This window comes from Vidua chalybeata, chromosome Z, assembly GCF_026979565.1.
Source record: "Vidua chalybeata isolate OUT-0048 chromosome Z, bVidCha1 merged haplotype, whole genome shotgun sequence".
Classification (NCBI taxonomy): Eukaryota; Metazoa; Chordata; class Aves; order Passeriformes; family Viduidae; genus Vidua; species Vidua chalybeata.
The window spans coordinates 71,761,547-71,905,725 of record NC_071570.1 but is presented as its reverse complement, the minus strand read 5'-3'; the positions used below and the strand labels follow the sequence as shown (position 1 = coordinate 71,905,725).

General features: G+C 39.1%; 1 protein-coding gene across 1 annotated transcript; it reads left to right on the top strand.

Moving 5' to 3' along the window:
• Positions 1–25,241: 25,241 nt before the first annotated feature.
• On the top strand, positions 25,242–139,632 carry EPB41L4A (erythrocyte membrane protein band 4.1 like 4A). Its single transcript, XM_053932754.1, has 23 exons — positions 25,242–25,340; positions 71,180–71,284; positions 78,057–78,108; positions 78,578–78,656; positions 82,270–82,367; positions 84,838–84,958; positions 89,153–89,240; positions 91,249–91,337; positions 91,732–91,795; positions 101,080–101,171; positions 102,057–102,134; positions 104,602–104,714; positions 110,933–111,014; positions 115,237–115,320; positions 117,460–117,573; positions 119,855–119,902; positions 124,384–124,461; positions 128,841–128,960; positions 133,548–133,595; positions 134,202–134,270; positions 135,165–135,275; positions 136,292–136,373; positions 137,463–139,632. The coding sequence occupies exons 1-23, from the start codon at positions 25,242–25,244 to the stop codon at positions 137,589–137,591; spliced, it is 2,043 nt and encodes a 680-aa protein (XP_053788729.1). The 3' UTR covers positions 137,592–139,632.
• Positions 139,633–144,179: the final 4,547 nt, after the last annotated feature.

Sequence of the window (144,179 nt, the reverse complement as noted above, 5' to 3'; positions counted from 1 at the left end):
GGGAACCCATAGAAGTGTTCCCTCTTATTCCTTTGCCTCGGATTCTTGACGCAGATTAAAAACAGCAGCCACAGAGAGCAGCCTTGCTGCTTCAGGGTACCAAGCAGCACTGCTCACACTGCTACCCAGACCGATCCTAGGGGCGGATAGGGAGCGACCAGTCTTGGCATGCGGCAGGAGATAGGGCTAGCTGGAGGTATCTCCTAGCAGCCACCATGTCATAGATTCTCTTTGAAACTAATTGTGGGTAGGTGTATTTTTATTTGTGTGAGCCAGAAGAGGAGAAGGAAGTTCTGAGAAGAGAGAGAAAGCAGAAACTTGAGGATGTTTTTCTGCATTGTACTGTAATTAGGACCTTATTCTTCCTGTTTTTAAAGTATGGACCCTGTACTTTTAAATAAAAATTATTTTCTGTAGGAATCAATAATAGTTTCAGATAGATAAAAAAAATCTGAGCTCACGATGTCTGTCCAGGCTTGGTTTTGTCTGGAATCCAGGCTTTCTTTTCTTGGCCCTGTCAAGATGTATAGGTGTAGGAATGAAATATATATCCTTGCTATGCATATCTGTGTAGAATGTACCTTTGAAGCTTGCCTCTCCACAGACTTCTACTTCCCCCCCACCCCCACGTTTTCATGATTTTTTTTTTCCATTGGTACATATCTTTATATTTAATTTCATCCAAAATTGCTGCTTTTCATAGCACCATAGAGAGAGAAATGCCCTTTAGCCAGATAACTTCAAGATTCCCTTGAGGCATAAGTATCATTATTTAAGGATTCACAGAGTAAAACATCATGGTCTTCTGGGCACATAATGCCTTCCCTTAACATATTAATGATGAGGTCAAGGAAATCCTGGCAAGTCTTCAGTGAAATGTATGGCTCATGCTTTGAATGCCATCTAGTGGTGTGTAACGTGTGCAGAAGGGGATGAGAGTAACTGATCTTAAAGAGCATCTCTTGAGCATGTCACTCGTTTTAGGCTAGCATATGGACTGAGAACTAAAAATACAACTAAGGCCAACCCAGTTTTCAGTCAAATGTGGAGGAGCTATGTATTTTGTTTGATTCAAGCACCAACGCAAACAATTTGTTTCGCTTCTGTCCAGAATGAGGCCCTGTTCCCTCCACAGCTTTGCCAACATCTTGAGCTGTCTCTGTAATATGTCTTGGCAGTGCTTACATGCCTTGATCCAAGGTGTACTTTTTAAATTCTCAAGGACAAATGGGGCAAAAAAAAAAAAAAAAAAAAATCCCAGTGCTGTGATCTGACTCATTTATATCCTCTTTAGTGTCTTGAAAAAAAAAAAAAAACTTTAGATGGGAGAAGGGAATGAAAAGGATTCCAGTTAATTAGGGGCATCTCCAGTCAAAAGCTGGCTCATTGAGCTCAAGTCACTTCTGCTTGAGAATTCCACAAAAGGGAGTGATGTCCAGTTTTAGAAGTCCTCCAAAGGTCAGTGTGTGTGTGTGTGTGTTGTCAGTGTGGAGTGCAGCCTCCAGCAGCCTTTACAGCAATTCAGAAGAGACCCTGAATTCTGGCAGGACTTTGAATGAGGGGATGTCAGGGAGAGTCAGAAAAAGCTTGCAAGTGGCTGGAAAGGCCAAAGGAAGACATGAACTCCAGAGGCAGGAGCATGTGGAGAAAGAGATGCCTCATGATATAGTCGTGACAACCTACATTGGCTGAGGACTTCTTGCTTCCCGAATAAAACTTATTAAGCTGCTGCTCATAGATAAAGACTGTTTCTTGGATAAACACAGGATTAAATAACAGCATTTCCTTCCTCTTCTCCCTTTCTCATAGTTCTGGACTGTATAAATGTATAGATATATTTTTATTTAGCACTCCTAGAAGTTAGTTCATCTCAGCATATAGATCACTTAAGGATCATTTGTAAATATGGTAATGGTATGTCAAGTTTGCCTACACTTTGTACAAATGTGTCTTCTTTTGTAGGGCTGTAGTAGCCTATCTATATCCATATCTATCTATATCTATATCTATATCTATATCTATCTATAATCTATAATCTATATATCTAGTCTATATCTATCTAATCTATTTATCTATCTGTAGCTATATTTATATTCATGTAACCCACATACATATTTATATACACACTCATATTATATACACACACATATATATAGGATCTCTAGCAGTTAGTTAATCTCAGCTCATGGATTATTTAAGGATCATTTGTGAATATGGTAGTGGATTGTCAAATTTGTCTACACTGTGTACAAATGTGTCTTCTTTTGTAGGGCTGTAATGGCCTGCATTTATATATATATATATATATATATATATATATATATATATATATATATATATATATATATATATATATATGTGAGTGTGTGTGTGTGTGTGTGTGTGTTATAAATATATGCAATATGAACTGACTATGACCTATTTGGTCCGGTTGTAGTAGCATCTCTATCTATCTCTATCTCTATCTCTATCTCTATCTCTATCTCTGTCTCTGTCTCTTCTCATCTCTGTCATCTCTATCATCTATATCTATATCTGTATCTATCTATTATATAAACTGTTTAAGACATATATACACACCTATATATACTTTTGTATATATAAATATATACCCTCATACATATCTATACACACACCTATATACATATACATGTACATGTACATGTATATAGGTGTGTGTATATGTACATGTACATATACATATACACACACACACACACACATATATAGCACCCCTTCCAGTTGGTCTCAGCATATAGATTATTTAAGGATCATTTGTGAATATGGTACTGCTATGTCAGGTTTGTCTACACTGTCTACAAATTTCTCTTGTGCAAAACCAGTATTCTGATGTAGGGAAAACTCACTTCCTCATCCCCACTCAGCTTCAGGATGTGGGATGTCCACATCGCAGTAACAGAGCAATAAAGGCATATTTTTCTGAATATTCTGAAGTCTGCAGGAACTTTCTTCATTCCAGTATACAAGAACCTGGGTATTTTGCTTAGATGACAGAGACGAGAGTGTTTGCAGTGTCACTGTAAATTTCCTTGAGGAGGAAGCCTCAGTAGTGTTCCATTTCCTTTTCTGAATTGAGCCTCCTCAGGGTTCTGTGGTCATGGAGTGCGAGAACCGCGCTGTTCACCGAGCGTCAGTCATGCCCTTGTCCACGCTCGCAGTGCCTGCACACCACCACCTGCCGACCAAACATTGATAGGCCATTGCCAGAGCCATGCTAGTAACACCCTCTGTGTCTCTCCAGCTCTTTCCTCCTTTTGCTTCCTTTGCTTCTGCCTTTTCTGTCGTCTCTCTTAGGGCTTTTTTTTTTTTTTTTTTTTTTTTTTTTTTCTTATCAAGTAATGGTTCACAGGTGTAATATCAGTCTTCCTTGCATCTAATTTCATTTCAGGAATCTGACAAGTTTCCCTCCCCCCAGCCTCACACTGGGTTGGGACATCTTTGGTGTCAGAAGTGGGAGTGGACCAAGACAGCCAGCCAAAGAGGGGAGGGAGCATAATAGAAAATTAAATCCCCCAAACAAGAACAACAAAGATAAACGTGCCAGCCTGTATGATGAGTGTTATTCACTGCTAATATATCTGGTGACTGTCAAATCAAGAGGAAAGGCAGGGGCACATCCTTGACTGATTCATTAAGGAACAAATCCTTAAACATTTTCCCAAATATTTTTCTGGTGCAGACAAAAGCCTGTCACACCAAAGACAGGGCTTGGGATCAAGCACAAGTTAGGAGTTGCCTGTTGCTCTGCACTTACGGATGCCATTTGCTGCACTGGAGGAAGTGCAGGGTGAATTCTGGTGAATTCTGTGTGATGGATGCTGTTTCAGGCTCAGCATTCTGTATATCTGCACACAAGATCTACACAGGAAATCCAGAGATACCAGACAATACCATAAAAACTGTATCATCGTAATTACTATGATCTGGCCAGTGCAAGGTTATTCTGCTGTACACAGCCTGGCATTCAGAGGTATCCAATGCATAACACAAAGGAGGAGATGAAGGAAAGTTCTAATGAAGTATGGCAGACACAGTGTTGAAAATGCAGCTTAGACAGTCCCATAAAAGTGGAATAAGAATATTAATATTTTAAAAATTAAGTTGACACTTTTTCCTCTAAAAAGCTTTCTAAATGTCAGTCTGTAGCAGGATGTTCTGCCTAAGCTCAGATACAGCAACTTGAACTTAGTAATATTTACATTCTGTCAGTGATGAACTGAGCAAGAAGGGCCTGCTGTTCAGTGATGCATTGAGCAAGTAGGGTCTGCTTATCAGTGATGAGATTGAGCAAAGGGGATATGCTGGTTTTAGTGCTGAAGAACATTGAGGTCTCCTTGACCAACTATCAGACCCAGTGACAGGCTGTGCAAGGCCCTGATATGTAGAGTCAGAAGTGTTGAACAGAAGAAACCAAAGAGCTAATTAAAAAAAAAAAAAAGGCTAAATAAGCCTAAAATATCCATGACTGGCAGTCTGTGGGTACACCTCAAGGCTGCTCCTGGAGACTGAGTGAGAGAGATTTGCCTATGGTAGTTGGTATGAGTGAGTAACACCAATCTCAACCAAAGAATGGTTTTTGCTAGCCTTAGTGCTGTAGCAGTGCTTCAACAGCGCTTCAACAATAGTGCATTACAATAGTAGTTATAGCCATCTATACTGTGTGGAATTTCTGATGGAAGTATTTATTGTCTACTAATTAGCATTACTGTAATAGTTTTAAATAAATTATGGTTTGCCATCCTTAGTTGTGTTGGACAAATCAGTGCAAAGGTTGCATTACAGCTGTATAATCATTTAGGCATAAAGCATTGACTAAGTGTAGGGCTAAGATTAAATTGAGATGCACCTTGATCCCTCTCTGAGGAGGAATTTAGGTAGCAAGGGCATCCTTACTGCACTTTGTGTCTCAGTGAAAAGGCTTCTCTTGCAAACTTTGACTGATGCTTCCATTCTGCGTGCAGCACAGAGCTGTCGAGGTGTGACACTGTTTCTGTCTACTGTGGTACTAAATTTATTTGCCTCACACTACTGCAGGATCCTAATTCCAAAACAGTCAAGTCAGTCAGCTGGAGAGTCTTCCATTGCCTCATTAGCCCAGAGAAAAGTTCTCACATTTAATTGCAGGTCAGTAACACAGGAGTGACCCTAGACAAGCATCAACAGTTTGACTTTCTCCCTGATTATAAGAAAGGCTTTTCTGATTATTTGGCAAAATCCTAAAGGAGTAAAAGCCAGCACCTGGTACAGGAAGGTCAAATACTTAGGCAAAAAAATTCCTTCTCCCCAGTATGGATAACATTCATATTACACACCTCTTTGCACTGTTGTCATGCTGCCTAGACTGCCCACAGAAAATAAAGCCATACAAGGACCTAAGCTTTCTGTAACACAGATCATACAGTGCATTTAAATGACCTGTTCATATAGTAAAAAAAAAAGTGAGATCTGAAATCTCACTAACTCTTTGTAAGGAGGATTATAAATATATCAGTAAGGCACAAAAATTATGGTTAAAAATATATAGTGGGTAAAAATAGTGCTCCATATAATAGTTATGCTTACAAATATTTGTACATTACCAAGCTTTGGGGATAAAAAGCTTGGGGGAACAGATAACTACAGTTAGTCTTACTTTCCTAAAGCGAAAAAGAGGTTAGCTCTGTCCTTTAACTAGAGAAGAATTTTAGATTGTGTCAAAGGGTTCTTTATATCGCTGACCATTGAAGCTTGTTATATGTATACTGATGTCATATATTGCATACAGAAATTTTGGGGAAGTGCTGAGGAGACCACAAAATCAGAGGAGTGCATGTCCTATCTCTAGTAATTACACGACTTAAAACCTACATTCAGGATGTATGTCACTGTTTGAATAATTGCAAGAAAAGAAATTACTAGAGTCTTAAATCTTAACCACAGAAATATTACTCTCTTTAAAACAGATAAATGTGGCACACCGTTCTCAGTGATGGGCAGCCACTCTTACTAGTCAAAATCCAAGATTTTAAAAAGCTGCCTTTTTTCCTTGCTACCTGTTAGTCACAATTTTCCCTTGACTTGAGAGTAACAATTTTACAACTACTTCTGTCTGCCAGTGTTAGAAATAAATTTGTAAGTATACAAGTGTAACAGCTTATGTTTCCTTTGAAAATGATCCATCTGCGTGATTTCTAACAGTGTCTTGTCTAACAGTGACCTGTCTTGTCACCACATGCAGAGATATCCTTGCTTTGCCCAAAGACAGGCCAGTTATGCTGAAACAGAAAGGGGAATATGGGATGACAACTTCTTTCATCCATAGCATTAAGTAGATAGTTTGGCAGACCAGAATGTATTCCTGCATCTCAAGCATCTGCAAGAGTATTGAGCTAGTTCTCAAAGCCAACACTTGATTTGCATCACAGATTACTTTTCATGTGTAGTGGGTACCAGGCCAAAACATTCCCTCATTTGCTGTCCTCTTCTATGTTTCCTATTAAAAAAGGATTCTAGTGCCCCAGGAAACATGTGCCACTCTTGCTGCTAGCTGATGGACTTAGCTCTTGTCCCTCTAGATACTTCCCCTGTGCCAGTTGCATATGCACTTTCCACTTGCTTGGGGGCAGGTTTCCAAATCAAAAATGTGCATTGTGTTAGGGCATGGTGTTCACATCAAGGCATTGCCTCTGATACTATGAACAGCCCTTTCTCTTCTTGTGCACTGTAAGAAGCAGTGGGGGAGCAGTCAGATTGAGGGGGCTTCTGCTCCCATGCCAGCTCATGCCAGCTCCCTCCAGCCTCTCTGGGGACAGGTGTAGTGTGTGAGAGGCACTGATACCAAGCAGCGTCTTCTCTGTGCAGCTAAGGGGGCAATTTGCAAATTGCTCCCTTCCTCATCCAGCCTGTCACTTGCCACCTCTCACCTCCAGAATTCCTGCTTTAGGCACATCCAGATTTGCCTCCAAGCAAGGAGAGCAAGAGCTCCACAGAGGTCCTGGCTGAGGCTGAAGCCCCAGCGAGCCTTCCCAAGTCGAGCAGGTGAAAGATGCTTGCATTGGCCACAACAAGAAGGGACTTAGCTCGTGCCTCCGGGCTTTGCCCATCTTATCCAACTGAGCACGTCAAGGCTTGCAAGCTACCCCAGGCGGAGGAACCCAGCAGGAAACCATGGTGAGAGGAGGCCTGGGTCAGAGATGGAGAATAGCAGCCTGAGAGGAGGAAGAGGAATGGCAGGAGATGCCAACAACACAGGAGGCTCTGCAGGGCAGTAAACCCAGGCAGGGATGGCCCAGGCTCTGCTGCCCGCCCTTCTCTCCACACTGCCCTAAGTCAGCCCAAGGTGCTGGCAAGAACCACCAAGGGCTGCTGCTGGCCAGGGCTTGGCAAGGGCTCCTCCGCAGCCCTTGGCTTCCGGCGCAGCCATGGGCTGTACCTCTGCAGGAGGAGTGCTCTGCACGGGAGAAAGTGGCCGAGGCTGTGAAGATGGGGCAGCTGCCATAGCTCTCCCTCCACTTCTCCAGCTGTCTTTTGAGCTGCACTTTTGAGATAAGGTTTCAATCCATTTGAATTTCAAAAGTTCTAGCTCCATGGCTTAGAAGGTAGGTCTTTTGCTATTGGGAGAGGGAGATGCTACTTTTCCCTCTCTTCCCCCACTCTGCTGCCCCTGTGCCCTCTTGCCCTGCGCACCCTGCCAGCCCGTCCCCTGTGGCCGTGCTGGGGGGCGGGCTGGCAGCCGGGCCGGGCCGAGCAGCGCTTTCAGCCCCAGGTCCCGGCTGCCCGCACCTGACGGGAGCGGCGGGAAGTGCCGCTGGCACCAGGCACCGTCCCCCCTCAGGGGCCGCGGGGCTCAAGGCATCGGGCAGCCGCTGAAGGGCCGGTAAGGCTAAGGGCACCGAGGCTGCCACAGTTGACAGCCCCTCTGAAGGCACCGTGCTGCTGCTGAGGAGCTGCTGCTGGTGCCCACGGCACTGAGGGGACGGCGAAGCGGTGGGGGCTGAGGGCAAGCAGCGGAACTGAGGGCTCTGGGGGCTGAGGGCGATGGCGGCGGAGGCTGGGTGGGCAGGGAAGAAGCACGGGCTGAGAGGGCTGGCGGGGCTCAGGGCACTGGTACGTTCAGGGGGATGGCAGCACTGTAGAGGCTGATGGGCTAGGAGGCTTTGAAGGGACTGGGGAGCTTGCGGATGTGCTGAGGGCATGCCGCAAGTCACTCACTGCTCTCCCTTTGCTTCCTAGAGATCTCCATCTGCTTGACTTTTCCAGAAGGGCCGCTCTGCGCGGAACCAGGGACTGAGGGCGAGCGGGGGGAGATGGGCCGGCTGCGTTCCCTCTGTTTCTTGTCCTAGCCCTATTTGTACCAGGTTAGCATTGTGCCTGTATATAATTATGTCTCTGTCTGTCTCCAGTTCTACCTCAGTATGCACGGAACAGTAGAGCTATACACAGTTCTGTGTCTTTAGTTACAAGGACACGGAGGTGTAGCTGGGTACTTTGGTCATTGTGCAGCTCTGCACAGGTCCATGTTGTGTAGACGCATTTTTATACAGAAGTTAATACATTTTCACAATGTAGATCATTATGTTTCTCTCTGTATCAATTCCTAATAAACCTGCATCGCATTGGGCAGTTTCCTTCCAGCTCTGTGGGTATTTAGAGAGGGCCACGGATGTTTGTCACTCTCCCTCCATACATGGATCTGTACAGGCACCACTTTGTAACCTGTCAGTGATGAGATGGTGTGAACTGGTAGTGATCTCTGTCACTTGCCATGGAGTCAGCAGAGATGTAACTATGTGCAGTAAGCTTGTAACAGAACTTGTAAGTGTATGTAAGAAGCATGGGTACAACAAGCAGTAACACATTTCCTCTTTCAACTCAAGTTGGCTTTGGTGTACTTCTCTCTGGGCAGCGCCACTGGAGCAAGGTGCAATCAGTGAAACTTTGGAACTGAAACGAGTCTTGGTTGGTGTCATTGGGAGCAATTAGCAGATGCCTGCCTTAGGATCCAGGAGGGTTTGGCAAAGAGCGCTGCTGGGGGCTGGGGGAAAAAAGGCAGGCCTGCCCAGCCAATCCCCCAGTTGCGTAAAGACGGGCCAAGAACTGTAAAAGGGTCTGGGCAAGTGGCTCGGCCACATGTTTGGGGAGAAGGCACTGCAAGGGCCTGCTAAGGAAAGCTCCAATTGCCATTGGGAAAGTGGACAAAGGAAAGAAAGCCCCAAGGCAAGAGGGCATCTCCCTTCTTTTGGGATAGCTCATCCCAAACTCGTCTGTGCTACTATGGAAGGGGGATGCACCAAGGCTCTGTGCCTGGGGATGCCAGGGAGGCCACCTGCCCCTCACTGTCTGCCTCTGCTCTCTGCGCCCACGGCTCGGCCTGGCCCTGGACCAGCTGTAGGTGCTGAGCGCTGGGAAGGAGGTGGCACTGCAGACACAACAAGAGCAGCAGCAGGAAGGCTGTGATGAAGATGCCACCTCCATCATCCTCATCGGGCCCAGTGGCTCCTGCATTGCCCCTTTTGGGTGAGTCGTGGTGCCATGTGCCATGGCAGGGCAGGAGAGCTTGCCAGCCATGGAAGCAGGAGGCCTTGGGCAGCTGTGCCTCTGGCGTCCATGCAGAGCAGGAGCAGAGAATGGCCTGTGTGGCCCGGTCAGCTTTGGCTTGCCAGAAGGCAAGGGCAAAAGCCGATGCTCTGGCAGCTGACAGGGAGTCAGTCTTGGGCAGTGTCTCTGTCCTGCCCCCACCAGGGGGCTTCAGATCCCTGGGCAGGACCTTGCCTCTCTGCCCCCCAGGGGCTGGGGGCAGTGGAGCCTGGTGCTGGTTCTCCTCTCCCTCTCCCTCTCCCTCTCCCTCTCCCTCCCCCCGTCCCTCTCCCTCTCCCTCTCCCTCTCCCTCTCCCTCTTCCTCTCCCTCTTCCTCTCCGTCAGGCACAGCTGCCTTATGAGGCACCACAAGTGCCTTGGGGCTCACCCAGCTCTCTGCTCATTGCTTTTGCCACTGCACAGGACCCAGGGAACCCAGTCAGCCCCCTGCCAAGCATCAAAGCCCTGGCCGTGCTGTTGAATGGCCACCGTGCAGTGAATGTCTCTGTGCTGTGGGCTCTGTGCCTGAGCACGGCTCTGCACACTGGTCTGGGAAGGAGGCTGCCAGGAAGCCTTGCCTAGTGCACTGACCTTGTGTGCAGGGAAGTAATGGGCCTTGCTGCCACTGGGCAAGCAGACCCTTTGGGGAGCCAGTGGCAGCACTGGCTCATCCTTGCTGCTGCTGCTGGCAGGACCTCTGTTACATGGGGGAGAGAGACCAGTGGGTCAGAGGCTGTGTGCCACGCTCAGGCTGCTGGGCTGGCTGGCAGTAGGCTGTTGGCCCTCTATGCTGCGGAGCTGCTCTGCGAGCGCAACTGGCTTCTTGCAGGCTGACCCCAAGCAAAGTCCTGCCATGGCCCCATCCGATGAGGGAGGACGACTTGGCTGCTCACTTCCCAGGTGAGTTTGGGAAGCAAAGGCAACGTCCTGCTCTGGCCCAGCTGCCCTCACTTGTGCCCCGAGTGTGGCCATGCACCCTGAGGGAGGACATGTGCTGCTGCCCATAGCTTGAAAAAAGGCAGAGCCAGGGCTGGGGTGGCTTGTCGCAGCACCACACCAGCTCTTAGGATTCCCCATGCCACAGCCACACTTGTGGCTGCCTGCCTGGGGTGCCACATGGTTCCGCACAGCACTGAAGGCAGGGCAGAGCAGGCTGCGACAGCATCGGCCTGGCAGTCTCCACTGACAGATTTTGATTCTCTTTTCCTTTGCAATGGGAAGGCCCAGCGGCAGCAGCAGGATGAGGAGGAGGTGGCTGCCCTGGCCCTTTGCTCTGTGGCAGGGCCCAGCTGGGGCTGCCCAGGCCCCAGGCCAGGAGGGCTCTGGCTGCAGCAGGATGCTCTTTGGGCAGCCCTTGGCAGCAGGAGGCAGGGACCCCAGGCTGGGGAAGAACAGAGCTCTGCGCCAGAGCTCTGCTCTTCCCCAAACACTCCTCTTGCACCGGGCAGCCTCTCACACATATCCTTGCCCTCCTGCCTCTCCTGCAGGAACTGCTGGATGTCCTGCACCTGCAACGACCCACGAGGGAAGACATGTTCTGCAAAGCCGAGAGCGCCACTTGTACAGATAAGATATTACTTGTGCAGTTTAAACTTCACACTATAAGTTGTAGAAGGCAGAAAGCAGAACCCCTCTCAGCATACCTGTGGTTACATTTGAGAGAGGAGGGGAGGGAAGAGGTTATAAAAAGTCTCAAGACAGATAAATTGACAGTATTTGAAAAAAAAAAAATGAAGCATAGAGGCATAAGTGCATAGCTTGCACAAGCTTTTGGAACATGTTGATGTTTCTTATCCTCTTGAATTTCTTCTTTGTCTCTTCAATTTTTGACCTCACAGGGCACACACAAGCTGATATGCTGTAAATCATGAGAGTCAAGCAGCAAAGAAGGCCCCCACTGCTTTTTGCACTGATTTGTTTGACACCACTGAGAAAAGGAGAACTATGTGAAATGTTGATATAAACAATTTGAGACAATGCAGTTCAAGCAACAATTTTCAGTCTCTTTGGATAAATACAGCCCATGGATAATATGTTATGACAATATGGATTTAACACCAATGTCAATGAACAAACTCATGTTTTGTCCCATATTCTGGCAGGAGACGCAACAGCACAGCTGAAGAAAAGGGTTTGGAGTAGATATAAATATAAATATTTTAAAAAATCTCTGTGAAACACAACAAGAGAAACAGAAATTAGTACATATAGTTATATATATACTTACATCACAGAGAGAGTGGAACAGATATATAAATTTAAAAAGACTGTGGTTTATACAGGTATGAAAAATAGGTATTAAAGCAATTAAAGGAACTCAAGCTGACTTGAATGATGAATTGTTTTTCTATTCTGCATAATTTAAAAACTATGTATTTGTACATGCTTTTGTAATAAGAAGTGTTAACTTACTTTACTTTAAATACCATCATGTATTCTTATTTTTTTTTCTCAATACATTTATGCATGTATACATTATTTTGGGTCCAAATAAATCCTATTAAAATACAATCTTTTAAATATATTTTTCAGCAAATGTCAAATAATGAAATTAATATGACATCTCAGTAACTATGGAAAACAAGGTGGTATAAGGATAGAACAGAGGATGTGTCGCAGCGCGCCGTCACAGGGCGTGCTGGGCGGCGAGTGCAGGGGTGCCACCGTCCCCCTGCGAGTTCTGCAATCCCAGCTATCGGCAGGTTCGGCGCAGGGACAGATAACGAAGACACAGGTCTTGGGGGAAACCAGAGTGTATTTATGGGATGGACAAGATGGAGCCCCAAGACAAGACTCGGGGGGTGAACAGAAATTTTTTACAGTAACTCAGGAGGAGGGGTGCAGAAACATTATCCAATGAGGGTAAAGCTGGGAAGTGGTCTAAGGTGGGACTAAACTATTATAAACCTATCAGGAGAAGTAGGGGAGTGGAATAACACAAAGTAAGAAATAGGGTGTCGAGTATAACAAAATAGACAGGGAACACTCTGGAAGGAAGGGTAGGGATAGGGAGGATTGACAAGGAACATTCTGGAGAAAAGGGGTGGGGAAAGGGAGGACTGACAACTTGGAATGGAGGGGGTTAGGGAGGACCTGGAGAAGATTGGCAGCTTGGGAGAGGAGGGGATAAAGGAGGAGAACAGGGGGCAGAAATGAATTTCAAACAAAACACACTACAACAAGGATGTATAGCCATTTATTGATATAGCAAGTGTAGAAAAAAGATTTGGAAGTCTCTTGTACTTTTTTTTTGCCTTGTGATGAAATCTTCAAATTTACATGAAAAATGAAGAGACATTTAACTTTATGTGTTGTAGTTCTATCTCTAAGTATTATGTCACGGTAATTTTCTTACCTAAAAACAACATTAAAAAGTATAAGACTTCACCTATTTTATTTTAAAATTCACAAAAGTATGAAGTAGCAACATTCTGTAGTGCATACTATATGAAAAAATTACTTTTAATTCCAGACAAAAAAACAACTGGGCATCCAATTTATCCATGTGAAGAGCACTTCACACTTTTCAGCCAAACAGCTGATAAAATTGTTAGTAAATTATGCAACAGCACAAATGAAGGAAACAGACGTTTAAAAGACAGAATTATGTTTAGGACACAATATGCTGTTAGCACACTATATTAGCAGCAGATTAAGAAACATTACATACTGACAAGTAAATGGCAATGATGGTCATAAAGAATGTGGATTGATTGCACTAAGAAAATACATGGAAAAAGCTTTCTCTTAACATGTCATGAGGTAGAGAAGGAATAGCCTCTGCAGGAGACCAAAAGTGGTGGGTTTAAAAGCCGTAAAATTTATATTAGTGGAATAAGAATAGCCTAAGCAAACAAAGAAAAAGATATTGTAAGGGAATCTGAAAAAATAGAAGAATATTGTACAACTCAGAAAAAGCAAGAAGATAAATAATTTCAGATTTTATCTAGCATACCAAAAAGAAATACATTGACATCATCCAGTGTAAATAGTAGTAAATCACCTGTAATATGTGGGAAGTAAACCCAAGAAACTGTAAAAAAGAAACAGAGCATCATGTCTCAACTCTTCAATCAATGCAACATTAACTTTCTGATTACTGAAAGCCACATACTTTTGGTTAAATTAAACTTTCTAATGGGCAGTGCCAAATCAGTAGAAATAGTGAAGTAATTCCAGGAGTCTTCAGAATGCCTTCAGCTACTGAAATAGGCAATATTTAAGAATTTGATTTACAAAATCTTGACACCATAAGGTCTGGTCACTTTAGATAAATTTTAAAGTGCAGATGTTACTTAGAAAATAGAGGAATCAAATTCTACATTGTTGAATACAATATTTTATTCAAATTGGGAACAGCTGGTGAATAAACATAAGCATTTCTAAAATGAAGAGAATGATCACCATTTTCAGTTTACATATAGTCACTTTTACCAGTTTCATACACCAATAGTCCTAATAGATGGTGAATTGAAATAAAAGTTATCATTATGAGAAGATACAACTACTTCATACCATACTTCTAATAATAGGATTTTGTTTCCTCATTATAACTATAGATCACACACATTGTTATATTTTATCAACCAGCTCTTTCAGAATCAGTGAGGAGCTCTGGCCTTGTTCACTGTGCAGCTGAATATATTTCTTAAATTGTTAGTGACTTTCAGCAATCTCTCTTCCCATTCAATGCTACCAGACTTCCTAGGGATGACCCATGAGTCATTGTAGCTCTTGTATTCACTCTGATTATCATCAAGAAATGTGATTATTCCCCAGATAAAGAATCACCATTTTCTCTGGCCACCAATTTAAGCTTGAAGCTCAGTATGCACTTGAGTGGGTGTTGGTTTATTTACAGTCAGCTTTCACTGGGTGGATTCTGGCTGCCTTCAGGGATTGTGTCTTCTGGCTATGTCTCCTCTTGAGAGCAGTGCCAATGCAGTCTTTTTTGATGAAGAGCAAAATCAAAATGATTCTTCATTAAAGCAAGCTGTTCTGAGCAAATGAAACTAAGAGGGACATCTTGGAAATAGCTTACATGGGGGAACTTTTCTAAGTGTTCTCCCCAGTAAGCTGGACATCCCAACTAACCAGCAATCAAATTCTTGACAAGGTTAGTAATTTCATTATAACTGAATAGCTTTTCAGTATTCTTTAACCAAGTATGTCTCTGCCTGTGAAGAAATATACAGGATGATCCTGCAAATGAAGATGTTGGCTTGTTCTGTAGGTATTTGAATAATCTCAGAACCCAGTAACTGTCCAGTTGCTCAGATTTTCTCTGTGAACTTAAAGGTCATGCTCTTGTATAACTCCAAATAAACATCATAATGTTAATGAGTTTTCTCTGTGGTTAAGGTCAAATTATTAATCTTGTATAAGTCCACTGTAAAGGGCATCAGGAATACCCTGTGTTAAAGAAGGTCATGAAATTATGTGTTAAAGAATGCTCTGTGGTTGGAGAACCCTTGTATGTTCAAAACCTCATTCAGACTAATGGGGTGTCTGATTTGTTGCCTGTCTTGTGCATATTCATATAGATGCAAACAATATTCTGCCCTGATGGCTTTCATTTACCTGTGTGAGACTATAAAGCTGTGTACAACATCTGAAGTTTTAAAAGCAGGCCTGAATAATGTCCTGAGGAAACTTTGTCTAGCCTCACAGCTGATTAAGCTGGAGTTTGACCTAGAAACATCTTGAGATCCTTTCCAAGCTTATCTTTTGCTACCATCATCCTAAGATATTTGTTGATATTAGGTGAATTATCATCAGTTCTCTGATGAGTAAACCTCAATTGAGTGCCAGATGTCCACTCATTCTTTTTCACTCACTCTCCTCAGCTGGATAGAGGCAGAAAATCTGATGGAAATCTAATAGGACAAGGTAAGAACAGGGACGTCTTTTACTAATTAGTGTCATAGGCAAAACAGACTTGACTTGGAACATATTGATTTAATTATTTGCCAATTAAAAATAGAGTAGCATGATGAGAAACAAAGACAAAACCTGAAAGCCCTCCCCAACTTTTTCCCAGGCTCAACAGCTCTCCTTCAGTGCCAACACTTCTACTTCCTTCTGTGTCCATCAAGGGATATGAGGAATAGAGGTTGGGGTCAGTCCATAGCAGTTCTTTCATGCTTCTCCTTACTCCTCACTTTGCTGCTGCTGCAGACTGTCCCCCCTCTGGGATACAGACATTCATGAACTGCTCCAGTGTGGGTCCTTGCCACAGGATGCAGATCTTCACTACTGCTCCAGCTGTTCCCTTTCCACAGGGTCAGTCCATTGGGAACAGCTTACTCCAGTGTGGGTTCCCCATGGGTCACAATCCTGCCACCAAAACCTGCTCCAGTGTGGGCTACCCTCCACTGGCAACAGCCCCTCTGGAGTAGACTCTCCATGGGCTGCAGTTTCCTTCCTGGGACCTTCTGCATCATCTGTGTGGGTTCCTCCATGGGTACAGCACTGATCTCTGCTCCCCTCATACCCTCCATGGGCTGCAGGGGCATAGCTGCCCCACCATGGTCTCCTCCAAGGTGAGCAGGGGAATCTCAGCTCTGGCGCTGGAGCATTTCCTGACCTGCCTTCTACACTGATCTTGGGGTCTGTAGGGCTGTTCCTCATATTTTTTCTCAGTCCTCCCTCACAGTTATTGTACAGCATTTTTCCATGTTGTTAAATGTGTTATTACAGAGTCACCACCATCTTGGCTGAGGAATTGGCTGTGCCCCACAGTGGGTACACTGAGGGCCCATGTGTAGGGCTGACCTATCCTCCCTCTCCAGTGGCCATTCCTGCAGCATATCCTGCCAAGACCTGGACACTTGCACCTGATACAAGTTCTGCTCAACAGCATTCTGAACATGGTTCCTCCAAGTGCAGAAGGATCACACAGGACGGAACAAGAAGTGGGTGAATTTTTTACATTATTTCCCAAAATGGGATCCTTGTCCTGAAATGTTACACTTATTCTGAGCTGAGTATGCTTTCTTTGAAAGCTTCAAAGCAGTAGATGAAACAATCAATTTAGAAGACTGAAGTGTTTTTCTGAAAAGGTCAATATTGTTTCAGTCAGCTGTCTGCCTCTTCTGCTAGTCCTTACATCTTTTACAAAAGAGCTTGGATCACTAGTAATGATTACTATACAGTCAATATTGCCTTCTTGGTTTTCTTTATACGTCTATTGAGAGAGCAGTATAAATAAAAGACTTAACTTATTTTTTTGATGGTACAGACTACAGTAAACAGAAATGCAGCATTTATTTTTAACTGGTAAAAAAATTGGTAGCATTATAGTCTGTACAAACACACATTTATAAATATGCAAGGAATGGTGCAGAACTTGGTTACAAGCATCAGTTGGGTTAATAGATTTCAAGATATAAATACACTGCCATTCAAAATGGTATTTCAGGTATGCTGTTCTGGCAATGAATTAAGATCCTAGGAATGCAGACCCTATCAAAACAACATGAACATGATATAAATACATGTACAAACAAATTAAAAATTCATCGTGATCATTCAGTGCTAGCAGCAATGAAAATTGTCGGTGAACTTGGTATTATGAATATGGAACACTATCAGTTTGTAAAGAAAAAGTATTTCTGTAGATATATTAATAAAGAAGGAATGACTTAATCTCATTAATCTTCTCTTCACAGACGCTGTGTACAGAGCCCTTATATCCTTGGAGCACTGCTGTATCAGTCCCTGGCAATCTGTGCTTTTCTGTAATGTGGTGGGTTTAAGAATATGCATCTATTAGAATAGTACTGCATTTTACATGCTGTGTAAGCTGTAGCATTCCTACTTTCATGTCCTAGAAAATAAATTAATGTCCACAGTGTAATCAATTTGTACATAATATTTAGCATGCTAAAAAGGGGTGTACACTTTGATTTATTCACGATCATCAGTGAACATCTAATGTAGGACACGTAGCTCTCCAAGGCTGACAAAATCCCATTTTCATTTTCAAGGTATTGAGATGTACTTGGCTTCATGAACAATTGCTTCATGTTTTATGTTCAGGTGCAGGGGAAAAGAACCTCCAAACATTGAAAAACCCAAAACTATATTATATGAGCAAACTAGAGCATGCCTTGCTGTTTAATAACCCATGTGCTTAGGGGGAATTACAGCAAGACAGGTTACCAGTTCCCTGCTGGAAGCACCAGAAGCACACATTTAAAAATTGTGTTTTACCATGTAGCAAGGTAGGAAGCCAGGCCAGGAATGCAGCTTGGGTTTTTGAGGAGCACAGGAGGTCTGTGGAAGCAGATGAAGGGGAGGAACACCCATGGTGCTGAGACCACATTCCTGTTGCCTTCAAGGCAAAATGTTACATTGGAGGATAAGACCTGTGCAAGCAACATTTGCACTTCAATTCCATCAAAGCTGTTTACATTTTTATGACCTTGTCTGATACTCTCTTTCTGTCCCTGCTTGGCAGGCCCAGCTCCTACAGAAGCAATTGCTGCTTAGAGCATTTTTATAATACTTTCATCCTCTTTCTCTTTTTCAGTTTATATGCTATTTTCCTCCACTTTTCCTTTTCTTTCTGTCTTTTCTGATATACCTCTCAGTTGCTTTTATTTTCCTAGCTTTCACCTCTGTGTGGTTAACTTGCTTTTCAGTTGTTTTCATCCCAGCAACAAACAGATGTTCTTTATCCTCCTCCTCCTCTTTCTCCTGCACTTTTCTTGTATACTCCCTTCTCCTCCCCTATGCTGGAAATTGAGTTTTTCCTTTTTTTCTTTCAGTCAGCTGAATGTTAGCATGGCCAAGTAATTTGAACTTAGAAGTGGGGTGGCAGTAAATTAGACTGTTATACAGACTGATGAGGAGCAGCAGGTATAGTTGTACTGTTAAAGCCTATGTAAGAGACACACTATGAGAATATTAAAGGCAGCAGTACCAGGACTTTAAAAATGCTCTGAACCTCTTATTTACATCATCCGTTTCTTTGAAAAACACTGGGTGCTGATAATTTTTATTCTGAATGCAAGATGAGTTCTGTAATTTGCATGCTTTATTAAAGGGACTTGCTGTCCCATGGAGGTCCCATTTACATTTTTTCCCATATTTCTTAAGGAGAGAATCAAATGCTAAAAAAAGATACACAGAGAAATATGTCAGTCAGGTATAAACATGCATAGAAACTCCCAGAAAAAGGGAAAACTTTCCAGATTTTACTGTTGTTCAGAACTTAATAATTCCAGGAAATACGCTTTATCAGAGTGAGTTTCTGTCTTCTGCAGCAAGAAACATCCCCCATGTTGAAGAGAATGTGATAAACATGAAATCAATTGGACAGTTTAGTGGCCCTGACTGACTTTGAATTGGAGCAATCCCTCTGCAGGCTCAGCATCACTCCGAAGCAGATGCTGGTGTAGGAGCTTGAGGGAATTCTTCTCATCCATCTGCTACCAAAAGGAAATTTGAGAAGAAGACACAGCAGGCTACATGTGGCATGCTTATTCTGTATCTTCTCATATTAATTATGTGAGTCTACAAGATATATGACAATCTGGTTACTTTCTTAATCAGTTGTGGGAGCTATTTAAATCTCTTTGCTTTTGAAATCAACATAGATAAGTGTAGTCACTGAAGAAAAGATTTATTTCTTCCAATTTCCTCCAGCATCCTATCACCACCCCATCTCATCATAGCTCACAATAGCTGATGTTGTCCAGACAATAACTGCATTTTCTGCTTTCAAGTTTCAGCTAAAGAGCACTGCTTATCCAGAAAGGGCAATTCTTCACACAAATTGTATTAGAAAATCTCTAGATTTTCAGATTTTCCAAAACTTGAAGTGTTGCTGCATACTACAGCTGATAATATTTTAGTATACATCTCATAATAGTAGAAATTGAGATAAGCTACATGAGAATGACAGGTTTAAATTAGAAACTGTGTTTAGGATTAGCATTGAAGTTCTTAATTGAGAATGTGGCTGTAATATCAAAACATCAGAAGGAATAAATGAAGATCTAATATCTGTACATTAAAAAAAATTGGACCTGAATTCTGAATTTTTAAAGATTAAGGTTCACAGTAGTGAGTTTATTAAATATAAAAGTAGTCAGCTGTTTTCTCCATCAGAACTTCCTACTGATGGCTTGTATATATAAATATTTTCTTTTATGGGTAGAAAATGCTTGTTTTAATGGACATCTATGTCACTCTTGACTAATTGCCTCCCTGACCTGGCTGGAGTTCTGGCTGGGGAGAGTCCTCTTAGCCTGTGTTTGCCTTGCCTAGATCATTGCTTAGGTTTATTGTGTCCCATGGCATTTGTAGACCTCTGTCTAATTAATCTCAGTGGAACAGAATTGAGGATCTCCAAAACTTGCATCCAGGAAGTGGCAGAGAGGAAAAGAAGAGGTGATGGTTACAAACAAACAAACATGTTTTCTGTTGTGTTTGAACAATGTGGGGCAAAAAAGGCAGCAGACTAGTTACTTGAGCCCCCTGTCATTTGCCAGCCAACATAGCCAGCCTGTCCCTGGGATAAAAAATGCTTTACTAAGTGTATTCAAAGCAACTGCTTTCTACAAGAATGTCAGAATATATTTGGTGCCTTGGAACAGGCATAGCACCAGCTCCCTGAGATGTAGATTCTGGCTTTACATTGTTCACTGTCTTACCCCAAAGATACTCGTCTGGAGCTATTCCAATGGGTTAAGAAAAAGCGCAGTACTTTGGTGACAATATTCTCCTTTTTTGTGCTTAAGCATGGATCTAGTCTGTTGTGCTTTATTAAGAAGAGCAACAGTTTATCCACTAGGTAGTATTCTTTGAAAAACTCTTCTCTGCAAGAAGATCACCTCCCAAATATCCACAGTCATTCACAGCCTCTGTTTTTCTCTGCAGATTGGGGCTACAAGGTACTGGTTTAAATTGTGAGAGCATAACTTGAAGTCATGTAGAGAATGCTTGGTTTTGTTTCCTCTTGCTAAGCTAGATTGTTAAATCTTGCCACCCAATTACCTTTACTATTTAAGTTCTGCTGAGGAAGCTAAGCATAAGCAAAATAAAACAGGATCATCTGGTTCTTCTTTGCATAGGGGTAACTTGTTAAAACCACATCACACAAAAAATTAGGTTCAATAAATAGTAGCTAAAACCAGACTTTTTTTCTTTGCTTTGATAAAAGTGTACAGATTTTTCAGTTTCTAATTTTAGCTCTATGGTGTACAATAAATATCCTGAATGCTTTATTTAATTTTTTTTTGGGTGGAGGAGACATAGTTAATGTCATGTGTTCTTATTAAAAAATCAGCAATTGAGAGATGCTTATGATTTCCTTGAGTGTTAAGTGTGTGTTTGCAGTGTTGCAGTCTTCTGGGGTCTTATAAATGTGTGAAGAAAATAAAGAATTGATTGTGACTCAGTCCCATGTCAGTTCAGAGGATCTCAAGGCATTTATTGCATAGAATTACTAATAAATGTAATGAGCTGTTCAAGTTTACTTTGTGGCCTTCTAAGATTTTTTTATGCTTTGTTTTGTTTGCCTGTGTGGGTTTGTTTTACATTATCCTTGCACTGTATAGCTGAACTTTGGCCTTTCTGTAACATATTTTGTAAGTAAGTAGTCTTAACTGGCATGTCTTCCTTTAAGGACTCTAAATGTATTGTAATTATTGTATAATATGTAGATTATAATGTCAACATTTTTGCAGGAAATATAAAACTGATGAATATCTGAATAAATTTATTTTCACAGTGTTTTTGACCATAGATTCTAATGGTGCAGTGGGTGCATACATGTCTAATGTGTAGTAGTAACACAGAATCCAGATAAATCAGTAGCTGACAGGATGCTTGAATATGTTCTAAGTAAAGCTTTTCATTAGTTAAATGAACGGCTTGAGAAATTGAGAAATGTCAATTCATGCACTATTGTAACAAACTTTTGCCTCTGAATACTGTAAAATACTATGTGGAAATTATTCTTTTTCCACTGCCTGCTTTGCTTTTCTTTTTGGATCCAAGAACCACAAATAAGCAGAGTTCTTAACAGCATGTTGAAGCTCTGGAGAGCGCCTGTGGCAGGGCTGAGGACAGGTGTGTCTGGGCAGATGGGCAGTGCCAAACCAGAGCAGTGCAGTGCTGCTGAAGGACCTGTACCTTATTTTCCCTGTAAATACCAGAGACCCTACTGGACCAAAACTGTTGAACAGTTGTCTCAGTAAGATTTTTTTCTTTAATGAAAGATACATTCAGGATTGTACATGTAGCCCAGAGAGTATGTGTTGTTTCTCTCGGTTTTAATTTCAAACTTCTTGCATTAGATCTCAGTTCTTTGTCTCTGCTCATTGTTTGAGCAGGGAGCTGAGTCCAGGAGACTTGTTTTTACATGTAAAGAAGAATGAAGAGCTTGCTTTGCACCTCTCTTAAACTTTTCACTCAGTCGCTGGAAGCCCACATGGACAAGATGCAGGAATTGCATCCCTATGTATTAATGGATAATAGTGATAAGTAAATGGTACTGATAACAGCTAAAACAAATCATCATAACTCCTACTACATTATCAAATTCCTGCCAGCAAATGTGAGCAAAACTGTGTAAAAATGAGGGAGAAAGCAGATATACCACCCTGCGTCCTTTGGGCAGTCAAATTGCTGGCATGTTAGAATATGGATATAGGTCACTTCATGTATAGGAGTCCTTGTGGCGCCATTGTGGTGCCTTGTTTATACAATCTCATTGAAAATACTGCATTACAGCTAAAACTGAACATTTTAATGAGGGTGTACTGGATCACAGAGGCTGCAGTGTGTTCTGCTGGCTACTTCATCAAACAGGCAATAGACAAAAATGCCTTTATGCTCTGGTCCTGTACTTACATGCCTGAGTTAAACATGTCCATAAGTGTTTGTGTGATGAGAGCTTACATCAACAAGTTTCCCTCTGCAGTGCTTGACCTGTGTTTTTTATTGTAGAGAGAAGTAAAAAGGAGCTCAGTTTCCTAATGGATTTGGAAAACAGATGACTATCTCAGGATCTTCACGAGTTGTGAGCTGGTCCTGATACTTGAAATAGTGAGGCAGGGCGGGTCTTCTGTAACATGGTGCTCCAAGGAAAGACTGGGCCCAATGTTTTTACCCCCTGGTTGTTTTGATTTCCTGAGCTTCTCAGGGTTCATAGTCTAGATCCCATCTATTCTGTCCCCTCTTCCTTTGCTCCCCTGGCTGATTTTCTCACTTCTGAAGTTCTGAAACTCCTCCCAGGTTTTCACCTCAAGTGGCAGGTTCTGGAACTGCCTCTTCATCAAGTGCTTAGCTGTTGGCAATAGCTGGCTAGGAGACTAATTCATGAGTTAACTTCTCTGTGCTCCAAACACTGGCATCAGCTCAACATAACTGTGTATTTTATATTTTACCCATGGACAAATTAGCTAATGTGCAGCAGCACAAAATGGATCTTCAAAAAGAGAAGACATGAAATAGTTCACTTGGACAGCTTATAAGCAGCATATAACCCAGAATAGTATTGATAAAACTGCTCAGATTTGGGATTGTGATTGTAGCTATATGAACACTTAAAATTATCAATAAAGATTTTGAAGCAGTTTTGAGTTCATGGACCCCTCCCTTTCACTTGATTAACCAGTGATTTACACATATATAATGACTTTAACTGACTTACAGGGTAATTTATGTCACAATGTGCATGATATATGGATCTAAATAGACTAAAGAGAAGGGAAAAGGAACCATCTGTTCTCTAGAAAATTGCTTTCAGAGGCACTCAAGAACTGTTTGAAAAATTTGTTTAGAAAGCCAAGAGTAAATTTTCTAAATTTTCTGTTCTTTCTGGATGGCATTCTCATTGGGTACATATTGCCCAGGAAAAAAGGTTAGGAACTTCAATTTTTAAACTTTGGTTAGTCTTCGTAAGTCTTTCTAGGTCTTTCAAAAGGCTTTATTTTTATGAACCTATATAGTGGGTTATGTCCTGATCTTCCCAGTGCTCATGCAATATTGTTTTTTGCAGCTACAGGATGGATATGGAGATCCCAACACCCCGAGGTCCAAGTTCAAACATGAAAATGAGAGTGTCATTTCTTGGGAGCAGCAGGGTTACATTTAAGACAGGTGTTTAAAAGCAGACTTACCTACATATCCAGTAGGTTTTGTAAACATAATTTCCTTGTGCCCCTCTCTTATGCTACATGAAAAAGTTAATGACCATAAGGAAAACACTTCTGCATATTCTTAAATTTATACACGTGAACTTCTTCAATAGGACGACTCATGCGTACAGATTTACATAAATGCATAGGCATTTGTGGGATCAGGGCTTGACTTGTAGGATCCCTCTTCTACCTGATAGGGAAAAATCCTGGAGGTTAGGTATGTGCAGCAGTGCTAGTGGATTGTTGTGTGCTCCAGAAACTCTAGACAGCAACTGCAAAAGCAGTTGGAAAGTCTCTCGTGTTCCTCATTTGTTGGATTTTGGTTTCAAGTTTTAAAACTGGTTTTTAAAAAATTATCTATTTATTTGTTTTTAATACCGTTGCTTTGTAAATTAAATATACCTGTAGCAAGCTCAGTATTTAACAGCACAATGGAGAATAGACTCCCAATCTAGGGCACTTTCAAAAATTCAACCTCTGCCGGACCCTTCACTCGTGGTGTCTCCTGAAGCACTTCTTTGTCAAGTGTAGGCACAAAACCCGCTCCTCAACCTGACGCCCGCGGGAGCGGAGCCGGCGCAGCCCGCAGGGGTCAGTGCTGCTGCGGTGACCGGGGCCGCGGCCGCCGGGACGGGCAGCGGTGCCCAGCGGCGACGGGGACAATCGAGGGGCGCGGGCTGGGGCAGGGACCATCGCTCCCGCCCCACGGCAGAGGGCAGCGAGGGCCCGACCCCGGACCTGGAACGCCGGTGCCGTGCCATGATGCGGCGCGGTGCCGGTGCCGGTGCCAGGCAGGTACCATCCGCCGCTCTCCGCCCCAAAGGCGCCCCGGGGGAGTCCTGCCCGGCGGCCGGCAGGAGGCGGCCGGCACTGCCCGGCCGCCGGGTCTCTCTTCCCTCCATCCCTCCGCCCCCGACGGGGAGGAGGCGAGCGCTGCCGGCGCCCCCCCCGCAGGGCCGCGGGCAGCCGGGGGGAGCAGCCCAGCGCCGGCCGGGCACTGTCACCGCCTCGCTCTGCCCGCAGGGTCCACGGCCGGAGGTAACGCGCTGGCCGGGCGGGGACCACCCCCACGCCCCGGCTGCGGCGGCGGAGAGCGCTCCCCCGGCCCCTCTCCTGCACACAAAGGGGAGGCGCGGAATCGTGCGCGGACGGGGCGGAGGACGAGGCGGGTGGGCGGCTCGGTACCTCCCCGGGGCGGCAGCGGCGGGGGAGCCGCCGTGACAACCGGGCGCGGGCAAGGATCCTGGGATCCTTCCTAAGGAAGCCGCTGGTCTTTTTCTCTCCTTTCCCGGCAGAGAGAGCCCGGCAGCCCCGTCCAGGCTGTTCCGCGGGATGGCGGCGGGCCGCCCCTCGGGGCTGGGCGCTGCGCCTTAGCAGCTGCTGGGCTCCATCCGCGCAGCCGGGCGCGGAGCCGGGCGCGGCCCAGACCCGGCTGCGCCTCAGTCCCTCTCCGCCGCCGCCCGAGGCTCTTTTCGCCTCCCCGCCCCGTCTCCGGCCATCGCAGCAGGCATGGGCTGTTTCTGCGCGGTCCCGGAGGAATTTTACTGCGAAGTTTTGCTCCTGGACGAGTCCAAGCTGACCCTGACCACACAGCAGCAGGGCATCAAGGTAAGGACGCCGGCCGGGCTGCCGAAGAGCGTTGCGGGAGAGCCCGCGGGGCTGCCCGGCGGCGGCTCCCTCCCGACTGCGCTGCGGTAGCCGGGAAGGTAGCAGCTGCAGAAAAAAGGGGTTTCGGGAAGCGAAGGAAAAACGTCGTAACTTTGCTTAAGGTCGGGCAAAGGACAGATGGATCAGGGTGACGCGCGCTGGTGGGGCAGACGTGGCTCTGGAAGGCTTCACATCGAGTGGCTTAAAGCGCGCAGGTGCCGACCACCCCGTGGCACTCGGGACGCTCGGCGCAGAGGTATTGTTCTGTACCTGCCAGAGCAAAAAAAGAAGGCGGCGGTGTGCATGGAGTGTTGCGCACCCCTGTTGAGTCATTCCTCGCTCCCTCTGTCTTTGGCCGTGCCCGCCCTGGGACGCGCTCACCCCAGGAAAAGGCCGGGGTTAGCGGTGCGGGGCGGGCGCGCAGCAGCTCCCGAACGCAGGGGTGAAGGTCCAGCCGCCTCCCCAGCCCGGTGTCCCGTCGCCCGGCCGGTGGGAGCAGCTTCTGCGGCGCTGCAGCACGCTCGGCATGGATGAACTCTTCAAAGTATTCATATGCCAAGCGGTAATGAGCCCTGACAGAGCTTGTGAAAACTGAGATTTTTCTAAAGGCCCTTAACTTAGTCCTGTTTGGTTAAGCCTGATGACAGCTGATAGCATGTTGCAGACACTTGAAGTCCTTGTTCAAAGAGCAAAGAGCCGGGAACATGAATTTATTAGCAATGTAAGAACGTGGTTTCAGCGTTAGATTGTTGGATCAGGGAAAAAAAAAAAAACAAAACAAAACAAAAAAAAAAAAACCCCAAAACACAATCAAAGAAAGAAATTAATCCTTCTAAAATTTATTGTTAGAAAGGGCTGACCAACTTTACCTACGACATCCAAAGAATAAAATTCTGTATGCTTTTATGTTTTAGCTTGAATGATTGAAGCTTGGTGAAGCAACTAGGGAAAGGAGAATCTGAAGATTGGTGGTAAAGAGAGGGAGTTTACATTTAACAATATATTTTCAACCATAAACAGTGGTATTACCAGGGCTACATGTATTCAGAATTGTCAAGCTTTGCTGAATCAACTGCCTTCAGATAGGCCCATAAATCCATGCTTAGCACAGAGGAGTAAGCAAATCACGGTGATGCTGGAATTCAGTACCTGTGTAGGGTCTTTGAAGTCTAAGTTTAGACACTTCTGAAAGACCTCACCTTTCTATGTGCAGATGTGGGTGTGTATGTCATGCATGCTTTTGTGCAGTCAATGTACAGTCGCAGAAGTATGTTAAAAGTGTAATCTGCAAAGATAGTCCTATGAAGTGAAAGTGAAGGGTTTGTGCAGTGTCTAATAAAAATTAATATCCCATGGGAAAGAAAGAGTCTGAAGATGTAACTTTTTTCCAAGAATGCATGACTTGCTGTGTTGGGAACTGTCTAGTTGTTTTCTTCTTAGTTTAACATGAGGGTGTGTTTTCCTGCCATTCTTAGTGTGATCTAAATGTGCTATAATGCTGAATATTTCATCCCTTCTACCTGCTCCTTCTCTTCTTGAACCCAACCAGTCATGGAATCAGTTGGAACAGTGTGTGGATCTGACAAGAAAAGTAGTGGTTCGTTAACATTTTGGCATAGGCACTCACACCGCACAGGAGGAAACCTTAGGGAAGGGAGAATCTCCCTTTTTGTAGCAGCCTGTTTTCTGTGTTTTCTTTTTCTATCCTTTATTTTAAGATAAAGTTTGTGCATGGTGAAGCCCAGTGCTGTAGCTCCACAAGCCTTTGAAAACCCAAAGTGAAGAACTGCAGAGCTCTCTCCCAAACAGTGTTTTCCACCGTGGTGTCTTCCCCTGCCTTTGTACCCGCACAAGTGTTTGTGCAGCTGTGCATAAAAGAGCAGCTCCTGTTCAGCTGAAGGGAGGCCACTGGTTTGCCTTTTGCTGGGTGAGTCTTCAGCTGGACCTTTGTGCCCTAGTCCACTTCGCAGCTGGAGGATGGCAGAAATGGCTTTCAACTCAGTCCTGGCCTCTGTTATTTTCAGCTACTCAGGGGACATTCATGTTGGTATTATTCTACAGCTTTCCAGAGATGTTATATTATTAATTCTTAGTGAAACAGAACATAATATTTGTCATATTCTGTCATGCTTTGTCATTTGGCACTTTAACCTTGAAATACAAATGTTTTATTTAAAATATTTTTAAATGTACTCATGTAAATGCAGAGACTTTTATTTTTATTTTTTTTTAATTGGTGTTTCAGCTTTGGCACCTGGGTATAATTTGTAAAAGTTCATATGTGTTTCATTTGGAAACAACATTTTTTTAAAAACCATTACCTTAAAACCACAGATTCTGGCTGGGATCTTCCTTTTGTCATCTTCCCTTTTAATTTGGTTCAGAGATACATGGGAAACAAGCTTTTGGTACTCTTTCACAGATCTTGAATTGTTACAGGAGCAGGATTTTTAAATGGTTGTACAAGCAACTTTGTTCTCTTATTTTCCCCCAAGCAGATGCACATCTGTTAGAATAAAAACCACAGCTCAACAGCTTTTGGCTATCTAGGTACTTGCTTGACATTAGTAGATATAATCCTGCTTGCTTTGAAGGGTGAAAGGCAGTGCCCTGTAGGAATCCGAGGCAAGTTTGTTTCTTCAGGGTCTTGGATATGAAGTAGATACTTGTGTCCAGAGAGTTTTGAGGATGCATTGCTTAGTTTGTGTAGTGGTTATTTCTGACTTGTTATGCTTGGCAGCAGCTCTACTCATCAAAACATGACATTTTAAAATTACAATTTCATTGATGCATTCTTCATACTACAGTGGGCTTCAAATTGTACTTCACATTGAAACAACAAGCAGAGGTGACAAGACTGAGACTTTGAGTGCAATTTAGGAGTACTTGTCTCTGTGGACTTCAAAGAGCTTGCTAGGGAAAGGAAAGGATTAGTTTTTTTCTGGCTTCCAAGTGGGGAAGCTGAGATGGAAAGAGGTCAAGTGGCTTTTTCAAGGTCATACAACAAGGAAACAACTTCCCTTTGCTATTAGGGTGACAGCAACTGACCATTCTGCCGTGGGGTGTGCTTTCTGGAGGGGTTTGTGAGGAACTCTTCCTCAAACTGATTTTTGCTTTTCAGTTTTTTTCTTGTGTGTGATTTTTGTTTTTTTTACTGTTATCAGCGCTGCGTTGCTGTTCTCCCTTTCTCTCTTTGTGGTTTAAGGTTAGAGAACTGCTCTATGAAAATGTATAAGCTGGCTTTCCAGCACTGAGGCTTAGAGGAGGCTGATAAGAGTTAGGTAATAAGGAAAGGCCATCAGGTGTCTCATAATATTAATTTTTATGTTTCCTTATAGTATATTAACAGAGATATTCTGGAGTACATGCATTGAGATAAAAAGTGATGGCAATTGTTAGTCCCAGCAATTTTGGGATGGAAGAGGCTATTCACCACATTCTTGTACAGTTTGTCTAGTCAAGGTATATGGCCTCAAATGGGGACAGCTTTTCCTCTTAAAAGGGTGTTCAAGTTTCCAGTTAGGAAATGGATTTTTGCTAAAGATATGATAAGAATCAGCTGCCAGCTGAAAAATAATCACTTGTCCGGGACTGCTACTTTGTCTTCTCTTCACACAGACTAAACAATAACTTATGTATTTTTATGATACAGTAACAGTTGTAGTTCATATGTTGATGTCACAAGACATGTCAGTGGTCTTTTGACAGGATACCTAACTGAGGGGTTGTGGGCATTACATATTTTGGCTGTGTTAAGAACTGGGCTAATTGTCCTTGTAAACAGTGGTGTGCCTTATTGTACAAGCTTGTTTTTGGAGGTTAAGGGAAACTTCTGTGGGTGCTTAAAAATAATGCCTTGAAACCTATTGGTGATCAGCTGTTTCATAAAGAGTGCTCATCTTGTTATGTGTATGTTACAGGAATCTAAGAACCCTTTTTTTTCCCCCCTCAAAAATAGTATTTAAGAAAGATTTTTTTTTTCCCCTGAAGAAGCTAAAAATGATATGAAGCATCTCTATCTCATGTTTGCATCACTTTGGTTGGAACAAAGATTTCAAAGAAAATATTAGCTACTTCCGCAGTGAAGAAGTTCTCTAATTAATCTTAAGCCATCTGGTCATTGCACTTTTGAAGTCCTCCTTGAAATTCCTCTCTGAGCACAATTTTTATGTTCTGTTTAGATTGACATGTATGATGGGCCAACAGCAGTATTGCATTAGAAGAGAAGTGATGATACATAAGGTCTTCCTGGGAGAAGATGTTCTGTAATATTATTTTATTAGGTGGTACCATTTATCGCTGGTGGCCAGTGATATTATGGCCATCATACCACTTACTTGATGATTTACCGAGAATTTAGCAAAAGGATAGTTTAAAAAAAGCCCCAAACCCTTGCCTCAAAAAAAAACCCCAACAAAACAAACAAAAAAACCAAACCAAAACAAACAAAACAAAACAAAAGAAAAACCAAAAAAAAAAAACAAAACCAAAAAAACCAAAGCGAAGAAACAAACCTGAAATAGAGAGTGACTGATACTATTAGTAACTGTGTTAAATAACTGGATATGTAAAAAGCATGAGTGGGGTTCATCAGAATATTATACATATTGTGCAGATACTTACGGAATAATTGACAAAAGGATTCAGTATGATCTATAGAAGCAGGTAAACACACCATTTCTTAGAAAGTTTTCTGTGGATTATTCTGGTATTTTTCCTTTTTTTTTTTTTTTTTTTTTTTTAATTTTTTTTTTTTTTTTTTTTTTTTTTTTGTCCCCAGTGAAGCTAAGCAGTTCCAGACTTCATGTCTTTACAATACAGTGTATACAGAAAATATGGGGTGCACTTTCACATCAAGCTATTTTAGCTATAGGTACACCAAGGAGTCAGTCTGGGAATGATAGGGATCTATTTTTTTTTCCCATTGAAAATGCTTAATGAATGCATTTGATAGCAGGAAATAAAATCCTATGAATAGAAAGAACTTACATTGTGTTAATTGTTTTTAATTGAGAGTTAGCATTAAAATCAAATTGGTAGTCATTTACTGTGAATATGGAATGTATTCTTTATGAAAGTGATTTCTGCTGGTTTATTCTTTTACATTTTACTAGGAAAGGAAAGCATCTTTTTTTGTGAGAAATTTTTAAAATTTTCTAGTTACACTACTTCAGAAATCTGAGAAAGCTTTTTAGGTAGATTGCAGTTGCTTTCTACCGATGGTAGTTCACCACCTACAGGAATTACTAAACTGAAATATCAAAATTCAAACATATTTAATCATATTTTCCTCTGCCCTCTTTGGTATTGATTAATAAAGAAATAATTAATTGATTAATATTTCAAGGCAGGTTCTTCTTGATATTCTCCATATTGATTTGAAAAGAATAGTTAATAAAAAGTGAATTGATTAAAAGGACACAATCTCAGTCTCGTTTCAACCTTGTAATATATCTTCTTTATAAAGCAACAGTTCTTGTTATGTGTACATATTTTCATAGCAGCAGGAAAATCACACAGACAATATCATCAAGTTCCAAGTGTAATAAATACTCATTTTCTTCTTTAATGCTGTTGACACCATACATCTAAGGATTGTCTGTAGCAAGAGCATTAGAAAAAATGTTAACAAAAAAATAAGTTATTGATAATCCCTTCCATATCAGAAAGGTGCTGGTGCTTCTTAAATTTCCGTTATGGGTGTAAAATGGTTGTCTGATTGCACACTGGGGACCAGATGGTTTATATGAAATTTTGAGCTATTTCAGTCCTTTAAAAATGGACTGAAATAGTGCACAATTCTAGTTGACAGAGAATGAAAGGAACAAAATGGCTAATGAGCATTGCTACTAACTGCTCCACAAAAATTTGTGTCACAAATTTGAAATAGATTACTAATTTCACCAGTATCTTTACAGATGAGGCCAACAATCTTGAATACCCCACGAAATAACCGTAAAATAAATGAATGATGAAACACTTTATTTTCCTTAGGTTCACTTATCTAAATTAACGAAACCAGCATGACAACAAGAAGGAAATCCATTAACTTCTAGAGTTATGTCTTAGTCAACCTGAGGCTTGAGCAATAATATTATCAGAGGTGTCTGTTCTTCTGTTTTCATTGAGCAGTAATTTCATAATAGGACTGGGGCAAATGTGAGCTGTGTGAAGCTGCTTTTTTATTGTACAGTTTTTGGTTTATGTAATTTGGATTGAGCATTTAGTATATTAAAATATTTAGTATAGTTAAGTATCATCTCTTGATATTTAAGTTCCTGAGAATTCGGAACTAAAATTCAGCTGCAGAATTGCAGTCCTTTCCCTCAAAGAAGAAGATTGCTAAAAATCATCACATGATATGAGGAGAAATCTTGAAGAGACTGAATTGAAAAGGTATGTCAGAAAGAGAATGTTTCTAGAAGCTAAAATTTTGTGTCACTTCATGCTGTAAAAATATCTGTTTTCAACATGATATTGAACATGTAGGAGAAAAAGAGAAATTATGTATTGGTCATGTTGCATCATTATTAATATCTGTATTTTTGCTAGAAAGATGAGACATGACTTGCCAGTCTTTTAATTTTTTTTTAATTTATTTTCCTGAAGGAGATTTAATTTTGTAATGATAGATCAGCTATATTACCTTCACATTTTTCACAACTGATATATTTGCAAGTGAATAATCACATTTCAGTATCTGGGTATAATTTTGCAAACTGCATTTTTAAGTGCTCATTTTAGATGCTGCTTTTTGATCAGATCTTGTGCTTGCTGCATACCTATTTAATTGCAGAGTTTAAAATGAAGGTTGTCATTTCAGTATTGATTGAACTTTTGTTCCCACTTCTTCGTTGCATCCTGAGTTGTGGATGGCTGAACACTGCGGGCACTAAGGTCAAAAGGCCATGCTCGAGGTCAACCCATGCTATTATTCAGAAGTGGAAAACCAATAGAAACATTGCAAAATGAGAGCTCTGCTCCTTTGGTTTTGCTGCAGCATGAAGTGGGGAACCTGCCTGTTTTGCCAAGTGGGAAACATGCTTTATCTGCTCTTCTTGGCTTGTGACCACAAACACTGATTTCTTTAAAGGGAAGAGACCTTTTGTGAATGGTAATTCTAGCAGTACCTTTCCAGAGTCAGGAAAAAGACACCTCAGAACTTCCTTTGAATTGATATACAAATTGTCTTTATTGAAAGTAACAACCAAAATTTAATATACCTTAATATTTTTTATCATTCTAGATGGAAATCCCTATTGGGCTGAATGTACCATTAACCTATGGTACTAGGGTAGTTATGTTAAAGCTTGGTTGTTAGAGGCCTCAGAGGTCTGTAAAGATTCCTTTTTAAGAAGCCTTTCTTTCCTCTTGCCCCTCATGATTTCTTTTTAATTCTGACTTGGTGCGAAGGAAGTGCATGCAAATGGCAAACTCTCCTTCCTGTCAGGAGTTTGCATTAGTTATGCTTGGTAAGAGCAAGCGTAAGACTTTATATTCAGTGAAATTCAGCTGCTCCTGCTTACATTTAAAATAAATAATAAAGTCATTACAGTAATGGGTAGTTACTAATGTGAAGGAAAAGTGGATCTAATTTGTATGGGTGATGTACTTATTTATTCATCAATATTTACATTTTAAACTCTGCAGGATTACAACTGGCTGACCATAAAGCAGAGAAGAAGGCAATCTATCTTCCGGTAGTTCTTGAAGTTTTGGGTATGTAGGTAAAATCTCTTTGTTGCTGAGTGAGCCAATTTGATAATAAATGGCTCAGCACTTCAGTACTTTTCCTGTGTTCTCAGGAAAGTAAGAACTGAGTGCACTGAAGAATAAATTGTCTTGTTTGTGTGAGAGACAGAATGCCTTTTAGGAATGGAAAGGAAGGACCTTCAGTATCTCAATTCCATGAAAAGAATTTGGACGGCAGAAAATGGCAGTTTCCCTATATAATTAGTGGTAAAATTTGGCATGACTATTAATGTAGGCAAGCGCATGATTTAACACTTTGTAGAACTAAAGGCACTTGATCATCTTGTAGAATTGATCCAGAAGAAAGTTCATCCAGACAAAACCCACTGGGTCTGGTTTTTGTTTTCCTCATACTATATATTTCACTGAAAGTTCTCATTTATGTCTGAGAAGAGGTTATTTGTAGTGTAGTAGGAAAATGTTTTCTATCTATGCTCATTTGTGTGTTATATAGAATATCTAGTTTATTTTATTATTAAACTTTTAAATATGTTAGATATGGGAAAAAAAATTACAGTTCTTGTTTTGGTTCCACAGTTTTATTCAGATTCTCAGTGTCACAGTGTAAAAGAGCTGTGACAAACTTCTTTCCTATTTGGTAGATGAATGGTAGCTGGAAGGAATGTAATTGGGTTTTGTTCTTTTCCCCCCTTACAATACCAGAGCAAGAATTGTCTTTTTAAGAGACTGCATTGAGAACCATAACAGAAAATAAATTTTCTTTTTATGCTGTTTGTGAGTACCACAGGAGACTGGTGGAACTAACAGTTTGGAATTATAAAAATGAGGAGGAATGAATAGGAGACTAATGAGGAGTGAGTTCAGCACTGATTTGGGACTTGAAGCAAATTATTCGATACCCCTTGTGAGAAGAGGTAATCCTACAATGCTGGTGTGACAGGTAACATGGGAGCAGATTCTCCACATCTCTCTGGGGGTGCCTCAAACTGTCTGCAAAACTCACTGTTTTGAAATGAGTTTTGTTTTGTTTGGCCATCACCAGATACAGAAGAATGCTGCACTAGGCTCTGCCTCTGCCCTGATTCTGTGCTGATGGAGTTTGCTGTGATGTAGAAGGTGGCTGTAATTTATAAGGTGGTGTAATCTCATCACGGCCATCCAAAGGACTGGAAGTCACATGTCAGAACCAAGTGGGACTGGAAGGCCATGACTGCCAGCATTTCTTCAGTATTTGTTCCCACAGAGGAGTCCTCAGATCCTCATTCCCTGTGGTTCCTGTGGCTGTGGGAAGTGAGAAGGATTGCGAGGGGCTTGTTGCAGCCTGACACTTCCAATGCTGCGTCACACAGAGCCCAGACCTCCCCCACAGGGGTCCTTTCAAGTGTGCTTCAGGCTGACAGGCAATCTTTTGTCTATGACGTTGATTTGTTTATTTAATATGCCAGAACAAAGGAAAGCTGAATGTCAGACTCTCATAATTCTAATTGTCATACCATGACTGTAAGGGGTGGGTGATATGTATTGGGGTGCCTTGGAGGGACGAGACTGCAAATAATCCTGAAAGCTGTACCTGGATTTCCCTTCAGAGCAAATTAGGACACCTCAGGAGGGACCAGGGGAGAGAGGTAGCTTAAGTTCAGTAGTGGTGACTGGGAGAAAAAGTTCTTGGGCAAATGAAGGAGAGTTGCAAATGGGCAGAATGGTCTTGCAACAAACAAACTTTTTTTGTATCACCATTTGCTTTGTGAAAGAAGGGGAGAAAGCCGCAAGACTTTGTAGAAGAAACTTTTGATGAGGTGTGTGAATGTCCTGACCTGCCCTCAGCTTTTTAGGTTTAATTTCCATTGGCTACTTTGAGTAGGGGAGGAGGAACTGGGGAGGGGAGGAAAAGGAGAGGGGAGGAGGAAAAACATTAAAAATGTTTTTTTAGTAATATTTTCAGGATGGAATAAAGCCGTCATGTTCAAAAGATCAAATATTTCCCCCCTGTTTTGAAGTGATATCCCCCTTCAGCAGTATTCTTCCTTCTATTATTTTTTACTTTTTAAAAGTCCCATATTTTCTTTTTGTGTACAACACCTAAGTTGGCTGAACACTTCAGTTCTTTTTTCAGTGTGTGTGTCCTTCTTCTGGAACATAGCAAACTCTAAAGTTGTGGGAAACAAAAGCTTCTGGTATCCTTTAAAGGGTATCTACCACATTTATTCTGGGTTTTTTGAGAAGCCATTTTTTCTTAACAAGTGCATTTCTGTTGACAAATTATAATGCCTTTAAAATCACCTCTGACTGAACCATCTTTTTCCAAAAATGGAGAGTATTCTGGAACTCTCCCAATGCTCCAGGTTGGGATGGATGAGATTTACTAAGAAAATATTCTTGGCCTTGAGGTTCCTTTATCTGTGTCTTCAGTGTCTCAAAGCAGTTCCTGCAAGAGACAATTCTCTTTCTTGGACCACCATTTAGTAATAATTTTTTTTTTTCCCCTGTAAAAGCAATAGTGAGTTACCACGGGCTTTCCTGGATTGGAGAATACTTGAAATTTTGTACCTGGTTTTAATTCCAGTGTCAAGGACATGTGTTTTGGAGTGCTTTGGCACCAACTTCAACAGGAGCCAAATTGAACCCAGTTTTTCTGTGAGCAGGTTCAATTAATAAATAGAAATTTACTGGAAAGAAAAACTGTTATTTCTCGGGTGAAGATGATAGATGTTATTAATGTAAAATAAACATACAAAATTTTTACCTTTTTAACAGAAGTCAAATCTTTTTCTTAATCATCCTTGGCCTTTCATCAGATCTTGTATCTGTTTAGAGCATGAAAGCTGTGTTTGTTGTTTCCATGTCTGAATCTTTATTATTTTGTTTCTTTTTTCCTACTTTCCTGGAAAAAATCTACAGAACCAGGTTTCATGAACTGTCTCCTGAAATCTTTGTTTAAAGGAAAACTGCAATGCTGACCATGTTTGTTTATGAAAACAAACTGCTGCTTTGGGAACAGGTGAACAGAAGTAATGACAAATGATCAAAAAAAAAAAAAAAAGGTTTAATTTTGGTATTACATGTGTTTGTCTCCAACAGAAATTGTAGGGGTCTTGGCGAAATGAAGTTGTTTGGGGAGAGGAATCTATAAAATGTCAAAACCAAGATAGTTCTAAGTACTGTTGTTGTTTTAAATCTTTCTTTGCAGTGTTTGTACTTTTGTGAAAGCTGAAAATTTTTCCTAAGGCATGGAAAAGTTCTGGAGGTAGGCAGAAGTCCTGAAGGAAAGCTTGACTTCAGCTTGACATACTGTGTTGAGAGGAAGGTTTCATTGGGAGGGAGTTAAACCACTTCCACTGAGTTGGGTGAAAATGAATCAAACCCAGTTATTTGTTATAGATATATTTTCTTTTTTCTATTTCTTAGTCTGTGTCTCAGATCATGACACTTTCAATTATCTTGATATTTATTTATTAATTAAATTAAATTACTTGATTTGTTTGTTTATGATAATTTTTTGTTTTGTTCATGAGTTTTAGAAAAATCAGAGTTGAAGATTTGCTGTAGGGCAGCACACAGAAATATTTCTGCTGTGTGTGACATACACACATAGTGTGCTTATAAAACCCTCCCTCCAAGAATATTTATTTGGAACTTCTCATAGACAAATAGTGCCCCCAAAGAGACTTCAAAATTGAAAGGGTAAGTGATTTTTTTTCTTCAGTATTAGTTAATCCTACCATGTGTCTTACCTTGAAGATAATTCAAACCAGACAGATTTTTATGTGCCTGCTGTACTAAGGTATAAGCATTCACTTGAAAAGTTACAAAACTACAAGTTAGTGTTAATTACAGCATTCACCTCTCTTTGAAAGTTACTAAATGTGTGCACTGCCCATCTCCATGCCCAGTTTGAGGTGATTATACTGTGTTTGTATCTAATCCACCAGTGGATTCACACAATTCTATTGAAAGTGGCAGTTTCTTTGCCTACAGTGGATTAAAGGCTCTTCATCTTAATATGCATTTTTTCCTACCTAATCTAACCACATAGAGCAGATGGACTTGGTATTATTATCTATAAGATGAAGAGCATCTAACATGGTGCTGCTTATTATCTTGTTTTTCAAGCTTGCTGTGATTCATATTCCTTTTCTTGCATACAGAAGGAAAATGGGATAAGAAAAATCACTTGAACTGAAGAAATTGCAGTGTAATTGAATTTTGAACATTGATTTCTGAGTGTACAGAAAATGAAGTGAAATAATGTACTTGAGCAGCAAATTACAGGAGGTAGGACAGTGTACAGTGCCTTTAAGAAGCAGGTGTTGCTGTGGAGTTCACTGTGCATACAAATGTGCTCACATTTTGAAGTTGGTTAGGAACAGTTACAGGGGAAGAGGAAACCTGACTGGCCTAATATAGGCTTTTTCTATTCAGTACAGGCTTTAAAAAAGGGGGGAAATACAATAATGCAGGGAAAACCTGGGTTTTGTTTGCAGTTTAAAGTCCGAAGCAGGAGGGGAGAACCAGAAGTATGATTTAAAGGAAGTTGCAGTAGTAGTTGTTGAAGCCTTGCACCATTTTCAATCTGGACGGAGGCACTGAACATTTAATTAAACAATGCCTTTGACTCAATTAGCATTCTTAGTACATATAGTTTTAGGTTACTTTTCAAGTGCACAGCTGTTTCCTCCTGCGTAACCTCTGGGAGGGAGGTACACTGTGGTTCCAGGAGCAGAGTGAATTCTGCCCAAAATTCCAGGCCTGAAAAGTTTAAGCATGTCAAACTCAAAGCTGCAAAGGTAGCACATCTGACAAAGGCCTAACAGCTAATTTCACAGTGAGTACTGACCTTATCAAAATCTACCCAGAATCTATTGAACCCCTTTGATCATCCCATCACCTCTGCCAACTGTTGAGCCCTGAAATCTCAAGACTTTCTCTGCATGCAGAAATGGTATTTGACTAACTGGGTCTGCTTTCCTGGGGAAAATAAATTACAGTCCACCTGTAGTCTGTTTGAGTATGCATTATGGTAGTGCTCATGTAACATAGGTTACTCACTTATGGGCAAAGGAATATATTTGAGAAGGTCAAAACACTTTGAAACATATTTATATGTATAATTATGCTAAAAAGTAGCAGAAACAATATTTTGGTGAAATAATAGACTTATTCAAATGTGTCATAACAGATGATTGTTGTGATCTTTTTTTTTTTTCCCCCTTGATCTACCTCATTTAGATAGAAGGCTGGATCTGCTTAAAAGGACACATTATTTTAAACAAGAATTTGTTCTGGTTTTTGGTTCTTGTTTCAGGGGGGAATTATATCCTCTAATGACACTTGTTTAAGCCAAAATAAGTCAAGTCAGTTGTTGGAGTTTAGTCATCTCACACATGTTCATGCTACAAGAGGAGGAAAGAATACTCTCCTGTGTTGAATTATCTCAAATTTCATTTAAGCAATAATATATCAACACAAATAAAGTGCAGATCAAACAGAAGGAAATTATGCATAATAAAATGAAGAAATTGGAAGGATCTGACCTTGGTGAGGAAGGGCCTGCCAGATTCAGTGGGAATTATCATGTGTCACATAATCATAGGCAGGATTGCAATTGTACACAGAAGACACAGAAGTTTCAGAAGACACAGTGCTTGCATAAGAGTCTTTCAAAAGTTAAAGATTATACTGGGCGCTCAGGCAACTCTGAAAACTTCTCAGGACTGAATTACTGTTTACAGAGTAAATATCAGGACAACAGTGTCACTAAAATCGAGGTACTTGGTATATGAGAGCTTGACCCAGGAGCTGAGACTGGGAAGCAGCATCTCAGCTGTATGAGCTGGCATTTTCTTACTCAATACTAGAAACAGAGTTTCTAGAATTGAGTAAGAAATTCAGTGCTAGAAAAGATAGAGAATTTTATGCTATTGAGGCTGTGGACTTAACAGTTTTAAGGAACAGCTGCTGCTGAGACAAAGAAATGTTTGCCACATAGCAATTCTTCGCATGGGAAGATATTAAAACTGTACTTCAAAAGGAAGGTTTGGCTGTCATAGAGTCATTTAGGTGGTGACACTGAGCTGAAAATTCTGTGATTCAGGTTGGTGTGTTACTCTATCTGAAATTCAGTCCTCCAGAGGGATTACAGTATCTAAATATTTTACTTATGTGTAGTATTTGCAGGCCCTGCTGATTCTTTCAAGTTTCTATAGAAAGGTTTGGACATGTGATCAAACTGGTAAGTGTTCAGTCTGGTAGCTGTCCATATGCATGAATAGCAAATATTTAGTAATTCAGTTTATTTTAGATTGCACTAAGAGGATTTAGTTGCATTACCTTTTATTTGCTATTGGCTAAGAGCCTTCACTTGTTGTGGTGGTGGTGGTTCAGCTTTCATATTTGAAGGGCTCTGATTTCTCTGGGAGGTTCAAATCTGCAACGCTTCAGTCTGACTCTTACAGTAGATTTCACTTTGGTGTTTTTGTCAATGCAAAGTCTTGAATTTCTTTCTTGCTTTCATTTGAAATAAACTTTCTGTTGTCATGGTTGCAGAGAGGAACTCAAAGGCATGAACCCTGCTGACTCCTAAAACCAGTAAGCCTGCATATTTCTGTGTGGAAGCTTGGAACTAAAGCAAGTGCTATGATTTTTTTTCCTCTTGAAGGTAAAGTTGTCATTTCTCAATGGCCAGGATTGCTTCTGTAGAACAGCAAGGACAGGAGGGAATCAGATGAGTAGGATATATAGTCAATGTACAGTGAATTATGAGGGCTTGAGGTCACAATTATGTGGCTCATTCTTTACAGGTTCTCTTAGTGTGATCTGTTTTTGAAAACCCCAACTAAAGGAGCCTCCCAGGAGCTCAGCTGCAGTCCTTTGTTACTCTTGTAGTAAAAAGCTTTCCCTGACATCTCGTCAGGGTCATGTTTGTTTTCAGTTAATCTGCTTTCATGTTTTCCTGACTTTGGTGGGTCTGTGCACAGAATACATTTGATCCTTAACCTCTTTCCACATGCTTTTTAATAGAACATTAGAAGACTTGATGCTAGGAGATGCTGGAAGCTTTGACTTCGAGCAGAGGAAGACACCCAGGCAATTGTCTGACAGCCAGGGTGGAGGAGGTTACCTGAATATAGAGCATTAAGTTGTGTGCAGATGTCTTCCACCACCATCTTTCCTACTCATGTACCTAAGGAAAATATCAGGATTTGGGTTTGTTTTACCGTAGCTGCTTCTCTCACGCTCAGTGTTTCTGAGTACCCCCAGGATCCTTCATCTTTGTTCCTGCAGTATGTCCTCAGAGTTTTGCAGTTTCCTCTTGCCTTCCTTGAATAGTTCTTCTTGCTCTATTATTTCCTTGCTGGTAGCATCAGTCTGCTAGCCAAAGGCTTGAGATGGCATGTAAATGAGCAGAGTGCAGTTCTTGTTTCTACAGCACTTGGGACAATCTGGGCTTCATTTCTCTGCACTTAAAAAAGTGGGAATGGGGAAATGTTTTTTTTTTTGTTTGTTTGGTTTGTTTCACTATTTTGACTTTATGTTTTGGGAGTCAGGGATTAGTAATTATATCTTTTACAATCCATACCACAGGGAAACTACAGTATTTTAGCATTCCTTTTTGTGTCTCGTCTCTAAATCATGGTGATTTAAATAAATCACCAAGTAATAAAGCAGGAGGGGCAAGTGGCATGAGGGGAAATAAGCACCGCAGTATGAAACATATATTTTAATTAAAATTGATCTTTTCAGATATAGGACCTTCTACCAGATACAAGTTCTCATACAGTTGTTTTTTAGAAGATCTGAGAGGATCCTGAAGACTGGAAATGTGTTCAAGCAAACACATTTTATTTTATTTTATTTTTCATCTTGCCGGAAAGAGTTTTATCATCCTGTTTCACTTAACAGAGTGTATATGAATAGTAAATGCAATAAATAATTACAGAATATAGTGTAATGTGATAAACTGAAGTCATAATTAATTCATAAAATCTGGGATTTTATTTAAACTAAAAGAAAAAGAGTTGACTTAAAACAAACCCACAAAACAGAAGCAGAGCAAAAAAATATGCAAACAAACCTCACCTACCAGCTCTGCCAACTTCCTGACCCCTCTCCCCTTAAAAAATGCCTACAGCTGTGGACAGATTTGTCTCTGCAGAATTAATTTTGAAATTTAAGTTTGCTGGCTTATGCATCCAATATTTATAATTTCCAGTACACTGTTGCATCCAGTGTGCCTTCTCATTTTTAAATGCTTATATATTTACTTCTCAGAGGTAAACCACACAATTTTAGAAAGATTTTAGAAAATTCATGGTTTTTAGAAAACACATGGCTTTTCGAAGAGCCCTCTGCTTCCAAACATCTAGCAACAGGACAAGAGGACATAGCTTCAATCTGTCTGAGGGTTGGACATCAGGAAGAATTTCTTCATGGAAACATTGTTCAAGCATTGGAATGGGCTGTCCAGGGATGTAATGGAGTCACCATCCCTGGAGGTGTTCAAGAAATGACTGGACAGGGCACTAAGTGATACAATCTAGACTGGTCAGAGTTTGGACTTGATAATCTTGGAGATCTTTTCCAACCTAAAAGATTCTGTGATTTCAGGAAGTTCCTTCAGGTGAACTCATTGCTATTTGCATTCTGGTCTCAGGCTTTGAAGAAGCCATTTGTAATAGCTTCTTACTAGATTAGTTCTGACCTTTCGTGTTTGAGAAGTGCTCTGGGGTCTTTGTGATCATGCTATCATTCTGATAGTGAAGGATTAGACTGAAACTGTAAATGGTATTAACCACCTTTCTTGCCATCTGCTATGCAGGCAGCAAAATCACAGAAACAGAAAAAGTACATTGAATCAATATTTTCCACTGTTGCTGGGTTGTGTAACTGAAGGCCTGTGGAACTTTAGTGTATTTGGTGCACAGCATTTGGTATTGGTCTCCAATTTGGCACTTGGCTTGCTGGTGTCAGGAACAGCCTGTTTTGAGTTACACACCTGATGCACCTTCTGGGCTAGGGGAGTGGGATAGCAGCACTGGTATTGCGGTTGAATTTTTAACTCTAGCACCTTTTTTTAAGATCCAAGAATCCTGAGTGCAGTAGAAATAGGAATGACACAGCAGAGGTGCTGTCCCTTCCCATTCATGCTTGTTCCAGCCTAGAATTGTTGGTATTTGTAAATCTGGCTATGGAGACAGGAGGCATGGAGATAGGCCAAGCACACATTTGTAAAACTCTTAATGCTCAACAAAATTAAGAGGAAAAATGTCTTTGATTAAGAGAGTGATTCTTGAAGTCTATCTTCAAGTCTGATTTAGAGCTGCGTGTTTCTCTTCTCCTGACTTGTCCCAGCCCTGTGTAAGGTAGCCTGAGGTCTGCTTTAATTTACTCCAGTTGGCAGTGGTCCCTCAGGAGCTGTATGTCACCTGGCCATGGCTAGAACAGGGCTGGTCCCAGCCACTCCCTTTCCTCGCCCTGTCAAGGTGCTGTGGGCAGGTGGGAGCTGGATCTCTTGGATCAAAGCCCACCAGGTTCCCTCCAAGTGAGGAGCCCCCAGCGGGGAACTTGCTGAGACTTTCCTGTTTAAGCTGTGTGGGGTGTAGGCAAGGAATTAACCTACTGTCTTCCTTCAGATACCCCCTCATCCGCACAGTGAGAAGTCTAAATGCTGCCATGCAATGCCCTGCAACCTGAAAGACGGGCACAAGGACCTCTGGCTGAAGTCAGTGCATTTTATCAAGGACCTTCTCTAAAGGCACTCTCAAAACAGCTCTGCAGTTCGTTAGTCAGAGGTACTAATGTCTCTTCATCTTTTGCAAAAATGTTACTTGGATGAGCAAAATAGGAGTATTTCAAAGAAAATTTAGTTGCCTTAGTTAATTTACAAAAGATGGGATTATTTTTCATCTTGCTGGAAAGAGTTTTATCATCCTGTTTCACTTAACAGAGTGTCTATGAATAGTAAATGCAATAAATAATTACAGAATACAGTGTAACATGATAAACTGAGGTCATAATTCATTCAACCTATTTATTTTTTCTTTCCCCCCCTCCTTTGCATCAGAAATACTTTGATAAATGCTTTTATTAAAAGCATTTATTCTTGCCTCACTTTCTTAATATATGCCATGTTTTAAGAGTTGTTATTAAAAATGTTTGTGCTGAAGTGTAGGAATAGATTCCTTGTCCACAGTAGAGCTGTTGTTTCTTTAAATAAAAAGAAAAAGGCACATCCATGGATTATATGCTATCACTAATACATTTTTAGTGTTACTTGCCTGCTTCATGCATTTATTTAACTTTGTGTTTTATAGCTGGGCTCAGTATTGACTTTCATCTTTGTTGATGGCAGATTTAATGCAACCACACATACATTAGGAATTAGGATGTCATTGCAAGAGTTTACAAATAAAAAGTGTTGCTCCAATGCATTGTGCCTGTTCTAAGATCACTGTTTTTTATTACATGGGGAATTATTCCCTGCAGCCTTCTGAACAGGCTTAACATCCATCATAGAAGATGCATCTTAAAATGTGTAATATTGTTTTGACATAATGTTGTCAGATAGCAGAAATATTTTTCCCATATTAACCTTTAACTTCACCTTCATGTTGCAGTAGGCTGTTGTCAGCAAGAAAAAGTTTCACTTTAAAGTTCAGCAGGCTAATTAGCAGACTAAAATTCATTATCTCTCTGGCTTATAGAACCTGAGCGGGTTTGAGATTATAGTGAACAAGAGTGTGTTAAATTGCGTAGCTGGAAATCTAAAACCTTGTGTAAATATTGACTGTGAAAATGAATTTTCAGGATTTTTAAGCATCTGGATATGTTCTGTGTAAAGGACCTGTATAGTTTTGTAACTATTTGGTTTTACTGAGTTACTGAAAAGATTAGCCTTAAATAGAATTAAAAAATACATAATGTAAAAATGCCTTTCAAAAAATGTTATATCTTTTATGTAAAAGAATATACAGTACATAGAAATATAAATGTAATTTATGCTGGGATCTCTCTATCTATGAGTCTACCTAAAAAAGTAATTGAAAGACCAGAGCCTTTTTCCATGAGACTGATGGCTGAAAATGCAAGTGTGCTGAAGAACTGCTGAGCTGCCATTCCTAAAAGTCTGAAAGAGGGCTTTGAACCTCTTGTGAAAGAGCAGAAGGTGCTCAGAATTTTTGTGACTTGGTTGCAATGGGAAGAAATTTAAAGATGTGTTGTCCATGTGATGTAAAATATCAGTAACCTTTGCTGACTGATAATGATGTAAATTTAAGGAATTGTAATTGGATCTTTATACACACAGCTTAGTTAAATGTCACATTTTCCGCAGATTTCAAAAGACTAAAGGTCTTTTATCACTTTTATCACTTTCTCCTCTGTCGAAAAAGACCTTGACAAGGGCCTGGAAAAAATGTGTATGTGTGTGTAATTTTCTCGAGATATTTAGGCAATTTAAAAAACAACATAAATGTTCTAGCAGAACAGGAATTGGTGGTAAAAGTTTCAAAACATTGGTGTTCAGTGCCATCTTTTAATTTTATAGGCGATTTCACACACACACATCCCATAATGTTTGCTTCATGTCTCAATCATTTTTATCAAGAGAACCAATTTAATATGTAAACACAGTATTAACATAAACCCCCAAAATTTAATATATTACCTGATCATGTGAACTCACAGATTTAGCCTACATTTTAAAATCCTAAAAGTAGTGTATTTTTTGAGATTTCTGGGTATATTTTCCTTAAAATGTAAGGCCAGGATTTTCAGGTATGGTTTCCTAGTGGTATATTTCCTATTTTACATGGCTTTGTAGATTTCCATTGACTGTGCACTAAACTTACGGAGTTTGAAAATGGTCCAGGAAATTTTGCCTGAGCATGAGGAGGAACTTCTTCACTGTGCAGTGACTGAGCACTGAACAGACTGCCCAGAGAGGATGTGGAGTCTCCCTCACTGGGGGTATTCTAGAACCTGGGCACAATCCTGGGATGACCCTGCTTGAACAGGGCAGCTGGACCAGATGACCCCATTGTGGCTTCTTCCAGCCTCCACCCTTCTGTGATTCTGTGATTCCAGCTGTGCATTGTTAATGTTGATCTGCATTTCCAGGGGTTTCTACCTGTGGTGTGGGACAGCAAGGTGTCAGGGAAAACAGGTCAGTGGAGACAGAGTTGGTTGTCCCAGTGACACAATAGCAGGGAGCAGGAAATCTATGAGCAAAGAGCTCGTTTTATTTTGGTTTTCTGAAGGATGTTTGCAGTGCATTGTCTAAGTAGGCCAGGTATGTTTTTGTGCTTTATTTCTGTACACTGCTGTGCTTTGAGCTGAAGTGAGGCCAGACTAGAGAACCTTTGGATATGACCTGAATATTCCCAAAGTTTCTACTAGTACAGTGTTTAGAAGTGTGTTTATAGCTGTTGTCTGGACTTTTAAGTACTTTGTGAGCTTGTGAAGAAAATAGCAGTATTACAGTTCTGGTTCATGACAGGTTTTGTGGAGCATCACTGTGGAAATAATCTGTCTTGACATGACTGTGGGGTGCCAGTCATGGTTTCATAAAGCCAGGTATGCTTCTCACAGTGCCAATAATGAACACAGAATTAGCCAATTTTTAGAAGTGAATAAACAACAAATCTCAACAGCATGACTGGGTCTGTTTCAAAGAATTTTGGAGATTATGTGTGGTTACCAGCATGTTAGTAACTTTCTGGCAGAGCACTTAAATGTTTTCCTTTATCCCTACTTGGTCCAACTGGGGCTGCTGAAAAGCCTCTGTTTCTAGATCACTTCTCACAAATTACTCTGCCCTGTATTCTGTTTGTGAATTACCAAGATATCTTATCCTTTCACCTATGTAACAGCAGAAAGCCTTGGAGTAGGCAGGGACTGCAGAAGGCATAGGATTTTTGTCTTGTAGGTGATAAATAGTATGATGGGAATATAAAGCAAATCCAGGCTGTGTTCTGTATACTTCACCTGCCTGGGAGTGTTCTGTAATTAGCCTTACATGCAGTACCGAAAGGGAGGTAAAAATCACATTTTAAAACCAGATATGGATAAACCTGCACAATAAATTGATGCCTGACAGCCAGTTCTCTGAGCTTTTTAGAAGCACACTTTGATTGCCTTTTGGTTCCTATTTCATCCTTGCTCTCTTTTTACCTTTTCCCTTTTATTCTGTTTTTATGAGGTTTTGTGAGTGTAGGGTTTTTTTGGTCCTCTTTCTTGGTTGCTTGTACAGGCTTGTTAGGCAGGCTCTTTCTCACCACATCGTGCATGATCAGGTGATGGTTCTGCAGAACCAACAGCTCACAACTGGAGTCTCACAAGAGGGTGAGAGTGGGTGGATGGGGCACAGGGGACATGCAAAGCTCATGTGCTGCTCCCTGAAGGCAGATATTTGTGCTGCCCTCCCTGTTAGGCAGGAGAAGGTGTTTGTTTCTTTCAAGGAGGGCACAGAGCTTGGGGTGTGAGGAAGAAAGGAACCAAGCTCCGTCTCCTTCTAACTCTTTCTGCTCTTTTGCTCTGCCTGGATTTAATGCATTTTTGGCTGTCTCCTTCATGACTGGAGCTCCAGGGACATCCTTCCAGTTGCTACCTATCTTCTTTCTGTTTTGCAGAAAAGAAAGGCTTACTTTAAGAAAACAGACTATAGGGTTGAATTTTTTTTCTTTTTGTTGCTTTACTGTGTTGAAAGCAGACATTTACTGCCGTGTCTTATGTTGCTTATCAGTATATGAAGCCTAATGCACAACTGCTTTCAGTGCAGCTTAGGGATGTTTTGGTCTCAGGCATATGGCTTTGAAGCAAGAGCTCATTTTCTGTCTCACTCAGCCAGAGATACAGAAGAAGGGTATTCTTTATCTGAGTCCTTTCAAAATTTGAAAGCAAATTTAGAGCTGATGGCTGTAGACAAGGCCACCCCCACTAATGAATCCAAATAGTATTTGTACAGTTGGTTTCCATCTCGTTTTAAACAAAATCCATTCTCTTCCAAGTAGTTCTTACTTCTCTTCACTTCTTCTTGAAAGGAAGAACTGAATTGCAGTTTTAAAGTACCCATTATCTATTTCTGGTATAGATCACATCAGTTGTGACAAGTTAAGTTGCATGTGTGGCTTGCATATGGAAGTCAAAGTGTGACAATGGAGATCTCAAAGTGCTTTGTGTCTGACTTAGAAAAATTACCGTGAACAAGGAATTTTTGGTTTCAGGTAGTACACAAATAAATAAATGTGAGTGGAATACAGACACTAAAACTTGTCAGAGAGGATAAAGTCTGAGAATATCAGCTCAGAAATTGTGCCTGCTTATTTCATCTAAGTAATTCAGTAATTCTTTTCATTCTTCAAAAAGCAGCATCCATAAGAAGAAAAGTGCCTTTTATGGCAGATTGTGACAATTGAAGCAAAACCCACCCATAATTTGTGAAGGAAAAAGATTTTGTTTTTGCTTTAAGTGCAAATTTCAATGCAGCTTCAAATTTGGAGCAATCATTATGTAAAACTGACCAAACTTTAGCTCATTTTTACTGGCTTATGAAGTTTCATAAACCTGCAGAGACAGATATGACAGAGCAGCCTGTCTGTCAAAAGCACAGCAAGAAAGCTAAATGCCTAAAAATTGGCATTCATCTTTTAGACAAAATACATTAGAATATTCCTTTATACCTGAAATGAAATTATTGCTTTCTTGAGCTGCTTCATGTTTGTGCTATTATTTTGCCCTTCACTTAATGAATCCCAGAGCTTCAGGATTGCTATTGACATAGTGATTGCAGTTGAATATAGAAGTAATTTTTCCAACCCTTTCACATTGTACCTGCTTGTTTGAGAGCACTTTTTGTCCATCGGTGTTTGAATCCAGTGATGCATTCTTGCTGTAAACAAAAAGAAATGAAGGGATGTATCTTCTTGGAAATAGAGAATGGTATCTGATATTGAAGTAACAGAGGGGGAAAAAGGGTCCTAGTTTATTTACTGAGTAACCACCCCTACTTTCTCTGATATTATGCAATATACCTGTAAGATAAAGCCTAACAGGTGTTTTATGTTTCATGTAAAATTTAGCTTAAGCTTTCTCATGAGAGAGCAATGGAGGTTTCTGTAGTTTTTGCTGCTGCCTGATACAGTGAGAAAATCTGAGTGTCACCAGAGGCAGTACTTTAGTTTTTGGAGAGTTGAGTTATACCAGCCAGTAGTCTTTTCACCCCTCTGGACAGAAAAAAAAAAAAAAAAAAAAAAAAAAAAAAAAAAAAAAAAAGGAAATTAACTCCTCCACCACAGGAGTCTTTGGCTTCAGAATTGCACTGCCTTGAGCCATCCCCCTCCAACATGATAATTTAGATCCTTAGCATGGCTATTCCTAAAGGACAGTTATAGAGAACTTCAATGGCAGTGAGCCCTTCTGTTGGCAGTGCTCTGAACTGGAAACATGAACATGTGAGTGAAGTGTCTAGGCTTTGAAATATACATTCTTCTGATGTGTTTGGAGAAAGCCACACATCCTTCACTGCAGCTGTGATTGGTGACTATGGTGGATGTTTAATTTTGGTGATATCATGTTAACAGTCTTGACCCAGAAATCATTCTGTATTCCCTAGCTGGTGAAAATTTAGATATATGCAGTATTGCCTCTCCAGAAATTTGTGCCCAATTTTTAAAAATGATGAGAACGCAAAGTTAAGTGTTTCTGTATCACCTGTTAGGTTGTTTGATGTGTCATTTTTGTTATTGTCACTGTTAATTCTTTTTAATGTTTACTGCAAATTTGCGTAGATATCTTTTATCCATTTCAGCTTACTCTGCCTTTTGCTCTTAAAAGGTCTCTGTCAGAGGCCTTCCTTGTCTTGATACTGGGAGGCACAGACCAAATCACGTTTAATCTCATTCTGATACATTGAATATTTCAACATTCTTTGACCCCTCCCAAATGACAAGATTTCCAGAGTTTATCTGTTTGTTTTTCAAAAATCCCCATCTGAATGAGTTTGAATTCTTGAAGTACAGAACCAGAAAAGAACTAGTTACATTTCTTCAATTATATTAAAGCATTGCCACCTTCCTACAGCGATCCCTGGAACAGAAGTTCATGGGGTTGTTGTGTTCTCTCCCTCCCCTTGCTGCATCACTGTGGTCTCAGGTTAACTTGCTTATTCCCGGTGATGATCAAATTCCGTTCAGAGCTGCAGCTTGTCAGGACACAAACCTTACTTCATAAAATTGGTGTATTTTCTTGCTATAGATAGTCTTGCCCTTTGCAGTTATTAGAATGCGTGTTTTCAGAGAGCTTGTCTTACCAAGAGGCTCAGATTATTTTCACCAATAACTGGCTTTTCTCATTACTTGTCACTTTAGTGATTTTTGGAATGTCTACAAATTTTTCTAGGGGCGTCTTATATTGCAGGTCATAGAAAAACTGTTGCAAAGCCTTCCTTTGAACTTGGAAGATAGTTCTCTACTAAAAAATGTACTTTAAGGATGTATAATTCACAACATTTATTTAATTTAATTAATAGTTCAATGGTGTTTTTTTATAGTATTACTTTTATTTAGGGTAGATTTACTTACAACTGCCAGACATCTCCAGTAAAGTGTTGCAGTTATAGTAGACTCCAAAATTTGAGTGTGTGTGTGGGAAAAAAAAAACCCTCCCATAATACACATTTATTTTACACTCAGAAAATTGTTGATTTTACTTTTTTTTTCCCTGACTGTGGTTAATTATTTTGGGGAAGGAAATTTTACATATGATGTTTCTGGTACTGAAGCTGAAATGTTATGAAACCTATAAACAGAGCTTTCCCTGCTCCCACCATCCAGAATAACATCATTATGGAATACTATAATAAGGCTTTCAAAGGCTTATTCTGCAGTCTATTTACACAATCACATTGTGTTTACATGGAAAGGCTTTTGTGCTGGGGTCTGCAGGGCTGGCCCCTGTGAGGGGAGCAGGGGAGAAGAGGACAGGATGGAGCGGCAGTGAAGGGTGGTTGTGGATTGATCACAACCCCTGCTCCCCATCTCTCTGCACTGCTTGGGGAGGGGAAACAGGACTCAGAGGTGAAGTGAAATTGAGCCTGGCAAGGGGAAATGGAAAGCATTTTAAATTTTGCTGCTGTTTCTCACCATCCTTCTTGTAATTGCCAGCAAATTAAATCACCTTTCCCCAAGCTGAGTCTGTTTTGCCTGTGACAGTAACTGATGAAGGAATTTCTCTGTCTGTATCTTGACCCATGAGCTTTTAATCTTGTTTTCTGCCTTTGTCCAGCTGAGGTGGGGAAGTGAGGGAGTAACTGGGTGGGCATCTGGAAGCCAGCCAAGTCTACTCACTATAACAATAAAGATTTTGGACACAAAATGTTAGCAGCCTGGTTTCCTTGAATTAGAACAAGAATATATTATTGTAAAAGTTTATGACAATGCTGCTCATACTCATGAGGAAGGGTATTGGATAAATTGAAATACTAAGAAAATACTAAGTTATATATGTGCTTGGCAGTAGTCATAGTGGATGATTGCTGTCCCACTCCGGTTTTAACACTGAGTTGATACATTCAGTTTTATTCTACACTTACTGTAGTTCAAAAATATTTAGCTGTATTTTAAAAGGTACTAATTATAAGAGTTATTTATGCTTATTTCAGTCATCCTTTGTTTTGTTTTGTGGCTTTTAATGCTTTTTCAAATACAATTCATGTTGGCTGCAGAAGGAGTAGATTTCTGACACTTTTGATAATTTAATTTTTTTAGGGTTTTAGAAGGCATTTTAGCTTTGGTGTAAAACACCTATTCTTTCATGGTTTTTTACTACTGGTGCATATTAATACTATTCTTCCCGTAATGAAAATGGGAAAAAAAATTAAAAAAGGAGGAAAAAGTGTCAATATGGCAAGATCTTTGAATAGAAGATCTTTGAATGGAAGATCTTTGTAATTGTTTCTTACTGCAAGCTCCAGCTTTGAAACTGTATATGAGAAAGTAATGTTGATCATGAATTTTTGATTGTTTATTTTGGTATGTGATCAGCATGAAAGTTCCACAATTAAATTGCATATATTGAGATATGTTCTGCTGCAAAAATTGTACTAATAATTTATAATGAAAAAGACTACTTTTGTTATCACTGCTTGGAGAGGAGCAGGAGGACAACATCTCCAGGTCTCTCCAAGGGGTTTGACGAACATGCAGTGGTGAACTTATTTCCTGCTCCACAGAAAAGTATGTTTTATATTTGTATTTTCTTTAATATCATGTATGCTGTGTCTCAGGTTGGAGATTTTCTGCTGAAGTGCCCTCCTCATGTGGATTAGCAGAAGGAGGTGTGATATTGTGGCTTTGGTTTCATACGCTGTGGAGACTTTCTTTAGGTTTAAAGTACTGTTGTGCAGTTTGAAGGCCAGCAAATTAGGAATCAAACTAATTTACATAATGTTTACTTACTTCTTCAAGAAATGGAAAGTTTTTAATTTAAAAACACATTACTGGGTCCTGGAACCTCCAGTGGCTTTTTTTTTTTTTTTTTTTTTTTTTTTTTTTTTAATTTCAAATAAATAGAATGGCCTAGGATCAATTCACCAGTCCTTCTGGGTAGATAATGTGAGCACTGGCTGAAGTTAAACCAGATGTTGCATACTAATAATGAGAATTAATTTTTCTCTGCTTGCAATAAACTTATCTGCTCACATGCCTCAGAACTTCCCATGCCAGAGGCTACTGGCAGGCACAGGTGCATGGCCATGGCCTTCTCAAGCTGGCAGCAGGTTTGCTGCAAATTCCTCAAGCTCGGGGTAGCTCTGTGGTACTGCAGGATCTGGATGTGAGGACATGGGGGACTGGCGCGTCCTGAGATGAGACTGTGTGGACTGGATTCCAAAGAATTTGGAAGGCCTGAATGAGACAGTAGCATAGTGTCACCACATGGATAGACAAGCAAACAATGCTAATAATCTTTGTTAATAGCAGTCTTCAACTGGGTTGGTTTGAAACATAAGTTCTTGAGTTTAAAATGTGTTGCTCTTGTGGAACCTGCCCGTGGAAAATGGTGCAACTAACAGGTGACCTTTGCATCCACAGCATAATTTCTTGATTGAGACCTGATTCGGTTTTGTTTTATAGACAAATTGGACCAATGCCTAAGGCAACAGCTTTAAATCAAAGTTTTCTGTGTGGGGTCCAATTATCGCAATATTCCTTTCCAAAACAGAGCCTGGGGCTGGAGTACGATGGATTTGGGCTGAAATTTTGAGTTAATTTATTTTCTTTCCAATGGCTTTATAAAGATAAGAAAATGAAGGACCAGTAAGATAAGTATCGTCTCTTGTGCATTACTAACACAAATATCTTGCATGTTAATTGATTGCACTTATTTAAATCAGGGTACAGCTGTAATCTGAAGAAGCCATCAGTTATCTATCTGCCTACAGAGTGGAGGTTATAAAATAGTGTTTTGCCCTGGGAGACTATCTTAGTGTCTTGAGTCATGAAATTACCTAAGGTCAGAATGTTTTATTTCATTTTTCTGTATAAAACAGCAAAAGAAGTGTTAGAAAAGTTCCCTGAAAGGTATTTAGGTATAAAGTTTTAAGGAGTACACTGGCAGGAAAGGAACTTTCCTTTTAAATGCTAAACTTACACAGTTCTGATGGTGCCTAGCCCATAATGAGCTAGGACTTTGCTTGTTACAACTAAGAAACATCTTGCCTTTGAAACAACCGGCTTTTAAAGAATTTGTGCTTGAAAATTTTAATAATAATTAAATTGCAACTATTAAATTGCAACTTGCAACTTCTGTTTTGGAGATGACTTTTGAACTGTGAGATGCTATATAGTCTCCCTGAGCTTTGTAGGCAAGTAGCATTTGTTTCTCCCATGCTGGAAGAAAAGAAAAAGGAAAAAGAAAAAAAGTTCAGATAAAGATCCTTGGAATTTGGTATTCAACCCTGCATTTTTCCAGACATTGTCTTTCTCATTTCCATATATGAAAGAAGAATTAATTTTAATTGTGGCTGCAGATTTGGCTGTGAACTACTTGAGCTGCGAAGCTCTAATAAGGAAATTGTCTATGTCTTTCAATTATAAGTTATGCACAAGAAATGTTTTCCTCTATCAACATAATGTTTCAAAAACATAGCAGATTTGACTATGTGACATAGATGGTAGAAATTACATCCATAACGTCAGTGCTAGGTTCTGAGATATCAGCTCTGTGTAACAACAAGGCTCTGTTTTAATTTTTGCGAGTTTGTAAGCCGTAATTACTGGAGAGTGAAAGATTGATTTCCAGTTTCTGTTGGGACTGGGCTTCTTTCCTCATCTAGTTGGTAAATGTAAGCAAATTCAGTTTGCTATTGCCTTTCCCAGAGGAAAATCAAAGCATTGTCCTGTTACAATAGAGGTGATTATAGCTGGCCCTGTTTAAGCTGTCCAAAATTTTCTCTTTTCAAAAGCAATAATTCATAGTAGTACATAGAACTAAGTTGGTTGAATAAAACCATGAAAGACAAAAGTAAATTTAAGAATTGCAAAGTCAGTCATCTTATGTTATAATTAATGCTAAGTTATCAGATCATGCTGTGACTAAAATGGCTTTAAGTGGGTCACTGAGATGCTTGTGCCATTGTTTCAAAGTGGCCCTGTTGGCAGCACAGTAATTTATTGAAAATAGTCTGCTGGAACTAAGAGTCTTCTGTTAATAATTACTGAAAAGAACTCATGACAAGTGCTGCTGGCCTCAAGTTTCTAACTATTCTCTTTAGAAACTCTTCAGAGGCAACATTTCTGCAAATTTTGCTATAGGTAAACAGAGCTGAGTTGCGTAATTGACTTTATGCATAACCTATCTTCTGGTGTGTTTACTTTTAATTTTAAGCTGACTTGATGGTTAACAGTAGAATATCTCACTGCAGTTAAGAGTTGTAATTAATATCTAAGAGATTTGTGTAACTTCTTTTAACTCCTGCTTTCCTTTTATATAAATATAAGCAGTATAAAAATGAACATAAAGTATTTTTGTGGGCATAGTCGTTATGAGGGTGTCCACTATGAATTAATCCTATGCTGTCACAATTACATAAAAATATTTTTCAGTGTGTGTAGTTATACCTTCAAAATATTTTCGAAGTTAAAGTGAGTAGCATTTGGAGAAACAATACTCTATTGTCTTGGAACAGTAAGTGCACTATTTATAACCATTTCAATTAAAAAATACTGATAATGCTTGGTGACTAGATGTCTGTACAAGCTCTGTTAGGAGTTGGGAGTTTTACAGACTATCTTCCATTTTTCCGCCTGTTTTTATAGTTGTATCAATTATATAAATTTATTTTAATAATTTCTGTATAAGAAAAGTTTCTCACAACATCCTTGGAAGCCAGGGATATGCGCATCCTTACCCCAAACTACTTTTTTCACTTACTCACATTCAAGTCTAATTTCAGACAAATGCAGATAAAGTGATGCAGCACTAATTAGCTCTCTTCTGTGGGCTGTGTTAAACTGTGTGATAGGAACATTAAAGCTGGAAAAACCCGCTGGAGGTCATGTAGTTTATCTCCCTTCCAAGTTAGAGCAGGAACTTTCCCAGGTGAGTTTTGAGTCTCTCTAATTGCGGAAGCTCCGTAAACTGTGGCTATGGCAGCCTGTTTCTGCTCTTACTCCTTCTCCAGTCGGGGATTTCCTTTGCTGCATCTTGTGATCCTTCATTTTCTTGCTGTGCATCTGTGATGAGAGACTGGCTTTGTTGTTTTTTGCTGTAACCACATCCTCCCTTGAGTTCTCTGCAATGTAGATAAGTTCTCGTGGATGCTTGTTTGTCCATGTGCTCCACCCCACTAGCCAGCTTTGCAGCTCTCTGCAGAACTTTATCCTGGTTTATCTTTGTGTGAGACTTGGATAAACTTACATTTTTACAGAAAGGAGGCTTAATCAATGTAATGCAACTCAGGCAAACAGGAGAGAGTGAGGAATAAACATGAATTTTCTCACGTCTGTCTGTAAATAATATAAAAACATTGTACTTCATCCCTGTCTAGATATGGTGACTATAAATTAACAAGACTTTTGATGTGTAACTTCTGGTCCTAATTAGCCCAGAACTTTCCCAGGATGGTAGGAGTGTGAATATACCAGATTAACAGCAACTGGTCTTACCTTCTTTGGGTCTGGCTTCTGAAACCAGGCAAAAATAGGTATTATAATGGCTATAAAATTACTTAGAAGGAAATATTTGCCCTCTTCATAGTCCTAGTGGCAATGTATTCTGCTTGCTATTTTATGAGCATCTGCTTCTCAAGCTACTGAAATAATTGGACTCCAAAAGTTGCCTTTTCCATAAAACAGAAATCTTAAACTTCCCAGTTTGTTTGTTAGGTCTTAAATTTGTGCTTATTTTGGTAAATGTTATGTATATAAGCCCTTCTTTGAAATGCAGTTTTTCTGAATAGTATCTTGCTTGTGCACTGAATGCAGGATTAGGACACAATGAGTTAAGTGCTGTCAAAACAGCCATGTCACCAGCTGACTTGTCAAACAGTGAAGCATTTGGAACCTACTTATGCCACTTTGTTTTGACAGTGGAGTTGCACACCTTGTCTCCTTTGTGACAGATTTGAGAGCAAACATTTTATAGGGGAACGTAGTAAGACCTACAATATTCTGCTATTTGGTGAGCCAACAATATCTTTGACTTTGACTTTCAACAGCTGTGCATCTAACTTATTCAAACATTTTCTTTATTTTTGTCACCTGGAACAGTGCAGCCAACTGGTTTGTAACTGTTGTTTGAACACCGGGTGTTTACAGGTCTTGTGAACTGCACTGTGAACCCAGCTGAGGCTCTTCTACTTGTATCAGCTGAAAATCCTGTAAAGTCTCGAGTCCCTAAGACTTATTGCACTCATAAAATGAACCGGATAGAGATTTAAAAAATTGTTTTGCCATCGTCAAATGTGCAATGCATTTGTGATCTCCAGGGAAAGAACTTAAAACTGAATTTCATGACTAGGATTGTAATTTTTTTTTCTTCTAATTTAAAAGAAGGAGCTTCACAATGAATATAAAGTTCAGTGGTGTATATTTGAAGTGTAGGCTTCTTCAACAGGATTTTGGTAATTAACCTGTCTTAGCCACTTGGATGTTGGTATTGTGTGATGATATTTATTTTAGGAATAGGTTTAGAAATGGAATGCTGAAGTTTCCTTGGGCATATCTCAGCTGTATTGATTTTAGTGGATTTATGCAAAAAAGTAAGAAGAAGTAGATACATATAAAATAAGCATTTTAGTAACAGAAAGGATGCATGATCATGCTTGCAAATGTGGAGGTGAAAAATGGAAAAAAAAATTATTCTTACCAAGGGAATAAGTACAGAGAAGACTTTCCTATCAGAATGGGAAGAATTTTAATAGTACTAAAAATACTTGTGGGCAAAACAAAGTCAATACAAATTTGCAAACATCTCAGTTCTTGAAAATTAGCATACTTTTGCCTTCTTACATTTAGTGCTAGGTGTAATCTAGTTTCTGTAAAAACACGCAATGAGTTTGTTCTTGCTAGTTGCTAGGGCTTTATTTGAACCAAGATTTAGACCTGTAATTATGGACTAAAGTAGAGTGATTTAGGGGACATATATGAAGCATTACCTCAGAGCTACAGTAATAAGAAACTACCCTTCTCCTCTCCAAAAATTATTAGCCAAATAATTTGGCCTAAGTGGTAACTGTCCCCCTACCCAAGATGGGAGTTCCAGCATTGTTTGGGTTATTGCAGCTCTGACTGGGATAACAGATGGATTCCCCTCAACTAGCAAAACAGTAATGTTATTTTTGCTTCAACCAACAACTCTGAATTGAGAAAAATGTGTTTCTTGGCAGCCTTCATGGACCATTCTCAATCTGACTGTGCAAGTGAGGATGATGGTTTCTCTTATTTCACTTGCTTTCAATTGCCTGCACTTGATTTTCATACTGTTCTGATTCTGTGTCAAAATGTTACATCCTCAAATCCATCAACTGCCTTCCTTGAGGAAACGTCAGCAGCATATTTCAGACTATGATAATATTCAAATCCTGTGTTCAGCTTTGAGTCCCTCACAACAAGAAAGTCAGTGAGGTGCTGGAGCATGACCAGAGAAGAGAAACTTCTCTGGGAGCTGGGAAAGGGTTCGGCACATAAGTCTGATGTGAGGGGTTTAGTCTGGGGTAAAGGAGGCTCAGGAAAGACCTTATTGCTCTACAACCACAACCATCCATAAGGAGAGTACTGGTTGCTTGTCCTGTGAACAAGTGATAGGACAAGAAGAAATGGCCTCAAGTAGTGCTGGGGAGTTTTTAATTGGATAATAGGGAAAATTTCTGTATGGAGGGGTTGTCAAACAGAGGAACAGGCTGCCTCGGGATGTGGTTCAGCCATCACCTTGGAAGTACTAAAAGATGTGGACACATGGCACTTAAGGACATGGTTTAGTGTTATGGATTTGGCAGTGCGGGGTCAGTGGTTGGTCTCAATGATCTTAAAGGTCTTTTCCAACTTCGACTTTTCTATGATTCTCTAATGGAGTCAGTATCACTTTCCTTCTCAGTGTTCCCAGGAGAAGTTTTTGCTCTTGCGGCAGGGAGTGACAGCTAGCTAATAGCTGAGTTTATAGAACCTGTCAGACAACTGTAAAGGAGTGAACAGTTTGAATGTAAAGAAGTGAGAACTACTTCACTCTGGGAGGAAGTAAGGGTGCGTAGGACCAGGCAAACCTTCAGCATCCAACTTGAGTGTTTTCCATATTTTCTTAGGTAGCCTGGATAATTTTGATCATCCTTCTTTCAGTGAGGGTTTATTGCCTGTTCTGTGGTTTTGCTATTTGTTAAAATGTATATTAGAATACAGGGAAGATACTAGAGTAATGTTGTCTACTCATCCATGAATGACTTCAGTCACTGACTTTGATGGCATGTTGCATGGCAGCAGATCCAGGCTGGGCCTTGGAAATGTCAAAGCCACTGGCATTACTCCTCTTTATTTAAATGGATGAATGCCATGTACATCACCGGCATAGTGTTGTAGTCCTCCCAGGCCCAATCTAGATATAAGTTGTGTATTTTAACAGCATAACTCTGTCTGGGAGATGGCCAATTTGCAGTTAAAATCTCATATGTTTTGCATAACTGGATATATCAAATGCCCTTTATCTTTGTGCTGTGTCTGGGATAACTGATCACTACTCCAGTGCTACTCCTGCAGCCTGGGGGACTTGTTAATTTTCATACTGATTGGATACCTGCTTACAATTCCCAGCAGGTTTCTGACTGAGATGTCAGCAGGCTATGGCAAGTCAAAATCCATTAGATTTGTGAAGTTTACCTAAGAGATCTGTGCTGTCCTGGTTCATTTTCATTGAAACCAGATGAGTTATGCTCCCAGGAGCAGCTGTGTAGGCTGGCATCCACCCCCTGTTCAGCAGGGGGATGGGGATGTCAAGCCTCTTTGGCATCTTGGTGAAAGCTGCTGGATTTGTTAACAACTGGGAAGTTGGATGAGACTGTCCTTGAGAACATTTGTTATGTGGGTATTTCAGCTAGAGCTAATAGGGCAAATAAATGAAAGCCTTGGTCCTTAGTCATGGCTGGGAAATTGTAGTACAACCTTGTGGCTGAGGAGTGGAGCCTGGGAGAAATTGTGCTGGGATGAATCTTTAACATGGTGGATAATGGACCAACACCTGCTAGGTTTAGATTTTTATGGTGGAAAAGATTTACTGAAACCTACTTTGACTCATACAGAACTGCACCTTTCAGTGGAAAGAGATAATCTTGCAGTTTTAGTGTCTGTCTTCCTTTTATTAGCTACCTGGGATAAAGTTTCAAATCACCTTGGCTGGGAAGCATCAGTATTTTGATGCCCTAAATAATAACACAATCTCTTCCACTTAAATACAGTGATTTAACAATCATCTTACATACATATTGTAAAATGTACATAAAAGAGATACATATTCTAATGTGGTTTTGGATGTTGTCTCATGTAACAGTCCTGATATGGTTATTGTCAGCAGAGAAGTTTTGTGAGCAGGAGTTCATATCACCAGAAAAAAACAGGATGCAAAAGCTAAACCCTTTTATTTTGCAAGGAAGACTGCTTAGTCACAATTAATTCTGGAAAATGACTGTCACTGACTTTGCAGCAGAACTTCAAGAAGCTCTAGTTTGGTATATCTCATTTAGCAGCCCATTGACAAAGGGATAAGTATGGGCATGGTTGAGGTCTACATGAAGTGGTAGACCTTAAAAAATTACAGAAATGATGCCTCTTAACTAAAATGCCACGGGAAGCCTAGGGGCTATTACTTTATTAAGTTCTGCTGAATATGCTGCTGGTTTTACTCTAAGCAAGCCACACTATTTTATCTTCAAGCAATCAGATCAAAACTAAAGGATGTGAACCTCCTGTCTTTAAGCAAAAGGTTGCTGTGGGCTGTGGTGTTTTTTTTTTGGTTTTTTTTTTAAACTTTTGGATTTCAATGTGAATAGTATTTTGTCCAAATCATTCAGTAAGCTAAATTTACTCTAAACAAAAGTACTGCTGCCAGAAGTCTTGTATTCAACACAGATCAGAGATGGGTAATTTTGTCTTAGAGATTTTGATGTAACCAAGTACATTTTGAGAAAGTTAAAAATGAAAGTAGTGATCTATTTGAAATGTAATGGCCTAGTCTGCATAACATGTCATGACTTGCCTGCAGTGAAAGAATTGTGTACAGCATATGCTGTATTTAAAATAATTCCTTTAAAACTTGATTATTTAAGGTTCATCCAGTTCTCTGGCAGGGTGCAGCTGTAACAGAACTGGAGATTCTCTGCTGGAGACTCCCAACAATACACCACTGGCTTGCCTGCAAGCCTGGGATTTAAACACAAGATGTTTTAGTATCAGCCTTCAGTTTCATAGTTTATTTTCCTTTTATTGCAGTCATCAGTTTTTTACTCTGATTATTGGAAGGTAGCTGGGACCTGTGTGCTGTTTGGGTCCAAAGAAGGCACTGTGAGCACAGCTCCACTATGAGCAAATTTTAGGCTAAAGGCTTAAAATCTTATTTCTAACATTAATCTAAAATTCTTTGCCTTAAAACTCAGTAATAAATTTCACATTTATCTAAATCTGAATGAGTTATTTTCACATCACCAGTGAAAAATTTAATCAGATTTTTGTTGTCTTCTGGTAATAATCGACTCTTTTTTTTCCCTAGTGTGAAATACGTTTGTGATTTCATGTCCATAGTCAGCAAGCTGTTTTAAAAACTGTTTTCCTTCTTGCTTGAGATGTGTAAGTGGACTCATAGAGCATAGCAGATAAGAAAAGCTGGTATGCCTGGGGCATTTCATTAACTAACCTCTTGAGTCTGATAATGGAGATGCTGCAAGGATGCCTTTTTTCAGTGGAGTCACAACACTGAGACTATGAGCATTAAGAGGTTAACTGCTTACATGTCTGCAACTTTTGATAATGTACAGACATATTTGTTGGTCTTGTACTAAATGTAAAGAAAGAAGGATTTCGTTCTGCAAAATTACATGTGCCATGTTTGTGTATAGATCTTTATACTATGCTTATCACTGATCTGCCTATCAGCTGGCAGTAAAGAAATTTATCCATATTTGCACATGTATATAATCGCTTTATATTCTCCTTCATGGAGATGTATTGTAGAGATGCTAATTAAGGTGAGTGGCTTATTCTTTTTTTTTTTTTTTTCATTATATGGAATATTCTTGCTAACTTACATAGGTAGGCTGCCACCATGTATAAAAATATAACTCTCATATATATAAGTATATATCATACATTATATTACACCATGTATAAAATGCTTAGTTTCTTGAATGTTCCTTATCAAAGAATAAAAACTTTCTGCAGGAATAGGTTTTAAGTCAAGGTATAGCAGTTTATTTGTTTGTAGCCTCATGTTAAAAACATCTTTCCCCAACAACCTTGGTAAGTTAAACATCTCTTAAAAATAAAGACATTGTAGCAATTTTATTGATGACTATGTGAACATGCAGATTGTGTTCTCTGGTTTGTGCAGTTCCCATATGCTACAAAGGCACTTCAAAATGTACTACCCACTTTAGGGATCCAATGAAAACTAAACAGTGAGAAAGTAGTGTCCTTGCCTGAATGACTGTGATTAACATCAAGTCACTACTTGAGAGGTTTAATTGCTAAAAGGGAAAAAGAATGGAGGTCACAGGGAAAGAAAATCTCACTAAAATATGCCATAGTTTCCCTTGAAACCACACAGAATATTTTGTGCATTACTTTTTCATAGGGAGATAGAACTGTGTTATCACTACAGTTCCTTGCCCAAGACCTTGTTCAGAGTAATATTGACTTTTTAATGAAATCTCTGAGGAAATAGCTGTAAATTCAATGTGAGAAGCGTGTGGGACTTTCCATAAGGGAGAGGGTTGTTAGCCCTACTAGAATTGGTTGTTCTCTTTGTAGGTTTTCTACTCACCAGTTTTCAAACTCTGCAATGAATTATTTCACAAAGTTTTGTTCAAATTAGTTTACCTATTTCCAAGGAAAAGAAAACCAGATAACTTTTGTCTGAGAGACTCTTGGAGCAAAGAGACTACAGTTGCTGTCAGCATGGTCACCACACCACAGATGTGTTTTTCTCCATTTTTTAAAAAGATATGCCTAAAATAAGCCCATTTAAGGTACTGGAATCTCTCTCTCAGGAGATATTTCCTCAGACTTTATCAGTCCTGTTAGGATACTGTCTCACACTGGTCCTATCGTCCCGGTGTTCCTGATGCTTGAGTTTGGGCACCAAAACAGAAAACCATTTTCTTGCATTTGGAACCATCAAATGTGTCTCTGTGGTACCTGTCCCACAATAAGACACTGTGGAGAAATTTCCTATCTTGATTCACAAGGGCAAAGACGGCAGGGGAGAGTGAAGAAACAGATTGGAGGTGGGTCAGAGTAGGGGAGGGAGGATTCAGTGCAATCCGCAGGAACCAGTGAGGATGTCTGCCTGGGCGCAGCAGAAGTGTCTGTGACAAGGGGGTGTGATCATGGAGGGTGCTGTTAGTGCTCTGTGGAATGAGGCATCATGTGGGAAAGGGCAAGGAACTGGGAAGTGGTTCGGGAAAGCACACAACCCCCCCCGGGTTGCACCATGGGTAGATCTAATTAAGGAGCGCAGCACTGGCAGCCAGGGATGAGCAGTGATGCCAGGGAGGAGACAGTGATAGTCCTGTGTGAGTTGCAGGGGGAGGGGAAACAACTGGTGAGGACACTGCCACATTTACACAAAAGAATGAATTAATGGTTGGCAGGTTCTGTCGATACTTTAAATTTAAATTATGTGAGTTGCTATTTTAACTTAACACTTGCGTTTTCTGTTTATGTGCAGGGGTATTGTTCTACAAAAAAAAAAAAAAAAAAGGCTGGCTTGAATTCTGTTTTATCTGAATATGCAGGGCTAGAATATGCAGCGATTCGGGGACTGATTGACAGCTTAATGATTCGGGAATTGATTGACAGCTGAATGAGGCACTCTGGCTGTGAGTGTGGGTGTGAGGGGCCAGGGAGCACTAGCAGAGGGTGACAAGAGCTGGGAGCTGTTATGGATACCTAGGTCCTTTTCATCCCCCTCTGCTGCCGCGGCTCCGTGAGCGTCTTTCCTTCCCATGCACGGGCTTTTATGTTGGTTTTTTTTTTTTTTTTTTCAGTCAAGCATGTTAAAGTTGAATGCAGCCCAACACCAGTAAAATGGTAATATGAGCCCATGCAGTGTGTGGCACTGGATAGCATCTCTTCAGGACAGCCAGAAATTCTAGAAGGGGAAGGAGAGAATGCAGGTATATAGAGTTCCCCATTATCAGCCATTATGGTCTGCTAATGGGTAACTTATTCTTGTCCTGGTGCAAACAGGTTTTTTTTTTTTTTTTTTTTTGTTTGTGTGTGTGTATGTGGCATTTATTAATGAGAATATCTGGAAAACTATTTTTAGAACAAAATACTTGCAGTGTATCCTCCATTGCTCCAATGGGAAATGTCCATTGAACAAAAAATGAAGACTTTTTAAAAAATGTCAATCTTCAATTTTTTTTTTTAATATGAAATTCCAGATGTTTATTATGAGAAATTAAGAATTAAGTTTTCAGTATAATGAATCAGTTTTCTGGGAAGCATGGCAATCAAATTATCAAAGATGTACAGAAATCGTTTGTACATTTTTCAGGATAATATATGTATTCCTTTGACTTCTGTCTGTCACCACTGCAGAAGTAACTAACTTGGTGGTGCCAGGCCAAATGAGAATTTGAACTTCATCAAACGGGAAATAAAACTTTTAAATATTAAAAATCATTAAATGTTTGGGAAAAGCTTTTTGGGATGTGAGCGGCTCTGTAGTGGGGCAGGACTCCCTTGGGTTATGGTGGAAGAAGAAAGTTCCAAAGACCTGTGTGCTTTGAAAGGCTTTCTGAGTAGAGAGAGGTTCTATTTTTGTTTTACATTTCCCCCTCTCTTTCTTCCCTGAGTCACCTATGCCAGAGCTAGGGAGAAAAGATGGCTCTGTCCAACCAAGAAATATACCTTCTCTTTGTCCTTTCTGTTAGTTTTGCATCTGAGAAGGTTCCACTATTTTTCTTGTAACTTTTTCTCTTGTAATATCTCTTGACTGACAATGAGAGAGTTCAATTAACAGAGTCAGATACTAAACAAAATCATGCTAGCACCATTGCTCTTGAAGAAGGAAAATATAAGAAATCATTAAAAAAAAATTAACTGAGCTTGATAGAGGTTTCTGAGATGTGAATTGACTTGAAGATGAAGATTTAAGTCTCTGTGTTCTATATGTTATAGCTCTTACTCTTGAACATGGGGATTTAGAAAGAAAGGGTTAAAAAATAAATTGAAAATCTACTTGGGAATTACCATCATAAGTTGCTGACTTCATGACCAGAACACTGATGAGACTTTGAGAAATGTAGACTAAAGAAGGGGGAAGAAAAACAGGGGGATGACACAGGTAAAAGTCAGAGTGGCAGAAAGAATTATCTTTAGAAAAGAAGAAGCAACTTGAAGGCAAAGAGGTTAACAAGGTTGAGAGCAAGTGGTAAGCAGGGCATCAAATTTGGCCTTTGCTGAGGGAGAGAAAACATGAGAAGGTGGTTTGTTTCTTGCTCAGTCTAGTGGAGCTCTGTACAAACAAACTTCTGCAGGTATGCTCAGCTCTGACAGTACAGCTATTCATTCAGAATGAAAAAATGGCAGAAAAAAAAGGATTGGCAAGATATTCACTGACCTTTTCTTCTTCCCATTCTTCTTGCTTCTAAAAGCTTCCTGAACAACCTAACACAGAAAACCTTCTAACAATTCTGCCACCTAATATTTTGAGCCAACTTCTTATGAGAATATAACTTCATTACTTCTTTAACAGCTGAAGTGATTGTAAAATCCCTGAGCAGTTTGACAGAGTGAGTGTCTAGTCTTTAATTTTTAACATTTCTCTTTCTGAAAGCCTTTTAGAGTCCAATTCTTTACTGACACTCTCCCTTGTCAGTCTCGCACTTAAAGCAGTTAAGCAAAGCAAGTGACTTATTTAAATTTTAAGTCCCTGTGCCCTAAAACTGCTATGCATAATCAGTTTAATATGCTCCATGAAAATGCATGCAACACCAAATTTAAAAGAGGTATTTAAGTGGATGACCATAGGAAAAGATAGAGTGTGTTAGAATTGATGCTTTAGTACCACAAGTGCCTCCCTTTGACACAAAGGCAGAAATCACAAAATTACAAATAGGAGGAATAGAACCAAATATAATAGGACTAGATGACTGATACAAAAAAGATTATACCTATGTATTTATTCCTAAATTGATATTTTGTATGTAAGTTGATAGAACTAACGTGAGAAATATTGCCGTAATGAAACACAACAAATAGAAGAAAAAATAAATAAGGCAGAATAACTAAAAAGGGAACAAAACACAAACCAAGAATGCCAAAATAAGCAGCAGCAAAAAAATAGACTTTTAAAATTCCAACAAATTAACAAGGTTTCAAGGTTTTAAGGTTTCAAGAAAGACTTCGGTGACTGCAAAAAGAATTGCAGAAACCATGTCATGAAAATCACCTAGAAAACAAGGGATGCTTACTTTATTTAGAATGAATATGCCAAAAGTAAGTACAGCATCCTTTCTCTGCCAGGGTAACTCTTCCACCAAGTGCCCTACCATGGAGCTGCTCACCTCCCAGAGTAAAGGGCCCTCTCCTTATGAGAAGGTGCACTAGGTCACACAGCTGTGAGTGAAGATCAGTTTCAAAAAGTAGAAAAACAATACCAACCTACATCTTCACCATTCTGAATGAGTGGTTGTATTCTGTATTTTTAAATTTTTGTTAGTATTGTCAAAATTCCTTTCTTAGGTGTAGATTTATTCAAAGTACATGAGAATGATGGAAATGCTTGTTAGTATTCAGTTCTTCAGAAAAGCTCTTTTCTGTGAAAACTTGAAATGCATTATTGTTGGTAGCTTAACTCATCTGTCATACAGTGAATGTAAATGCTAATGAACTGGATAATGTTAACATTAGGGGATAGATTAGTGAATAGATTTTAAAATAAAATTTATATGGCTAGAATTCAAAACCAGTTGCTGCTATTTTGTAAAATATTCAATGCAGAGGAGAGATCAATTTTAAAGCTCTAGTAAGTATTTAATTATGTTTCCAAAATTTATTTTTCTTCCCATTACTTATGTGCTTGCTCTACTTGCCCTTTGTTGTCTTCACTGGGCTTTGATTCCTCCTTAACGTGTGTGCATGTCCAAATTACATTGCTATACCATGTAAATATAAATATACTACCTTACATCTTCTCCCCAAAAAGGACCCCACTGAACTGAAGTAATTTCCCATAAGCCAAACATTTTAAAAGCATAATATCTTTAACTTATTTTCTTTTGCATTTCAGAGTCAAGTAAATTTCTTTACATCTATCTGTGACAGTGCCTCAAAGTGCACTCCAGCCAGTAGTTACAAGGGGAGATGTTTAACTGGCTGGAGCCCACACTCCAAGGAATGTGTTCCTCTTTCAAGGAGGTTGCCCCTGAGCAGATGAATTTGTGACAGATACAATAATTGCAAAAAATTGAAAAATATGGTGCATCTTTAGATATTTTCTCTAGAATAGCATTTTCTGACTGGAATGCAGTGGATTGACCACTAGTGAAAGCTAAACTGATTTACAGGTATCTTAATATACAGCAGTTAGAATTCTGTGTCATGTTACATCCAGGCAGGTCAGACACTGTGTCAAGTTCTTGGGAGTAGTGACACGGAGGTCTGTGCCTGTGCCCATAAATCCATGGAGCTCTCACACAAAAACCTCTGAAAACATGTTGACATGTCTGCTGCCAGTGAAATAGAAGCAAAGAGGCAGGGATGGATTAGTACATTTTGGATGGTTCATTTTAATGATGTATACTTAGAGCAGCCTGTGATGTTTCATTTGTATTTGTTAAATTTTCAGTTCCTCAAAGTATTTACTTCTGTTATATGATTCTGCTGGGAAATGCCTCGCATGTATAAAATAACACCAGTGTAAATTCTTCTCTGTTTGGACATGCATTCTGGAAATTAAGGTTAAGCTGTTTTGTCTGGGTGAATATTTGTAAATGTTTAGCATTTTTAATTTAAAGACTTTTCTCTGCTTGAACATGTGGTATGCAAATTGAGGCCTGGGTGGCACACTGCCTTGGGGAAAAGGAGTCCTTAGTCTTCATTGTTAAAAACCAAGGACTCTGATTTCTGAGCTTCATGCCTTGCTGCTTTTGTCAGGGGAAGGTGATGAAAAATTGCAGTGGTGTCTAGTCTTTTCTGAGCTTGAGGTAAGGAGGAAGAATAGGCCAAAAAGAAAAGTGAGAAAATGCTGTTTGGAAACACCTATTTCTGCTCTATGTCTGCTCACTCTCATGCATGATTGTGTGCTGCCTTTGCGCATAATTTTATTCTCTCCTTAGTAACCATTACCTAGGGCAAATACTGCAATTTGGTCTCCAAGCATGCTGCATCGGGGGAATCTCTCTGATGGGTATCTCAAAAAGCAAAGATTATGTTCAACCTAAGTTCTAAACCCTTCTTCTGAGCAAAGGCTAATGAATTCTGCATCTTCCTTAGCTTTTTTTGGGTTGTAAGAGGTAGAGTGTGTGGACTGAATTATTTTCAGGAGAAAAGCATCATGATGTCTTCTTGATCTAAAAGAGACAATAACAAGAGGCTTCACTACCTATACCACTTTTCCTTCAATAGAGGGTCTAGCCTCCTACTGGGGCAGAGATCTTGTCTTTAAATTCAGTTAATGTCAGTAATAGTTCTGATGTGGCCTCCTCTGCTCTGTACAACACAAGAGAGAAAATTAAAAACTACCCAACAAGAAAAACCTCACTGGAGCTAAAAAGCAGTGAGCTATGTGAAAGATAAGAATTTCTGGTGTCTAAATATAGAGTAATATGAATATGTTAAAACATAGAACTCTATGTACTGCTTTTAAAAGAATAATTTCAATTTGATTAAGAAAACTACACTTAAATCAGCCTTCTCCTGCATGTTCTGGCTGTCATTTTCTATAGCCAGTATAAACCTGCCTTTCTGGTTTACGAAGGCACAGTGCTAACATGTAAAGCAAGATGTTATGACTCATTGAAATAATTCTTTGTTCTCTCTTGAAAGCATTGTTGATGGTATTTTCAAATGTACTTGGGTTTACCCCTAAAAATGCAAACCTTTTGCAAGTCTGAGCTTAATGCAAGGCAGAATATGTAATTTTTGCAATGCCATATGATGTGAATGTAATCCTGTTAATGTCTTTGATAGTTTTGGTTTCTAGCTTTGCTGAATTTTGCTGTAATTTTATCAGGGAAAATAAGATGGCTTCTCTTAGTTTGTAAAACTTTGAGCAAATGTGGTAAAAATGTGTTTCAGGACTGAGAAGTAGTTACTAAGAGATTCATCAGCAAAACTTCTTTCTGGACTTGACTTGAAGATGAAAATTACTTGCATGAAATCCTGAAATCATGTGGCTAAAAATGAGAACTTAACTGAAAATGAGTCTGCAGTGGTTTCACCAAGGGTCAGTGTTTTATGTGGACAGTGATCCCCAGTGCTGGGAAAATATGAAGTTAAGGAAGGTGAGGTTTGAAGGGTGTGAGGATAAGTCCTGGCTCACATCCTGGCTGTTCCCTTGCAAAGCACTTCTTTGTGTTCAGCAGGCTTTGCTGAAAGATGTGAAAGGGATTGGCAGAGAGGGCTGTGGAGACTACAACATGCAGCCTGTTTTGGCTGAGAGTAACCAAAGCCCTGAGCACCTTGCTGCTGTAGGGATGGAGAGCCCCCAGCATTGTGAGCTGGATAGGTTTGCTTAACCTTTCCTCCCAGCCAGACCACCTGTTTCTGCAGGACCTGCCAATTATTGAAGTGTTAAGTGGGCTGCATCAAAAGAGAATAATTTAACAGGCATTTATGTTTTCTATCTGCCTAGCAGTATAAGTAAAAAGCAGTTTAAAAGCCTTTTATCTCTGAAAGGAAAGAAAGGAGGCTTTAATTTTAACCAAACCAGGTCTGATATATGCATCTTTCTTGGGGATAACACACCAGCTTTAGGGTCCATGGAAGGAAAGCTGTTCCAAAAACTTCTTGTGCAGACCTCAACTGAATGAAGTAGAAGACATCCAGCCAAGAAGGGTAGTTGCATTCTAAACTGGTGCAGAGTCATGTAAGTTGAACTCCTGTAAGACTTAAGCTTCTTTGATTACTCCCAGGATTGTGTACTATTATTGTAAGTAAAATAATACTTACATAATTGAAATTGATAGCTTCATCTTGGTGGCTCAATCACTGTTTCTCAGTGCTGTTAATAAAACCAACTGATACTGTGAATAATGGTACTGGTCAGACAAGGAGTGGCAAGCTCATTGAAAGAAAACAGATTTGAACTGCACACAGTCACAGAAGCTGAGCAAGGCTTGGGTGGGCACCACTCAATGTGTCCTGTGAGCTATGGTGCAGGCATCCCTTTTTATACCTTCTGCAAGGGTTTACTGGCCTCACTGTGGTTAACTGTGTCAAAAACCATTGACTCTGAATGGCTGATGTTGGAGATCCTTTAGTCTAAAATGTTCTCTGAAGGTTTAGTGCCCAGCTGGAAGTGTTGCCATCATTTATCTGCATGGGTCATTTGGAGTCAGAGCTGCTTGTTTATTTTCAACTTTCTTGTGTCTGTTTCTAAAGATGTCTGTCCAGCCCTAGGTTTCCAAGACATTGTTGTACTGTTTAAATGATGATGGAAATAGTTAACAATGCTGAAGGTAATTTGTCTTATATGACACAGAATCATAGAACATGCCAATTGGAGTCCAGGACATTAATTATGAGATAACAATGTCCCTTTTAGTGGGACGTCTTCTCTGCTTCTTTTGAATTACAACTAATTTAAAAATAAAATGAGCAAGGACAATTACTACTTCAGTCTTAAGTCCCTATGCTAGTAATCAAACCTCTATTTTTAGTGTTTTTTAAGGTGCGTTTTGTTTTGTTGCAACATTTTTCTGCAGTGCTCCTGATAGTCACTCTACAGCTCATCTTGCCTTGTTCTCACAACCTGACTTCAGCTTCTTGTTGATGAAACTGATGATAAAATCATTGTATTGCTCTGCTTTATCCAACTTGATAAATTGAGATGTAGTGAATTTCTGCTTACCTTAATCATATTTCCCCCCAGATTGCTCTCTGTTTTGTGGCTGATCATTAAGGCTCACTGTGTACACACTGAGGGAATATGTAATTGCAGTTGCTTGATGTAAGCAACCAGTCTGATGGATTCAGACAAAGAGAACCTTTCAAATACATCTCCTGCTTTAAACAAATATATAGTAAATCTGGTGAATAGAATGGATATGCAATTTCCAGCCTACCGAGATGTTTACCTTGTGATAGCTTGCTTAGTCTGTGAGTGGCCACCTGAAATTGTTATATTGTCCCTGCTCGTGGGATTAGATATGAATCCTGACTAAATGCATGTGCTGGGAAAAAAAAAAACCCAGACCTTCACCATTGTGATGTGATTGATACTTCACCAGTATAACTAAATTAAAGAATTTTTTAATCAGTATTGTTTGCCATTTTAATTTTGAAATTATCTGTTCATAGGTTAGAAAGCGAAATTGCACAAACAATATCTCACAGCTTTCACCTTCTTTTCCTTTTCTCTGTGGTGATTTTACTACAGTTTAGTAGTTTATAAAATATGAAGCAGCTAAGCAAGGCCTAATTATGAGTTACGTCCATATTTGCTTGTGGAATTTAGGACTGTAATCATCAAAGACTCTAACTGATTCTGATAGGGGATCATTCTGTGTAATTATTCTCCATCCTCCTCATGTTTTTCTTGTTGGCTGCCAGGCAAACCAACAAATACGAGGCATTCAGGTGGAAGTGAGCTTTTCACAGATCATATTGTCCCCAGCATTGTTTGCAAATAGTGTCGTAGACACTTAATGAAATGCTATTCAAGAAAACAGTGGGATTATTTCAATTCAGTGTATTGGACTGTTCCCCCTTCTACTACCAAAAATATTTTACAAGAAAACAAATAAAACTTAACCTTCTTTACAAAGATAAGTAACAAAGAAGTTAATGATGTATAATTTAGGTCTTAAGGGCAGTTTTGCCTCCTGATCTCTATTGTCGGAGTTTGAGTGACAGGTCTGTACTGGAAGGGTGAGTTGGATTTGAAAAATGCTGTGTTCACCAGAACTGTGGGGGTTTTGTTTGTTTGTTTTTCTTTTAGTATTGTGTTACTACTACCATGCCAGCTTCCTAATAGTGTTTTACAGAATTATTTTTTAAACATGCAAAATATTTTCATCTGTACTGTTGAAATTTTTGTTAAAGGCAATGGGAACTGCCTATTTTTTTTTTTTTTTTAGCCAAAGCTAATTGAATGCATGAATGCCACTGCACATAGCTGACAAAGGCAGAGCATCTTTGTGAATAGGCTCTGTAAATTCTTTCCCACAGAAGTCAACGAAAGGGTCGGTTGTCCTGGGCTACGTATTTCGTCACTTAAACCTGGTGGAAATAGATTACTTTGGGCTGCGTTACTGTGACCGAAGTCATCAAACGGTGAGTAAAAGACACAGCAGATTGGATTTGCCATGTATAAAATTCACACTGTTGAGGTGTTACCTGTAAAGCATTAGATTGTCATACTTCCCCTAGCTTTCACTGTTTCCTGGCTCATGTTTCCAGTAATAATTTATTTTGTTTCCAATAAATTCTTGGAATAGCCATTAACATCTTAGATAGGAATGAAATCAAATGTTAAATGTTGTTGAAAACTAAATTAAGAAAGTACAAATAGTAAAATGTTATTATATGAAAGTAGGATTGATATTTTTTCCTCTTTAATACTGTGCCCTGAAGCCAGTGCCTGGTGGTCTGTGCTGCTCAGCCTCTCTTGGCCCTGCAGTGCCTGGGAAGCAGTGTCCCTGAGTGCATCACATCCTGCTTCACTTGCTGCAACATCGGCTGAAGACCTGTTTCAGGGTGTGTTGGGCAATGCCATTTTCACTCTGCCTGAACCATTTCTGTGTCCCTGAGCCCATGTTCTCTAGAGCCTCCTTGACAGTGACTCACCCCACATCTGAGGCTTTTTCCACTGGGACGTTACCATCCTAAACAGACAAGGAGATGTTTCAGCCAGGCTGAGATGTTTCAGCCAAAGCAGGCAGTGTTTTGGAGCAGTGCTGTCTGCCCCACCAAAGGCTTGTGCAGGATTGCTGCAGGCAGACATGAGGAGCTGGGGGTGCTCAGCAAGAGGAACCAGTCCTGTATTCACAGGCTAGTCTTCATACTACCTTAAAATTATGAAGTAAATAATGCCTGGCCTATGGTTAAATTACGTAAAGCCATTACAGTTTTGAAGCCAGTGTTTTGTGATGATAGCGCTGCACAAGAGCCTGTTCCATCTGTATATAGTAATAACTTATTGAATTGGCTAAATATTTGCCGATTTCTTCTGTTAACCAGAAGTTGATCATGTAAAGATTGAATTTAGAACAGTATTCAGCTGGTTACTGATTGCTATTGAGAGCTAACGACTGCCCCACTCTCTGTATTTTAACTTCTGTGCCATCGTCCAGAAATTTAGTTCCTTGATGAGCTTCTAATAATTTTATTCTGTGAAGATGAAAGCCAGATTCAGCTGTGAACTACAGGTAGACTGTTAAAAATGGTGGTTTTGATTTCCTGACGAATTTGAGGTGTGAATGAACAGCAGGTAGGTATTTCTTGCTCTCAGAAATGTCTTCCTTTTAGCTGTGGTTGCAAATAAAATAGAAATGGCTGTTCCTGGGAATATTTCCAGAAGCATACACAGGATATATTTAGTGGTGTATATGAAAATATGAGTATAAAAAGGGATTGCACCTCTATTGTGAAAGGGGCACATAAAAGCACATTTTAGGGCACATCCTTTTGTTCTACTTTTTCTCTCATGTGGTGCTCCAGTGGTGTAAATTTAATGTTAGCTTCAGGCTTTATCCTCGGGCCAGCCCAATGTCAGGAAGCCACTGTGATTCTTGATTTTCCCATGGATTAGGAAGATGTTTATCCCACTTCTGTTATTCGCCTGCTCTTACACCAACACTGGCCTTGTCACGTGGATACAGGACCTCAGCTGTGTGCAGGGCTATGGAGTGCTCCCGCCCAGCCATGGAGATGCTGCCACAGGGACTGCCAAGTGTGAGCTGCTGCCTTTGCACCTGGGCTGTTTTGTAACAAACCATTGTGAAAAGGCCTGTTAATGTTGTTTGTCTGTGTAAGGATAACGAAAAGCTGATGCTCCCTCATCTGAAAAGTTGATAAATGAGCCATAAAAGTTCATTAACAGTGCTACTGTGTGTAGTTTTATGTGTTTTATGATGTGTGTTTTTATGCTGCTAGCTTGCTATTTTTAGTGAACTCTTGTAAGCTCTTAAGAATGGGCAGTATAATGGAAAGTTTTCACATAACAAACAACACCTTGTGCTTTAGCTGTAAACATATATTTAGTTGCATGCTGACTGTGGCTAAAACTCTCTGGGCTGTTGTGGGAATTAGTTCAGTAATGTCTGGCAAGAAGCCTAGATCTGCGTTTTGGATTGGATCTTTTTTGGACCACAGTAGATTTCCTAAGGGAAGAGGAAAAAGGTTACCTTGCTAATTAGTTTTAAAACCATGGTCCTGAGTTAGTCTTAGAGGGAGAAAAGTGTTTAGGGGTTGAGCTACCTATTAATACATTGCTTGTGGTGGGGAAAGTTTTATTTTTTGTACTGTCAGGTTTTTTTGTCACACTACAGATTTAACTGAATGATGAACAAAGCAGTGTAGACAAAACAATGTATTTTAAAGAGCACAAATCAATAACAAAAGAAACATTTTTTTTATTAAGTGTTTGAAAGGGATTGTTTGGTTATTTTCCCCATTACTGTTGCATGCCTAAGCATTTCCAGGTGGTCTTTTAAGTGCTGTGTTGGTGAGCTACCTCTTATGTGGGTGGTATAAGAATTATTTTAGTCCTACCAGTTGGGCTTTAATGAGTGAACAAGGTTTCACTGTGCTACATAGTGTATATGAATGTGTAGCATTAAAATGGTCTCTTCCTGACCAGCCAACCAACTAATTAGCCTGTGAGAACAGCTGGATGCAGCAAACAGATTGACAGAACTGGGTGGCACTGTCAGGGGCACAAACAGTAGGATAAAGCATAAATTGGATGACCCTGTCTCTAGGGTGGTAATTTGGTCATATTACACAAATTTTATTTACTGACATTCCAGGTTTCTCTAAACTCTTCACAGTAAAAGGAGAGTATTCAAATAGAAAAAATCAAGCTCTGGAAGATTACAAGTTGATATCAGACTACCATTACATGTATCTACTTAATGCTCTGACTAAGACAGGTTTCCAAAGGAACAACAAAATGTATCTTCTAATAATTAGTTAAAATACAACATTTAATAATGAATTAAAAATTCCATGATATAAAACTACACCCCAGTGAACAGTTAGGTTCAGCTAATGCTGTGTTGTCAGTAGTGTTTCCTAATCTCTTATCGCCTCTGTTGACAAACGACATGGTCCTTCTTCTCATGTGGTATTTGAGTACTTTTTTTGTGGTGCAAATTCTTTAAAAGAAAGACCAATTTTCTTTGGGCGCCACAGAATCCCTAACTGTGCTTCGTCATCTAACCTTCACCTGAGCTTTTTGCGTTACTGCAGAGAGTGCTGGCATCCAAATTAATGTGAGTTGACACCAGATGCTGTCCTCATGGTTCTCAATGTGGATAGTCAGCTGGGTCTTCCTGGAGAGGGGATTTGTGTCTTCTGCCTCATCTCCCAGGACTTTGTGCCCCATCTGCTCTTTCTAGGTAAGACACAGTCGCCAGAATATGTGTAGCAGAAGCTGAGGGTGGCTTAGGATACTGTCCAGAATCACAGAATCGTTAGGTTGGAAGGGACCTCTGGAGACCACCCAGTCCAACGCCCTGACAAAGCAGAGTCACCTGGAGCAGGTGACACAGGAGCACACCCGGGTGGTTTTAGGATGTCTCCAGAGGGAGAGACTCCACACCCTCCCTGGGCAGCTCTTCCAGTGCTCTGCCACCCTCAATGGAAAGAAGTTCTTCCTTGTATTGAGGTGGAACTTCTTGTGTTTTAGTTTATGACCATTGCTCCTCGTCCTGTCACTAAACACCACTGAAGGGAGTCTGGCACCATTCTCCTGCCACCTGCCTTGGAGATATTTATTTGCATTAGTGAGATCCCCTATCAGTCTTTTTCTCTCCAGACTAAATAGGCCCAGATCCCACCTCACCTCACAAAAGACATGCTCCAAAACCCTCACCATCTCTGTGACTCTTCACTGGACCCTATCCATTCACTCCTTGTCTCTCTTGCATTAGGGACCTCAGAACTGGACAAAGTTTTCCAGATGTGCCTCACTAGGGCCGAGGAGAGGAGCAGGATCATCTCCCTTGACTTGCTGGCCACACTCTTCCCACTAGTCTCTCATTGCTGTAGGATTTGGAGAAAACAGTGGCCCAGGGGTGTACTTCTCCAGGGGCTGGGTGAACTGGTGTGGGGAGGGCTGTCCTGCCACTCTCACTGCTGCTTCCTGCTGTGCTGCAGCTTCTAGGTGCTCTCCACCCAGTCCCTTTGCTACTGCCTTTATGGCTTTGCCAGGGGTGTGTAGGGTAGCCAAGCTAGTTACTGGTCTGGAAGAAGCCAGTATTTTATTGAGGTACACAAAAGGCAGAGATAGCAATATTAATACATGATATGTCAGGAAAAGTTGAGCAGAATTTGATGAGGGGAAGGGTCCTTTTGAAGCCCAAAGATGTTCCCTTTTGTGAAATGCCAAAAGAATCATGCTATATACAAAAAATTGTACAGCAGGCTGTAATGTGAATATTCTTTTCTTACCTGATAGTGCTAATCTGAGCTATTATAATCAGAATGTACCACATACTGATACCCTCTTAGGGCTCTGAGAGGAGAAATACAAATACAGAAGGACAAATAATGATATTCATTCATATTGCACCATGCCCCCACCCTGCAATGCAGATGTGTTTTTCTCCCCTGCTCGGAGGAAGCTCTGTTTGAGCACACAACCCTGAGAGCACAGCAGGTAGGAGGTAACCCACGGCAATACAGAGAATTAATGTCATACAATGTAGAGCATATTTTGTCCTCAAGATCGTAGAAAAAAAAGTCAAATTGTAATTAGCTTCTGTTTTGTTGAATGGATTTTTTTTTCTTTTTATGGATTTTTACACTCATCCCCAAACACGATATACTAAATTACCTAGGAGGAAAGAGAATTGTTTATGATTGTTAAATTACGTGTCATAACCAGTGGAAAGAAAATGGAGGCTGATAATGTTGAGTAGAAACAGTAAATTTTAGAAGAATATTATTGGATTAAAACAGCAGACACAAAGCTGATGGTCAAGTGAGTTACAGGTAATAAAAATAAATTTTTAGAGTGCAGCAGGATCAGTTCACTGATGATATAATAATAAACATAATCTATATAACTTTAGATTCTAAAAACCAAGATAGTAGCATTAAATACATATTTGTATGTAGGAATTGCCTGAAAGTTTTTGCATTTCTTATATAATAGGGACATCCTGAACTCAGTGGATTGAGGTTCTTTGCAGAGAACATTTGCAGGAGAAATCTGACACAGCAATTCCAATTCCTAGTGTTGTCTTAGGTTGTGGGAAAATCTCGATCATTTCAGAATATAATTGAAAAATGACACATTTTATCTTCAAAATTGTGTTTCTTCCTGTTGTAAATGTGATCAAAAACTAACACCTTAATTGAAAGAATCTAATTAAGACAGTCCAACATTTAGTTTGAAGTTGATAGAGCTTTCTGCACCAGACACTTCATTGATTGAAACTACAGCAAACATTTCAACCTAGTTAATATTTTGTTCCAAGCAGGTTTATGGAATTTGACCTAAGTTTAACCCTATGCAGATGCAAAAACTTAAGATTCCAGATTTGTGGTAAAGTTCTTGCAGGCACTTAAAAGGGCTAAATATGAAATACTGCATGGAGCTTGGATGCATGCTGCTTACATACCTGGCTTGTATGAGAGCCAGATTTGTAAATGTACAAAGGACAAAAGAGTCCATTTATTCTTTATGCTGTACTTTAAAACATTTTTTTTTTTAATGTAATTTCTACCTGAAAGTCAAAAGGGAATTATTTTCTTTAATGCCACTGTACCTCTTTAATCAGTCCTAGTAAATAAAAAATTATTAAAGTAATACTATATGTGTTTGTAAAGAACAATTAGTAAACTAGTCCCTTTAGTAACTGGATAGTTACGTTGGTTAGGACTGTTACAAAATGATTATATATTTTTTTCCCACTTCTTCTGTAAATGTTAAATACTTCTTTTAGATTGGCAGCGTTGATCCCTTGCAGCTGGGTGAGGAGGTGCTGGGTCCTCCAGCTCTCTGCAGCAGTGGTGAGCTGTTTGCAAGCCTGTGCCGGGGGGGCGCAGGTGGGAGAGCACTGGGGAGTGTCACAGGGGCTGCCAGGAGATGAAAAGGGCAAAGGAGCTGCCTTGGCATTCACCACTCCAGGGTTTGTTGTCAGCAACTGCTGTGCTAGTGCGCTGGATTAATGAGACACTGGTCTTTTGTTCCATTTCTCTTGGCACTTCAGCCTATCAGCTTGGTGGTGTAACTATAGCTGGCACTGTTTATCCACCTGTACAAGCATTTAACAAGTATCTAACACACATTACTGTGTAGGTGTGCCTAGGTGGGCTCACAGGGCCCTGGTGTTGGGGTTCTTGGATCTCTAAATGTTCTCATCTTTACTGTCTTTGTCTTGAAAAATGCCTTTGCATTATCCATGAAATTCCATTCATCTTTGGCTTGCAAACACAATGTTAGAAATCTCCTGCTCTTCCCCCCATGTCTTGCATTCTTCAGGAAAATTTTGGCAGCCTTTGAAATAATAAATAGCTGCACGGTGATTTTGAGCATGGGTTTGTGCCATGGCCACAGAGTTAAGTACTTACTGGAGAAATGAAAAGGCAGATGAGATTCTTGTCTCTTCTCCACCATACTGAATCGTTTAATCTCACCTGTGCTGATCTCAAGACCTGTGGCACTCAAAGAAAAACGTATTTTCTCATGCCAGCCGACACTTATTTTTACTAGCACAAGCAGCAGCACTCTCTCTTACAGGGATGAGAGTGCAGTTCCTCCTGTCAGCTCAGTGTGAGGGAAGGAGAAGAAAAGGGTAAGGGATATGAATAACCAATTGTTCTGTGTTAATTTTCAAAGTTAAGTAACTAATTTCCATAATTATCTGTCTTGCAGTACTGGCTGGATCCTGCAAAGACCCTCGCTGAACATAAAGAATTGATAAACAGTATGTATTTAATTTGAACTTAGACGACAAAGATGAAGTAACAATGTTCCATCTACACAGTCTGCATAATATCTCTATTCTAGTCGCAAGAGATTTATAGTTCTTAACAAGTTTGTTATTGCAGTTCTTTGCTGTATCGAAATTTCACATATGCATTGAACATGGTATCATTTAACAGTGTCATTATTGTCCAAAGACTGCTGTGTGCTTAGATTTTGTTTTAGGCTAATAAGTGTTAATTATTCTTAATTTGTATAATTAATTTTATAGTAGCTGTGATGCCTCTATCATGCTTAGCATACCATAACCATTTGCTGTGTGAATGCAACATTTTTTCTGAAAATTTCAAAGTTTCATAAAATGTTAAAATAGGCTTCTTAGTAGCTGTTTTGTAGTCAACTAGTAACAATTAATACCAATTAGCAATTCATGACAACTCACTTTTACACCAGTTTTTTTTTTCCTGCAGCTGGGCCACCATACACTCTGTATTTTGGCATTAAATTTTATGCAGAGGATCCATGTAAACTTAAGGAAGAAATAACAAGGTACAGTATTTAATAAAAGTATAGTTTGTTGATCTCAGGCTGGCAATCTATTTCAACCAGGTGCATATTGTTGTGGTGCCTGGTTTGTTTTTTTCTTGAACATCTGAATGTTTTTCCTTGAACACTGGTGTGTAGAAAGAAAATTCTGATTAACTTCACAGTGGTTGATAGTGATGAATGTTAGGAAGCCCAGGAAGAAAAGATGTTCTCTGGTGCATCAAAAATCAAAGGACCTTGATGTGCGTTTTTGAGAGTGTTTTTCCCCCCCCCATATTTTCAGTAATGCATTGTTACAACTGCATTTATACTATGCTATAACCAAGTTTAGAGTTTACGTGGGTATCAGATATAAATACAGGAAATTTTCTTCTTTATTTGCCATAATTTAAATTCCAGAACTGTTTTTCAAGGGGATTTCTTTTGGACTTAATAAAAATATGTGAAGGAAATTGAAGAGTTGCATGCCTCTGATTCTTTTACCTAAGCTTGTCCTCTGCAAGGTATGATGATGCACACAGTAACACATGCACGTGCTTGCACACAGACACACACACGGTTATCTGAACTCTCTCACAGTTTTGGGCTTTTCTGTCTATTTTATTTATTAAATGTCTTGGGCAATTACTTTAGGTTCAAAAGGAACTCTGAGAATTTGGGTAGGTAGGCGGACAAAATTACTGTGCTGGCTTGGATGAACAAATACCAAAATACTTCTTTTGATATCCTAAGAATGTGACACATGAGGATTCATTAGAATGCATACAAGGTTTTTAATTTTCCTAAATCAAAAGTTGCAGCACAGGCAGAATACTTTTCTTATTCCAGAGTGAGAAAATTCTTTTGTTTCCAACTGGCACAACAGGAATGGAAGTCTCCAATGTAACAACACCCAGGCTGGCCTGGTAAAAATAAAAAATGCTGTGACTTGGCAGGTAAAAGAACATAAGCTGGCAGCAATGGGATGCCCCTGTACTATGGAAATTTGGTGCAATTTTCTTGTAGTTTCCCAGAAGAGCTTTAAATCCTCCTCACAGGGAAAGATAGGTGTCCTTGGGAAAGGGAACTTTGGCCACAGAACCTGTTGTGATTGCCTCCCAAGAGGCAGGGTGGAGCCAGGGGCCTAAATTTTCACAAGTTTTTCCTTTGCCCTGTGATAAGGCCAGCCAGTGATCTACACTGCTGATTAGGTGAGCAAATCCAGTTAAGAAAGGTTGCAGTATCATTAGGAAGCCTCTGGTCATGACCTGGCAGTGTTTGGTCGTGCAGAACAGGCACCTTGGGTGGTACAGAAGGCCAGCCCAGAAAAGTGATATGATGCTATTGTCAGTCTTCTGTGAAACACACTGAGTAGTCAACAGCGTTCAACATCTATGAGCGCTTGTTCCCACAGGCTCTTAAATCTTGGAAGGAAGGCTTTTTCTTTTTTGTTCAGGAAAATAACAGTAGTAGTAGTAGTAGTAGTAGTGGTAGTAGTAGTAGTAATAATAATAATAATAATACCACCATCTCCTTAGAATAATATGGTTTGGAAGGGACTCTTAAAGGTCCTTCCACTTAGGAGGCATTAAAAACCCTCTTTTCCTTTATAATAATAATGTTTTGCCTAACTGTGTAATTCCAGCGATGTGTTAACTGCTTTGTGCTAATCAATGTGTTTCTTTGGAGCATGTATTTATTACTTTAATGGACATGAGAGCTAACTCCATTATTAGATTCTGATGATCTGTGCCATTACATCATTACTCTTTGCAAATAATGAAAATCTGTCAAATTTGTAATTGCTTTGCAGCAGAATCTGTCTAGCAAAAGCTAACACTGTGGTGTTTGCAGGATGTGTTTGCTAGAGAAAAGTTGCAATTAGGCACTCTAATATGTGCATGACAAACATAGGCACACAAGATGAGACTGTTTTAGCTATAGGTATAGACAAAAGGCCTGGTTGAGATTGTTCACCTTACAGGAGTCATTTAAGCAATTAACAGTGTAGGATGGAGGTGTATTTTGAAGGTTCCTTTGGTACTTTATTTTGAGACTACAGAAATATAGGTACCTGCTCCAAGGATAATATATTTCTAGCATCCTCTTCTTCTAAGCTCTGCTTTGTAGAGGTGGAGAAATGCTAACAGAAGTATGGGTGTGCAACAGAAATGCATTTCATGCTGGAAAGATGATGACGTGTACTCCACAGAGGATGTAAAATCATCTTGGTCATTATCATAATTCATACAGGGAAGATTTGTCTAGGTAGGATTGCAAGCATAAACTAGAAACAGGACGGAAGTATTGCTTAGAGTGAGGAAACACTGAGTGTCTGTGCTTTGTGTTGCCCAGAGATATTCCCAGGAAATTCCTATGCTAATGCCATTCCTCTAAAGTAGAGAACATTAACCATTTTTTAGAGGATGGACATTCCTACCTTGTTTGTGTCATAGCACAAACTCTGGGGGAAATCATTAATCAGAAAGACATTGAATTGTTATCTTTATTCAGAGGCTCATCTGATAAAGTCTAGAAAATTTGGTTGGACCTTAAGTTTTCTGAGTCAGCTATCATGTAACCTGCAGTTTGTAAACTTCTCTGAAATCAGTGTAGGTGCACTTTGCACTTACAGAGCATTCCAAGGTGCTTTCATAAATTGCTTGTACTAACACAGAATAAATTATTTGCAGAGTAGCTGAATGGCTCTATGTAGATAAAATTGAACTAGTGAATAATGGAAAAGCTATGTGCTTGCATGGAAGACCTTTTTTTTTCTGTAAAAAATTACCTTCATTATATTTTTACATTTTGTAGGAAATCAGTGCAAGAAATTAACTCAGGATGATGTGAAACACTGCATAAATCTGTTGTAATAAAACCAGATAAATTCAAAATAGTGTTTAAAAGATTTTGTATAAATCATTATGGAAAGTTGCAAAACTGCAGATCCTTTATATAATGGCTTGTTATCTTGTCTGTTCCATCTACTTTGGGCATATTGATTCATTCAAATGGTCTCAGCTTTATCATGTGTAGAAGCAGGTTTTGACTTTGAAAATTACATTTTCACCCCTGCTATCACTATTCCAAGCAGGAGAGTACCCTGTGCTACAACAGATTCAATTAGTTGTTGATGGCACACCCATCCATCTTTTTCATGTGCTCCATCAAACCTCCCTGCTGCATTGTATTTGATACTCTGGTATGTGGAGAGGAAATATTTGAGTAAGCAAGCATCCAATACCCAGTCATCCTTTACAGTGATCCTGTGATGAGGTTAAACTTTTGCCCTGTGATAGGTTTCTTGTTCAATTTTTCTGATTCCTATCCCTCTTCCCCACTTCCTGACTGCTCTGTGAAAGTGAAAAGAGGGAAATGACATTTTAGGGAGATAAATAAATGCATCTGCACAATGTAAGCAGATTGGAAAATAATAGGAAGTGCTCCCTTTCCTGGGTTCTTCCACTGGATGAATCTTAGTAGTTACTTCAGGATCACTAGGGGAAGTTATTTAGAGAGGAATACAGGCATTTACTGTCACAAAGTTATGGTACATGGTATGTGCATAGTTAAAGGAATGATTTTGAAATATTAATTTGACTTAAAATAATTCTATTTTATCTCTGTGTTTTAGGTATCAGTTTTTCTTGCAGGTAAAGCAAGATGTTCTACAGGGCCGTTTGCCTTGTCCAATCAATACTGCAGCACAGCTGGGAGCATACATAATTCAGTGTAAGTTCTCCTGGCCCACTGAGAGCTTATTTCTTTCAATCCTGCACTGTGATTAATTTTAGGTGATGACTGAAGATAGCATTAACACTTTATGCATTCACTTCCAAACAGAAGTAGCGTGACTGATTTCACTTCAGGAGCCGTAAATAAATGACCATTTTGAATAGATAATGCAGGAGCAATAGAGAAGTTAGTGTAAAGAAAAAAACTTTAAAATCAGTCTGAAGACTCTGCTAAACATTATTTGCTTTGCTGGGGAATATTTTGTCAAGTACTCAAGACTTTATTACTCTGGATTACATATAGAGTATGACAAAACTTTCATCAGGAGATTTACAGATTTCAAAGGCTTTTGGCAGCCTCAAATCTGGGAAATAAAATATTGTCTCAAAAATTACATTATATCAATATGAATGTATGTTTACTTAAGGGGAGGATATGATTTGACCTGAAGTGAAAAATTTTCATTTTATTTAGTATTTATCTACATTCATCCATCAGTAGAGATCTTTTCAGGAGTGGATGTTATGTGCTGCATGCTTAATAGAACTAGCAATCAATTAGAAAGGAGTTGTCTGTCTACTGGAGCAGTTATTCTGTTTCCATTCCAGCTCGAGATCTATGTTCAAATACAATTGTAATCAAAAATTGTGTGAAGAGCCATGCTGGGACCTCTATCTGTAATTTCTTCTGCGTTAAATTTAGATTTGTCTAAAGTGATGTTATCAAGGAAAGATTATTTGTATTATTAGTGTTAAAAGTGTGACTCAACAACTCTTAATATAACATAAAAAAATAGTCCTCCTTTCATATCCATTTTAGAATGACAAGGCAGAATAACTTGTGTATGAAGTGGGAATGGGCATAATACAGGATTTCTTGGTAGGTTATATGTGTATCTGAAAAGCTAAAATTTCAGGCAGTATTTATTTGTGTACAATTATTTTTTACTTTATTTTGCCATCTTAGAAATATTACATGTCATCCTCTGAAAAAATTCTTTGCAATGCACATTTCACTTTACTGGCAGACATGCCTTCTCTGAAAATATACTGCAAGTGTGAAGCAGGAAAATATGCAATGATGGTAGCATCTTCATTTTATTATGAGAAATTACTAAAAGGAGTAAATTCATGCCCTTTAGTAATTTTGTAAGGTGGTGAGAGGTGTTGTTTTGGTATAGTGTCCTGTTCTGTAATTCTAATCTCAAATATTTTGTTGGAAAACAATGAGAAAGTTTATGGGAGAGAGAAGAGTTAAAACATAGCCAAGGTTACATACAGCGAGTTAAAGTTAGTCCAGGCACTAGAAACTATGCATTCTCATGGGCTCTATAAAAAAACTTTATCCTTTTATTTAGGGCTAGCAGTTGTTCCAAATATGTAAAGACACCTGAGAAATGTCTGTCTCAGACACGGAACACAATTTCAATGGAGGTTTTCCAGTGAGACTTCTCAACATCCCTACTAAGCAGATCACCGTCTTTTTCTAGCAATTTCATTTCAGCACTTAGGAAAGAAACATCAGTAGTTAGATGAGTCTTTTCCTTCTTGGCTCTTGAAGCCTTCTTTTGGCTATGTTTTTGGCTTAATGGGCATTGGATAAGAAAGCTCCTGTGAAATCTTTCTCAGAGAAACCCAGTGTGCAGATATTACCCAGGGTTATAAAAAAATTGAAATACTAACTTCTGCAGAGTTTCTTAGATGCAATTATTGTTAAGATCAGTAGACGTGAGTTCTGGCCAAGATGCATATTTGTTTTATAATTATGTAATGTGTACAAATTCAGGGTTGCGTCAAACAAAATTACATTGGCTATTAATCATGTTCTTTTCTTTAAGAAAAGTCTTTGGAAAGCTATTTTTATTTTAAAAGTGAATTTGATATCCAGGAAATACACTGATATTTTATTGAAAAAGGAAAGCTTGTGATTCTTCACAAGAAACACCATTAGAAGACCTTCCTTCTAGGACTCACAGGATATTTACCTCCATTTGTATTCCCAGTTCATGTTAAAGTCCCAGCAATAATATGAAACTTTTCTGCCATTAATATTGCAGTATATCATGAGAGCATATATATTACAAAACTAGAATTTTCTTCTACACTTGTTTTGCATATGCTGCCAAATAATCACTGTAATTGAATTCAAATTTTGCTGGTTTGGTCAAAATTTTGTCTGGCCTGTAGAAGCAGTAGATTTCCTGTCAAAGCTTCTAGCTCTTTCTAGCTCTAACCTTATATATATCTTTTAAAATGCATGAAGACAAGTTTTTTTCTTGCTTTTATCTGTGCTGATGCAAATAGTTCTGTATTCTCTTCCTTTATTCCTTTTTTTCTTATTTGACTGCTGATTAAATGGGCCGTCAGTTGGAGAGGGGTGGCTGGGCACCAGTAGGTTGATTATATAACACATTTTTTTGGTTGAGAAAAAGCACAGGTGACCTTTGTTATCTCCTTGTGTTCTGTAGCTGAGCTGGGGGACTATGACCCGTACAAGCACACTGCAGGTTACGTCTCCGAGTACCGCTTTGTTCCTGACCAGAAGGAAGAACTGGAGGATGCCATAGAGCGGATACACAAGACTCTGATGTAAGAATTCAGTACTGTTGGGAACTTGGCAGGTAATACCAGACTCAGGGATGCTAGGTAGGTGGGGAGGAACAGCCTGTGGCACAGAGTGGAAGTTTCTAGACTTGAGGAAAAGACACAGGGAATCTAGTTATACGTCTCAGAAGCAGGAAAGATTTTACATATTCAAGCTGTTCTTTTCGGAACTGAGTAGGACAATAGCTGGAAATGTGAGGTGTGTCAGACCTAGGTATGGGTGTTTCAGAGCCAGCAGTTTTAATAAAATGTATGCCAGAAATTCATGTGTAGAGCCAAAAAAAACACTTGCTTGCTTATCTCCAAGTTCATGTTCCTGGTAAGTGTAAGGAAGCTTGTTCTAACAAATCCAAGTTAGGTGCAATTGTGATATAACCATTTATGAAGATGAGAGCAGTAAGGACCCTTTCATGAGGGTGTTCATCATAGCCTTTGTCAAAGTAATGCAAAGAGAATCAGTTACCCATCTCGTAGTAGATCTAAAGTTCTTGATTCTTTTGCTATAATGAAGCCATAGTCTGGATAAAGGTTAAGTAATTTTTGCCTGTGGCATTGTGTGGTAATATTATATGTGTCTTGTTTAATGAGAATAGTTATTAACTCAGGGTCACAGCTGTTCTCTGAAAAGTTTTCCAGTAATTGGAGTCTGTGCCAGTTGCCACGTTGACCTGAGCTTTCTCTTCCAGGGAAGAGAGTCTGTTGTCACTAATTATTTCTATGTGATTGCATGACAGCCTTATACTAATTGATGCATTTCTGAGAACTTACTACATGTATTTCTGTAAAGTAAAAAAGTATTGTTTTTTCCATTCCAGAGAGAGGAAACTGAGTCACAGCTAGTTAGTTTGGTTCAACATCACAGAAGTGGTTTGTGAGAAATGAGACTTGAGATGAATTGCTGTGAACTAAGCAGCCTTCATTTCTCTCTCTCTAAAGCTTCTGTAGCCATTAGGTTCAGAAGGCAGTGGTTGTGAAGGGAAGGGATCATTGTCAAACACTTACTGATTTGGAGCCCTGGTACCGTTCTGCTGCTTGGCTGCAGTTGGGTATCAGGGATTTAGTGGCATCAGAACAGAGAGGAAAGCCAGGGTGTGCTCATTGCTACTTCAGCCCAGCTGTTACCATCAGCACTGCCAGCTTGGACTTCTGCACAGGTCACCACAGACTCTTCAGGTAACAAGTGTGAAGCTATAATGGCTGAGGGCATCCCAAATTGTCTCATTGACCAGAGACATTTTAGAGACAGGTTTATGCAATGGTTTGGAAGAACTGGTTTTATTCTTTCTGGATCCCAACATGGAAACACGGGGGATTTTTTTTGTTTGTTAGCTTGGTTTTTTATTTTGTTTGTTTGGTTTGGTTTGGTTTGGTTTTTTGTTTGGTTTTTTTTGTTTGTTTGTTTTGTGGGTTTTTTGGTTTTTTTTTTGTTTTTTTTTTTTTTGTTTTGTTTTGTTTTGTTTTTCAGAACAGCTATGGCACTGCATATACCTTCTTTCTACTGGTTATGTTGAGAAAAACTGGTTTTGGTTGCATGTTTTCTCTCAGTTTTTTGGGGTTTTTTACACAGCACAATAAATATTTGGAGATTCAGTAAGGATGAAGATTTTTGAGAAAGTTTCTAAAGCAAGGAAGGTGAAGGAAGAAGTAGAGGGGGTTTCTGACTCTGCAGCCTGCCTACTGTGATTGTAGTCCCATCTATAAACCAACATGGCATCTCCAAGGGAGAGCAGTGTGACATGACCTGATGTTGTCAGGCATGTCTGGAGGATGAAGCAGTGACTTTGGGGCTCACTTGTGAGGGAGGAAACACTTGGTGCTGGAGGACAGAATCCCTCAGGGTGGACAGGAGAACTGGTACTGCACTGCTGACAGTGCCCATTTCAGACTGTGGGAGATCCATCACTGACTGGAGCTTGGCAAGTCAGCTGCTGCTCTGTTTTGAATCAACAATTCATGCTACCAGTGGGGCACAAGCAAAGCAAAATTGCCCCTGATGTTTAGCTTTAAAAGTAGCTTTCAATTTTGCTTAGGGCCTGAAGTGTCACTCAGGTGCCCTTTGTCCATCCAAAGGAGTGTGTGTGTGTCAGCTGCATGGCTGCCACTTTGCCAGCTTTGTCATCCCCACTGGCAAAGACTGCTTTAGTTTTGGGATGTGTGATGCTGTGGAGAGTTTGTGTTTTCACACATGATAAAAATGAAACACTCTTTGTACTAATGGGAGTACTTTCAGTCCCTGACAGTTCTACTTCCCTTCACGTTCTGGCTTCTCCATCTGCTTTTGGGAGGACTTCTATCTCTGGCTCCCATCTGCTTCCTTCAGAAGCTCCAGCTCACATCTTTGTTTCCGTCAATATTTTTGAAAATTCAGTTTCTAAAACATGATGTATTGCTGTGAGAGTATTTCTAAAAGCACATTCAAACAATTTATTTGACATTTGAGCCTTTTGGTCCTTTCAGAGGCAGGTGAGAATAGATGAGTAAGTGCATCAGCATTTTTATAAGCCTGGTCAGTAAGTAAAGAATAACAGCAGGGTTTTAAAATGGTGTTGTATTCTAGCACTAATTCAGTAATGGGGTAATCCATTTTGCTCAGGACTGGCATTTAGCCTGCTTGCAAACTCAGTGAGAGAATACAACCCTGTGAACATTTTGCTTACATTTCTGAGATAAATTCTCAAGACTTTAAATTAAAAATCAAGCTGCAGAGTAAATTTTTACAGCAAAAGTGTATAAAAGACGTGACAGATGTGACATTACTGATGTGCTGAATATCCAGTGTTCTGCATGTTCTGAATACAGATAATGAATGACATATCTACTGGGATTTGAAGAAAGGGATCTCTTACAAGCTTCAGGTCTGCTGCTTTTCCAGGAGTCCTTGGAGAAAAGAGCACCTGGAAAAGTGGCAGTGCTGCTACACGGATAAGATGTGCTGAAGCAGTCCATCTCCCAGATACAAAGAAATCATTTTACATGCCTTTGAATACCTTTACATACCTATTGCATTCATGCTGGCACTGCTGCTTCACTTCTTTGAACTTGGAAATTCTTTTTTCTTATGTCAGCCGTAACACAAACTTGGGAAAACCTGGATGGTAACTTCTAGGCTAGAGAGAATGGTGACACAAGAAGCAGGAATGTGGATATTGCAGGACTTTTCCAGATCTTTGGTGAAAATGTTGAATGTAGAATGCTCTACTTCACACCTTGACTTTGAAAGGTAGAACATCCAGTATTCCCCCAAGAAAACCAACAGGATGAAGCAGGATATTCATCTTCCTGAGCTGATATTTTTAAAAGGTGTGCTGTACTTTCCCAATAACAGTCCAGTTGCTTTCAGATCAGTATTGAAAAGAAGTAAAAATGAGAACATGGCTTCAACTATTTCAGGCTTACAAAAGAGAATCTTGTCCTTTTATCAGTGACAGATATTAAGCGAAGAGCAAATTAAATTCTGAGGATAAGGCTTTGAATTTATTTAGTTGTATTGTTCTTTTTGAAAATAAGTCCATTTTTGGTAATGTCAAATATGTTCCTACTAGCCAGGATTTTTCCCTCACCAGTTTTCCCAGTTGTTTCCTGCCAGTGGTACTTTTTAACTGATGGATTGATATCTGTAGCTAAGAAGGCAAGCAGGATCTTTGAAAATGGCTAATCTCATGAGGCAGACTCCAAATCTTGTTTTCAACATAGCAGTCCTGGGTGCTACCAGCTGGTGTGACTTAATATAGGCAATATTTTATGGAGAATGTAATAATTTCTCTGAAATTATCAACCTTGCTTTCAGGAGCTTCAACACTGCTATGGGAAAATAGTACCCCAAGCAGTCATACTATTCCTGCTTTATTAATAATAATGTAATTATTGGGGAAAAAAGTTATTTTGCATATTGAAGCCTAAAAATGAAATGTGTGAAGTGTGTTTGTGACAGCAAGGAAAAGATTAACCCCTGCATTAGGCAAACATTGTATATATGATAGCATATATGTCTGTGCTAGGAGACCACTAGAGATCTAGTCTAACCTAGAATAAGAAGTTCAGTGTTGAAAAGACAATGACAGTCTAAAAAAACTGGTAAGAAGGGCTGCATATGTGTCCAGAAAAGTGTTTTTATTAATATGATCTATTTTGATATGTTGATTGGAATGACAAGATTCTTAAAAATAATTGTGTTTACAGGGGTCAAGTTCCTGCTGAAGCAGAAGTGAACTACTTAGGTGTGGCCAAATCTCTGGAAATGTATGGAGTGGATCTCCATCCTGTTTATGTAAGTGTTAATTGTGAAAAATAATTACTGCACTAATGTGTGAAACACTACTTATATAGTTTTGTTGCCACAGGATAGCTGTAAAGGGAACACTACTCAAGAAATGAAAGGAACACATATTTACAGACAAAGAGGATCCAGTTATTCATACATACAAAAGCCTAATGATTTTCAGATCAAATGCTGTGATTGTGTTATGCCTATAAAAACCAATCAGTTATACTCTGGATAAAAACAATTCAGATAGAAAAGAAATAAGTTGTGCAAGTGTCAGGAGTGGGGGTTATCACCTTTGTCTTTGACAGAAGAATTTGCACATTATTTTCTCTTAAATAAGAGTAAATGTGTCCTGCAACCTTTTCAATACCATTGCAAAAATTAGGGTGGAGTAGCAGTAGTATGTCTGGCTTTTTTAAGTACTTGTTTTCAAGGTTTCCCATGTTGTATCATGCAGCATTGCAAGTTGTCTCAGAAAACCTCTCCATTTCTTTTGTCTGTCAGCATGTATGTTTGAATTATTTTGCTTCTGGCAGGTGTGGTTTTTTGTTTTTTTTTTTTTTTTTTTTTTTTTTTTTTTTTTTTTTTTTAATAAAAGAAAATCAAGGGTTCAAATGGGGAGTTATAGTATAGATAGTTCACTGAGTTAGATTGTCAGTACTTTGTAAAATTACTAGAAAGAAAATAAAGAAGTCAAGATCCTGCCTGAAGATTAAATATGTATTTCCTCTGAAAAATGTGTAGCCTGAAATATAAAGTACCTTTTGATGCACCCTATGGCTTAATTGTATTCATATCCCAGGCTTTGTTCCCCTCTCACCAATGGAAAAATGGGGAGTTACTGGAACAAGATTCAACATGATCCAACAAAATCATGTTAAATTAGTACTGCCTGGAATTTTTTTTTGCCTCATAACTTGCCTTTGTTGTGCAATGAAATCCCTGCCTGGGTAACCTGTGAACATCATTGTTCCTACTTAAATTGCTTCAGAAGCCCTCATTTGAGACTGAAGCTGCACACATGACGAGATGCAGTTATTTTGCTCCTTTGGTCATATTAAAAGTAAAGTTGCCTTTAGCAGTTAATTCACTGAGGACCACAGGCAGAGCTTGCCAGGTGTGCTTGACTTTTGTCAGCCCTGTAATCACACTGGACACTTTCTCAGCGTCTCAAGTCAGTGCCTCTCACAGCTGATAATTCTGCTGCTCATGCTCCACTGGTTTAGACTTGCAGGACTCTTCCTCATTGCCTCAAGCAGGCAGGTGAATGAGCTTTTCCAGCTGACTTTCTTTTAACCTCATGCACTAGGGTTTGCACTCTTTCAGCTGTAAGCTGCTTCTGGTTTTATTTATTGACTGTTAATTGGGGTGGTGGGGACATTCTGCCACTCAGCAGAAGGGCTTTCACCCTGTTCTCTCCCAGTGCCATTTGAGATTTCTATCCTGACTTCAGGAATGGTTTCCTTTGGAGGAGTTGATGCATGTGGCTGTACCCTGCATACCATTGCCCTTTCTGAACAACAAAAAAGAAGCTTGACTCTCCCAAAGGAGCTACTTCACTTGGAGGCAGCAGCAGCTGACACTATTTTAGGAGGGAGAAGGCAGCTGTGTGGTTGTATTATAGGTCAGAAAATCCCTATTTACTTCCAGCTGAAAGTTGGGATATCAATTGCATTCATGCCTGAATAAGGAGTTCAGTTTCCGAGTTTTGGCCATTTGCCAAATAGCAAAAATTAATTCAGTAAGCAAACAAAAAAAGGGATATTTTTGTTTTTCACCATGGTGTGAAATTCCCTTTCTTTCCCTCACTGCCATTGTTTCTTGCCTCTTTTCCCTGAGAACTACAAATTTTCATATAGAATCTTTCATAAGTAGATCAAGTACTATTTTCCCATTTGTACAGAGAGTGAAACAATATATTTAAGTCACCAGGATGAATTTCTCACTGGATCTCACTGATACTGTGATTCTACTTGCAACTGTATGAATGACATAGATTTTTATTTTCTAGGGTGAAAACAAATCTGAATACTTTTTAGGATTAACACCCATTGGAGTTGTTGTCTACAAGAATAAAAAACAAGTAGGAAAGTATTTCTGGTATGTATTATTTAAATGTGCAGCCTGCACTAAAACAATAACAATGTTGTATGGATGTCTATGATTTGTGGTATCTATTTGAAAGTTTAATCATAGCAATATCAAAAAAGTATACATAGAATTCTTAATATTTTTCTGGATTATGCAGATTTTTAATTCTTTGATAGTTCAGGTATTGAAAACAGTAGATCACCTTTACAATACTCATGCTGAAATGTTTACATATCACTAATTGTCTGCTGACATCTGGGGCATACCTGAAAAATAAATCTACCTGTGAATTTGTGAATTTTTTTTGTCTTTTTTTGCTTTTGCAAATGTATACAACTTTATATCTTATTATAGATGAAATTAAAAGATCATGAAGGTCTGTCTTTTTTTCTCAATATTACAGGCCTAGAATTACGAAAGTTCACTTCAAGGAAACACAGTTTGAACTTCGAGTCCTGGGAAAAGATGTAAGTTTCTATTTAGGCCTGAAAAGATTAAAAATAAAAAATAGGTCTAATGAAGGTGGAAATTTAGTGAGTCTGTCAAAGTCTAATTGGTTTTATTGAAATTTACCATATGAAACCAAATGTAGGTGAAGGGAACCTCACAAAGCTGTCAGGCACAAAACAGGCAGCCATGTTATATAGCTTCAAACTCATTTGTGAGACTTTAACATCAGTTTGCTCTTAGACTATTGGAAAGAAAGCAATATTGGTTCCAGTGGGGCAAGGACAGCAGGTTAATAGCAAGAGAGAAGGTTTTAAGATACAGCAAATAAACAAACAAACAAACAAATTTCCCCTACAAAGCATGTGGAGTAGGAAAAGGAGGACAGAGATTGTTTGTAGGAAAAAATAATAACATGTAATAAAAAACATAGTTTCAGTCAGTTTGTGGTTTTTACTGTCTGGTTTAGTTGTAAGTTTAGTTGGCTGGATTATTTGTATGTCTTTTTGGAACATGAAATTTTATAGTTTCATAAGGACTGATAGTTTATAGTTTTAGATGGTATTAACTTGCTGGCAAAAGTCCCCTTTACTGTTTATCTATGTATTTTTGTTCATCTTTGTAAAGGTTGTCAGTCTCATCCATGGTTTTTCCATGAGGACATCTGTCTTGCTTCTGTTGTGGACAGCATTTCTGGTGTCTTTTTAGATGTCTTGGCAAATCTCTCTTTTGTTACCCCCAAGTGGCTTGTTTATATTTGGTGTGGTAATCTATGGGAATTTTATTTCTGAAGGTGTGTTTGTTGAGATAGGAGAGGTATTTAAAGGCTGGGGAAAGGTTGGGAAAACTTTTCACCATGTTTCATGTACAGGATCAGTGATAGTTCATGTAAAAAAATGTCTGAGTTTGACTTAGAGTGAATTGCTTGGAAGTGAAGCTATAGCTTCTCTTGGATGCCACATTTCTACAGTTTTCTTTTAACCATGTGGAATTGCAAAGGCTTAACATGAGTAGAAAACCTGGAAGGTTTTGGAAAAGTTGAGGCTGTGAATACTGATGGCTGGTGAGCTCTTACCATTGTGATCATAAGGCAAATATTTTGACAGAACTTGGTAGTTTCAAGCCTCGACAGGTATTTCTAGGAAATTGTTGGGTAGAACAGTAAGTACAGGGGTGTGTACCTTCACTAAATTTGCCGTTGCAACTAATACTAATCTGAAGTACTTCTACAGCACTTCATATCCTACACAAGATCAGAAAAGGCCAAAATGGCACAGAAAAAACTTCTTTTTCCTTTTTTTAAAAGTTGGGGGGTACTTCGAACAAAATTATATATTGGAATAAGCAGACAGTAACCTCAGTCTGTGGATTAAAATTGTCATAACAATTTATGCTGTTCTACACAGAGGAGGAAAAGCTCATCAGTGTATTTGCATGAATGTGTGTTCCAATAATCTAAAAAATCTGACTCACAAATTTATTTCATTCCTTTTTTTTTTTTTTTTTTTTTTTTTTTTTAATAAATGCTATCTCTTTGTCCTCCCATGTGACACATTAGTATATTATAGGAGAGTAAATATGCCGTTTTCACTCCAGTCTGCCTCCTGTAATATTTTACAGCCTAGGGAATGTATACTTTCCTTCTATCAGATGTGGTATATCAAGTCTGGAATGTCTGTTCCAGTTAGTTGTAGAGAGCTCCAGAAGAGATTCAGGAGGAATAAAAATAATGGGGGCTTTGCCATGTCTTTAAATTGAACTTTATGGCATAAAGTGAAGGTGCTAATACCATGTATGTTAGAGATTATGTCTGAGCAGATTATTTCTGAGTGAACTGAGTGTTTTGTGTGAATCGTGTTTTCCATATATTGTAAAAACTCTCTGCAGAGTGGTTTTTGATCCATGTTTCCACACACACCAGCTACCCTTATTCACACTGACTATCACCTTTCACTGCTTATAAAGAGGAAGCTGTTGGTGCCTTTAGTACCAGCAAAGCTCTTCCCCTGGAGTTACTTGTGGTAACTTCTTTGTTGTTGCTTGCTGAGATTGGTGTGAAATTTTTTCAACCATGCGAGAAGAATCTGTGTATTTCCCACTAGAGGGGTGGAAATGGACATCTGATCTTGACAGATGACAGTCTAAATGTACAAGTCCGTATCTTCAGACTACCTAAACCCCACACTGTTGCATCTGTGTCAGCCAAACCTATGGCTGCTCAATTTCTTGTTTGCATTGCTTCACTCTTCATAAACTTGATGTTTACTGAGCAAAAGATGTTATTGCTTAGTGTCTTATAATAAAGTAAGTTGCTTTGGCTTTTCCGTTTTGTAGTGTAACCTCTTGTACTTCTTCATATCTCTTCCATGAGAATAATTCCTCTATATTTAGCAGCCTCGTATTTTTTTCCTGCACATCTGTTACTATTGCGTACAAGCATGACCATCAGTGTTTTGGTTCTATCTTTCACTATTTTGCTTGTATTATATGCTTTCTCCCTTAGGTCATTGCTGTTGCCCCTTCATAAACAAAAAAGGGCTCTTAATATTTGGCCATCCATGGACATATGAGACTGAAGCTCTTTTTCAGTGGTGTTAATCACTGAATCAGTATTTCATTGTCCCCCTGCATGAATCCATGCTGTGAATTCTGAGCTATAAAGGCTTTAGGTCCTCCCTGGCACTTCTAAGTATCAACATGAAATTAGGAACCCTTCCCCTGCAAGGGCTTCACATGTTCACATTCCCTGAACATGACAAAAAAATTGCCAAGAATATTTGAAGATTAAAGAAGTTTATTCCTCAGAAAACTGAGAAATTAATCTAATGCCTGTGCACAGTTCCTGGCACCATGTCTGTGGAGCAATCTTGCTGTAAACAATCCAGCAACACAGGTGGCTGCCAAAGCCCACCCCTCTCCACCAGCAAAACAGAGCTTGATCACAATGGATGCTCTGTGTGGAAGTGAGTAGTGGAAGGGGTGCCCAGCATACCTCCTGTGTTTCCCCATATGAGAAGCACGGCCTGCTTCCTAGACTTCTCTCTCAGCTAGGGACATGAAAGGAAACAGAGAAAAACACTCTTTGATAGGCTGTGTAGGCTGGGAATGTAAATGTGATAATAGGCAGCAGTGAGAGATGTGGAGTTTTTTTGTCTGTAGGTACCAAGTACTTTTGTGCTGGTCCCTGCACCCCAGTGCTGTTTGGTGTAACTGAGCCTTTTACTTTAGTTGCTCTATGTCTGAACATGCATGTGAATGATTTCACTCCTTAGCAGGGTTTATGCAAAACTTCTGTTCTTACTTTTCCTGTTTCACAAAACAGAAATAATTCAATGTGCAAAACACTTGCTTTCATAATTTTTGCTGTAAGAGAAAGGTCTTTTTGAATTCTGAAATTTTTATTTGAAGAGATCTTGAAATTTGGGTATTTTCAGAACAATCTTCCAATCTGTGCAGTTAAAAATTATTTCCAAATTTTTGTGCATTCCTCTGGAGTCTTCCATATTCAGATGAATTCACAAGGTGAAATAGGTAATGACTCTTCAGGGGCAATACCAACCACTAATGCAAGTCCAAAGTACCTAATCTTCCCCATTTTGTGTGGCCGAAACTTGTCTAAATACAATATTTTTTTGTTATTTTAAATAGTCCAGAAAACACTGTAAGTATGCTTTGTCTTTTTAATATGCTTTTTCATAAGTGCCGTAAGTCTGAAAAATAATGATGTTAATTAGGTGCTTTGGCTGTACCCCTTCTTTTCTTACCAAATGCTGTATTCTGTCTTGAGTTACAAATTTCAGCCAGGAACTTCTAATTTGATTTATTGTTCCTGCAGCTTCTTGGGAAGATTAAACAGGATTTGAAGATCTGTTACTCTCAGTCTTAAGTCCCATTTATTGTATGGTTATATGTGTAGTTTCCAGACAAAAATAGCTGTTTGATATTTCTTATGGCTTAAGAATTGCAAATTCTTTGCATCACTTTTGCATCATTTGCATTTGCACCCACTTAACTCAGAGTGATAGTAAAGGGTGGAGGTGGGCAAGCCCAATGATATTAATATGTCAAATTAAATTGTTTTGGCTTGTTTTGGTTGCTTGGGGGTTTTCCTGTCTTTTCTTAATTGCTTTCTGAGCGATCATAGAAGGACTATAAGATTGGTTGAAGGCCTGCATAAAATTAAATTCACTGATATTAAGGTGATGCTGTCAGCCTTCTTTTTTCCTAATTCTTCCTTAGTGTTTTGAATTGCTGTAATGTAAAGCTGAGGTATGTTTGTTTCAATGTTGACATGCAACTGGCACAGCTTTATCAATTTTAATTGCCAACTTGGTATAATTTTCCTAAAGATTGACCTTGTGTAACCTGTAATAGTACATTTTTTGTTACATAAGCTGTGATTTTTCTGCATATGTCTAAAGACAGAATTCTTCCTATAGGAATTTAGAACTGATGATAACCAGGTGTGTGCCTAACCTGGCAAAGAATAATGTTCTGAAGCAGTAGCTTCAGAGTCAGTGTTAATAAATCAGTTACATGTGCAGGTGTAGTATGTGTATGTGCAGTGTGCCCTGCAACAGGGCAAGATCCCTCCTTATGTAGCATTAGCACTCACTGTGACTGGGAGGAGTGGTGTGTGTGCTGGCATGGTTCCTAATGTGGTTTTGGGGTTTTCTTCTTCATTCTCTGAGCCTGCATTGCTGGGAGCCCATAAATGTCTTGTAAATTAGGGTAGCTAAAGCCTGCTCTGAATCAGCGGTTCTTGAATAATTTTGGCAGGTTTAGTGCCCCCTGGAATGGGTGTAAATCTACTGACAGTGGCCTCTTATCCTGGGAGTAATCCATGAATGCCAAGAACAAGGGATCTTCTGCCCCTCAGAGAGAAGAGCTGTCATTTTAAGTGTATGTCTTCTCTTCCAGGTGGAGCTGAGCTTGCCCTGCCTAGGAACTGAGTTAGCTGGGCACAAAGCATTTCTGAGACTGAAAGCTGTGTAATCAGGTTGGAAAGGCAAAGCAAGCAGGAAGCTGTTTGCCAAGCACTCCTGAACTTGTGTACTAGCTCCAGAGGTGTTCTGTACTAAGGCAGAACAATGACCCTCTCTGAGTTGTCTTCTTTGAAGGGTTTTGTAACACGCTTTTAATCTTTCACCTGAGAGGTGTGGGTATTAGGGTGTAGCATTGTTCCAATTCCCAGCTCTCTAGTGGAGATCTTAAAGGCCCTGCCAAATCAGTCTTCTGGCTGCTCTGAATGCCAGCATAAGACAGGGAAGAGCTTCAGTGTCCATCTCTGTATAAGCTTGTAGTGTAGACAAGCTATCTACATCCTCTGTGCTAGTCTCTCTCTCTCCTGCTATGGCTAAAAATGGTGGTGAGGTTCTAGCAGCATGAGCTGTAGCATGTTTTGGAGACTGCAGGACAAGTTTTCAAAGCACCTAAAAGGAGAGGGCTATGTTATGCTCATCCTCATGTTTTTTGGTGTGTGCCTTTTTCAGGGTTAGGAGGGGGCAGCCCCACAGCTTGATGGGTGGTTATTTCTGCAAGGGTGATTTTGCAGCCTCTGGTCCCATCATCCTGCCCCTCCCTTGCTCCTGCAAGTCGCAGATGGGATTGAAAATAGTCATACAAAAATAAGTGGTTTTCTACTTGTTTGATCAGCAAAATGGGTTTCCTGAAAGAACAGACAAATACCAAGATGGCTCAAAAGAGAGAGATCTCCAGAGTGTGCAGACAGCCAGGACTGCTCTGGGAACAGTTTATGACTTACAGTGCCTTACCTTTAGTACACTGGGCACTCTGAAAGCAGCAGGATGAGTAGCCAGGAGGAGCTTGTGAGGCACCAAACAGCACTAAATTACTTTGGAAGTGTAATTTCCTATAAACTGTTAGTAAAATTACAATAAGTCTTTGTTTCTTTTGGTTCAGATATATGAGAATAATAAGCAAATCACCCAGCTAACACTAACTACCTATAGGAAATTGTGACGTTCAAAAGGCTAAAAATGTTGTCTTTTATTGGGAACAAAAGGTCATGGTATTAATAGGTTTACCATCCTTGCTTTACCTATATAAATCAATTAATTCCCATGGGGGAGAAATGTTAATCCAGAAAGATATTGCTGTTTTCAGTACTGCTTACTTTTTATATAAGCACTTATAAATTATCAGGGTAATCACTGCTCTTACAAGCCTTAAATAGTCCTAAAAGGAATATAGAGGAAGTCCCAAACCTGGCTATGCTGTAAGCAGTGTCATACTGGACTTGGTTGCAGTAAGTTGCAGAATCCTTCCCAGATAAGCTGAGAAATGGTGAAAGAATTGTGAATTGTTTCCCCTTTGATGAGGATGAGTGTTTTAGGCTCTTTTTCCTCTCTAATAAAATTTAATCGTGCTGCAGAGTTATAGCAAGCATCAGTTTTGAGGCCATAGTTTTCAGAGGTGGTTTTCCTTCAAATTCAAATAAATAAGCACGGGTATGTTATCAGAAGCCTTGTTGGTCTATCCCATGATTTTTAGGCAATTATTTCATTTTCCAGATCTGAGTTCCATAATGTTTTGGTAAATTGGGTCTATAGCGTTATTATCCTCCTTTCACCTCCCCCCTGCAACCACCCTTTTGTTTTTTGCCCTCCCTGAGTGCTGTTAATTGCTGAATACTAAGTTTAGATGTTTCAGCATCATCAACATTTTTCTTACCAGCTAGGGTGAACTTTCTTCTACCTTAGAATATAATGCCTTTATATGATGAAATCACTAATTTTTGCCAGTCGGATCTTTCTATGATATGGCAGTATAACTATATGGTCCCTCTTATTTTCACTTACTGATTTTAGTGTGTTTTCCTGCTGTTTGTTCTGTGTATGGGAAAGTTCTAAAACTGTAAATTAAAGAAGACAAAAGGGATGAACAGAACTTTTTTCTCAACAGGAATAGAACTTTTCCCCCAACTTTTTCCCACTGTCATTGAATGCCAGCAGCATTCAAACTGGTCTAACAGTAAGATATGGCAGAAACACCTTATTTTTAAAATTCTCTTAAAAAACAAAAAAAAACAAAACAAAAAAAAAAAACCCACAAAAAAAAAACCAAAAAACACATACCCGTCTTCTCTCTGCCCCTCCCTTCCCACATACCAGAAACTCCTTCCTTTGAGATTATGTAATTAAATACATTTAAGTGCAACAGTGAATTCTTTGCCTAAAAGAAGGAGTGAACAAAGAAGGAGCAAGACCCTGCATATTAAAAGTGAGTCATTGAGTTATTTCCTAACAGAAGCTAAACTGACTCATCATATTGCATCAAGTTTGCAATACTACAATCCAGTTTGATTGATTCTCCTTTTGAAGATGAGTATAGTTGTGTGGGTTTATATGAAATCATATTAGATGACAGCCTAATACAGAAATTGTAATTTAAATCAAATAATGAAATCCAAAATTTCTGTTATGTGCAAAATAAGCAAACATAAAGCACCACTTTACATGTTTCCTTTAAAAATCTTACAATGTAAAATACATTATGATTTTTCAGTGGGTAGACTTGTTTCTAGCCATCAGGGGGGAAAGAGCAATGTTACTCTGGAAGAGTCCAAGATAAATCTATTTTTCTCCTTAACTATTTTCAAGATTTTTCAGGAAGCCTTTACTTTTCATGAATTCAACTTATTTTTTCTATAAGTTAAACCACTTGTGAATCCTGTAGAGAGATGATAATCCCTATCAAACCTGAGGGACCTTGGGAATATATTTATGGGACCAATGTACTACAATGACATTTTACAATATACACAGCAGTATCAGATGAATCCTGGGTTTCTTGGTGGGCATTGTCTTACTGTAACTGCCTATATTCTTCTTTCTTGTCATGGAAAGTAAAATGTGCTTTTGATGGAAGACCAGAGAATTATTTTAATTCCTTGCCTGTTCCATGGGATTGTTCCAGCCAGATATTTAACTAAAATAAGGCATGGGAGAAATAGGCTTCTGTATATTTTTTTAATCAGGGAATGAAATCTCTATTATTCTAACCACAGGTGCAAAATTCTGTTGTTTTACTGTTATTTGTTTCAAGGTGAAGGAAAAGCTGCTTGAGGAGGTAATTTGTGGTTTTGTGAGGCTGCTTGACAGCTGTTAATAGAGATATAACTGGGTTCTTTTAATAGGTGAAATTTTGAATTCTAGAGAACATAGAGAATTAATTCACAGTTTGCAAGGTGCTTGCAGATAATAATAACAATAATAAATGAGGAGGGGGAGAAACTTGCCTGAACTCTTTACTTGTGTATGCATGGCACTGCGGAAGTGTAAGTAATGCAAAGGCATAGATTGTCCAAAATCAGCTGCTGAAGGTGGTGTGAATCACACCTCCTTTGTAACTCACACGTTGATGAAATGGTTTTAGACTCAGTTTTGGTACAGGGGGTGTCATGCCATGCTGAGCCCTCACACTGACATCACTGGGATTGCTCATTCTTTGTGCAAATCACAGCTGAAACACCATGTGCTCGAATTCACCAAGTGAAAAATAGATGGAAGGGTATTTTTTGTGAACACATCTGAGTGTTTGGCTTATTGAAAACAAGCACTGTGATGTTTCCATTGCGTCTCCTTTTCTGTTAGAAATATGTTATAGTTTGTATGTGTCCCACTTCTCTTTTCTCTGCCAGTTTTCAGAGATCGGCTTTTAAGCTTTGTATATACTTTTGTTCTGGCTGTTGTTGTCTTCCTTAAGAGATTTTAAGTTGGATTTTAAGACTTCCAACTTTTTCCTAGCATTTTTAATTATTCTGAAGTTAGCTTTTTTAAAAAAAGGAAACCCTTCCCTTCTTCATTCTTTTCTCCTGCTCAGGTTTACTTTGTCCTGTTTTATGTTTCCTCTGTCATTGCTTCATAATAATTTGTAACAGATCTTGAGCTCCTTTCTTTCTTTCACTTATTCTTGCCTTTTTCTTATACTGTTAACCAGAATATTTTTGATTGACATCTGAGCTGCTGTTTCAGAAAACATCAAAAACATAATTTTTGAAAAAAAACCAACTTGTGTGTTTTATTTAGGAAATAAGTTGATGTGTATGTACAAGAATGAAGGAACATAAGTGTTTCAATAATCTCTTTTCTCTGTTTTTCAAAAAGAAAACCACTTTTAAATGAAGAATTATACGGAATTATAGAACCTGCTTTTCTTTGTGCTGACTACTTTTTTTGCGTGGACTAACATGCAATGGCTGGTTCTTTTGTTCAGTAAATGAGATTAATTTCAATGGCAGGATCTCCCATAAGAACATTCATTTGTTTTGTTTTATCTTCAGTGCAATGAAACTTCCTTCTTTTTTGAAGCACGTAACAAGGTCACATGCAAACATCTCTGGAAATGCTGTGTAGAGCATCATACATTTTTCAGGTGAGTGATGCAGAAGTTAGGTTGTGTTTTCCAGAGGGCCACTACACTGAGTGGGAGCCTTGTTATAGCTGCAGAGTGGTTCCACAAAGACTTGCTGCCTGGAAACACCTTTGTGCTCTTGGTTATGGAATGCTTTTCTTACAGTGATTTGAAACAATGTTTTTAAAAATGGGTAGTCTGGTGGTTTCTCTTGTCTTAGTATTCTTTTCTAAACAGTACTTCAGGTTGCATGTAGTAGGCTTTATGAGAAAGATGGCAGGATTTAAGTTGCCATATAGATTTTGATGTATTTAATCATCAGATTTTCTGTAGCAACACTTTCAAAGGGAAGCCTTTGAAATTCATACATTACTATTTTCTACAGTGCACAGAAATATATATACATTTTTAATAAAAGTTCATTGAATTTCTATAACATTTTGCTTACTTACTGAGGTGTATAAAATCTTCTCAGTACTGCACATCTCAAAGCACTTGATTTTACTGTTGTAAAAAGCACCATGAGAAATGTGCTAAGGTGTCTAACTGGGAACTGGTGGATGGAATCCCCTGGGCTGCCTTTAGCAGTGCTATAAATGAGTGAACTGAGAGTCCCTCTTGCCGTCTCACTACTGTGGCAGGGTATCTTTGCCTTCTCCCAAAATTAGGTGAAAGGCTGCTGGTGTCAGCAATTTACACTTGACCCTGAAATAGGGGGGACAAACAGGTGGCTCTGGGAGACTCTCAACCCCATAAGAATCTGTCTAGAGGTAGGGATGAAGAGGAACTTGCAGGAAAAAAAAAATTGAGGCCAAATATGTATTCTTTTTCCTTGACTTGGAAAGGGGACTATAGTTCAGACCTATCTATGCAACTTACTCTGTTATTTTATTTTTCAAATTACAGGGTGCCAGAGAATGAATCAAACTCTCTGTCAAGAAAAATCAGCAAGTTTGGATCCATAAGTTATAAACATCGGTACAGGTGAATTTTTTTGATTGTTTAAACTTGAATTCATTCCTTCTTCATTCCTTTTCTCCTCTTTCCTTCCAGTGAAAGAAAACCACCACCCAGAATATGATCCAGTATAGTTCTGAAGATGAAAGATGAATCAGGGCCATTTTAACAGACTTTCTTTGGGAGCCTGGCAGTTTTGGGACAAGTGTTTCTTCTCCAGATCCCCAGAATTGGTTGAGGCTTACTATAGTCTGTATTCAAAGTATTCAAGGAAGCAGCCTTGACAACTCTTTAAATCATTATCTCCGTATAAGTCCTGAAATTACATTCGTGTCCTAAAGAGGTTTTCCTGACAGCTGGGGAATAACAAAATGAGGGTGTATATTTTCTGACGTTAATAGGTGACAGCATTAGATGAATGTTCAAGGCTCTAAACCTTGAAAGATATTGTAAACTTGAAATTAGGATGGATAAGGAGCATTGTTTCCACTACGCTGCAAGAAATAAATGGATCATAATGAGTTAGGTTGATAATCATTAGTTAGGCAGATCTTTCTCACTTTTCCCATTTCCTAATCCAGACTGAGTTATCACGCTCTTTGGCATGATCCAGATTCTCCTTGCTGTGGATAACAGGGCAATGATTGTCCTGCCTTTTGTGTTTGTAGTGGATCCTGGCCTACATTGCCCCATCCAGGGCAATGGCTAGTAGCTCACTGATTCCTGCTAGAGTACTGCAGATGAGTTTTTTCTGTTGGATCAGTTCAGCAGATTGGAGCAGGGCACTGATGCTGGGGAGGAGAAAGCTTTGTACTGGCAAGAACTTTCCAATCAATTAAAAACCAACAGGCCGTGAAGCAGTTAACTATGTTCGAGCTAGGGCTGTTGGTGGTGCAGTTCAGTTTGTCTTCCTATTTTAATAAATATCATGGGTGATCTGTGATCAGGCTGGCCATGTTGGGATGATAGTCATAACTGACAATTTTGCTTGTCTTCCCTTTTTGTCTTTGGCCCCATTGTATCACCAAAAGCAGTGACAGTGTTGTGTATCTATACACATTAGCTCAGAGCAGAAACCATAATCCCACTGTTTCTCTGTGTAAGTGATAGATCATGATATTTTCATTTGTCTTGTGGTGTTGTGTTTTTTAAATGTTGCTCTGTTTTTGTTTGTCTGTTTGGGTGGTGTTCTGTTTTTTTTTTTTTTTTTGGTTTTTTTTTTAATCTTTTTGTTACTTCTCACTGTGCATCAGACAGTTTTCTTGTCTTAAGATTGGATGCTTAGTGGGGGTGGAAGGTCCTATTCCCAGATGTTTTGTTAAAATTGCTTCTGGAATTTGCAGGACTGTCATGGTTGCCAAACTTAAAAGTTGAACAGAAACGTTTTCTGGGTAACTTGGGAGCATGCTTTAAACTAACTACAAAAAAAAACAAAAACAAAAACAAAAACAAAAACAAAACCAAAAAACAAACAAACAAACAAAAACAAACAAACAAACAAAAAACCAAAAACCCAAACAAAACACCCACATTACTATGATGTAGGGTTAGGATTTGAGATTTTTCTGTCCTTCAATTATTTTATAATTCTGAAAACATTTAAATTCTGCAGTGCTGACTATCTGTGAAGGGCTATTGGTGAAAATACTATCAGTATTTCATGGAGTCTCTTTACATGATTTAAAAAATCTATATAAATAATTCCTGTATAGTTGCTTAGTACTTTCTACTACAATAGTTTTTACTTCAAAATGATCAAACTTCAGGTATTAAGAAATTAATAGTGACAATTACTTCTCTTGTGTAGTAAGTTTCCTGGAACAAATGTGGAGTTTTGGGGAGGAATATGAATTTTAGATTTTTGTTATGACCACTATATTCTGTTTAGTCATGCTGAGAGGAACGTTAAAATGAGTATAAAAGAATTTATTGAAACTTAATCATTTACTTCAATTGTGCAGTGAACAAAAACCTTACTCTAAACAAGAATCAAGACTTTTACTCAATTTGTTGTCATCTGGGGCTGTTAGTGAGAGTCCTTTATTATGGTTTGTTTTGCAGTCTTTTAGGCTGTCATTCCACATGCCAGAGAAGTAGCCCCTGACTGACTGGAACTGAACAATATTAAATATGTGTATACAATATTAAACATGTTTTCCTCGGAGGAAACTTTCAGAAAAAGTTCAGGAAGGAATATTGTTACTTAAGAAAGTCATATGTTAGAATATTGTAGGTTAGAAAAGGTCATGCTATCTTAAGCTACTCCTCACAAAAAACATTTTGTTTTAGTGGCATATCTCCACTTGAAAATGCCAAATATAGGAGTGGTTGGCACAATCTGTTGATGATTTTGCCAGTGACTGATTCAAAACAAAATTCAGGGTAGTGCTACTCAACAGGAGAGCCAGAGGTGGGATTACAAGTTAAGAGCATTTTTTTTTCAGTTGAAGTAACTTTCCCAACTGTTTTTTCATTATTTTATTGTGTTTTGAAGTGGCAAAACATCTTTGCGAATGACCAGAGACCCTTCCGTGCAGCTTCCACGGCCTGACCAGAGCATTGAAAGAAGTCGCAGCAAGACTTACCCCAAAAGAACACAACAGACAGGTAGGTCCTTCTCTGCTGACCTGGGTGAAGATGTCTTCTTTTTTTGGTTCATTTTATCATCACCAGGTGACTCAGAACTGCTGCAGTATCCTTGAGGAACTCTCGGAATGGATTCTGTGTTTTGCCTTCAGTCAGTATTTAAATTTAAGCTTAACAGGATATGAAACCTCCAGCTTTCCAGAAAAAAAAAAAAAAAAAAAGAATTGCTGTGGATTAAAGAGGATAAGCCCTCATGTGTGTTGGTCTAATGTAAAAGTTGAAAGGCAAGTTCGAAAGCAGGCAGTGAGAACGTGTTTTTTTTCCTCTAGAGACTGTCTCTTGCAAATGAATTTTATACCTATGTGTCTTGTTTAGTATCCCATTGTTTGGCTTGTTTGACCCAAGGTGCCACCTTTTGCACCCTCTTCCCATTTCAAGGACAGTATCCCTTTATTTTGATATTAAGTGGCACAGAAGGTAGTGCCATGCAATTTTAACATGCTTCAGATGTGTGAGCTGGAAATCTGTTCTGCACGTGGAAGCTGTCATGGCAAAATGGAAGTTTTCACAGGTGTTAGAGGAGATAGGATTAAGCTCGGATCACAGAAGTCATGCCCTAGATACTGGATGCTTCCTGAAGTTTGGTAATAGAGATGTCAAGCTCCAGGTCCAGATATGCTTACAGGGGTATTGCTTAGCTTCATCTATGACAAGAAGACACACACAGTTCAGTCAAACTTGTGCCTGGAGTTTTGCACATGTGTGTGTATTTGGTATTTGAGAAAAAACATGTCTGGGCTTTAAAATGTAAATAATATCTCTCTTTTATCATGGTTCAATATGTCTCTATAGAATTTTAGAACCTATTTTTTAAAAGAAGGCAGATATATACCTCTGGAAACCTCCAGTATTTATCCGGAATGCGGTCTTTTGTCTTTTGATTTAGAAACAAAACTGGTGTGCTCTGCCTTTTAGCTGTGGTGGCTCTTGAAATGTAATAGAATTAAAAGTATAGCCTTGGAAAATAGAGGCAGTTTACACCATTTAAAAAAATATTTTATTTTATTTTATTTTATTTTATTTTATTTTATTTTATTTTATTTTATTTTATTTTATTTATTTAGTGTAAAAAGAGAAGAATTGCTTTGATTTCTGATTCTGATACGTTGCATTGTGTGTGCAGTTTTAAGTGGGTGTCTGAGAGGATAAGAAGATAATGACCCTTGAACCTAATGAATTAAACTTTTTGTTCAGCTGGACTGTTCTGTTCTTATGGCAGCAGTTCAAGCCAAACAGCATTTCCTACCTCATTTGTCCCTGGTTATGTTTCAGGAAATTTGTGTGGCTATTTGTCAGCTAAAATTCAGCTCTTGGTTTAAAATAATGTTTCCCTTAGCCCAGGCAGTGAAGGTCAGTCTGTGTTGCTGCAAGCCTGTGCATGTGTTGTATTTGTTCATTTTGTTTTCAGTCTCTTTGGCTGGAAAAATGAGGAAAAACTGAAACTTTCCCGTAGCCTCTTTTGCTGATGCAATTGGATGCAGAATTCTTTGGGTAACATGTGTTTGCTATTTTGGTGGCTTTAAACACTTTATCCCACTTTAAAATAAAATCTCTGCTTTTTCACCATTTTACTTACATATAGTTGTGTAATCTCTATCATCCATCTGTTTTCTTTTCAAATTCAGCTTAATTGATTACCCATGTGTTCCAAATGTGCAGTCATATCACTGGGACAAATGTATTAACTTAGATTATATTAATGTAAATTAATTTGTTTAATTACCAGCTCAAAATATGGGCTGAGGGAAGAGAGCTGTGTCTTTTAAATGCCATCTCTCCCTATGAATAAGCATATTTTCTTCTTTTTTTTCCAATTTTGTCTTTGCTATTCACAGTGATAAACTCTTCTTCCATTTAAACAGGCTTTCAGAAGATGAATGACGACTCGTGTTGCTTCTCCTTGCTGTGTCAGACAACATATGATAGTCTATTTCATAAAATAAATCTACCTCTTTTTACCTAATGTTGTTCTTAGATATAACAAAGTCAATTTCACACAATAGATCAAGACTATTTGGCATATTTTAAGCATAATTTCCTTAAATATATTTTCCCAATGTAGATTTTATTTTGTAGATAATTTTTTTATCTTGCAAATTAACCTGGTACTCTAATAAGTTTTATGGGTTATGTAAAAGTTTCCCTGACTAAAATATTTGAGAAAATTAAATTACATTTCTTCTTAAAATAAATATTCCTTTTGCATAGTGACCTTATGCAGATAGTCATCCCTGATGGCTAGTCCTTTGTTCTTCATTTTCTGTTTGTAGTATAGTGTATTAAGGTTAAATATGACTTGTCCAACATTTTAAACAGGGTGATTTCAGTTAACATATATTATATCTTAAGGTATTTTCTGTCAAATACACCTTTAATTAGGATATAGCATTTTTTTTTGGGATAAAAGTCAGGTTTCCATTTACTTCCCCAAATCCAACAACAGCTCACAAAAAGCTTGTGTGAAATTACTTCCTTCCACCTTCTTTGAGTTCAGCATCTTTCCTGATCTGCTTCTTTCCCTTTTTATCTTTTCTTATGACTGCAAAGTGAAATGTATTAAAGGCTTCATTTTTGCCATCACTGCAATTAGCCATTTTGATTTTGTTTAATGTTTTTTTTTTTTTTTAATCTATTGGTACCAGTGATGGGACCAGCCACAGCAGTGGCTTTGGGGATAGTTAGAACAAGTGCATGACTGCAGCATATAACATTGGCATTGCCTCCATCAGATAAGGGTCTGTGAAGTGCTAAAACCTCTAATCTCTGACATCTAATTAAAACCCTTCCCCTTGTTGCTTCTTTTTGTGTACATGTTCTGTTGTTATAAACCTAGTATGTGCTTTTTATATATCTTTTTTCTGTCACCTGAAGGTAGAGGTTAGTTATCTCTAGCAGAGCTGAGCAATAATGTTTCTTTATCTCATTGGTCCACTGAAGTAGGCTAAAGACCTTAGGACTGTATGCACTTGGTGAACTCTGGGTTAAGAGCTGGAGCAGGTGCCAGCCAAGACAGTGATAGAAAATATTATTTCTGTTTTCAGTAAAAATATTTGTGGTTTAACATCAAGGTTCGAGGGAGTGATACTGTCAATAGAGAGAAACTATTTTTGTGTATACAAGCCACTGCCATTGATTGCTTCCCCTGCTAGGATGAACAGTGCAGACCTTTTGGCTTTAGCATGGCAGATTATTTTCCTAGAATACAGATTACAGTGGTTTAAAATGCAGTAACCTCAATTTTGTCACTTGTTTGATACATTTCATATCTCAGTTGTTCTAGGGCTAATGCAAAAATCATATCAAGCAACCTTAATGGCTGTGATTTTATATTAGATATAGACTGTGTTTTTATAGTAGTGCATGGGGTTTTTTTTGCTGTATGTTTAGGCTGGTATTCAAGTTGGTGTTCATTTAGAGAAAGAGTTCTTTTGTTTTGTTCTGTCACTTGTGAGTGAGATAAGTGTAACTCGATTCATTTTCTCACTTTTCCCCTTTCAGCTGAGAGAGAATTACAGTTACATTTTGCTTTGCTTGAAAATAATAAACTCAAATGCAGGACAGGATCTCTTACTGTTCTGTCTTACCATTTTAGGGCCTGACTGATAATATTCAGTTCTCACAACATGGGGTGAAAGTGTTCATTATTCTTTTGGGTGAGTGCTGAACATGAAAAGCTCCTTGGGAGCATCCTCTCAGGACAAACATTGATGTGACCAGACCTGTTGCTGTGGGTCTGAGTTTATTCAGCGGTGGAAAACATGTTACTTAGGATTTGTTGTTGTTTGGTAGCTGAGGACTTGGTTTGTCCCTTTGCCTTTGCGGGGTAGTTGTATAAACCAGGGTAAAATAAGTGCTGCCATTCTGATTTAGAAGGCAGGTGGAGAACTGTTTGTGAGTATTGCAATTACAGTACTGTCTGTGTTGTGATATTCCCTAAGCAATCACATTTTGCCACAGATGCCTGTCACTACCCTCCTGGTAGCCGTGGTAGGTAGAACTGCTGGTCTGGCCCAGCCAAAGTCTTTTCCCAGAGAACTGTAAGACTGGATTTGAAAGTAAGATTTTTGAGAAAATGGATCTTGGGGTGATTGTAGCTGTCTCCTAATTTGTGTACTTTGAGCTTTATACTTTAAACTTTACTTAAATTACAATGTTTGGTAAAAGGACGGGTGTGACTATTTCCGCATTTCAGTCATGGGGTGTGAGATGAACAAACTCTTAAGGCTTCAGGCTTAGAAACTAATAAGAAAAACAGCCCTTATCACAGAGTAGGCTGTGCTGGTGTAGAGATATGAAAGTCCATTCATTTTTGTAGGCTCACAGTAGCCCAGGGTGCAAAGCGTGAGCTCTTACTGCATGTTTTCCATTTGGTCACAATATCTGCTGCTCTCATGATTTGGTTTAAACACAAAGAGTGCTTCCAGATAATGTCAGTTAAGTGGCTTTACCTGATAAGAAACAGGCATGACAAGCTAAGTAACTTGCCCGGCTGATATGGTTTTGGACACTTGAGTTTTTAAAAATGTTGGCTTGAAATTGAATGGAATGGACAAGTCAGCGTCAATATGGCTGTAAAAGGGAATTAAGTGTGTGCATTCACTTAATTGGAAAAGTTCAGTGCAGTGCACTCAGTCCTGAGAGTACCTTATGTAAACAACCAGGAAAACTGGCCTCGAATGAGATGTTCAGGATTTCTGCCTAAGGTATTTTTGAGAGGCCTATTGCCTTGGCAAGCAAGCAAGAAGCAATATAAGAAGCAAGCAAGAAGTAATATACTTAAGTTTTTGCAATGGGGTTAGTGTTTGGATAGTGTTTTTGTAGTCTGCTCTTTTATATTAGATAATTATACAGAGGTGTAAGTTGGTAAAACAGTACTGTAGTCAGTAAAAGATACTGCAAGTGGAACATACTTGGAGACAATCATTACAGTTTCTGTAAGTGTGGACAGAAAACTCCTGATTAACCCACCACAGCCTGACACCAGAGGTGACTGGGTACCTGCAGAATGGTAAGGATATTACCAAACATAGCAAACGATCACTTCTGGAGGTGATTACTTTTATATCATCTGACCCTTGGCTGTTTTTCTAGCAGTAGTTTCATGGCTATGATATGTTTTGGAGCACAAGTTTTTATTACTCCATTAAGTGACAAGGACTTTCTATGACTTAATTGAAAACTGCCTCATGGAGGAATATGTGAAGTACTGAGATCAATTCCTTTGTTAGAAAAAGTCATATATTTGCTGACTTCTGCAGAAGACTGGCAAATCTAACCTGTAAGAGAACCAGTTTATGAGCAGACAAAGGGCCTCAGAAAATCTCAAGCATTTGTGTTGAGGTAGGGTCCAGAGACTTGTATGTCAAAGGGGTGGTATGGGAAGTTGAGGGAGATTGTGAAAAAATCCTTTCTCTGAGGCTGAGGAGAAAACTTACCATGCAAAATCTTTTCCCAGCTTAAATTAAGACATCACATTTTTGTTTTAGCCAGTCAAAATGGCTTGGGGTTTGTACCACTGTATTAACAACCCTGTGATGCTGTTGCTTGTGTCCAGAGGACATTGTATTATAATCTTCAATCTATTTCATTATCTTCAATGAACATGCTCAGAATCCTGTCCAGAGGAGATCTACATCAATAATGATAATGTTTTGTTGTTCTACTTGACATCTGTTTCTATATATGCTAACAATTTTTTAAAAAATGTCTGAAATTGCCAATTAGGTGGAAATGTAATGTATGAACTGAAGGGAAATTATAGATTGATGTTAATAGCATAGCATGGAAACTGAAATCGTAGCACCAGCAGGAACCAAACTGTATTCTCCTCACACCTTTATTCTCATTGTTGACTGAGCAGGGAATTTCCTTCTGTTGACAGTGGCAGAGTATCCCTTTCAGAACAACAGCTTTAGACTTCTCTGTCTTATGTGGAAGAGTAATGAATGTGCTTCATGTTAAACTTTATTGTTACCTGGTACAACTAGAAATAAGGCTAAGACACAAAGGTGTGATCCTTACACACCCGTGTTAACAAGATGAGCATGCACCAAATATTTTGTGTGCATGTTTTAATATTTTATCTCTCATGCTGCCCTGTAGGTGATTATGCTGAGTAGGTGTGCGGACATTTATGCTACCGGATTCAGCTGTTTTTGGGCTTTTTTTTTTTTTTCTAGGTTCTAAGAACATGAGCCAGATTACAACAACTGGGGAAAATGAAGGAACTACCAAAATTATAGCACCTTCTCCAGTGAAAAGGTATGTAGACCTGCAGTTTCCTTACAGCTTTTAAGAGGTTGTACAATGCACTGGATAGAGGAACACATTTAGTAATCATTAGTATCCTATTTATCCTGCCCTTGAGTTCAGGACCATTTGATCATCTGCTGACAAAGGTCAGAGAGTGTTGCCAAGTATTTAATTTTATAAAACCCTGACCTTCCAATTAGTGTGGAGCAGGGATTTCAGGTGACACATGGTTTGAAAACCCATAAATCAGCACAAGTTAATGGGAAGGCAGAGAGTCTCAGGTTTAAATAGGAGAAAAAAACAGGTAATGACCCAAAGTGTCAGGATAGTCCTGTGAAGTCTTATTAGTCTCTCCCCTGGGAGCTGTGGGCTGGTTGTCAGAGCCCTCAGGTCATGGGTCTTCTGTCTCTGAACAGGGCAAGCTTGGGGTGTGTGGCAAGGAGGAGCTCTTTCCCAGCAGGCTTGTTAATCTTGCAGTGATTGCCCATTACACTGTTCAAATTGTAGTAAAAATCAGATAAAAATCATGTTTGTCCCTGGTCTGTAGGAGTAGTGAATTGCCAGGGCTCCTCTGGACTTGTGTGGTCTGCTGTGTCTAATTTATCAGTGTTGACGTGCACATCTCTGGTTATTAAGGATATTTGAAAGGAAGAGGTAAGGCTTAGATTCAGAAAGGTATTTGTATCCCCACCCCTAATTTTAAGTGGCATTTATATGCCTGAATCAGAAAAAGAGTGATCTTATAAAAGAGTGAGTAAAAAATGCAGTACTTAACTTTTGTTTAGTTGCCTAGATATCTGTCTCTGCATGCTTGGCAATCTTGACAGTTAGGTTTTTTTCTTGACTGAGCAACCCTTAACTTGGCTTTCCTATGCATTGAAGCTGTGGGCTTCACAAACTAGGTATCTGGACTGAACTCTGAAAAAGGATCTAAAAGATGTACTGCAAATACTTGGTGGATAATGTTCTCTATTGCCTAACATTTAGAACGGCTGACCTCCAAAAGAAAAGCTGAGCTAGATTGCTTTCTCATTTTGAGGGAAATTGAATCCATTATTCTAGCCCTTAGAAAATAATGCTAATAATGTGTTAAAAAAAAAGTTTATGATTGCCACTTGGTCATGCTGAAGCTAAACCATTAAGTAGAAAACAATACAGAGGTAAAAAATACATGAAGGGAAGGCACAAAGAGGATGGATCCAGACTCTTTACAGCGGTGCCCAGTGACAGAACCAGGTGGGCACACACTGAAACATAGAAGGTTCCCTCTGAATGTCAGGAAACAATTTTTCCCTATGCAGATGACTGAGCACTGGCAAAGGTTGTCCAAAAATGTGGTGGAGTCTCCATCCTTGGAGATAATTCTACAGCTGTCTGGGAATAGTTCTGGACAACAGAGTCTGGGTCACCCTGCTGGAGCAGGCAGCTGGACCAGATGATGCCCAGAGGACCCTGACAACCCCACCATTGTATTGTTCTGTGATTTGTTAGGAGAAAGAAATATATAAAGCAAAAGGTACCACTATTCCACAGTGCAGAGATCATTGTTTTAGGAGGCATGGGAGTACTTTATTACAGAATTTTTAACAATGATCTGTTAAAAAGAAATGGATAGGCAGGTTTTAGATGAAGAACCAGAATAAGTTGCTCTGAATATGACAGCTTCAAGGTTACTGAGTTCAGTTTCTTGCCTTGACAGTTTAAAAGCAGTTCACAGGCAGATTCTTACTAAGTCATATTTTAGACAGTGTTAGTCACTTCCAGAAAAAAAAAAAGTTGGAAATTGTTTTTCCATTTAGGATTTGATTTGTTTTTCTCTGTGTCTCTGTCTGCACATAAAAAAACACCTTTTGGGTCTGCCAGGGTTTGTGTATGTGAGAGGTAGCACACAAAATTTGTGTAGCACTTACAGTTTGGAAGTTTGCTCCATGCTGTGTAATTCTTGCATTAGTTGTTAGTACTGGTTGCAGAGTATCTTTCAGTACTGTTCATAAGCTGACTTTTCATATTTAACATCTAATTCACTGTTGAGATCTATAGTTAATCACTTCTGTGTAAGTGGTATAAACTCAAATCATAAAAACCCCCCAATGAAATCTCACACGAAATTCAGATCCTAACCCTTTCACATACTTTGAATGAACTGAGTACCTTTTGCAACTGCATTCCCGGAGATACTGCTGGTATTTGAAGAGCTGCCACGCTCTATCTTTCTGTCTACAGAGTGTGCGTCTGCTCAAAATTAATAATGACTTGGGAATTTAATGCAGTAAATTCACCTCCCAGGTACTTTTTCTTTCTCCTTTTAAGATTTGAAAACAGTATTCACAGTTGTTTAAGTTCAGCCTAGGTATCATTCAGTAGTTCATGCTGTGCAAATCAATTCCTTTTTGCAATATGGGACAGAAATGTATTTATCTGAGTTACTTGTTCAGTCTGTAGTAAGCACATATTTTTAAGCCTGTGGATAGATTGCATGCATCTATGAGTCAATAATTAGTAGGTGCAGTATTAAGAAAATTATTTACCTGATAAGGTGTAATTTAATTTCTTTTCCTGCTGACTTACTGCAGCTTTGCATTTTGTTCACTCTGTGAGAATTAAATGATTAACTCAGTGACCTGTAGTAACCAAAGACTGAGGTTAAAAGTGGATTAGTGAGTTAAGTAGCCACAATTCCTTCATAAAGCTGAGTCTGTCACCTCCTGCTCTGGGGAGAGAACTCCTAGCTTATATCCTCCTCTCTGTAAGCAACTGTAAAGCTTTTATTTTTCCTGCTTGAGTTGCACTTTATAACTATATGGTGTATTAATAATTGTACAGGGTTCTGTCAGTAGTACTTCATGACCTTAGTGGAAATCAATGTGACTGTCTCATTCTGTCTCAGGTGAACTGCAGGAAAAGAGCTCTAGAGATGGTGCTGCAGGAAAAGCTCTGCTGAGCCACTGGACAGGGGTGTGCTTCAGCTAAAAGCCACTTCCCAGCATTTGAAGTGGCAATTATCTGGGAGCTTTAATGGGTCAGAAGCTGTAAAACCTGACACTGTGGGAATGATAGGAATAAAGGAAGAACTGCTTTTCCCCCCCATCCCCATAGCTATGGTGGGAGACTGGTTACAAATGCTGATATGTCTCAAGCCAGGTGACTATCCTGGTACTTTGCCTTGCAGCAGTCAGTGAGTCAGCTCTTTCACAAAAGCATTTTTTTCTGGCAAAAATAAAACCCAGGGCTTTACTGGGGAGGATATGAGAAGGATATGCTACTCTGTGAACCTATGAACCTGTGATCTGTCATGCTTTGAATAGTTTTCATCACCCCTGACTTTGGTGCTCCCATTTTAAAGTAGGTACTGTACACCTGGAAAAATGGTAGAGAAATGAGATAAGGGTAATCTGAGGTATGTGGTGACTCTCATACTGGGAGAGATTAAGTAGTCTGTGGTTCTTTCATTTGGAAAAGGGATTAGACAGTTAAAAATGTGTAAAAAACAATTAAGGGTGAAGTTTCTGATTTAGGGAGCCATCATTCTCAAACATTCATAGCTGTTTGTTTTTCTTTATTTCTTTCTATAATCACAGAAACAGTCAGGAACAAGGGATTGAAGTTTTGAACCAAGTGGAAGTTTTGAAAGAACATTAAATAATTGTTTATGTCATAGCCAGATACTGGAATATACTCTTACTAGGCACTATTTATGACAAAAATTAAAAAATGTTCTAAAGGTATTTAAGCAAACCCATGGAAGAAAAGTTTCATTAAGAGCTTTGTAAAATAAAAAGGAGGTAAAGCCTCTGATTCAATAATCTTTTAACTGCATATTATGGAAGACTAGGAGATCGTGCTGTATGTCTGCCTTACTGCTAGACTTCTTGCTTAAGTATCTGTTCATATTTATTTGGAGACAGGATTATCTGTTTTTATGACTCAGTGCTGCCACAGTTATGAGGTTACAGAGATGATTTTTTTATCTTTTTTTTTTTTTTTTTTACTTCTTCTTTCTCCATCTCCTTATGATTGCTCTTTATAGGAGAGATTTTTCAACATAGGAGCTCTTTGCCCTCTTTCACATAACAAATAAGTAACTATATGCCAGGGTGGATCTCTCTAATGAGTGTATGCCTTTAAAATTAAATTTTAAGTGGTCAGCATAGAAGAAAATGTGATCTCTGTAAAATGTTGTTTTTCTTTTTTTAAACAATATGCATATGTATATATTTGTTCTCTTATTTAGCTTTAAAAAGATGAAAAATGAAAACAGTCCAGAAACACAAAGAAGCAAAACAAGCGCTCCGTGGGAGGAAAATGGGCAACAGAGGTAAGGCAAGACTTGATGTCTTAGGTATTGTGCAATAATAAATATCATACCATAGCAGAAGGTTGAAGGTAATTAATATAATATATTAATGTGTTACTTGATTCATAATAGATATGTATTGCATGTAAGCAGATAGGTTCTTTCATGGATAAATAAACAATTAAAAATTAAGAAAGTATGTGTAGGAGGAGGTAGCCAGTGATTGAATGTCAGCACTGGCTTTCTACAGAGTTCTATTCATAGACCTCTGATATTTAGAATATTTGTCAAAGAACTTGAAAAAGGGGTAATAAAGTTTGGTGATGATACAAAATTGTTTAGGATAGTGAGAAATTTGTCTGTGAAGAATGTCAGAAAGACTCTTAAAATGAGACTGATGGGTAGATTCTGATGAGTCAAAAAACGTAAAGAGAGGTACATAAGGACAAAAAATAACCCTAGCTTTCTGGTTAATATGAAGTGCTGTGGAATTATGATGGATAAGAAAGAAAACATCAGCTGTGTAGCAGTCAGAAAAACAATTAGCAATTATTAGTAAAACAAGAGAACAACATTATGCCATTATATAAATTGGTGGATCATATTTTGGAAGCAGTTCTGATGTTCTTATCTCAGGAAAAGGACTAGGCTTTAGAGGGGCAGCAGAAGTGATCAAATATGTGAAAGGCTCTGCAGTAAATATGTACAAGGAGGAAGGGCAGACTATAAAAGAGGCAATTTCAGGGTATGACATATAGAAAATCAAGAGTCGTACTGAGAAAAGAGAAAGCGACAAGGACTCTATTTTTCCAGTAAAAGAACTAAGGATCTTCAGGTGAAGCTATTGAAGGTGGTTTAAAAAGCAGTCAGTAGTGACTCATCATGAGTGGGAGACCTGTGGTCCTCCTTTGCAAGGAGGTGAATTCCTGGGGGAAGCTGGGTGACTCATGGAACAAAAATCCTGAAGGGCTTCAGAAGACAGAGGTGCAGCAGCTGGCTTTGTAAGTCCCCCAGACTGGAAATGGCATGGGACTCAGGGAGCACTGGGGAGCTGCCTTCAGGGTTTTGCTTCCTGTAGCTAGTTGTTTACAGCTGCTGTTGGAAACAGGCCACTGAACCAGACAGCATGTAAAGTGTAATCCAGAATGGTCCTGCTTTTCTGTGACAATTCAGATCTATACCTGATGTGTCATTTGGGGTACTCTGATGATTTACCCCTTGTAATCCTTCTGTAAACAGCAGTAGTTTCTAGAGTAAGAACAAAGCAGTGAGCATATATTCCCTTGCTACAGACCTTTCTTTTGTTATATTTAGAAAAGTGGTGTCATCTTGTCACTTTATGTCTCTAGTGTTTCAGTTGCTCTCAGAAGAGCAGGAGGTTTGATCTTGCAGGAGCCAAACAATGGTTTTGCAAATCTATTAATTCTAAAGCACTATGCAGGTTTAGACACATAAGCAGGCTGGATGTTGCACAGAGGCTTTCACAGCTCTTAATAATTCTCATTGAGATGGGCTGTGGGAACTCTTCACCTGTGGAGAGCAGTGCTGTAATCAGCTGTCTGCAGAGGTAGATGAAGAAGAATGGATTAAATTTGAAGGCCAGAGGCTTTTAGGAAAGCAGAAAGAAAAGCTGGAGTTTGGAACACCTCCTCACCATTGACAGAGGTTTGAGTGGATGAACAGAAGAGAAATGGAGATAGAATTCTTTCATGTTCCCAAGCATCAGCTCTGTGAGGAAGACAAATGTCATGACAAAACATGGTAAGTTTTCATACTTACATCCATGGAAAACATGAAGAATGCCTAGCTCTGGGTTGGATATGTCATACTAAAGCACAGATATTTTATTATGGTAAAAGAATATTAATAAACTAAAATTTATACTTTGTAAGCTTAGAATTATTGATCTGGCAGTGGTAAGAGGTATCTCTCCTACATTTCAAGGTTTAGTGTGAAAAATTTATTGCTAAAAAGCAGTACTATCTGCATTTACATAGAACACCTACTAACACCCAGAAAAGTACACATAGCTGAATAGTCACTTGTACATGTGTGTGTGTGCATGCATGAATCTTTTCATTTTTGTGAGCTGAATCTCAGATGGCCTAACTGCCCTGGAAATTTTAAAGCTGACTCTTTGCTCTTCCTTTTTAACCTTAGTGGACTGTATAATTCTGCCAGTGACCGCAATAAATCACCGAAGTTTCCTTACTCTCGCCGAAGGATCCCATCTGGTGGCAGTGAGAATGAGTCTGGGCAGCCAGTTCGGAGGAGGTAAGAGCCTCATGATCAATTACTGTCAGGTTTTCTGTGTAGAAACTGGAGGTACTGCATGCTCAGTGTTCAGCTCATGGAGGCACAGCTAGATCCTGGGAAAGGGGCTATTCCAGGGGAAATGTTGTTAGTCAAGAAAAACCACCTGAGCGAGAGTACCACAGCTGTTTTTGGAAAGGAAGATTTGGTCAGGCTGTTTGCCTGTGTGCTGTTGTGGGAAAATGATGTTAAAAATGTGAAAAGGAATCTGGCATGTGCAAAATTCCTTTAGTTACTGGAGCTCTCTTTGCCTGGTAAATGAAAGCACTGATGGATTTGCTTGCTTGACAGTGAGCTTCCAAAGTAGTGTTATAAGTACATTTCTTTACTTTAACTGCCCCAAGGCTTACACAATGAGCCATAAAACTGTCTTCAACAGTCCCATATTTGAACTGTGCATTAGAGAGGATGCCAGCAAAAATTCAACTAGTGACAATTTCAATTGGTACAAGCTGAATTGAATGACTTAGAGGAGTAAAATAGAATTGAGATACTCTGTGTTACCTGGGATGATTTGTCCTGCTGAGAAGCTGCTTTCATCACTGGGGCATGCTGCCTGGTGCTGTGATCTGTTATGAAGTATAAACAAACACAGATACTGTGCCATATTCATTGCAGTCCTCTAGAACTGCCTTAGGAGACCGTACACGAGAATTACATCCCTTTCTGACTGCTCTGAAATGAGTACCTGTTTGGCTTTCAAAGCCAGAGCTTGCAAAGGGGTCTCTGACAATGCAGCTATATGGATGAGGAAATCCAATTTGATATGAGGCTTTTATCCTTGTCAGGTTTCTGAAATGTTTCAGACCTTTTATCTGCCATTAGCTGTCTGGGACAAGAGAGAAAAAACTCAGCCATAGTGCATGCTTAGTGACCTCAAATAAATCAGTGTAACTCTCAGGCAATGGAGTTATGTTTATTTGCTCTGTTGGATAGAGCCCTTGTAGGTGTTAACAGCAATGTGTTTCCTGAATGGGTTTTGTCATGTTTTAACCTCAGCCAAGTCTGAGGCAACCCCTCACTTACTCCCCTGTCAGCAGGATCAGGGAGGGAATCAGAAAGGTAGGAGATAGAAACCTTTTCAGTTGAGAAACACAGCAAAAGCTGTGCACACAAGCAAAACAAAGCAAGGAATGGATTCCCTGCTTCCCATTGTTGAGCAGCTGTTCAGCCATTTCCATCACACTAAGCACTGCCCCATCACAGTAAGGGTAACTTGGGAGGACAAGCACCATCAGTCCAAACATCCCCTCCTTCCTCTTTCCCCCACTTTATACACTGAGCCTGAGATGTCACATGGTCTGGGATATCCCTTTGGTCAGTTTGTTTGGGTCACCTGTCCTGGCTGTGTCCCCTCCCAGCATCCCGTGTACCCCCAGCCTCCTCCCCAATGTGGCCTTGGCTCTGTGCAGTCCCTGCTCAGCAATAACAAAAGCATATATATTGTCAGCCCTGTGTTCAGCACAACACCAAAACACAGTCCCATGCCTGCCACTGTGAAGAAAACTAACTCTACTGCAGACAAAACCAGCTCAGGTTTTCTGGTCATTGCTAGCTTAGTTGTCAGAAGGGCTCGTTTGGCTTTGTAAAAACAAAAGAGTAGAGATGTCCAATGCAAAGCTCTCTCATATCAAGAAAAGAAAAGTGTTTGTGCACTGTGCAGCAGGAAATTGTTTTTATCATCTGGGATTTGCATTGGGCTGATCTGGTCAGTGGACAGACAATCATGCCAATAGCAAGTTTTCTCTTGGGCTACCACATGAATAAATGTTTTTAAAAGTCTTATCTCATATGTGAGACTTCGAAGATTGACAATAGTAGGTAGATTTTAACTTAATTATGCCTTCCTAAGTCTTGGTTTTGTTCATGCACTTTCCTTTTCCAGCTGTTAATAACAATAGCTGTTCTGTTTATGCACCCTTTATGGGAGTTAAGAGGAAACCACCACGCTCTGCAATGTTGGAAATGGTAGGAAACTCTAAAGAGCAGAATGATCTGCTTAATTGTGCAAGTCAGGGGTTTGCAATGAGAGCTTGAATGGAATCATGCCTTCAAAGCTTATTGTAAAGGTGTTCTGAAGGGTTTAAAACAAGCACGTGCCCTATTTTCTCTGCCAGACATCATGCTGGAAAAAAAATTCCATGAAAAAACTTAAAACATTTTGGGTTTTTTTGTGGGTAGTTCTGTGAATTTGTACTAAGTAACTCTATGACGTTTCATTAAAACTTCCTTAATGTCACAGGAAAAATCAAAACAGTGGCGAAGATTCAGATTTAAAGCAAAGGAGAAGGTAAATATATGATCTATAGCAGCTATTAAATGATACTGGAGGTATTGGTCATATTTTGGTTCACTGCATTCCCTTCTTTCCTTCCTTCTCCCTCATCTTCCTAAATGTATAAGAGGTTTGTTGTGTTATGACCTTTTTATTCTTTATTACTTACCCTTTGCTAAAATGCTCTGTGGCACAGCCTCATCACAGCAGAGTCTTGCAGCACATTGTTACTACCCCATCTTAGAAGCAGCCTGTGATATTTTCCTAAGGCTTATCTGCAACCTGAAAGTCAGTTCCAGAAGTTTTAGCTTGTGGGTTTTGAATCTGCAGTTTTGATTTTACTTCTCTAGCCTCCCTACCCACTTTTAATTAATCTGTTTTGCAAGTAAGTGTGCTATCATCTGACATGAATTATCCTGCCACAGGTAAATGCAAAGGTATATGTAACTCCTGATGGTCCTCTTGCTGCCTTGCACATTTTTTGATATTTTTCTTAAGCTTCTCCTCCCTGCCCCCATCTCCCATTTCAGACTTGACTAGTTATCACATTTCAAATAAAATGCAGGTGTGAATTTGGGTGTGACCTTCAACAACTTCACCTTTTGACAGATTTTTGCCCTATCTGCTTGTCATGACTCTGTTTAGTGCTTCTTCTCACTCCTCTGCTCCTGCTTGCACTGCTGAAATAAGGAGACAGTGGAGTGCACTTCAATGTCAGAGGCTCCTGGAGCTTAGGAAGGCAAGGAGGCACTCCCAGGATCTGATTCACTGCAGCAGCTTGGGAAAGGAGCTCTGGCAGAGATACAAACATCTTGGGACAATCACAGGAAGCCAAGAGAAAGTGCTCACATACTTTGTACTTACTATGAGATAATATTTTTGGAAGGATGTTAGCATTACAAGCTGCTAGTTGTAGTCCTGTGATGTCCAGCACATAAAACTGGGAAGATTTAGTTAAGCATCTCAGGTGGAAAGCCCCAGTGCTCAGAAGAGACCTCTTACCACAGGTTTGTTATTGTATATTGCAAAAGACCTCCTCCACTTCCTCACAATTTGGCTATTCTCCTCTCATTTTAATCAGAAAAAGACTGTGCCAGAATATGAGCTTTCCTCAGCTCTCCAAGCCCTCTCCTAGGCAGTATTTGTTGTGTCTCTTGTAAAACTGACTATGACTTCTTTCCTGCTCCTTATGCCAGAGTATATAGGTATTCTACCTGCAAAATATCAAATATATTGCATGATGAGGAAAACAGGGGAATAAAGGACAAAAGGTACCTTAAAATTGTCAGAGATTGGGATGATCTTCGGTGTTCTTGCACCTGATTTAGGAAACTTATTTTTCCTGCCCATTTTTGGTAATATATTCCCTTCAGTAAAAGATGATATTTAATATTCAGTGAAAGATAATATTCTGACAACAAGCATGTGCAGCTGCCACTCAGCTGACAGTTCAGGAGCTCTTCTGTGTCCCCACAAATGCTTTCCTGACAAGGAACACAAGGAAATTTGATGTGCAGTATCCAAAAGGTGAGTCAGATTTCCATTCCTGAAAAGTTAGAGAAAGGCTTGAGTTCGATCAATTTGGATGTTTTATCTTGTATTCTGCCTGCCACACTGTGATTTTTGGCTGTTTTGGTACCTTACAAGATAAATTACTTAAATCACATTAAGAAACTTCTTGCTGTACTGAAAAATGTAGAAGAAGAGTCATGCTAATGACCTAGAAGTGTGAAAGAAGAATGTTGCTCAAATGACTTAATGTTGATGTTAGTGGTATATTTATTAAACATCTGATAAGACTGGGGTGGGGAAAGGTTTTCTTTTGGCTGTGTAAGGTCTGCTGCAGTTCTAGAGCATTTATTGCTCGTAATTCTTCCATTGTGCTTGAGTGACTCTTTTTGGCACAATCTTTTAATCTTCCTTCTTCCCTTGAGGTTACAATCTTCTGTAGTAACACACATATTTTTATTCCCACTTTGAGCTCCACCCAGAAAAGTCTATTTTTAGCTGGCAGCATGGGTAACCTGGCTTTAAATTATGAACATGAAATCTGGGGATGGGGATGTCACCAAAACTGCGGGAAAAACAAAAAACCCTCCAACAACATTTTTAGTATTAGAGAATCAAGACATTACTTTATTGTGGCTAGGATGTTGTTCTGACCAGGATGTACAACAGAAATAATTTCATCCTCACGTAGCCTGGGTGTGCAGAGGAAATAATTCCATGACACATACATTTTACTAGATTTTTCACTAACTTTATACAGTCAAAACCCATAGAGATTCATTGGTTCAACATTCATTGGTACCAAGTTATGTGGTTCTCAATATTTGGTTTTCTATTGGATATGAATTTGTTCACCTTCAAAGCTAATTTGGTCCTCACTCCTATCTTTCCTTTCCCAGACCAGGTGTCTCTGACAATGCCACGGTTGATGTTTAGAGTTGATGGTCATTAATGGTCATTGATGGTTATTATCTTTTGTGTTTCTTCTGTGCTACTCCCAGTGTGTTAAGACGTTCAGTTCATCAGGCCTTGCCTAGTGGAACAATGCCCTGAAAAAAACTTCGATTCCCTTCCCCCGGGGCAAAGGCAAACAAACCTGACTAAAGCTATTAAAAAAAAAAAAAAATTAAACTTGGTGTCTTTTCCAACAGGGAGAAGCTCCTTCTCTGGGGGAGATTTCACTTTGCCAAATTTATTCCCTTCAGGCAAGCTGGCCTGACTCCTCTTCCAGTTCCTAGACATTAGCTGTCCTATTATTCTAAGACATTTTTGTTTGAGTGGGAGCTATTTGAGCTAATGATTTCCTAATTTAGAAGAGGGGAGAGAACAGACTCCATAGACCAGGGAATTTAAAGACTCAGCAATTTGTTGGAGGCAACCATAATTCACTGGTATTATAGAGAATTTCATGAGGCTCTCAGGTGTGTCAGAATGACAACTGTAACAGTGTCCTGGTTATTTAGTGCTAGTCGTGTGGAAAGCAGAGTGGTGTGTGCTTGACCAGATAGAACAGCTCCATGCTGCATCTGTTCTGTTCCCTGGGAACAATCTTCTCTCATCCTGTTTGGGCTCTTCTTCCTAAACCGTTAGAACATGCAGTGAACTAGTCAGGAACTTCCTACCTTGTAGGAAGTAAAGGGAATTAAATGCTTCCCTTCCCTTTCCCTGTTACTTACACCTAAGGAACTGCTTTCTCTCCTTGTCTTGTTTGAGATGTAGTTTAATGAATCTGTCCTCTTACAAATATTAGCTATCAAAGAGCAAAAGAAAAGTCAGGAGGCATAAGAAAATATGTATCCCCTTATAGCTCCTATTTCATGGCCAGAGACCTCAGAAGAAAAATTCTATTTTCCATTGCAGCAAAACCATCACCAATTCCAATTCCAGACAACCTAAATCCTTGTAGACTAGCTCCTGTAAATATCAGCCAGCTTTCCTCATTAATCAGCTGGGCTGTCAGTATAGTAGAGAAACACGTCTGTCTTTGGGGGTGTTCATGGAATCACAGAAATGTTCAGGTTGGGAAGGACCTTTTTCAGATCATCAAATCCAACCATTCCGAGACCATCCTCACACTAAAGAACAAACGATCCAAACCAGATTTTAATGAGAGTGCCAGTCTTTAGAATCTAGCTAGTGGTAGAGTGGCAGAGTCCTGGATTCTAGGCCCTGACAGCTGGTCTGTGTGCTCCAAAATGCAATCACGGATTTAAGGGTCTCACGTAGTAAAGAGGAGTTTGCCTGTAGGTAGCACAGCCTTCTTTTTTCTCCATGAAGAGCAGGAGACTCTGCTGCTCCGTAGCAGACATGCTACTGGTGTTTCTTCCAGGCCGCCTGACATTTCCTTCTGACAAGCTGGCTGAGCTGATTTTCCTAGACTTTAGCTGTCCTGTTCTTATAGCACATTTTTGTTTCAGTGGGAGATATTTGAACTAATGGTTTTCTAATTTAGGAGGTATAGGAGAACAGACTCCATAGACTGAGGGCATAGGAACTTACAGGATGGAAGTTGAGGGGAATAGAATGTTATGTGAGCATTTTGTTTTGCTTGCAAACACAAAATTCTGTATCATTTCTGTTGGGTGTACCAGAATGTGCAAGAAGAAGAGAGCCATGCAGATTAGATATGAAACATTTCACACCTCCAAGAAACAAATTGATGTGGCACATGCAAAAAGAATGCTGAAGAATGCTGATAAAATAATAAACATTTTAAAAAATAAATGAAACAGTGAAATTATTCAAAATTAAAATAGCACTCACCTGATACTACACTCTGGGTGTACTACTTTTGAAGCAGTGCTTCCCAATCAATTAATAAGTAAAAGATAATATGACTTGCAGGTGTAGACAAGCCCTCCAGAGTCTTTTAATTCTGATTTTCTGAGTAATGTCTTTACAGTGTTATTCTTTCCTCATTTAGTACTGCAATAATTCTGGTGTTAGTAGATAAATTTGTCCTGAGATGTTGCTTTTCTCTTCTCCAGGTCACGGTCCCGTTGTAACACCAGCAGTGGCAGTGAATCCGAAAATTCCAACAGAGAGCATCGGAAGAAGAGAAACAGGTGACAATATATTAAATATTTTTGACGGGGAAACATGAAACAGACAAACAGAGATGGACTTTTCTCAGATAAACCTAGTAAGAAGGGATCTAGCATACTTTATTTGTATACAGTCCTCCTGAGGCAACCAGGTTGTACTGCCAGGTACCCTTTTCTGAATAAGAAGAGCAATAATTGCCAGAATACATCATCACAGTTGTATGCAATGAATGTCTGCCCTCCTGCTGCTTGGGAAGAGCTCAGTAATGAACCACAAGATCAAGTACAGGCCACACTTACAAAAGTCTTGCAGTATAAATGCAAATAAAGTGGATAATATCTTATAATGATATTATCAGCATATACTTTTACCTCACAAATTCAAGTGCAGATTTTTTCAAGCAGAAAATAAGCTGTTGAGAAGTAAAAATATTTTTAGTGGATATAAATCTCAATGTTGTTTTTAAATTCATGTATTTGATTGTATAAAGATTTTGTTTTCCAAAATGTCAGGTGTGGGCCCAAACCCAAAATGTGTATAGCATCAAGTTTTAAAAGGACAGCAATAGTTCTTATCAAGTGATGCTAACAAGTCCTGTATTATACATTCTATTTTTCTTGCTGCTGGTATGAAAAAGATGGCATAACTACTGATTTCTTATAAATTCCTTTCAAAGCTGTGTATTTTGTGTTGCACTGGAGATCACAACATCCTGGAGGTATTTCTGAAAATATACTTTTTAAAAGTATGTAGAATTTCCTCATATTGCATAAACACAGTGCAAGAGAAATGTAGCTAGACAAAAGAGAAACTGTTTTAAGGCAAAGTTTCCAAGTTACTGTCTGCATGAGATGCCATCATTTCTTCATGTCTTATATTCAGTGATAAATGATTTCCAGTTCTCTGGAAGCGCTGAGAAATAATTGCATGCTAGATAGTGCAGCAGGAATATGCAGTATAATTACATTTTCAGCATGACTTGCAGTAGTTAAAGAAATGTTAAAAAATCATTGTGACACTCACATGGGATGGCATAAAGCACATCTGAGACATGAGATTTCTTTGAAGCTTGCCTAAATTATAGCACAGTCTTGTACTTGGCTAACAATAACCTAGTGTGCATGGAAGGTTTGTTTCTCAGCTGAAGTTTAAATGACATGCTGAGTGTAGTTTCAATGATCAGCAGTAAATGGTATATTGTATCCCTTTTTCCTAGAACTCTCTTGCCAGGTTTTTTTTTCCTCTTGTGAAACTCCTTGTGCAGGGAGCTCCACAAGCAAGTGAAAGAAATTAGAGACTGACCACAAGAATGTTTTTAAGAACTCCTGGCAATATAAACACTGAATTGTAAGACGGATTAAGTACTGCTTTTCATTTTTTGAAGAATGAAAGGGCCTTTACCTACGCTTCCTCACTTAATGGAAAAAAAATTAAAAAAAAAAATCAAAATTTTTTGTTTGTTTCTAAGTTTTTCATGTTTTCAGAAATGGAAGATGCAACAAAAATGTTAATGTTTCAGCATCTCTTGTTCTTAGGTGATCACTTGAAAGCTGACCAGAAAAAAAATCATTATCATTGTTAGATTAAACAAGTACTAAATGAGTTGGAAGTCTAAGACTTGTTCCTTGTGAGCAGGTGCAGGAAAACCACCAGTCATAATGAATTTCTGCATTTTGTTAGCATCCATAGCAGGAACATAACAAGCTGGAAGGTCAGAGGCTTTGAGCAGCTTTCCTGTTTTCAGAGATGGGCTAGCCCTATATAAGACATTATAACGAGGCTTGCAGCTGCTGTTACTGAAGTTTCTGCTGTTGCATAAACGATTACAATTTATTTCCCAGTACAATAATCAAATCCCTGACACAAGAATAAACAAAATTGGTTTATTTTATTGGAATAAAATGAGTGAATATTCACGTTAACCAAAGAAGTCTGCTTCTGATCATAGTAGAGTAGAATATATTGTTCACATGACAAGACATCACTATGAACTATTTGCTAGAAGAAAACAAATTATCAGAGAAAACTAGAAATGTAGATGAGAAGGTAGAAAACTAGAAAAATCTTGGGGAAAATGTTTTATCATATCTCAATCTTTGAGGTTTCCCTCCATTATGTAAATGTTTTCTCCTAAGCAGATGTTCATATGAAAGTGAAGAAGAACCTGTGATGAGCGTATTTCAATCACAGAAGAAATGCATTTGCATTTTCAATCCTATGGTCCAAATTTATTGTGTAGATAAAAAATATATAAAAGGAGCAGACAGTGTGTACTGAAGTATGCTTTCCTTCTACACTTAGAAGATGCATCTGATTAGAATCAGAGAGTGACTGAATGGTTGAGGCTGGCAGGAACCTCTGGGTGTCATCTGGTGCAACCACTCCTCCAGCAGAGCCACCAAGAGCTGGTGGTGCAGGATCATTCCCATCCAGCTTCTCAGTATCCCCAAGAATGGAGACACTGACACCTCTCTGGGCAACCTGTGCCAGTGCTCAGTGAAAAATTTGAAATGAAAACTGTAATGGGCTTTCAGTACAAGGGCAACAGTTTTTATTCAAAAGTACCTTCAAATAGAAATTTAGAATTTAGGATTTAGGATTAATAGAAATTAAGAGATTTAGGATTGAGCTAAACTTCTTTCAGCATTTTTTTGTCATTTCTGTCTCCAAAAACCTAAAAAATTTGCCCCAAAATTATTAGAATTTGAACACTGCATTCAAATAATGAATTTCATGTAGAGATTGTGGTACCTTGGTCATCTTTTACTTTGTTAAATGTAAGCATACTATCTTTCTTTGCAGCTGCAAAATGTATGTTTTGTTTCTTCATGTCTCCATCTAATAGAGTTCTGCCACGGTGCAACAGTACTTAGAGTGCACTGACACTACTCATTTTATGCTAACTTTATATATTTAGATTTTCAGTACTTTTGTGCAAGTGACTGCCATTGTGGGAGGCAGTTGGTTGTGTCTATAGCATATGAGATGATTGCTGTTTGTACAAATTGGATTATTTGGGATGAAAATCGCAACTCATTACTTGCTGCTGTGTGAGTCTTTCTACTAAATCCTTAGATAGAAGTTTATGTTAATACCTGTCAGCAGATTACAGATTTAAAAAGATTTGCTTAGAAATCAAAACCTGAGGTTGCAGTCTTCTCCAGATGCTTCATACCATTTGGTAGAGTTGTGGCTGTTTACAGTAGCTGGGGATTGAGCTCAAAATTCATTATGCATGTGAGAGAAGATCTGATTAAAGGAAAAGCAGAAGCCTGTGTAGCTGGTTTAGCCTGATATAATTCAAAACTCAAAGAGAAAAGTACATCTGAAGTGAGGAGCAACAACAACGTACTTTGCATTGCCTATGTCTCCAGTGTAATCCCTTTATCTCTGTTGGCTTCTTTGTTTGTTGTACCTGTCAGTCTTCCCTCTGGTTTCTCCAGTATCCCAGTCATACCATCCAATCAGACAATCCACGCTTGGGTGGTATTTTCCAGAGATGTTTTGGAATCTCTGCTGAATTTTAAATTCACTGCTGTGACCAAGCATATCCATTTGCTCCATCACCTTAGCATTTCATCCCAAAAGTCATATGTGCAACCTCAAAACTGTGGGAAGCATCTATGGAACTTTGGTCAAGCACTGCCTGGCTGCCTAGAGGGCTGTGGCATTGTGGAATTACTGCAGCCTGCTAACAAATGTGCTGAGTTGACAGGATTTTGATATTTGGCTCAATCTGTAATGAATTCCATTAATGAATTAATTGATTTTAAAGAAACCAAATAAAAAAGGAAGAAATAAAAAGCACAGCATGTAATTTAGATCCACACAAGCCATGACAGGGATCAAAGCCTCAGGGGATGGTGCAGAAGGAGTGCCATGGAGATCTGCATGCATTCTGAGCTTTGTTGCAGGTTGGGATGAAAGAATGATTCTTCTGAGTGGGAGCTCACCAAGCAGATTTTTTTCCTGGATGCTAGGAAGGTGCATGCTGCAGTAAAGTGCTTCTGAAAGTTGTAATAGAACTTGTATCATGATGTGGGTCTCCCATTTGGTGGAGATGAGGTAGAGTGGAATATGTAAACAGGGAAAAAAATCCAGATGTTTGGCTTGGACTGGGAAGAAGAATGCAAGTTGTGGGTCTGTCCTTAAAGGCATGGATTGTTAAATTCTGGGCTCGTACTGTTTCTAAATAACAAATCAGTGAGTTTTCTTTTATATAGTTCTTACACTTTAAAGCAGTTTGGGAGCATTAGTTAAAATTTAGCAAGATGAAAGGTTAAGTACAACATTGCAGAAGCTGAAGTTTTTGGAGGGTGGGAGTGGAAATACCCCATTGCTTCTCAGAGCATCCAGTGCTCAGAGCTCTCAGACTAAACTCTTGGTATCTCCTTCACAGGCTGCGGCAGGAGAATGATATGGTTGACTCAGCTCCTCAGTGGGAGGCTGTGCTGCGGCGGCAGAAGGGGAAAACCCAGGCAGATCCAAACTACCGGCGATCCAGGCACAGATCTCGATCGTATGTAACCCTTGCACCCTTTGATGTGTAAATTAAGGCTGTTTAATCGTGTTAAAGAGCAGGAGGAATATCTCCATTGTGGCGGTGGCCCTCAGCTGCTGAGGAGCAGAGATTTTCATGTGGCATACTCCCACATTAGAAGATTTGTCTTTGTGGTCAAATTGCCTTTGTTTAGTGATTTGAATTCTAGGGCACAAATAATGCAGAGAGGGCTTTGTAACAAAGCTGCTGAGAAACTCTGTCCATCACTTGGGAATAAGTCCTGGATGGTTCTGTGGCTCATTGAACATTAGTTCTGTAATGGGTACAGTGATTCCTCTTTTCTGGGCAGCATGTCTGTGGAAGCATTGAGATTTTACTTGATAGCTGCAAACATTTTCATGGAATACATGCACACCTGTTTAATCATATATCTGCAGTGGTGTTCCAGCCAAAAGCAGCTGTTCATGTTTCCATGTCAAATTATCCCTGACAAGCCGCAGTCAGTGGTATATTGCATCCCAATGTCATGATTTCCATGATGGAGCCGTAATGCCAGGCACTGCTGTTCCTGCTTACAGCCTGTTGTCCATATTGATAGAACTCATTGCTGTCTCCAGTTTTATAGTGCAGAGTTTTATTTCTTTATGAGGAGCAGAATTTACCTTTAAAGGTCCAAATGCTGGAATTCCTTCTTTAACAGGCTTTGTACAGACTTGTTCACTTTCAGCTGCACAAAAGTCATGTGTTATTAGGTGGAATTGTACAATGATATATTACTAAACTTCAAGATTATTAAAGCTTACTTGTATGGAATCCAGCGAATACAGTTGATTAAATTTGATTTTGGTTTGTTTTATTATATACAGAAAGTGCTGTAAAGTAGGAAATGTACTCCATTAATAATGGTTACATTACATTTGTAGCCAACTTTTTTTTTTTTCCCCACAGGCCAGGTAAATCTCGTTGTTTGGACAGCACGGGTTCCCTCTTGTGGTTAACTTAACTTATGAAATGGCTTTGATTTTCCAGCACAGTGACATTTGGAGTTATATTTCATTTAAACTACTTTTAGCAAAAACACATAGATGTTAAGCATCTAACTTAGAAAGCAAAGGTCCTGGAGCAAGCAAAGAAATTAGGAAGTCCTGAAGATTTTGGAAGGCTTCTCATTTCCTTTTGCTATCCCTTTATATCACACTCTCCAGTTAAATAAGCCACACAAAACCAAACAAACTGACAATTAAATAAGCCCAAATTAATTTTTGAAAATAAATTAGTAAAAGGCATTTAACTGTTAGCATGTAGTACATTAAAAGACAATGTATTTAATTTAGTTTGGCTCAGCTTGTTTACTTGACTGGATACAGTTCAGAAGAAAAGAAAACATAATTCCATAGATTATGGTTGTTTTGGTTTTAAATGTTGTCAAATGGTCATTTCAACTTGCCCGTTTAAAAATTGATACAAACCCTTAAATTTAGTAGAAAAGGTAATTCTTTCACAGTAAGTCCATTATTGCATTTGTAACTAGAGCTTCCCTTTGGATAGGTGAAGTAGTGTCTGGAATGTTTGTTACTGTGCCTGGCACAGTCCATTTCATTTGCTTGATAATGAGTAATATCAATCATTCGTGGTGGTATGGTGGTGTCTCCTTGGTCTTGGGAATAAAAGTATTTGACAGGAATTTAACCTTTCTTTCTCCTAAAGGAATAAGCAAATGCAGAGAGCTCCCAATTCTAGTTCCACAGGGTTTATTTTCAAGAGTTCATGTAAAACATCCGTGTAGCCAAAGGGCTTTTTCTAATTAAGAAGAATGGCCATAAAATTCCATGGCTATTTAGATTTATCATTTTTGACTCAAACTCAAATATTAATAAGGGTGCAGATGCAGGCACAAAAATTAATGTAGACCTTATTAATGTGTAGAGCTGTTCCAGCTTGTGCAAACCAAATAAAAAATAAACAAAAAAACCCCACGAGATTCATCACTTACTGGGAAGTCCCATTAGGTTTCTTGTGCATTAGAGAAACTGATTAGCATGCAAATTGTCCAGAAGGTATTGATTCAGATACTGAGATACGACAGTATGAGTCCTATATATCAAACCAGTGAGTTCTAAAAAAAATTCACAGTAAAAAGATTAAAACAAAGTAAAAGGGGGATTGTGATCTGGCTTTAAAGATTTAACAGAAGAATTGCTTTGTTGTGGGCTCTTAAGAACCATACAAACATGAATGTCCTATGCAGTATATGCAATATCTACATTTCATCTTACATTTCACTTTTATTTTTGTAAGCTTTCTGTCGTTTGGCTTTCAAAGGAAGGGGAACAGGCCTTTGGAAAGAAAATGCCTTAATTAAGTTACTTTATCTGCATCATATTTCTTTATATTCTTTGGTGGGGAGCTAACCTGAATAAATGCTGTAAGGTTATCCCAGTATGGTAACTTCTTAAACAGATGAAAAAAACTAGTTGCAGGATGTGAAGTCTAAGAGAAGTTTGCTCTGAGGATTCATTGTATTTAGCCCTTTTTTCTTTTTCTTTCTTTTTTTTCCCATGATATGCCATACTGCTAAATTGGTATTGTACAGCAAAGTCTTTATTATTAGTGTAATTGCAGGGATGGAAAGAAGGAAAATGGCAGAGATCACAGAGAAAAATACCTGGAGCTGGTCACAGAAAGCAGGAGGCACAGTTCCCAGAAAGTGGAGAAGTGAAGATGTCTTCTTATTTAGCCATTCTCTTTCCATGCTGCTGCACAAATTAGTATTTCTTACTGTCGGTGGGGCTTCACACGATGCTTTGTGATACTTGAGACTTAAGGCCAGGTCCTGAACTGCTGTATTTCCATGAATAAGTAAAAGCCACGAGCTGATCAAATGGGTCAGTGGTGCGTACAATACCCTGCTTTGTGCAGGTCCTGGGTTAGGGAGCGACCTTGGGGCTTTGCTTCCCCGGGCAAACTAGGGCTTGTAAGCATGACAAAGCCTCCCTGGAGAAGCTGGCATTTTCCGGGGAGCTTTCACATCCCCCACTGTCTGATTATTCAGCCTCAGAAGAGGATGCCTATCTTTCCACCCCCAGGGTGATCGCAGGGTTTGCAGCTGCTATTTTGTAAGCAGGAAGCTACATGGGGGCTGAAAGTTCAAAACTGAGGGGTGAGAAAGGCTGTTAAATGCCACTGCATTTACTGCATCAGGGAGTTAAAAGCAGTCTGGACAGATGTAATAAAGAGAAGTAAATGCAAGAGGGGTGAAGGAGTATTAGGAGTACTGTATTTAGCCTTTTTATAATTTTTTTTCCTTTTTTTATCATGGGATGCCATACTGCTAAATTGGTATTGTACAGCAAAGTCTTTATTATTAGTGTAATTGCAGGGATGGAAAGAGGGAAAATGGCAGAGATCACAGAGAAAAATATCTGGAGCTGGTATTGTACACAGAAAGCAGGAGGCACTGATAGAAGTGAAAATCAGAGAAAACTAAATGCATTATAATAAACAGAAACCCAAGGAATCTTTAAAAACCTCTGAACACAGACAACAAATGGACTGTAAACCACCCATGCTGTAGCTGTTGCCACCATGAGAACCTGAGGAGCTGGAAGGGACAACAGTTTATCAAGGGTGGGAATCATCCTGCCTGGAAAGCTTTGGAGCCTGAGGTGGTTATGGATGAATTAATTTTAACCCTACTAGGGAAACACAAATGCTAGGCTATTTTTTGCCCTTTGGTCTTTCTCTGATGCTTATAAACCGGTCAAGTAGTATCTCCTAGTATTTTTGCTCCTATAAAATCTAAAAAGTATCCCAAAATATTACCATCCCCAAATATTCTTCTTTTACATCAGCTGTATAGTGTTTACTGCAATATAGATGTCTCTGAACAGTATCCCTGAAGTCTGAAAAGCTGAAGTCTGGAAATCAGCCAAACATGGTAATGGTGAGAGCCCATTTAGAGGTGCAAAAATGGAGATCTCTGCTGTTCTCCTTGATCAGCATCTAAATTTGGATTATATCCCTCCTAAAGTATCTTTGAATATATTAGGCCTTTTTGTCTAAGAGAAAAAAAGATCAGGCTGTATGACCTGATGGTGTAAGACTTGGTATTTGAGAAACTTTGGGCGTGTTTATGCGTGCTGTATGTGTCTAAAAGTTGCATCCCTCACATCTTAGATAGCGTGGAACAGTCTAGCTGTTGACACTGAGCTTATGTAACAACAAGGAAAAGAGATAATTGATCTCTCCATGCAAATGTAGTCCTTGCCACTGTCTAAAATCTTTGCTTACTCTGAATGGGTTTGGGTGAATTCCAGGTGCAGCTTAAACAACAGCGGTGGTTTTGCACTTACCTTGCAATAGAAAAGGAAAAGAAAAGTAAAAATAAAGAGGTTATCATTCTGTGCATTCTGTGATTTAGTAGAAAATGCTAAACATGCCCCTCAGGCTTGCTTTGCTACACCTCTATGTAGGAGATTACCATCTTTGGTAAGTTCTTTACATGTGAATTAAATACTTGCTAAAATATTTAAGTCCATAAATAGGTGACATGTCAGATGATGGTTTTCACAGCTGAGCCTTTGTTGTCTTTGTTGATATTTATAGGAGAAGCCCAGATGTGCAAGCTAAAGAAGAACTGTGGAAACATATTCAGTAAGTATGGTCCTTGTAGGGTCTGAGAGATGCTTGGTTTGCCTTTAATGTAGTTATTCAATTCCCCTCCACTGTGGCACTACACTGATTTAGTTTCAGTAAATTATGTGTATATTAATGACCTCCTGTGTATAGAATATATTGCAGGTCACTGAGTGCAATGAATAAAGATGACCATTGTATTTAAATTAATTATTAAAGAACAATACATCATTTTAGAGATTTATTCCTATGTGGCTTCCAAAATGTCAATATTGACACTTTTAGCATGACACTCCATTACTGCTTAGGAAGATATTTAGCAATTCCAAAGCATATTCACTTTTATTTATGTGTTTAGCACACATAATGTTTATGATATTCTGAGGCGACAAGATCAGATTTGCAGGGAGGTGAGAAGAAGGTGGAACAGGATGAGACACGCAGTTGATGCAATCAAGGTGAAGTTACACTTATTTCAAAATAGGTGTCCTATTTTGATGTCAAGTCAGCTTCAGGGCTGACAACAGCTTGTTTTAGTAAATCTTTTCAGCCAAATCTAAAAAAAATTTTTGCACTTCACAGTTACTGTTACATATTTTACTTTTCCTGATCCTTTCTTTATAGGAAGGAGCTTGTGGATCCATCTGGCCTATCCGAGGAGCAATTGAAAGAAATTCCATACACTAAAGTAGAGTGAGTTTATGTCAGATTTTTTTTTTATTTTTTATTTTTTTTTATTTTTTTATTTTTTGTTTGTGAATATAAAGGCCCACTTTTTTTACTTTACTGTGAACTCTGTCCTACTGAAATAGGTATGGGTTTATATATAATCTATATGCTCATATCTATTCCAAATACTCCCCTATTATGGGTTGGGTGGGGATACTTAATAATCTTAAAATCAAATATTTTTCCTTTTCAAAATAAGAAAAAAAAAAATCTTAATCTCTCCTAATCTCTCCCACACACTCATCAACCTGTCTGTAGATTCTGTATGTCTCCCTATGCTAGCCATGAAACTTTCTTATATTATAAACTACAGAACCAGAAAGAAGTGAATGAAAACAAGAAAATCAATTCTTTCTTAAACTTCTTTGTTTTAAATATTCCAATCATCCAAGGTACTCTTTAATCCCTTCCCTGGTTTGTCATGGGCAGCTGCCAGGGCATAACTATTTCCTTAAGAACCAGCATCCATTTCACTGCAATAATTGCCCATTTGGGATTCCATGTGTCAGTGTAAGCAGCTGAATGTGGCACAAATGGGATCCTGGGTTGCATTATCATGTATTTCCAAACACCACTAGGCAAAAAAGGCTGATGTTAGGGACATATAAATTAATACATTCTTTATTAAAGTTCCCTTCTCAAATATGGGCATGCCAGTTTGTGACCTCTGCTCTCTTAAAGCATTGAATTCCAAGTACAGTCCTTGAAAAATAAGTATTAGCCCTTTAAATTCAGCTAGAAGCCATCTGTTACACTTTAGTACAAAATGGGAAGGCTGTCAGTTTGCAGCTGAATTTTTGTTTTGTGCTGAAGATCTGGTTTACCAACCCTCTGTTATGATTTCTGTGTCTCTCTCAGGACTCAAGGTGACCCCATCCGTATCCGGCACTCACACTCACCTCGCAGCTACCGGCAGTACCGGCGGTCCCAGTGCTCTGATGGGGAGAGATCTGTCCTGTCTGAAGTGAAGTATGTGAAAGTGGTTATTAGCACTGAACTAGTCTAGTGCAGCTCAGAAGTTGTTTAGAGATCATGGTGGTAAGAAGCTGCATAAATGTGGCTTGTTGGTGGCAAAGGGTTCAGGCAACCCCCTGAATAGTAGGTCTTCAGAGCTAAACGTGAATGAAACAACTCTGAAACCAGTTGTGGTCTGTTCTCAGCCACAGTGGTTTTCCTGATCCATTGGGAAGGAGGAAAAACTGAAAAGGCTGAAATAAACCTGTATTGGAATTTAGTGGTAGGTCATAAAGTTGCTTTGGGGATGATAATCCATGAGTTGCTTTCCAGGTAACTTCAGCCTTGATAGGTTAAGATGTTATCTGTGCTAGCTCTGTAATTTGTTTCATAGGAACTCTGGTAAAACCCTCTTCATGAATTGGTGGATCAGGCTTTCCTAGAAGACTGAAGAGTACTTATGAATGGAAAAGCAACAGCCCCATTCTAGGTTGCAGCAAGGCCATAAAAATATGAACAGCAGCCCCCACCTGAAAGGCTAGTTTTAGCTGGATAGCACCCTGAAGGAGGTGTGGCACATGTGTTTATGTGAGACTTGTCTTTGCCATGAGGATGGCTGGGCCCTGGCAGAGGTTGCCTGGAGAAGTTGTGGCTACCCCATCCCTAGAAGTGTCCAAGGCCAGGTTGGATGGAGCTCTGAGCAACCTGGGATAGTGGAAGGTGTCCCTGCCCACAACAAGAAGTGGAACTGGATGATCTTTATGGTCCCTCCCAAACCAAACCATTCTATGATTCAATGATGTTGTATCAATTTGGGCTGCTTCCAAAGACCAGGAAAAGACAGGGATGGGATGGGCTATGCCCCGAAGGTGCCCCCAGAAGATCAGCATGACAGCTTTCAGATGTCCCAAGTCAGGTGATAAAAGCCTTTCAGATCTATAGAGCAGTCTGTCAGTTTCATTGTTCTTACTCTGCAGTGTTACAGTTTACCTCATTAAAGCAATATCCATTTTGTGATATCATAATTCCAGTATCAAAACTGATCTGGTCCCTCCACTGCCTGTTACACGATCTTCAGATGGAAAAGTTCCCAGCATCCAGCTGACTCAACAGGTTAGTTATTGTACATCCTTTGAAATTTTCCTCTTTATTGGAGGGAGAAGTGGGGCTCTAGTGCTTTATTTAAGATACTCTTTGTTTTTCAGTGAAAAATAAAGACGAGATTTTTTTCAGCAGCAGTGTGAATTGATTTTTTTTATTTTACTTACATTTTGTTTGTATCCCAAAATACATGTAGTTCTTAGCATATGCCCCTGTGAACACCTGCTTCTGCTGCTGGAGAACTCTCCCAATCTGATGCATTCCTAAGATGCATATCTGCTTGTCACAGAAGGAAAACTGACTTTTACCACTTCTTGAATTATGCAGATGTGGTTGTGATGCAGTTGTAATCACACCATTTAATCATCTCTTTTAGAAGTTGTCTGAAGAGTTTTGTTGCTTGGGCTTGAAACAGTGCTTCTTTTCTTTTCCTTTCTCTTTTATTTTTCCCCCCACAAATACTGAATATTTTTAGGCTATTTTTTATATATTTTTATTGACATCTAAAAAGGACAGAACTTGCCTTTTGTTAATCTAACTTAATCACTGTCTTTCATCATATATTACACTACCATATCTCTCAGTTTTGATAGTTTTATTGAGCACTGAATGTGAAAAACAAATTCTATTCAAAAGCACTCACAGATTTTTTGTACAAACACAAAACAGGAGAACCAAAACATGGAAGGGAGAATTCCAGACACCTAACTTACCATAACAGTAATGTTAAAATGTTCAGTGTCTACAAACACCTCTCTTTTCCCTCTGCCCCAGGCTCCCTCATGACAGTGGCCAATAACTCCTTGTGAGTGTTTCCTTGCTGCGTTTTGCTAAATATCAAATAATTAATCATGGCATTTCCTGAATAGGCAATAGCACAAAGGGGCAGCAGCTGGGAGGAGGCAAGAGGGGAAAAAAGTTCTGTTTGATCAAATAAATGGCCTTTAATATTCCTAATGAGTGTATATATATATATATATATATATATATATATATATGAATTGCCATACCAATGGCCTAAGGCTTTTATAACAAGTTAGCAAAATAGTGTTTAAATTCTGCTGTATCTTTTCAACAACACATTTAATTTATTCTCTTCAGAGGCAGAATGGATCTAAGGACAACCTAATAGAAGAACCACCTCTGCTATCCACTAATAATGTTGATGGAAAACCCAACACTAAGATTGTAAAAACTGTACAGGTGTCACGCTTCAAGGTGGAGACTTGACTGATGAATTGAAGATGGTGAATGGATTTTGGTCTTTGGAAAGTAATAATTTTTTTATGTGTGCAAGGGAAGGAACTGAAGCTGACGTGGTGGTCTTTCCTTCAGGACAACTGGCAGTGCAGCCTGCTTGCTGGGAAGACCAGGCAATGGTTTTATCACCAACACCATTCTAGTGGTGTGACTGATTGAGGACAAGCTGCCTGATAGACATCCAAACCAAAAGTTTTTGCAAAACTGAAAGATCAGCAGTTACATTTCCAAAAAATGAACAACAAAAAATTGCTGCAACAAAACAGGCTTCATGGTCTGCTTTGTAACTGAATAGCCTTGTTCCAAGAAGCGACTGTTAACTGACATGATCAAGATCAGATGCTTCAAGATAAGTAAAATAGTCATATTTTTGGTCAATTGTGCAATACAGTGTGATATGGGGAAATTGTCTTCACAATTTATATGGGGATCAACTTATGTTCTGAGACATAAGGACAGATAGCTCTTACAAGGGTTATTTTAACCTAGCACAATAACATATGCTTGTGTTGTTGATACAAATTCTGACTCAACCCATTTTAGCTCAAAAACAATAGACTCTGTAACATGCTGTAGCAGTGTGTTCCAGAGGTGATACAGACTCACTTTGCTTTGGGCAGGTTTAAGTGTTCTAAATTTTGCATGTCCTTTCGTGTAGAGGGACTATTTAAATGAACATTTTATACCACAGAAATACATTTACCAGCTTGTAGTAAAGCACACTGGAAACGGGGGAATATAAATTGACCCACTGTGTTAAGACTGCTTAACAAGGCACTTCAGTGCTGGTTAAATGAAACTTGTGGAGTAGTATTTAAAACAGCTAGAAAATAGCTTTTTCTTTTTCTTTTTTTTTTTTTTTAATCTAGATTAGCAAAATCTGTCTTAATATCTCATATAAAATAATCTGACACTTCTCTGAGCCATTTCTACTATGTTAAAATGACAAAGGCAGTATTTCAGGTATGAGAACTATAATTTTTTTTTCTATTGTCATGGTAGGAATACTAAGTTTTAATTATGCTGCACTGAGTTTTAATGGTAATGATTAATACGAAGTTTTAATGATGATTGACTGGGTTATCTTCTAATATGTATCTCAAGTGATGCCTGGCTTTCCTCTTGTCCTACCGCTTCTTACAAATATCTGAAAATTACTTCTCTGCCTCCCATTTGTCCACAGTCAGCACATGGATGAACCTTCAGGTGTTGCTGACTTGCTAGGGAGCTTAGCAAAGTCTTTGTGTTGTGGAAGTAATTTGTAGCTAAGTGTAATTACTGAACTAAGTACTGAATTTGTCAAACAGTGTCGCAAACAGCTGTAGCAGCTCATGTGCCTTTCTACATCTGTCCTCTCTGCACTCAATCCTCACAACCCACAGAGACTTGCAGTGATCCTGTGTCTTCCAGTCCAAGCAACACCAGGGAATTGCAGCCCTGTCAGAAAAGCAACACTGCTTGAGAACTGAAGTTAGCAAAAGGTGTTTAAGTTACACCTTACAAGAGGCATGGGATTACTAATACACATTTTAACTGACTAAACTGGTAAGCAAAATGTTGTACAATGTATTTTATTTTTCACTTTATTTTTTGATTCTTCAGTGTTCATGATCTGAGGTGGTCAGGTGGATGTTACTAGCCAGGGTGGCAGCCATAGTTTGTATATTCCTATCACAGTATGGAGTGGTCTCTATGTTGGGAAGTGCTGCAGGGAAGGCAGATACACTTAACAAATACTTTGGTCATTTACTTGGGACACCTCTGCTTCTACAGTCTCAGTGAACAAATCTAAGGGAAGGAAAGAGCAAGAACCCCTCTGTAGTAAAAAATTCAGTTTTCATGGAGGTTCTTTAGAATTTTTTTAATTTCCTCTGGATTTAATTCTAGGACATTGTTGGGCTTGGCTTAAAGTATTTGCTCAGCTTTTTAAGTTTGTTAAATGGTTTCATTGTCATTGCTCCAATTTAAAATGATCCTTTAGGATCTGTTTATGAACTTGTATAGTATTGTCAAGAACAACAGTCAAAAAAAGCCCAGACAAAAAAAAACCAAACCAAACCAAAAAACAAAAAACAAAAAAAACCAACCAAACAAACCCCCCCCCTCAAAAAAAAAAAACCCAAAAAAAACCAACAACAAACAAAACCAAAATGGAAAAAAAAAAATCCAAACCATAACAAAAAACCCTGACCAACCCCTACGAAAGAAAACATCAGCATGGCAAAATGGCTTAATGGAGAGCATTGCAATCTTTTGGAAGATAACTGAAAAATGACAAACTATACAAGAACTGGTTCGTGTCAGCAATGAAAGCCACTCCTTGTTCCTTTGAGAAGGTATTCCAGCTTGGAGCATTACACACTTGCTTCGTTTGCTGCTTTCTAATCATTACCATTAGTTTGCTATCCTTACCCAGGCACAAGTAAGTAGTACATATCTACTACTGCAGGAGGATTTGTGTTATTATTTGAGAATTATCTGTACATAGTGTACCTATCTTGCCAATCTTTAAATATTGATCAAGAAGGTTTATATCCAACCTCATGTTTTCCTGTATGCTTTCATCTTCCTGCAGGCCTTTTGTGTGTTTTTGCTGGATACCATTAGCCAAGTGCATGGTATTTTACTTACTGCACTTCATCAGAAAATAGCTTCTGTCTAGTCTAGTAGTGAAAGGTTTAAATTCTCTGGAGAGTTGTTTTGTAATAAAGCCAACTTTTTTGCATTTAGATGAGAAGTTTATGGAGAGAGCCCTAGATTTGAATCTCTCCCTGATGAGACTATGTAGGAAGCAGGTTTTTAGCAAGTCTGATGTTAGACTGGGCCACTACAATCCAGTTTTGTGTCCACAAAAGACTAAAGATGTAACACCTCTATTACCCGTTTTCCAAATGTTTTGCTGTGCCAAAACAAGGCAAAACTTGCAACAAGGATATCACTGTCAGAAAAGCAAATTTCTTTCATATATGTGATCCTCCTTTCCCTTCAAGCTTCTTTTCCTCAATCATTTGAGGAAAAGCACCTTTTTTATGATATTTTTGTGAGAGATACACACAAATGATCAATCACTGAAAACACTTACTGTGTTACAGCTATGCCTTCCACACCTAAACTAGCTCTACATGTCTAAGTGACCAGCCTCTTACACCTCTGAGCTACACCTTGCCCTCTCCACTGTTGCTACCCTTCCCCAGCTCTTCTGGGGCATTCAATGCCTAGAGGAAGTTGCATTTTCAGATCTGGAGTCTGGATGTCAGTCTAAAATACTTGTACGTCCTGATGAATCAGGCAAAAGAGATGTGTAACAGTGTCAGGAAGCTTACTCTGGGGTTGAATGCCATATAGACCCCTGCTCACTTGGACAAAGGATTGGTATTTGAGGCATTCTCATCCTAGTTCTCCTGAATTGATCTCAGGCCAATGATTTTAACTGTGCCTCTGCCTTTACCTCTTCTGAGACTTCTGTAAGTGCTAAGCATTGGTAAGTTACAGAACTCTCAATAATTAGCAACAATTACAACATATTTGTACAACCTTTTGCAAAACATGTATTTTATGCAATAAAGAGGGCTTGCTAACCACAGCACAAAAACACTGTTGTATATCCTGTACTGGTTCCCTTGCTTAGTTGGCTGGTTTCTTTCATTTGGAACTAGCCTGGACCTGCTATTTTCTACACTGCACCTCTTACCAGTATCACTAACTCTGCAACTTGTATTCTAACTAAGCTCATGATATTGGTGATGTTTGTTGCAAAGTCATTACCATTTAAGTTGCCAAATTCATTCCCTTTATACAGCTGGGTATTGAAGTGAAGAGATAGCATGTTTTCTTTTGGGAAGATTTGTTTAATTCAGAACTCCCTAGAAAGGTGTTTGAAGACAACATACACGCCTATACCAATGTGATACATTTGTTCCATGTACATTAGGTATTCATGAAGCAATTGTGTGTGCTTTATTTTAAAATGAGTTTGATAGATGGCTGTGTCAATACTTGTGTCCAGGTTATTTAAAAGTCAAGTAAAACTTGAATTTTTAGGGCATTGCATGGTTGCCTGTGTGTCTTATTTACATTACACTAAGGAGCAAAGCCTTCAGAAACAGAGATTCATTTGACACCACCATCTGGTAAAAACAGGTGTAGTACCAATTAAAATCCACTTGAGGATACAGCTTCTCCAGATTAAGTATTTTATCTTGTAGCAGGAAGTTGTCAGTGTAAGCTTTGCATTTCCAGTGCACATCTATACCAGTTTCCTTTCTCACCTAAAAATCACCAGAGAGCCACAGCAGACTGTGTAAGCTGTCAAAGCAAACACACAGATTCAGAGCCAGTGTGGTAGACACTCTCTCCTTAATGTGTCTGTTTTTATTCCTGTGTTTGTTCTCCTGAATAAGAGCTGTGGTATGTTGACCTTGGCTGGACACCAGGTGCCCACCAAGCTGCTCTATCACTCCCCTCCTTAACAGGATAGGCAAGGGAATTAGATGGAAAAAATCCTTGTGGGTCAAGATAAAGGAGTTCAATAAAGCAGAAGCAAAAGCAAAAAAAAACCCAAACTCCAAAAGATTTACTTTTCTACTTCCCAGGAGCACATGGTCTCCACCCAGTTCCTGCAAAGTAGAGCTTCAGTACACGTAGTAACTTGTTCCAGAATACAAATTTCTTATTCTTTCTCTTCAGATTTTATTGCTGAGCAGATCCTTATAGTCTGTTTTTTTTTAAGGGTGCAATTCAGTTAACCAGTCATACAAAATAAAATAAAAGTTTAAAAAAGCTACTCCCGTTGGTCTTACACTTCAAGAACAAAGGCCCACGACCAGAACTCCTGAACAGATGGTATCTTCAAGGAATGTAATCCCTAATAAAAACCCTAAACTTTCAAGTACATCCCATAATTACAAGCTGGATCTCTAAAAATTAATTACTCTTGTCTAAACCTCCTTTTTGCTTGACAAACTAAAGACAACCTTACACTTAGAATTAGTAACATGCTTACATTCAGCACTGAAAAATCACACATTGCAAGATACACAATTTAAACATTTGTTCTTCTGATAAAACATGTTAAGTCTTCCTAGAAAAATAAACAGCAAATCCCAATTATCTCAAGAGTATTTCATTCCAAGTTATGCTGAAGTACTACATTACATAGCTGGTCAAGGTGATAATAAAACAAGCTTGCCATTCTCCATGTTGGATGAACACCTTTCCTGCTATTTTTAAAGCCAGGTTTGCAGAACTTTTACTTTTTAAATTTCTACTTTTGCTCACTACGATACAAATCTCAGCCAACCTTATCTCCAAATACTACAGGAGATCATGGTTTAAGTCATCTCATCCCAACTCACTCCTAGGCTTTATTTCATCCAAAGGGGTACACTGGTATCCCAACAATAACACAAAGAAGTCCGAACTCTGAAACAGAAGTAATTGTTACTAAAGCTTGGAAAAGACAGAAATTCTGAGAACAGAAACATAAGTATTTATTTTTTTGTCTATATAAACATTACCAGACACTGATACAATGCAGTTAAATGCACTTCGTCTTACTACACGGAGGCTTAATAGTCCATCTTTTAAACAGTTTTTTGTTTCTTAGGGAGGAGTGTTTCAATAGACAGGAATTGCTTTCAGGCTGCTTCTAACAATTCTTCCTAAGGAAAAAAATAAACAAAATAAACACAATGTGAGACTGGACACATGTAGCACACAGCTCTTCTCAGTAACATCCTCTAAATCCCCAGCACTAGTACAAAATTTAAAAAATAAGCTTTGCCTCATCCCATGGGCAAAAAGGTAAAATTTGCCCATCTAATTTTTAAGAATCCTGCCTGTAAGAAAAGCCTTTTGCCCACCTAAGCAAGAATTCAGATGGTAACTACAAGCTGGTGGCAGTAATAACACTTTCTGCCTAGTGGGAATCAACAGAAATTTCATGCATATGTCTGTGCATTAGAAAACACTCTGGGAACAGTAAGCCAATAATACACGATTTAATAATTTTATGTTGGAAAAACAAGTAGCAGCCCTGCAAAAGTCCCCAGTGCCTGGGGTAGAGAAGGTGTGGATGGATTTCACAGACTCATTTCGTACCAGCAGCAGTGGTAAAGGATTCAGTGCATCTGTGTTGCTCAAGCAGATTTTAACATTGCATTGATGAAAATTTCTGATTTTACTATTTTCAAGAGCATCATCGCCAGCCTGAAGGATTTTCATCACTGCACTGAAGATTAGTTACATTTTCTCCTGAAAAAAACCCCAACCCAAACAAAAGCTACAGTGATGTAGTACTGGGTCATTCTTACACCAGATTTCCACTATTGACCTAGAAGTTCGTGGCTTCAGAGACTTGGATTATGTGTCACACCCTTGGTTATGTAGTTTAACAAATCACAGCCTCAGCAACAAAGACTTGATAGTGCATGCAATTTTTATTAATACCTTGTTTGTACTAATGAATTTTGGGCTGACTTGCACTACTCAGCTTTTCAATAATGTTGGCTTTTCCAAAACTTTACAGTGAAGCAATATCTGGCATATGACATTCCAAGC

Coding starts and splice junctions, on each gene's coding strand:
- EPB41L4A (XM_053932754.1), top strand. CDS start 25,242: ATGGGCTGTTTCTGCGCGGTCCCGGAGGAATTTTACTGCGAAGTTTTG. Junction 102,135..104,601: donor AGTTATAAACATCGGTACAG/GTGAATTTTTTT, acceptor TGTGTTTTGAAG/TGGCAAAACATCTTTGCGAA. Junction 128,961..133,547: donor TCCAGGCACAGATCTCGATC/GTATGTAACCCT, acceptor TGATATTTATAG/GAGAAGCCCAGATGTGCAAG.